The sequence below is a fragment of the Astatotilapia calliptera genome, chromosome 5 (genome assembly GCF_900246225.1).
Source record: "Astatotilapia calliptera chromosome 5, fAstCal1.2, whole genome shotgun sequence".
Lineage (NCBI taxonomy): Eukaryota > Metazoa > Chordata > Actinopteri > Cichliformes > Cichlidae > Astatotilapia > Astatotilapia calliptera.
In genome coordinates this window covers 6,955,485-7,062,157 of record NC_039306.1, presented here as the reverse complement: position 1 = coordinate 7,062,157, position 106,673 = coordinate 6,955,485, and the positions used below count along the sequence as shown (strand labels likewise).

The 106,673-nt window shown below is 38.9% G+C and overlaps 5 protein-coding genes and 1 non-coding gene across 13 annotated transcripts in view; 5 read left to right on the top strand and 1 right to left on the bottom strand.

Annotated features, from left to right (window-relative positions):
* Positions 1 to 4,082, top strand: part of LOC113022001 (probable N-acetyltransferase camello) — a 5,974-nt gene extending 1,892 nt beyond the window's left edge. For all 3 annotated transcript variants that reach the window (XM_026166947.1, XM_026166946.1, XM_026166945.1), the window contains exon 2: positions 2,857 to 4,082. In XM_026166947.1, coding sequence (XP_026022732.1) covers positions 2,868 to 3,539 — 672 coding nt within the window. In that variant the 5' untranslated portion in view covers positions 2,857 to 2,867 and the 3' untranslated portion in view covers positions 3,540 to 4,082. The remainder of the gene's footprint in view (positions 1 to 2,856) is intronic.
* Positions 4,083 to 35,177: 31,095 nt separating this feature from the next.
* On the top strand, positions 35,178 to 41,753 carry cyp24a1 (cytochrome P450, family 24, subfamily A, polypeptide 1). Its single transcript, XM_026166941.1, has 12 exons — positions 35,178 to 35,626; positions 35,767 to 35,957; positions 36,084 to 36,177; positions 36,259 to 36,352; positions 36,823 to 36,914; positions 37,256 to 37,367; positions 38,217 to 38,362; positions 39,474 to 39,640; positions 40,369 to 40,447; positions 40,660 to 40,857; positions 40,957 to 41,068; positions 41,450 to 41,753. Exons 1-11 carry the CDS (start codon positions 35,369 to 35,371, stop codon positions 41,065 to 41,067), a joined length of 1,542 nt encoding a protein of 513 aa, XP_026022726.1. The 5' UTR covers positions 35,178 to 35,368; the 3' UTR covers position 41,068; positions 41,450 to 41,753.
* Positions 41,754 to 43,641: 1,888 nt separating this feature from the next.
* trnat-ugu (transfer RNA threonine (anticodon UGU)) lies at positions 43,642 to 43,714 on the bottom strand. The gene has a single exon. It is a non-coding gene; the product is annotated as a tRNA-Thr (tRNA).
* Positions 43,715 to 43,984: 270 nt separating this feature from the next.
* On the top strand, positions 43,985 to 56,830 carry nfatc2b (nuclear factor of activated T cells 2b). Of its 2 annotated transcripts, none has more exons than XM_026166932.1 (10): positions 43,985 to 44,208; positions 46,139 to 47,093; positions 47,233 to 47,404; positions 47,949 to 48,151; positions 48,821 to 48,993; positions 49,345 to 49,485; positions 51,791 to 51,846; positions 52,109 to 52,241; positions 53,599 to 54,252; positions 56,483 to 56,830. In XM_026166932.1, coding segments are annotated over exons 1-10 (2,535 nt in total). In that variant the 5' UTR covers positions 43,985 to 44,207; the 3' UTR covers positions 56,530 to 56,830. The 2 variants fall into 2 exon arrangements, with proteins under 2 accessions (XP_026022717.1, XP_026022714.1); XM_026166929.1 differs by lacking the exon at positions 43,985 to 44,208 and adding an exon at positions 44,735 to 45,081.
* A 1,186-nt stretch (positions 56,831 to 58,016) lies between these two features.
* manbal (mannosidase beta like) lies at positions 58,017 to 61,743 on the top strand. Of its 3 annotated transcripts, none has more exons than XM_026166955.1 (3): positions 58,017 to 58,169; positions 58,530 to 58,717; positions 60,910 to 61,743. In XM_026166955.1, exons 2-3 carry the CDS (start codon positions 58,568 to 58,570, stop codon positions 61,018 to 61,020), a joined length of 261 nt encoding a protein of 86 aa, XP_026022740.1. In that variant the 5' UTR covers positions 58,017 to 58,169; positions 58,530 to 58,567; the 3' UTR covers positions 61,021 to 61,743. The 3 variants fall into 3 exon arrangements, with proteins under 3 accessions (XP_026022740.1, XP_026022741.1, XP_026022742.1); XM_026166956.1 differs by having other exon boundaries at positions 58,017 to 58,188; XM_026166957.1 differs by lacking the exon at positions 60,910 to 61,743 and adding an exon at positions 60,653 to 60,903.
* Positions 61,744 to 62,422: 679 nt separating this feature from the next.
* Positions 62,423 to 80,440, top strand: LOC113021995 (proto-oncogene tyrosine-protein kinase Src-like). Of its 3 annotated transcripts, none has more exons than XM_026166938.1 (13): positions 62,423 to 62,881; positions 71,105 to 71,386; positions 72,803 to 72,902; positions 73,766 to 73,783; positions 74,516 to 74,614; positions 74,876 to 74,979; positions 77,197 to 77,346; positions 77,430 to 77,585; positions 77,765 to 77,944; positions 78,123 to 78,199; positions 78,311 to 78,464; positions 78,609 to 78,740; positions 79,174 to 80,440. In XM_026166938.1, the coding sequence occupies exons 2-13, from the start codon at positions 71,113 to 71,115 to the stop codon at positions 79,380 to 79,382; spliced, it is 1,653 nt and encodes a 550-aa protein (XP_026022723.1). In that variant the 5' UTR covers positions 62,423 to 62,881; positions 71,105 to 71,112; the 3' UTR covers positions 79,383 to 80,440. The 3 variants fall into 3 exon arrangements, with proteins under 3 accessions (XP_026022723.1, XP_026022722.1, XP_026022724.1); XM_026166937.1 differs by having other exon boundaries at positions 71,041 to 71,386; XM_026166939.1 differs by lacking the exon at positions 73,766 to 73,783 and having other exon boundaries at positions 71,041 to 71,386.
* The last annotated feature ends 26,233 nt before the right edge of the window (positions 80,441 to 106,673 follow it).

The following is a 106,673-nucleotide window of genomic DNA, read 5'->3' as shown; positions in this document are numbered from 1 at the left end:
ACGTTTATTCAGCTGTGTGAAAACCCCGAGGAACCCTCCTGAGGGATTAATAAAGTTAAATTTTATTTAATCTAATCTAATAACTTTAATCTCAGCCAAACTGATTTACTCACGAACAAATAAAACACTGAAAAAGCCAAACAATAACATTTTTAAGTTATCTAAGTGACTTATATATCATGTTTAACCCAAGTAGCGAAAGACCGCGGGGGTTTGAAAACGATCAATCGCAAGGGTGTAGATTTGATTGTGGCATTGGTGGGGACGGATGATTCAACCACTGAACCCTGCCCCGTTTCTTATTTTTTCCTTTTTGTTTTTGCTTCTTGATAAAAGGAGAAATATACTTGCCTACATATGCTATTCTACATGCTTTTAAACCATTTAAAATTACAATTCATAGTTTTATATGTGAATTATATAATGTTAAATTACTATTAAACAAATGACTAAGTATTTTAGACTTTAGTTTACTTCAGTCATATTCCATATAAATCAGGTATCATACAAAAATAAAAAATAGCTTCAAATACAGTCATGACAATAAAAGAATATGACTTTAAGGACTTAACAACATTGCTTCAGTTATAGTACACCAACATCTCTGACACATTAGCACTAAGGGAACACTGGATGACCTGGTGGGTTTTGTCCATAAAACTACTCGTCTAAGATTACCACAAAGTAAAAGATCTCTCAGCAACATTATGCAACATTTTAGGCACTATTGCCCTCTATCAGATCAGTGAGCTGAGATGTTTTATTCTAAACATGAACTACTGTTACAGCAACAGACATGGACTACATGCCCACACAACAAACACATGCCTGCTCCTCTCGTTAGCTGAAATGAACTGCTGGCATATTTGTTTTACATCTATACTGTCCAGTCTCTCCTGGTGGACATGGCATCACATTATTCATGGTTACATACAATTTTAGACTGATGTGGGCCAAGCCTAGCACCTACTTGCCAACCTTGAGACCTCAGAATTAGGGAGACATTCAAAGGGGCTGGGGGGAGGTATACATGTACATGTATATACAAAAAACTTTAATTTTACAGTGTTTATTTATCGGATAAAATAAGTTAAATGTCACCGTTATTATTGTCCGACCGTAAACAGGCCGGGGGGTGTCCAAATTCAGAGGCTGCGTCCACCTGAGGACCCGGGTGAGCCGGGTCCTCCGAAAGCCGGGTAGACCGGAAATGAGCGACTGTGAAATTGGACGGTCTAGCCTTCAGAATTACGTCACCTGCTCCTTGCTGTCTAAAATATAACCGGACGCTGGCGTAGATGGTCGAATAAACTGCTGTTTTCACACAGCAGTTTATTCAGCTGTGTGAGAACCCGGAGGAATCATCCCGAGGGATTAATAAAGTTTTATTTAATCTAATTTAATCTAATAACTTTAATCTCAGCCAAACTCACCAACAAATAAAACACAACTAAAGCACTGAAAAAGGCCAAACGATAACATGTTTAAGTTATTTGACGTTTACACAGCTACATTCTCGCCTGAAAATGTGTTAAAAGTTTATTTTGCGACCCAGAAAGAGTAATAAGAGTAATATTAAAACTAAGTAGCTGCAGTAATAGTGGCCATTGTTGGAAACTGGAATTGGCTGGGCCAGTCTGGGATATGGTTTTCAGTTTTGTTGTCCGGGTGGAAAATCGGGAGAAACGCTGACAGATCGTTTTTCTCTTACTATTGGGTTTGTTTTTCTTTACTCGAAGAGATCAAATTATTGGTGGGGACAATTCAATAATCGCTGGATATTGGTGGGGACATGTCCCCTCCGTCCATGCCAAATCTACGCCCTTGGTCGATCGGCTCAGATATTTGAAGTTTGCACGGCTACATTCTCACCTGAAAATATGTTAAAAGTTTTTTTGCGACCCAGAAAGAGAAATAAGAGTAATATTAAAACTAAGCAGCTGCCGTCATTGTTTGAAACAAGTACTCTGATGTCCTGAAATCATTATGATGCTATAATTTGAAATACAATGAATAAAATAAGTTTTTGTACAAAGTACCGGTATCGGATCAGTATTGTCGATACCACCCTGAATATTACTTGGTATCGGATCGGAAAGGAAATCAGTGGTATCGCACATCACTACTGAATGAGTTGAGTATAACGTGAGTGAGTATAACATCAACAAAGCATTTTCATCCAGAGAACTGGCACTCCTTAGATCTTTTTCTTTTTTTCAGACCACCCTATGTAAACCTTGGAGATGGCTGTATAGGAACACCCTGTCGATCAGTAGTTTCTGCACCAACAACCTTGCCATGTTCAAAGTCACTCACATTACCTTTCTTCCCCATTCTGATGCTTGCTTTGAATATCAGCAGCATATTGTGAGCATGTTTACTTGCCAAATAGTTTTGAGTCACTGCCATGTGATTGGCTAAAAATGTATGTCAACAAGCAGTTGTATCACCTGTAATAAAGTGGCTGTTGGGTGTTGTTTTTACAATACATTGATTCCATTTTAAGATCGTAACATAAATAACTGAATCTGAAAGTCATGCCAAGCACAAAAACCTAATAGAGAGCTATTTAACCCAGTCAGTGTTGATCTCGTCGAAATGACGTTAATGCCATAACCGCATTAACGCGGCAAATCTCCGTCAGCAACTTAGCGCAGATCGCCCCGTGGCAGCTAAATGTTGTATTAAACACAACCATAAACAGTGCTACACATAAGCAGACTTAATAAAATCAAATTAAATTATGAAAAAGGAAACTAAGTAAAAAACTAAAAATAATTTTCCTTAAGGGTCATGCTTAGTAATGTAGTGTAAATAACAACAGCATTTCTCACTGTTTTATGATTTTCCTTGTAGTTACTTTCGTCATGCAGCTGGTGATCCGTCGGTACCGTCCTGCAGACAAGGACACAGTGCTCACCCTCTTCAGTACTGGCATCTTGGAGCATATCCGTCCATGTTTCTATAACGCCATGACCAGTCCCCTTTACCTCACCATCACCTCGACTCTGTGTGTTGTTGGTTATCTCCTTGGCTCTGTGTTTGGAGCTGTACTGTTCCCAGCAGCTTGGGTAGGTCTCATCTACTACTGCTGTCATGAAGTATATGCCACCGTCGTCAGGGTGAGACTTCGCAACGACATGCAGGACATCCCTGGGAATTTCCTCAGCAGACCTGATGACTGTTTCTGGGTGGCTGAGGCTGAGGTTGGAGCGAGAGCCCAGGTTGTTGGTATGGTGGCTGTGGTAGCTAAACACAGTGGGACAGAAAAGTATGGGGAAATGTTCAGAATGATCATTTTCCCACAGTATAGACGGATGGGCCTCGGCTTTAGGTTGACTCAGACCGCGGTTGACTTCTGTAAAGAACGGGGCTTCTCCAAGGTGGTGTTGCAGACTACCTCCACCCAAATGGCAGCCGTGGTTCTGTACAGCAAAGTGGGGTTTAACCGTGTCCTGTCTAATGTCAAAGGACTGGCAGCTCCCTGGATCATTTCACTGGCCAGGGTCACGATTATAAGGATGGAAAAATACTTGTAAATCAAAAATAACACTCATCAGCAGTGTGTTGTTTTCACGCTTGGCTCCTCTTTAACAGTGGTTTAATATTTGGCAATGGTTAAACTTGACTGTAACCAAAACGTTGTTCAGGTGTAACTTTGGAAAAAAATGCCAAATCTGTTATATACTTTAGGACAAAGCACTATGAACAGATCTGAAAGTAAGGAGCAAGATGTTGTTACTAAAACCTGGTTTCCTCTTTATAGAGTACTTTACATATTCTCTGACTACACCTTAAGCCCCCCAAAAATTGTCTGTTAACAACATAAGGCCAATTAGCAGCTCCAGTCCTGTGAACCAAGATTTAACAGTTAATCCTTACATTGTGTACTTTTCAGTGACGATTAGAATAACTTAATGTAATCAGATGTACTGACCACTTTCTGCTGTATTCATTTAAAAAAGAAAGAAATGTTTTAAAATGTCATAACTGAGAGACAGTTAACATATTGTAAGCACATGATACAAAGATACATGTCGTAATAATATTAATAATAAAACCATTAACTTTTAAAAGGCAAACGTAGAGAATTTATATGCATCAGAGTGGACTTAAAATTCTCATTAAACTCTTCCATTGTTTTACACCTTTTTTCCTTGATGTAATCAGGATAACTGAGATATTTGCTTATGAAATGAAGACATGATTATTAAGACTGATAATGTTGAAAATTAAATCACAAATCTAAATTCAGTATGTTGTGCCCCAGCCTGTACTGTAGATGTGAATGTGAACAGCAGAGGACACTATTGATCTAAGTAACACTGAAGCTCTTTTGATGAAAATCAGTATTTACTGATATTGTACTGTATTTACTTCCTTTTATACCAGAAAGTATTAGGAGTTTAAAATATGTGTGCACCAACAACAGTGCTGGGAAGTAAATACAGTACATTTTCTAATATGTTTTGTGAACACAAGTTTTATATCTAGAATATGTTGTGATAGACTGTGATGCAGAATATGAAACAATAACAGATGACCTAGTGCACAACCTTTCATGGGTAATGGTAGCAGTTTGAAACTCACTGACTGCTGTAGCTGGTGTTCATTACAACTTCCAACATTTTAAAAATTCTATGTGGTTTGATTTGTCATTTTTCAGACCAGAAAGGAAAAACATAGTATCTCCTGCAGTTAGCAAAAGACCACAAGGACTCCTCCCATTGTTTTTTGTGTTTTCCCATGCTGTACTGAAAACTAATTCCCCTCTAAGTGAAGCAAAATATGCATTTTTCTATGCTCAGGAGATACTTTGTTGTTCGTGTAAACACACTTTTGAGTTGTCTGCCTATTTTTCTAGTTTACCATTAGGGGGTGCCAAATATTTGAATCCTAAATAGAGTATCCTGGGCACGGTACAGTAAAATTCAGTTTTACGTGGATTTCCGGTTGATAGTTTTTCTAAGAACTGAACAAATTATTTAAATCAACACTGATCAGTATTGGCAGAAAATTGTAGGAATTGTAGAGCACGCCATATGTCTCAGGTTACTGAACACCTGAATGATGAGGGGTTAATATGCCACTTTTCTGCATGATCTACATCAGTCACAGAAAACAGGCTCCAGATATAAAAGGAAAGGATAAAAACAGCCTTTGATATATGTGTCACACAAAAGATGATTGTTATGTAACAGACCATCTTATACAGAATAAAATATTATTTCATTTAAAGAAAATTCAGGTTCATTTCAATCATACTTTCTTTGTGGCCTTTTGGTAACTTTACTGTCTTCACTTCTGCCACAAATCAGCTGCCACGTGAACATGCTCACTGCTGTCAATAAATTTTTTTCACATGTGATTACACACAGGTATGAAGATAAAAACAGAACCAGGTGTGCCTGGATTAACTTTAATTTACTGCTCTGCTGCCAGCTGAGGGGGTGAACCTGAGTGAGACCTGTTAAATGTGTTTGTGACACAAGGACCATAAGACATAGCAGTTTGTTTTAGGCTGTACGCTTTCCAGCGCGCTCCCGTCAATGCTGTCCTCTCCAACCCTCAGAGATCTCTTCTGGGCCCCAGCAGCTACTGAAATAGGGAAGGCGTGGTTTGTGTGATGGACCTCAGCTGTGGAGGTACCGTCCCCCGAACCCACTGCTCGATCCATCCCTTGCAGCTGAGCCACAAACCACACTCCACCACAGTGTTAAAACACTGAGGTCCTGGAGATGGCATGTCATCCTTGCCAGAGTCAAATGAAAGAAAAGAAAATAAGACTGGTTGTATCTCCTGTAGCATTTAGAAATTGGAAACTATTACTACCAATTACTGTATCAATTGAAAAGTATTTTATGTGCAAAACTTATGCTAAACTGTAAGTCACAACCTTACCTGTAGACAAATTGGTATATGCAGGTAACTATGTTAGCAGCAAGATGCTTTAAATGGAAATTTGTAAGGCAAGAAGCAAAATGGCCTCTTGTTTCTTGGCTATGGATTAAACTGTAGACAACAAAACGAGTACTGAATCAGGGTTTAAAAAGAGCATCTCAGTCTGTAGTTTTACTCACTTGTGTACCTATCTTTGATCCTTCCAGATGGGTGTAACTCTAAGAGTGGTTAGGTAATTAATGTTGCTTTATTTTCTGTCTATAAACTAACTTACCAAACTTAAGAATTAAAATGACATTAAAAAGTAACAGAACAATTATACTCAACGTGTATTCATTAGATATATTAAATGTAATCATTGCAATTCAAACAGAGACTAATTTTGCATGTAAAATGAGAAGTAAGAGCTGGTGAGAGGTCGAAGCTAAACACATGACGATCTGTATGTTGCTTTTGCATATATCCTACATCAATAAATACTGGAAACAACAAAGGGAGTGGAAATTTCTAAGTATGTGAGGTATGTTGCATGTGTACAGTAGCATGCATGTGACTCCTGTTTCATCATATTTGACAGCAGCCATCTTCGGTCAGTATTTTACTGCTCTTCAAAGGACTTGTTTGTCCATTATTTGGTCTCTGTCAGAAGATAAATGTACGAAAAGTCACGTAAACCTGTTGACAGCACAAAATATCTAAAGAATTGCTTTGATTTACTCTGGTGCCACTTTGTCTGAAAAAATATTTGTTTCCCTCTGTTGTGACATTTTTGGTTACAGAAAGTCATTTCAACATAAGATGAGAGCAAATCAATATCACGTTTAGGCAGTCTGAGATATTGTGGAGATAAAATAAAGAGATAAAAAAATAAATAAAATAAAAATAAATACAAAATTATATATATATATATATATATATATATATACACAAAAACGCACGCACACACACACACACACACACGCACATATATATATATATATATATATATATATATATATATATGTGTGTGTGTGTGTGCGTGCGTTTTTGTGTATATATATATATATATATATATATATATATATATATATATATATATATATATATATATATATATATATATAAAAACACCCAGCACGCCCCTGCGGGCGGTTTATCCTTCAAGCTCGGGTCCTCTACCAGAGGCCTGGGAGCTTGAGGGTCCTGCGCATTATCTTAGCTGTTCCCAGGACTGCGCTCTTCTGGACAGAGATCTCCGATGTTGTTCCCGGGATCTGCTGGAGCCACTCGCCTAGCTTGGGAGTCACTGCACCTAGTGCTCCGATTACCACGGGGACCACTGTTACCTTCACCCTCCACATCCTCTCGAGCTCTTCTCTGAGCCCTTGGTATTTCTCCAGCTTCTCGTGTTCCTTCTTCCTGATATTGCTGTCATTCGGAACCGCTACATCGATCCCTACGGCCGTCTTCTTCTGTTTATCTACCACCACTATGTCCGGTTGGTTAGCCATCACCATTTTGTCCGTCTGTATCTGGAAGTCCCACAGGATCTTAGCTCGGTCATTCTCCACCACCCTTGGGGGCATCTCCCATTTTGACCTCGGGACTTCCAGGTTATACTCTGCACAGATGTTCCTGTACACTATGCCGGCCACTTGGTTATGGCGTTCCATGTATGCCTTGCCTGCTAGCATCTTGCACCCTGCTGTTATGTGCTGGATTGTCTCTGGGGCATCTTTACACAGCCTGCACCTGGGGTCTTGCCTGGTGTGATAGACCCCAGCCTCTATGGATCTTGTGCTCAGATATATATATATATATATATATATATATATATATATATATATATATATATATATATAAATCTTATAAAGTTTGTATCTGTCTTGTGTGAAATTTGTATGAAAAGCATACAAGAGTGAAAACAGATATATGATGCCTTGAAAAATTATATATATGAAACTTGTATGTTTTGGATACTTACTGGACTGTATTTTGTTCTCTTCTGGAAGTTATTTAATACTTGCACTTTCCAAATACTTGGTCTTTAATATAAACCAAATTCTTTTACACTTTTTATATACCCAGTTTATTAGATACATGTGTTTAAATGCTTATTAAGCCCAGTTTAAAGCAATGTAATGCATTACTGTTCTAAATTCAGTAATTGCATTAAAGTTACAATTATGCTGTTACTTGTGTTTCAAAGGTTCTTCAGCTATCTGTACCAGGCAGATGGAAACAAAAAACAATATTATTATTATTTTTCTTCCTGGGCCCATTATAATTAGAGATACAGCTTTTGAGGAGTGGGGATATGGAGACAAGAGAGTGATGGTAAAGCGGAAACTGCATCCAGTACAGTAACAACCACATTATACAGCAAACAGAACTTTAGCTCTTTGCATTCACTGTTCATGTCACTAAAGTGGAATCACTGTGGTGATCGCCAGTGCATTTTTCGCCCAGGCAGTGCACCATGATGGCTCAAAAAAAAAAAAAGAAGTTATATTATGTATATCTGAGATGTTGTTGGGTTAGTTATTAGTTGAACTGCAGCATGTGACGATAATTGAGAGCTACACTTTAGTTATTAGCAGTGGCTCGTAGCCATTCACTTTAATGAATCCTTGAATTTCTCTCTAGCTATGTCCTTCCATCTATTTTCTTACCATGTTAATTTCACTGTCTTCCTCTCTTCCTCACACTGCTGTTGGGACTGTGGTCCCTCCTGCTGCTTTTCTCCACAGCTCTTGCTACCAGCACCAGCCTCCTGCTACCGTGAGGCCTAGTTGTTGATGATACTGCTGTTCGCGGTGCAGCAGCCTCAACACTTAACATGTTGGTTAATTTGACACAGAAAATGTGGTTTTTGTACAATTCAGACGAGATCTGCAAAGGGTGGTGCGCTCGGCAGAACGCATCATTCAATCAGAGCTCCCTGACCTGCTGTCCATCTACACCAAGCGGTGCAAGTCCAAAGCTAGGAAGATTATGATGGACCTCTCCCATCCCAACAATGGACTCTTCTCACTGTTGAGGTCTGGGAAGCGCTTCCGCTCCCTTAAGGCCAAAACAGAGAGAATGAGGAGGAGCTTCTTCCCCCAGGCTATTCGGGGCCTGAACCAGGTGTAGGACTGGACTCTCCCAAACACGTCACTATAAGACTGGACTCTCACACACGTCACCACACGCACCACCACACATTTCCTATAATCCTATAATTCCTATAATTTATAATCCTTATCTTTATAATCTCTTCTGCTATTTGCACATTCTTTACTGTAAATTCCTAAGTTAATTTGTAAATTTTTGTAGTAAATTGTAAATATTGTAGAACTTTTCTTCTGTCATTTAATGGTCGGGCATTGTACAGCTACAAGCATTTCACCCCCATGTCATACTGTGTATGGTTGTGTGTGTGTGACAAATAAAATTTGAATTTGAATTTGAATTCACGAAATTTGTTAATTTCCAGAATTTATTTTTATCATCTTTTTATTGTTTTTCGCAGCTTTCCAGCTCCACCTTCACGCCCCTTCTTCCACACTAAACCTTTTCTACAAGCCTGAGCCCACAGCGACAGAAGGGGAGGGGCTGTTCACATTAAGAGATTTGATTGGACAATCCAGCGTCAGTAATGAAAATGAACGAATGGGCTTCTGTCAGTGCTTGTACTGCCAGTCCATCAGCCCAAAAGTTCACTGGCCTGAAAAATGCCCGGTATGTCAGATTACCAGTCCAGCCCTGGTGATCGCTTTGAAGTATGTTTGAGCTAGTTTTTGTCTTTGCTTTTTGTTGTTGGCTTTGTGTTCATATGTAAACACTAAAAGAAGAATCGTATTTATATCCTCATTAGTATAAGGATTTGTCTTGGTATGTGAGACTGTAGTCTAAGATTTATATTATTAGCTGGTAATTATGTTACAGTACAATTCAGGACATTTTACAGAGTAACAAGAAAGTAATGTAACAAATAGTGTAAACAATTACTTATTCTGGTGAGTAATTCATAACGTACTGCATTACTTTTAAGAAAACTAATGAGTAATGTGTAATACATTACTTTTCTTGAGTAACATACCCAACTCTGGTTAAGGCAAATACAGTCAGCCACGTAATGTCATGTAAATATCAAATTCTCAGAGGAATCTCTCCAGCACCTTTTTGAATCTGTGTAATGAACAATTAAGGCAGTTCTGAAGGTAAAAGTGATGCAACCTGCTACTAGTAAGGTGTACCTAATATAATGACCTTTTATGTGTATGCCGGATCCTGCATTCCCCACAGTGCAACCAGTAACATCTTTTCACTGATAGATGCTTTCTGATAGATTATTTCTCCATACCTTGTTTCTTATGTATAACATATCTATCAAAATTAGTCATCTCACAGCCTAAAATGACGTGCACCTCTATGCCATGAAAATATAAATATAGCCATATTATATCCATAATTACAAAGATGTCCTCAACTGAATTTTTATTTGTAACTAAATGTATTATAAGGCATATCACTGAAATATGATTAGAGTACTAAAAGTTTACATTCTTTTGCTGAGATGTCTACATTAGAATTGTGTATCTTACTATAATGGAATCTGTGTAGAGAATAATTAAAATGTGTATATCACTTGTTGCATACATAACATTGGTAGGTTAGTCTTTAAACTGTAGTATCATTGGTTACAAATTGTTTTTGTAGAACGTTTTAGAATCACAAAGTAATTAATAAGATCATGTGTATAATGAATGTAATGGAATCAATCAATCAATCAATCAATCAATCAATCAATCATCCTTTGAACTATCTTTAATTCAGTCAAAACAAAAACAAAAACAGAGAAATAATAAGTTTGCTTAAACAACCCACAGTGAAACACAGGTTTGCTTAGCTATTTTAATTTATTGTTTCTCAGATATATACGGATCCTCTACTAAATTAATTCAGCAATTATAGTTGTTTCTTTCGCATAAAGATTTTAAGAAGAAAATATGTAAGTAGTTGCAATCAGTTGAAACTTAGCATAATTTCTTTATTAAATACATGTTTAATGTTCAAGCATCAATAATAACTATCCAAAACAACTATCTCGAGAATTTGTTCCTGTATTTCAAAAACATTTTCTGGTTAATTTGTATGAAAGAGTTTTACTGGCAAAGGGATGTTTTCTCTTCTTTTATAAGGAAAAAAACCCCCCACTGAAAACAAAAAAACAACAACAAATTAATTTTTCCACTGTTCTCTAACCTGTGGAGAAAGGTTCCAGTCCTGTTTCTGTGCTTTTCTAAGGAGAAAAAAACATGACCTACCTTTAAGTGCCCCATGGGTTTCTAGAAAAAAAAAGAAAAAGCACATACAGGCATGCACGCCCACGGGTGTTTTTGTGCTGGTACATTCAACCAGCAGAAGACCAGTCAACAACTCACTGAGCAAAACAGACCCCTGCTGGCTCTACTGAAGCAACATAGCTCTGCTGCTTTATATAACCTCATTTATGTGGAAAAAACTCCAGTCAGGTTGTGATAAATGTTCTAATCTGTAGTTCCAGATGAGGACTTAATATTGTTTTATTTCCCTTTATGGGGCCTGTAAATCTTTGTTTCCTTTTTCTTTTCGGTGACGCTAAATGAACACAGTTTTATTTAGTTTTTTTTCTGTTTTGTTTTCACGTGAGAGTTTGGGAAATTTCTTTTTCTTTCTGTTTTTTTAAATTGAAAATGAGTTAAATACAACCTCAGATGAACAGCATATAATAAATCACAACATGTTAATAGTTATTTTACAAAAACTAAGCCAAACTGCTGAAGCAGTGTGGGAAAATGAGACCGAAATAAAAATGAAGAAATAACCCCTTACTGCTTCCACTGGAATTAAGAAGCAGCCAGGTGCTTCTTGTAAATGCAGTTGATTAACTAATAATAAGCAGGTGTGAAAAACTCTATAAAAGCAGAAATTTTGGCAGTTTGCCGGTTTGCAGCATTCAAGTCTTTCTTAACATGATGATAAGGAGCAAATAAATCAATGACTTTGGAGAAGTAATTGTTAATGTTTATCAATCTAAGAAGGCAGATAAACATTTTTATATTTTTGAAGTCTGATATTCTACAGGTAGAAAGATTCCAGACAATTGTGAGTCTTGCCAGGAGTGGACGTCATATTCCATTAAATTCCCCCCACAGTCAGACTGTACAATCCTCTAATGACATGAAAAAAAAATTGCAATAGCTACTATAGACAGGGATTGTTAAGCATGTTAAATAATTAAAGTTTGTGGAAGTAAAATCTGTGAAAGACTCAACATGTATGCCTTGTTTTAAAGGAGAAAACCTCTCCTATCAAAGAACATGTTAGCATGGTTTAGGTTTGCAGAGACAAGACTCCTGGAAAATTGTCCTTTAGACAAACACACCAAAGTTGATATGGTTGTTTTTTTAATGTACAGAGTTAGAATGTACAGCAGCATGTCTGGGAAGTAACAAACATAGGAATATTATTACAAACACCTACAACTGTTAAGCACGGTGGCGGAGAAGTGACCATTTGGGCTTGTTTTTTTAGCCAGTTTCAGTTATTGAGGTGACTATGAACTCCTCTGCATACCAGAGAAATCCAGGGTCATTTGTCTGTCTGGTAAAGTTTGGCTAAAACTGAGTTATGCAACAGGACAATGATTCCAAGCACACCTGTAAATCTACAACCAGAAAGGCTTAAAAGAGAAAGATTTGAGGTGTTGCAATGGTCTGGTCAAAATCCAGACCTCAGCAAATACATAATGGCACGTAAATAATTTTAGAACCTGGTGAAGACCAGATCATTTTCTGATGATGGTTATGCCGTGATATGTGAAACCTAAGAACTGATAGAGCCTGCACAGACGCACCACACTCAAAAAATATTTATGCCCAAAATGCTGACCTTGAATAGGATTACATGTAAATTTTCCACACAATTTTATCACATGAGTACAAGATAAAAGATTACATTTAATGGAATCTGGTCAAATAACATTTACTTGACTCATATACACTCAGTTCATACTAAACGTATTTTCTTGCATTATTAATTATTTTAAAAAACAAAACTTTGCATTATTATATTTCAGTTGCATCTTACTAAAAACTTGGTTTGTATTTATAAAGGCCTGTGCTTGTATGTTTGATGGCAGAGAGTCAAATAAAAAAGATAATAGGTTATAGAGATCCTGCTTGTTAGTATAGATTAGACTGAAAAAAGAGGAGAACATGATCTTAATCCATTCTTTTTATATAAACGATAAGAAACATCTAAAGATGTTTTTATTATTGTAATTGTTGCTTAGTTCACCATACATATTAAAGGTCAAAGTTAGACTTTGAAGCTAGAGCTGTAAAAAGTTCAGCATTTCAAGAACTTTTCTCATGTCTGTACACTACATGGCTGTACTCAGTTCCCCCAAAAAAGAGATTATAAACAGATAAAAAACTCTAGTTTGGGTCTGTCCAAAGGTAACAAATCTGTACCTGATCAGTCAGGCTAGCCTTTTCCAAATATTTCCAGTCTTTCAGCTGTGCATCTAACGTTTCTATAAACACAGTTCTGCCACAGGATTAACAGGTGACATGAATAAAACCTATAATTTAAAGTCATTGTAATGCAAAGCTCTGCTGGGATCTCTTGAGTGTTACTTTACCACAGTTTCAGCCTCCTCACAGCAGATTAAAGCGACATCCACACTTGTTGTTCAGGATCGACTTAAGGAACATCACAAAGATTCCTTATAAAGCGAAATAAAGATGACCTAACTGGTTTGACTGTCATCAAGCAAATTATGAACTTTTTAAATTAACTTAATGTGTGAATATGTAGAATATGCTTGAGTTCTGAAAAACAGGAAAGCTCTCCAAACATCTTTCTTTCTACCTCCACGTTCAGAGACGATATGAAAAACTGAAATCATCAACTTTATTAGCGACTTTTATTTAAATGTCACTTTCTTTGAGTGAACCTCAAGCCAGAAAACTTCCAAAACCCCTTCTTCCCATCTGTGTACCCACAAATTCAACATGTGACACTTGTTTTGAGTTCATCTCTACACCCATTTTGGGTGAATGACATCTGGCTGCTCTCCAAAGCAAAGAAGGTGATTGAGAAACCAGAGGTAAGGTTACTCCTGCCTGTGTTATAACACTTGGCAGGTATTTTGTGTGTTCTATTTGTCCTCCAAAGGCTTTGAGTTCACGACTTACAATTCCAAACAAGATGGCAATGTTGAATCTGTGTCAGCTGATGAATATATCAAGGGTTTAAGGCCCTGCATGACATTGAACATACAGAATATATAACTGCATTGTATGATGAGGCGATTCAACATGCACAATTACATGTATGTTAGTTGTCAAAGACAACTTCTTCTCAAGTTAGTATCTGACATTACAGTTTACCACCTGAACGCACCATGTGGTAAACTGTTAAGTGACACTGAAATGAATAGTGCAGCAGTAAAACTCACATCAGTGGAAGCATAAACACCATGTCTGTTAAGATTTGCTCATTTTTGCCATACATACATCATATAACTGGAGAACATAAAATATATTGATATTATATCAGTACTAAATTAATGTGGACAGAATTTTACATTAAGGCTACGTGAAAACAACCAAGTGCATGGCCTGGGAGTAAATAAATGTATTTGTTCATGGTTTTATTTAACTTATCTCTGTTGTGATTTATTAGAATAAAAAGTAAGGTTGGGAAAAATGTGAAACTTTAGCCTGGTTCTGCTTTAAGTTTCTTCCTGTTAAAAGAGAGCTTCTCCTTGCCACTGTCTCCAAGTGCTTTCTCAAAGGGGTTACCTGATTGTTGGAGTTTTCTCTATATTTTCTTTAGGGTCTTTACCTTACAATTAAAGCACCTTGAGGCAACTGTTGTTGTGATTATGTGCTATGTAAATAAATAAAACTGAATTAAATTGAAATGAATTCAGTTAAATTCAATTATAAATAAATTCAGAGGCAGGAACTGGGAGACTGGTCAGGGTCGAAGGGAAGATGACTTCAGCTATGTACAGAGACATCCTTGCTGGTAACCTTCTCCAGAATGCTCTGGAGCTTGGACTGGGTCAAATGTTCATCTTGCCAAGATAACAAAGGAGTGGCTTTGAGACCACGCCGTGAACGTCCTTAAGTTGCCCGGCCAGAGCCCAGACTTGAATTGAACATCTGTAGAAAGATATGAAAATGTCTGTGTATCCATACAGCTCATCCAATCTTAGGAGGTTCTACAATGAAGAATTGCAGAAACAGCCCAGAAATAGATGTGTGAAGCTTGAAGCATCTTACTCAAAAAGACTTGAGCCTTTAATTGCTACCAAAGGTGCTTTAACAAAGTATTTAGCAAAAGCTGTGAATACTTATGCACATGTTATATTTTAGGTTTTTTTTAGTTTTTAATAAGTTTACAAGAATTTTAAGCTAACTTTTTCACATTATTGGATATTGTGTGTAACATCTTGAAGTGAAAAATTTATTTAATCCATATTAGAATAAAGCCGTGACATGAAAAAATGTCATGTGAGCACTGAAACGCTGTGAATACTTTCTGCATGTCCTCTATTCCTTAGTGACCATGTCAAACCCACAGAGCACGATTTTTATTTATTAACTACAAAACTGAATGCAGAAAAACCCCAACGAAACAGCAGCAGCTAAAGGTTGCTCTGCTCAGAGTGTGTTTACTTGCTTAAGCTGAGTATTTCAAGAGAGTAAACACAATCTGAATTAAAATTATTAGTTGGTTTCTCCTATTCCCCTGAAGATAGAGAACTTGGTGTAAAGATGGCTATAATTCCTAAAAAGTTAGTAAATTATTTTTGTTGAAACTCCCTGAATTAAAGCTGAAAATCTGTGCTTTGGTCGTATTGATTGTTTGATTTTTAAATCCTCTGTAGTTGTGTACATTGGCAAAGCTGCTTATACTCTTTTTTTCCCTACAAATCATGGACCTAACTTTGATTAACTGTTTTATTTTTTTAATAGTATGTTTAATGCTGTTTTATAGATTAAATATAGAATAGCTTTAATAGCTTTTCTTCAATGGAGATGTGGATAATGGATTGAGAACTGAGAACAATTTTTTTAATGTGTATAACTACTGTTGTAATTAAAACTGAATCTGAAATCATACTAATGATAACTTTAATGAACAGAAGTGGAATGTTTTGTAAAGGGATGCGTAATTACTTATAGATTTTTTAATCTACTTTATTTTTTTGTTTACAGACTCTAGGAAGAAAAGTATGTTTTCTGTGTCTCAGTGGCCTTGCTGGATGGAATCTGGATCAATAATAATGGACTTTGTCTCATGTCCAGTCACTGAGACCATCCCAAACTCAATGCCCCAAGAAGGCAAAGAGTTTGGGGATCACTGTAACCTTCTGTCTTTGCCTTAGAGGTATTTGTGAAGGGTTTAGTACATGTCACAGCTTTAGAAATGTTTATAATATTTTCTAATAGGCTACATGAAGTTTGGAGGTCTGTAGTGACTGATTCTGCAGAAAACTGGTGACCCCTGCATCTTAAATTCCTCATCATCCAGCCACCCCACTTTGTGGTTTTATGTGGCCCATCACTTCGCGACTGTGTTGCTGTCATTCCCAGTTGCTTCCACTTTGTTATAATACCACTAACAGTGGACTGTGGAATATTTAGTAGCAAGGAAACTTTACAACTGGACTTGCAGAGATGGCATCCCATCATGTTTCCATGCTGGAATTCACTGAGCTCCTGAGATCAACGCATTCACAAATGTTTGCAGAAGCAGTCTGATTTTTTTACACCTGGAAGTACCTTCAGGAATATATTGTAAAGGTTTAGCTCCCATGCGCTCGGTTTCTCAGGAAAAACGTGACATAATCTCAACACTTGGGAGCCAAAAAAAGTAAACATATAAACATGTTTCACATTTAATATCAAGGAAAACAAAGTTGCTTTGTATACAGACTGATTCTTATATACCACTTTTCTACTCTCCAAGCGAAACTCCAACTTTCCAGTCAGTAGATGACCTGTTCTACCACCTCACCTAAAGCACTATGTGCAGCAACTCTCACCAATAAAAACATGTCAAACTTTTACACTGAATCACCTTTAGAGTTAATCTACTTTAATCTAGTGATAATAAGACAACTAAACAAGACTAAAACAATTTTTTTTACATGCTTAACTTATGAATTATGACAGCTGGGATAGGCTCCAGCGCCCCCCGCGACCCTGAAAAGGATAAGAGGAAGCGAATGGATGGATGGATGCTTAACTTATGACTAAAACTAAATGAGGTCTTAGTGAAAAGAATTAGTAAAACTGAATCAAAAATGAAAACTGCATACAGTACCTTATGAAAGCATGGGAAACCATGTGTGTAATTTAAATTTTTACAATGAATCATACTGCCAAAGTTGAATTATGAACAGTATATTATGAAGCCATCATGTTGCTAAGCAACCACCGAGTATATAAGTTGGCAAACAGCACAAACAGGCCAAATAATAACACTACCAATGGCATGTACTACACTATAAAATTCTTAAATAAAATAGTGTCATTGGCTATTAACATTTATTAATATTTAAACTGACGACCTTTTAAATCTATATAAAATACATATTCTGATCTTTAACCTGAGAGTAAAACTCATTTCACTTTGGTGATTTCTTTTTTAGTTTTTCTTCTAGCATCATTATCAACTTTTTGGGTTTTAGATGAACTACTTAATCAAACATAAAAAGATTGCATTAATTAAATCTAAAAACATTGCTTCCAGAAAGAATGGCAGCATCAGTACAGTGAAGTAAAACAACTTCAGTTTATAATTTACCTGACAAACCCAGTGACTTTGAATGTTATCAGCCCATTGAATGGCTGTTATCAGTTGTCAGCAATTCTATAATTATAAATCAGACTGCAGAAACTGCACTTGCTGTTGAGAACGTGGAAACTGTAGATTGCACCTAGTAGTAGGAAGAAAGGTAATAACTGAAAAACAAAGTATCTAGATTCCACAGACCACCTGCTGTGGATGCTTGTAAACATATGCAATGGGATGTAATGGGTTTTGGAACAAGATAATAGATCTAGTCTGACCATTGTCTTTTCATAATTCATACCCACAGGTTTATCTCAATATATATTTTGAGTTTTTTCACCAAAGCAGATGTAAATAAAGTCCCATCAGTTACAAGAAACATTGTCATTAAAGTGATAGTCAACCACATGTTTTAAATTATGCAACTACCAAACCCACTACTTTTAAATGTGGAATATTTTCAGCAAACACTTAAACACTGTAAATGTGATTCATGCCACTACCAATGGAGTGATAATACACCAACCAGCCAACAAAGAGGTTAACGACGACCTCTGGCATCGTATCAATGGGACTGATGACAACTGATAACAGGCATTCAATGGGATGATAACATTCGAAACAAATGACTAGCCCCGGTGGCGCCAGTGTCCAGCAGCCTCGCCTCTGTCAGTGCGCCCCAGGGTGGCTGTGGCTACAATGTAGCTACAGGGGTCCTTAGGGAAAAGCGCTATACAAATGCAGCCCATTTACCATTTTAAAGCTTTGGGCACTCCTGAAGACAAACTGACACCTACGAAGACTCCTGAAGACAAAGCTGAAGTCTTGTTTGAGGTGTGTTTGGTCTTTTAGCCTGCCAGTGCCATGAAAAACACTGAAGGCTATAAGGAAAGAGCTTCTTTTAGGCCAACAGTCCATTAAAATGACTTTTTGGTGGAATTCCCACAACTGTGTCTCCATCATAGACAGTATATAAGATGGACTCCACCCATTGATTGCTCTGGTTTTGAAGCCTTGACATGTGTGCACATTTCCACTGTTTCTATCTTGATTCCAAAAAAGAACTGTTGTTTACAGAGGTTAAGACAAAAAGCCCTTTTCCCACAGGCTTCTATCTTACTGGAAGTGTTTTTGCAACCACAGCTAAACAATTTGTCGGCCTTTCCGACAGAAATCAGATGAAAGGCATTTCTGCATTAGCTTCGTTATTCTGATCAATAAAGTATGCCCATGTTTTATAAACTCAGTGGTATCAATAGACTCTATAATAGCAACAGTATAGCCTAAAAGTTATTCCTTGACAGCCAGGGGGAAAAAACAACAAAAAGACAACACAACTCAACAGTAAATAGAAGAAACTGGAAGGGACTTAGCTTTAAAGTTTATTTCAGCTAGTAAAACTTGTTTATGAGTACAACAGGCTGCTTCTGTAATCTGAGGACTTAATATATATGTTCTTTATGTCTGACTGGGACTTTATCCATCAATTTCCACAACTTATGAGCCCAAATCTTTGTCAAAACTTGAATAGCAGTTGTTGTCACTTCCTTAAAAAGGTAAATGCATTTAAAACACCAACATATTAACATTATTATTGCTGTCTGTTAAGTCTTCTTTAAGGTAGACACCAAAACCTCATAAGCAAGCAGTTTTTAATTCCACCCTGCCTTTCTAAGTAAACAAAGGCTTACATGTATGAATCTCCTACAACTTATCTTACACAACAGCGAAACGCTTAAAATGGGTGGTTTCACATAAACCTACTAGTTGTCCTGGCAAAAACACTCTTATTGCACAAGAGGCGAGGACAAATGCACAGGTACACATAGCAGGACACACACACACACTTGTATACCCATAAGCACACAGCTGCCAAAATGTGTAATAGTTATTTGATCAGGTCATGTTGACAGATCGACGCTTTAATGATAAACAGATGGACGTCTCATCTGTGCTACCCGGGAGGCCGCAGACCGCAGGGCCCTGACTTCCTTTGCAGGCCGTTAATAGAGAACACGGCTCAGGTCAAACAAATAAACATGCTGCCTGCTGGCCATGCACACAAACGGTTACCTTTTGTGTGTTCGCCAACAAACTGTTTTTCTGACCTTGCGATCCCCCGAGCTTGATAAGGCATTAAAAGATATCAGACTTTTAAAAAGTGTCAATTTAACAAGTTTCACCCAGCTAACGATGAGGAACATTTAACAACTAAAGTAATATGAAAAGTCCCAACAGACATTATTGGTAATTTTTATGAAAATAACAAATGAACAAATGAAAAGCCAGAAAATAATCTTAATAATAAAGTAAGAACTTTTGTTTTGGGATGATGACTCTACAAACATATTTAAAAAAAATGTTAACTGTTTGAGGAGAATTTGAGGGGAAGGTGAAGTGTAACATTTATGTCTGATTGTTTAGTTTATTTTTAAATAAACTAAAATAAACAAAACAACTGGTCCATTGTAATGAACCAAAAGGTTATTGCACATTTCAAAGTGGAAAGTGAAATATTTCATCAGGAGTCATAACTGAAATAACAGAAATTATCAAATGTTTGAATGTTAATGTTTACTTAAGGTCTTTTTTTTTTTGTTTATTTATTGAAAAAACAGAGAGAACAATTTTGACTTCTAGAGGGAGTAGGCAAGTTGTTCTTTGCAAACAAATGATTTCATTTTAATTGTTCAAATGGCTGGGTAGCACGGTGGTGCAGGGGTTAGCAGTGTTGCCTCATAGCAGATGGTAGAGTCAGTATTTGGCATAAACCACATGAAGGCTTGGATCCATCCATCATCAACTAATCAGGATGTTGATGGTGTAATGGTTTGTGTTTCTTGGCACATTCTGGACCCTTTAGTATCGGCTGAGCATCATTTAAATGCCATAGCCTACCTGAGTGTTGTTGCTGACAAATATGTACACAGTGTACCTATTTTCTGATGGCACATCATGGATGTGTAGTTCACAAATCTGCAGCAACCTTGTGATGCTAAAATGTCAATATGAACAAAATTTCTGAGAAACGTTGTTGAATACATGCCACATAGAATTAAGGCAGTTCTGCGGGCAAAAAAGTGTAAAACGGGGTTCAGACAAAGTGTATAAGTGCATATACATTATATGTATATGTTTAAAATAAAGTTAGCATACTGTTCATAAAAATAAAAAATGAGATGAGCTGACCTATGCTGCTGTGTTTGTGGAACTGCACAACTACAAGATGTAAGCAGATCTTTCACACCTGGATAATTTCCTTTGTTTACACTGACAGAACTACTGTTTATACATTTTTTACACTAGATGAAAAAAACACACCTTCACATCATACACTATCCAATATCTGCTTTTTAAAAAGAGGGCATTACGTGTACACTTTAAATTTCCGGTAGATCAAATGTCACTGAGTAGTCAAATATAATCTCTCTTCTCCCTCTCCTGTTCTGTCGTTCCTACATAATTATGTATCTTTCTGAACACTTTTTATTATCTTTTAAAGAGACCGCTCAGCGCATTGATGGAACTGTTGCTATCACTTTGTGCCATATAAATAAAAGTTAATTTAAATTAATCAAATTGAATTGCTCACAAATCAAATTTATGGTGCTTGAAGCACCAGAAATACTTTTGATACTTTGACTAAATGGCACTTGCTATTTAGTCAAAGTATCAACTTTTAACTCTTATAAACTTTTAACTCTTATACCAGCTTTGTTTGGTTCTGGTGATACTCACTAAATCCTAACATAAATGACAGCAGTTAAATCAGGCCCCACAGAGGCTTAACTTAGAGCTGAGCAGAGGCAATTAAAGTTTTACAATGTTCTTTTGGAGAAAATGACTTCCGCTTTGGTGAAATAATATTTACCACCTAATAAACTGTCACTGATGCATTATTAAGAGTAACTACACCTCACAAGTAGTAAGTTTAAAAAGCTTGAAAACAGAGATGATAGATGAGAGGACTTATTTTTAAATACGGTCCCTGCAGTTTTGAAAGTCCAAAATTACGAAAGAAAAAAAAAAGGGGCACAAGTTTATTGCAGCAGAGTGCAGATCAGAGTCCTGCCATTTGAGACCTTGAGGAGGTGGTTCATGGAGAAATCGATAGTGTTAAATGAAATAAAGTAGCATAAACAGAGTTAGGAAAGCCCTGGAAAGTGGGTACAAACACATGCGCACACACACAAATTGGTTTGATTATGCACTGAGGGTTAATGATCAGATGGCCGGCCTCACTGATGTGTAATAACATCTGCAGCGAGGTCAGTCCCTCTCTGGCCCCACTGGCCCCTGACAATCATCCGAGTCTGTCCGAACGCAAACACCACACACACCGCACATATGTCATCCATACGTCAGTGTGACAGAAAAACAAGAAAAAGAGAAAACATTATCTTGTTAACCATGTTCCTCACCTCAGTTTATCATAACAAGCCTGCATTTGCTGCATTCATCCTACATTTTAGGCACTACATGAGAGCAAAGACTGTATTATCCTCTTTGACTTTGAAGAATTTTAAATTCTTAATGTTTTAAAGGAAGAAAACATTAAGTGTCTTATCAATCCATCCAATAAAGCTAAGATTACTTTTACTGTATATGTTGGACTATAAATAAACTTTGCTTAAGCTGTTTGTTTGGTACTGCATGTGTTGCATAAACATGCATAGATAGTGGTCACTTGCAAGTTTTACTAAACCTTGTATATACAGAAAATAAAAATAAAAAACATTTCAAAAGAAATAAAAAGGCCTTAGGGGTTATCCTGAATTTTCAGTAAATAAAATGTTTCTTCCCATCAGGGATTCAAGGTTTGTCTCTAAAAAAACCAAAATGTTCTGTTGTGAGACCACACCGAAAACCTCCCAAGCAGCAGTATTTATCCACTTTATCCAAGAACACAATGTGCAGAGAAAAAAAAAAAGCCTGTGCAAATTCTCAAGGACCAATTGACTTAATGAACCCTGAGCTGAAAATATTTGACAGCATTTGCAAATGTTTACAAGTTTGATAGTGATATATGAATGCCCCAAAACTCATCTGGGAGTTCAACCTGAGAAATCTTTAGTGGTTTATGTTCTGAATGCAGGTGTGATGTGATTGCAGCGACACATGAAGCCATTATTCTGTATGATTTATATAACACTAAAACAAATCCCTTTTTATAGACCTCTTTAGAGGGACTTCTTTAATCCACCGGTCTTTATGTGAACTTCCGTTGTTCCTAAATATGACAATGAATCACTAAAATCTAAGGGAACAAGTTCCGAACCTTTTTTCTGGGGAGGCCCTATCACATTTTTTTGAAACCACTTTTGCCAAGTTTTGACTCCTCAGACTTCTCCGGTGAGTTTTGAAAAAAATAAAATCATTTTATCACATTTATTCAAGTTAAGAGGAGCACTTGTTTTATGATCTAGGTGACTTATCCTAGCTTAGGTTTAATGTGTTGCTGTTTGCATTCCTCACATGTTTTGTCTAGTACCTGGGGTATCAATGGTATTTTAATTTAGATTAAGACACTTTGTAATGTCGCTGCTGCATCTTGGTGTAATAACATTCATAAATAAATAAATACATGAAATCATTAAAAGATGAAACTCTGGATCACTGGATCTAAAGCTAAGAGTCTGCCATCAAAGATGCTATTTAACTTTGCATGGTCATATCAACGTCATAGTTGAAACTGTTATTTGTTACTGCTGATTGTTTGTTTTTTTATCATTAAAGAAATATTGCAAATGTAATGAGCTTTCTGTTCCCAGAGGATGCTGAAAAACTTGACCATGCTTTTGTTTCATGTAGGCTTCACATTTGTAACTCAGCAGAATCTTGAAAAAGTGTCTAAATCACCTTCAGCTTATCCAGAATACAGCTGTTTGAGTTTTAATTAATTCCTTTATGGATTCAGCTATTGAGTTTTACTTTTTTTTAAACTACTGTAGCCTGTGTTGTTTAGTTTTATTATTTCACTTGTTTATCTCTGTCTATTGAGTTTTACATTATCTTTATGGCATTACAGCTGCAATTTCTGTGGTATCTTTGTGCAGCACATTGTGCTTCCATGTGAAAAAATATGTGCCATATAAATACAGTTTCACTTGCATAGCCTACAAATGTGCTGTCACACTGAGCATGTACACTTCTATCACATCCACAGGAAATGCAATAAATGAGACATATATGCACTTCCATGGAGTGTTAATTGGGGGTAAAGGTGGTTCAAAGTGAAGGTACTGCATGTTATCACCGTGACACACACTTTGTCCATGGTGGCCATGGGCAAAGTGTGTGTGTGTGTGTGTGTGTGGGGGGGGGGGGGGGCATCACTTTCCACCCTGCTGGCACAGAAGAGGTCAACCGGTGCATGTTTTCTAGCTCATTCACTCATTTACCTACAACCACCGCCACCCCTATCACCCCTCACACACGCATACACACACGCTCACACATGCACTGAGGTTGCAAGAGTTCAGAGCAGGGTACACAAGGACCCCTCTGAACTCAACATGCTGGCTTCATTCCAATGAATATCTCACCTCAGTTGCAAAGCTCATAACAGAGCAGAGTCTCCGTGCCCTTCTTACCTTGTACACCCACCCACCCACACACACATGCGCACACATAAGTAAAAAACAGGGGTTAATATACCGCAGTGCTTTGCAAAACAACCAGTCTAGCCCTGCCCAAGTGTACTAAACAGCATTTTAAAACCCTCTTTTGATCAGGCTGCATGACTTCAGGGCTTCGTTTTCTCCAAGACATCAACACAAAGCGTCGGCACGGCGTGCACCCTGGCACCAAAGCTAGACAGATGTTGTAACAACCAGCATGAGTGATGAGCTGGTTGAAACCACATCAGACTTTGTAAACGTGAGTGAAGGTGATAGAAAAACAGGCACATGGAAAATAACAAGATTAGGAAAAAGCCTGGGAATGGTACTGAATCCCATTTGCAGTCACGCACACATAACCGGCACACATGTCAAAGCATGTATGTGTGAACTTGTGTGTAGCATGTGACACAGACTACACAGCCATACACTGGATTTGAGAAAACGAGTCATAGACAGCCTCTGCACAGATCTACCAGCTCCAGTCCACAAAACACATTTCCAAACAATTGGCAATTGATATAACAGATGAAGCTTTTCAGTATTAATGTCACCGTACTTTACAGGGTTGAGTAGTTCAGTAAAACTTAGAGTAAATAAGACACTAGTGATACTATTAGACTAGTATGCCCATCATTAAGAAAGTCAGTGTGTTCATAGTTTCTTGTCCTGTCCTGTCTATGTCAGCAAAATACATTGACGACATCAAGCTGTATGCAACTAGTGAAAGAGACGTCAATTCACTAATCCACTGAACCCTGGTTTCTCTGTCTGTCTGTCTGTCTGTCTGTCTGTCACTGGGATTGACATATACTGTCTCAAAAAACAGCTAGAAATTCATTGACTACCAATACAGGCTCTAGTCTTATTTGTGGTACATTTTGCATTAAAAAAAGTCTGTGGGAAAACTTAATGATTTGCTAACCACAGATACCCTGCAAAAGAGGGCTACAGTTGTATAACAAAAAAAATCCTTAATACATTCTTATAAGGAGTTGTTTGTGACACTGGTATGAACCTCAGCAAAAACATTAAAAGTTGCTTACTTGGTGGTCTGAGCATGCACACACACGCGCATGCACACACATACACACAAACATCTCATGAGATGTTGCACACACCTCCACAAGTATTATTGCATTGATGTTTTTGTTCTTTTCTCCTTCTCTTTGCCCTAATAAGTAGACTTCACAAAGGCCGATCAAAACATTGTCTTGCACAACCTCCTTTTGTGGGAGCAAAAGTGGCTGTAATGACTTGTTTTCCCACATCTGAAAGCCTTCCAAGAACAAAAAGCACAAACAGATTTTTCAGAAAGTGGGACTTTAAGCTACTGCACTGCCTCAACATGCTTGTTTTGATGGTTTAAATCCCCATTTCCGAGTTCCTCTCATCTGTTTACTACATCATTTAACCATGTAGTTTTTCTCCCAGTGAAACCTAATATTGTTACTGTACGCAGAGGAATGTTTTTCACCCTGTGCGATGTGGGGCGTGTTCACATCTCTCCTTCTACTCTGTTTCCTCCACGTATCTTTATGAATGAACAATAACACATGCCACATGTCATGAACAAGTGGAGTTACAACTTTTCCTGGAAGTTTGCGTAATTGTACTTCTCTGCAGCCAAGTGTTCTACTTATTGATGTAACAGATGTTAAATAAGAGCAGAACTGTCCATCATTCTATTGTAAACAGCACTGTCGTCCACTCCGGAGGTGTAATGGTGTATTGCTCTTATCATTGGCAGTGTTTTAAAGTTTTAGCATCAAAACGGTCTAGTTCTTTTAGATTTTTGGTGGAAAGTTTCAGAGCTGACTGTTGATGTCGTCATTTATATGCCTTTTTTCCTTTATTTTGGATCTGACAGTTAACAAGGCAGTAGTATACAATGAAATGAATGTAGTTGAGATTAGCTAGGTGTCTCTCAGTTTATGTCACTAATATACTAACATATATAGTATATTATTAATATTTAGTATAATAGCATATTACCTTCAACTCATAGGTTGAGTGGTAATATGGTATACTTCAGGAAATATATCACATTATCCTTAGAAGTTATTACTATATTGCCTTTAGTACCACAGTTCCTTTAAACCTTTGGTCTAAAGGGGGCAGGGATAGCTCAGTAGGTAAAGTGGTCGCCCCATGATCCGGAAGGTCGGCGGTTCGAATCCACTTAACGGCTACCCTGAGGTACCCCTGAGCAAGGTACCGTCCCTACACACTGCTCCCTGGGCGCCTGCTTAGTGGGCTGCCCACTGCTTCACTGAGTGAATGGGTCAAATGCAGAGAAAAACAAGTAATTTCCCCATGGGGATCAATAAAGTATCCATTATTATTATCATTAAAGGTACTATGGCACATACTGTTTATGAGCAGGTAAGGAATTATTCTGGGCTGTGTACTACTTTATGTACCAAAGTCCTTCATATATATTTCCAGTGATCTCCAATCATAAATGTTTTGTCCTCATATAATAGCTCACACCCAGCATTCCTTTCAGAGCAAGTAGAAAAGATAACATGTTATAATTTTAGTGGACTTGTCAACTGCATGTAAATGCTCCCAAATCTCAGAATTTCCACATCCCACAGATTAGGTTCAGAACACCTAGTAATTCTGAATCCAGGACATTGCATTTATCACACTAGAGGAAGTCATAAGAACATGCTAAACTGTGCCCTTTCATGACATGATGGAAAACAAAACTCCACGAAGAGGCCAAAGTGTGTCAGAGATCCCTCCTAACACCATCATACTGCCAACACTAGCCTGGACTACTGACAAAAGGCAGGTTTGAGACAGGAATTAATTCTGTTCATTGTAGACCGCCTTTTTCCTGAAATCGAGCCTCATCACACAAGGAAATATTTCTTTTTCTAATTTTCTAGTTTACATCTTTCTAGTTTTGGTGAGTGCTGATCCAGTGCAGATGCAGTTGGAATTTGTCTTCTTGGCACAACGTCTTCTACGTTTGTAACCCATGTACCTCAAGACTAGACAACAGCATCACTGTTGGCGACAACTGGGGTTTCTGTTCCCTTCTGACTTCTTTCATCAACAGGGCTTTCTATCCATACTCTGGGTGCTTTTTCGCACTGCCTTGAGGGAGTAATCTACGAGAGTGTATTAGAGCAATATTAAGAAAAATGAAAAAACACCAAAATTGTATTTGGAGAAAAAAGTAGAGATTACAGTTTTTATTTCACAACAAACTGCCATGGTTGCTGCTTTGGATATTTTTTTTCTCAAAATACAATTTTGACTTTAATCTGGAAATTTTCGACTTAAAATGATCGACAATATTTTGTTTTCTGTGTTGTGGCACTATTACTCTGTTGTAGTAATTTCTATAGACTGCAGTGGGTGAAAAATCCCAGTACAGTCTCAGAAATAATGAGGAATCACTGAAATTACAACATTTTCTAATTCTGATGTTTAATGGGAGCTTTATTTGAGGTTTCCTGACCCGCATCAGCTGATTTAGTGGCTCATAAGGGATTAGGTGTTTCAAAACCATCAATAACAATAAAAAATATATCTGTTGTACAGCACTTTGGTCGGCCGTGTAGTTTTTAAAATGCTGTATGAATAAATTAGGGTATGGTATGGTAACTAAAACAACAGTGCAAAGCAGAGTGGGCCATAATTCCTCCACAATAGTGTAAAACACTGATAAAGTCATAAAGAAAATGATAACAGTCATTTTGCAAGCTGTTGAATAATGGTTGTACATAATCTTTCACACATTACTTCTGCATTTGGCTTAGTTTTTGTTCAGTAATAATGACATAGTATATCATGTCTTGTTGTTGAGGTTGTTCAGTATTTGCCTAAATTTTAAGACCTGCTAATAACTGAATATATTTTTTATTATGTTCTGATATGTAAAACCTTAAGATTGCTCATTTTGCCATAACTGTACATGGCAAATTGAGAACTGCCAATCAGCTTAACATCTGAAGTGCTCTTTGTAGCCATACTTGTTGCACCTGCACTCAAAGCAAGAATGATTATTACAAAAGCATGAGTTGAGATACAGCATTCATTCTGAGCATGGTAATCCATCTACCTGCTATACAACTGCATGTTTTCACTGTCATTATAATTTTCGACAAAAAATTCTATTAGAAATGCCAAAGATTATTACATGAATATACCTTTGTGTAGCAATAAGAAAACCTAAGGCTAAGTTTTCTAGTCAGCTGCATAAATAGTTTGAGGGGCTATTATACGGTAGGTTAATTTTCTTGCTCAGTGGCAATATGGGGCCGCTGAAGGATGGTTTCTTTAGTTCCTAACTGCTATGAAGGTTAAATGAGCCACTTTGAAAAGTATTTGCTCACTGGACACTAAACCTTGCATAAATTATGTTGTGCAACTTTTTTCTGCCATGCATGGGTTCCTTTGAATGTCCATCGGCACGTGGGCTGACAGGACATCAGTGCATGATGACATTTACTCAGAGCTTCTGTTTATAATGATAAGATAACGGAGACAGAGCACTGAGTTAATGGGGGCATTGAGGATACAGTATATCTGTCAGGGGGGTCAAAACTTTCACAAATTTATCTCTGATACTCAGGTCAGCAAAAAGGTCAAAGTGTTCAACAATGGTGACAGCTCACTCACAACTATAACTGGACTTCAGTACCTTACTGAATGAAGGCCAATTAAATGAGAATTTAAAATACGAATTATTTTAAATGATTTAAAATTAACATTCAACATACTAATTTCACATGGAAATTATAGGTAAAATCAAAAAAATGACAGTGTAATGTTCATTTTGGGTGACCAACATTTCATTGCATGTGGAGCACATTTGTGAAAACAATAAATCTTTTGTTGCAGTTCAAAGTGAAATATATCAGCGTAGAGGATTGATGGGTTCATGCTGTCAACAATCCCCGCAGAAAACATCATCAATCCAAAAACATCACACAAGTATGTCATAGTAACCGCTGACCCAGTCAAATACTACTGCACTTAATGCACTCCTTCGCTAAGTGGCCTTTAAATGCTATCGTCAGACTTGTTAACCTATTGTTTCTGTGTGTGCACAAAGTAGGTCATCCCATAAAGTTGTACAGTAAGTCATTGTTTCTGGACTGCCTTTCACCAGTGGTCAGATATTCTTTGTTTTTTCAAGGTGTATCTGTACTGTAACTATCACAACAGAATGACAGGTAAAGATCCTCTCAGTGAGTTCATGACCCGTTCACTCATCAAATGACAAGCTGAAGAACAAATAAACACATCACAGCACGTCACTTTAATGACAGATGAGCAGCTTTTAGGGAGCGCATTCAAAAATGGGTGTGTGTGTTCTTTTTTGTCTATTTGCACATATTATCATAAGTTACAGTGTATTAAGCTCTCAAGGCCGCTGTACAAACTGTAGACTATTGGATCACTGCAGAGTTTATTGCTCAGACTTACAGATCAGCCTTACTTGTATCAGTTCATAGATAATGCCACCTTTATTTTGGAGAGTTAGTACTATATCCTGGCAAAACTGTTGTTTTCATAAGGCCGCAAGCCGAAACACGTTGGTCAATTATTAAAGTTATTCATCTTCCCTCAAGTGTTGCTGGAGTTCCTGCTTTGTGAATTCTTTCATCCTCTCCATGCACCTTGGAAGCAGGTGAAGTTGTGCCAGAAAATTTTTGCTGCGAAAACTGTTTTTTTCCCATTTTTAAAACTCCACAGGATTGTTTTGTCTACGAGAATTAAAATATGCTCTATTGGTGTATCTTATATGATGCATGCTTGCATGCTCTCTCTGGGACTGCATGGGTTCTCTCCAGGTGCTATACTCCAGGTACAGGCATGTTAGTTTAACTAGTGTTTCTAACTTGGGCATAGGTGTGAATGTGAGCATAAATAGTTGTCTCTCTGTGTTACCCTTGCTATAGACTGGTAGCCTGTCCAGGGTGTATACTGCCTTTTCCCCTGGGGGCTCCAGCCCCTTAGACTACTTAATGTAATATAATTAAAATTCCCAATGTGACTGTTTTTACATACATTGACTTATTTTGTGAATGTTCTCTTATCATTTGTCTGAAAGCTTCCAAAGTATCTAAAAATCCATTTGATACCATCCTCTTATCCACTGCAAATTTATGCTTATTTTGTGACATCCTCCAGGAGCTGCAGTTAATAACAGTACCATAAATAAATGAATTAAATTGTAAGCAAAACAGAAAACTAAATATCCAAGTGAATAGCATTAAAGATAAAGCAAATGTGCTGGATTTTAAATCAGGTTATATTATCTTTAATTATCTTTTATATTGTGAACATTAATATGGGTTTGTATGAAAAATCCCAATTTGTAACTGTGGTGAAAAAACATAATAATAAGCTTTGAATGTTACGGCAGTGTCCTGAAACATTTACCGTTACCATATCATCATTACTGTTTATAATTAGTAGAATAAGTAGAATCAATACTTAGTGTATATACATAATAATTCATGTTTCAGACCCTATTTCACTGTTAACATGAGTTTTAAAGGACATTTTGCTCACATAGTTCAACTTTGTCAACCATACGCCCTCAGTGACCTCTACATCTTTCATAGCAGTTCACCTCAGTCACCCCTACATTTCACATTTCAGAAACAAACCTTGTGACTTCCCTGTTGTGCCAACCCTTACTAGTTCTTCAGCTTCAAGAAAGCCGTCCCCTCCACAGAACTGAATGCATCCAGGAGCCAACAGCAGCCTCAGTGTATAGGAGGAGGTCAGTAGGTTCATGGAGATCTCCTTCCTTATAGCTCCAGTGCTTTTCCCACATACTCTATCAATAGCAATGAACTAGTTTCCTGTAAATGCCAGAAATCTATAGTCCACTGTGATAACTTAAAACAAAACAAAAATTGTTGATGTAACAGATCTACAGGTTTCCCAATAATCATGAATTTTAATGCTGAATCATGGCCACACATAATGGGGTGCCAGGAAAAAAATGTAAAGAAAGGGCAATAACCAGTTGACTTAAGTGGTGGAGGAGTGCTTGTTGGATTATCCAAAAGGTAATATATAGGTTCTGGGGAAGAGGGCACCTCACTTTCTGGGTCAGGCTGATGTGACTGCATGAGGCTTTTCCATCTCCACAGTCAATCTCCAGTAACGTCCTCCTCTGTAGGCCTCTACATTTTTTAAAGAACATGGTGGTTGTATTTCTGTGGCTTCACATATGAATGTACATCTTTGTGTGCACACATGACTTACGTTTGTATGTACCTGTGTATAGAGCAGCATCCACTTCAAACATAATCAGTGAACTCCCTGACCTGTCGCTCAATTTGGGCATGAGTGTCTTTAGGTCGTTAGGTTTGTTTGATCCGCCTTCTGGGGAGTTCGGGGCTACTTGCGAGGGTCGACCGGTCCCTATCTTGGTTCATCAGTTATCTCTCGCCTGCTGTCATCACTACTACAAACCCTCCACTGAGCTGACTGTAAAGAACAAAGAGTATTGACCTGCACTTCAATCAAAGGGATGTCTTAAAGATGAGGAATGACGGGTCAGTGGGAAGTATTCAGTCAATTCTCGAGGCTTCAGTTTTAAGCATCTTGCAAGCACAAACAACAACAACAGTACGCTTGACTGAAACTAAAATGAAAATGTAACTTAGTGTGTTTATTCATTACTTATTTTGTTTTCTTTTATTTGTCCAGCAAATTGATATTCTTAGCAAATAACTAACACAGAAATGCTGACGGCTTGTGTTTCTATGCGTTTGTGCAAAATAATCCATAATACCCCATAAATGAACCCATAAACCCAGTTTGTCCTTGTGTCTCAGTTAATATACTGCTTTATAAATACATTTAGTAATGACTCGCCGATAAATTTGCCTGGCACAAACGCACCACCGCCAGTACACATTTATTGCAATAAAACCTTCAGCTGCGTATTCTGCTCAAGGTCATAGGGGAGGGTGTTGCGTAGTTCTGTTTGCCTACACAGGACATCACAAGAAAACATGTTTTCTTTATGACTTGCACTATGCGCAGTGCCAACTATCTGTGACACTGCCAGTGTTTAATGTGGCAGCACAGACCAGCACACTGTCAGGCTGAAGTCCTGAAGTGACACCTTGCACAACAGCCAACTGCTTTTTGAAATAATAGAAATGTAAATTTTTTAGACTATGTCTAAATCTGTCATGCACTTTTTATACGATATTAATTTGACATTGGATCTAAATAAATATTTAAGTATTAGAAATTTTCAATACTCCAATTAATTACACTGAATTTTTAAGAGTGTTATGCTGCAACTAGCGATCACATTAATCTAATCAACTCTTTATAGTGTATGGAAACCAGAGATTTGTCTGTTTCAGGGCATGACCTGAGCTACACACTCAAGAGGCTGGGAACAGAGACATTTGAAAAGAAATTTAAATAAATATGTCTTTGGACAAAGTAGTCATTTCAGTTCCATAATGATGCTACTTTGATTTTTCCAAGTAAAGGTATCATTTTAATGCATGTGTCTAACATGCAGTAACTGGGCCATAACAGGCCAGCCACAATTTCTAGAGCAGTCCACTGGATAATTTTGCAAAGTGTGAGTCATTATTTGTCCAAATTTTCTTTTATTGTTTTGAATGCATATTAATCCCTTTGCAGTGGCCACTATTACTATATGGTAGTAAAAATAAATGATACGTTTCTAACTCCAGAAAGTTGGTTTTAAATACTATTTGTGATCTGTAACTTCTGTATGTGTAATGACACACTTGCTGCATTTATTTGTCTCAGGATGCTCACTATATGATTTGTATATGGACTGCGCCTGCGAAGAATTAGAAATTTGAAAGAGGAATTCGGAAATCGTTACTTTTTTTAATTTATGAATTATTGCACGCTTCTGTTGATCAAGCCTACTTCAGATTAAATTAGGCCATATGCTCCATAACCTAAAATGGGTTTGATACCCTTCATTTAAGCTGCCCAGTAATGAAAATAAATGCATTTTCAAACAATGTACTTCTTTTAAGCTGATGTTTTTAAAGATAAGGTTTAAAAATGTACTACAAATACTTGATTTTATTCATTACAAATGTGACTATGCATAATGAGAAGCACTGCCACTCATGCAACAAAAACACTTTATTGAGACGCTTTGGGATTTTAGAAATGGTTAGGTCCCATTATTTTGCATCGTGCTTCAGGTTGAGCACATAGAGTTTGGGAGATGTAGATGTTTACCAAGAAAAGAAGGCTTAAAAACAGATGTTATTAATCTACACTCAACAAAATCACTAGAGTCCTCTTTCGCAAGAATAATTTGATGGTTTGCACAACACGCATTTTTTTAAAATTCTGAGAAACAGATGAGGTGATTGGTGCCATTCTCGTGTCAGTATGTTAAAAATAAAAAAATCCAGCAAGCAGACTGTTGGCTTAGCTTTGCATAAAGACTTGAAACACTGAGAAACAGCTGGCCAAGATGCAGATCATCTGTCTTTGTTTTCAGACTGACGATATATATACGTACATATAAGAGAAATAATGCGGTTTTCAAGAAGGTTGTGTGGTTTTTTTTAAAGTTTTTAAGTTAACATTTCTTTAAATAATAAAGTAGCACAAATACAGTACTAAAGCTGCCTGATATCATGTGATACCACATATCAAACAGCATGAGCGGTCACCGTGTGCATTTGTAGGTGCGTGGGTGGTTGTTTTCTCGTTTTGGGGGGGGGGGGTGATTAATATGTGCCTGCTACACATGAGACGACTTTTGCTCGCTCACCCAATAACCGGCAAACATCAGTTAAGAGTTCAAGGTTGCTCTGATGCCACCCGAGAGTCTGTGAATGAGCACTTTTAAAGAGCAGCAACACGGGGCCCCAGTACATGTTATTTAAGTCATGCCAGCTCTGAGTGGGCGGCGTGTGCGTCTGTACTTGAGTGTGTGCGCTACATGTATGTCTATCTTTGTGAGGACCAATTAGCTTTAGCCCAAGTGAGGACGGTCCTCATTTGAGAACTGCGAAATGCTGTTGGGGAGCCAGGTTCGAGGCAGGTATATATCGGGTTTGGGCATTCAGTTGGGGGGGTTAAGATTGGGGTCCTCGCAATTATAAACGACATAAGGATTCGTGTGTGTGTGTGTGTGTGTGTGTGTGTGTGTGTGTGTGTGTGTGTGTTGGGGGGTGATTTCGCCATCAACTCGTTTCATTTTTCAAACTAAGAAATATATCAAACAATAAAAATCACTTTTTTCATGCCTGTGTCTGGTGAGCTTCTTGTTGGTGGTGAAGAAAAACAGACTGTAAAAGGTCTGACTTTGATTTTGATCATCAGAGGCTACAGAACGATCTGGAAACTACAGAACGATCTGGAAATGTACGAATTAAATGTTATTTATCAGCGGGCGACCATGGATGGAGGGACTTTTACAACAACTCCAATTCAGCGCTCCTGTTAATTGGACTGTATAAACTACCCCGTATAATTAGTACAATAAACGGTCCAAAAAAGCACTTTAAATGCCCACTTACCCCCACCACCCCTTTACCTCTCCACAAAGAACACACACTCCAAAACACCAACAAAGCAAACACACAAGCTGCAATCGGTCAAATATTTGCCCGGTGCAGAAGTGTGGCAGTAGTATTTGCCAGAGTTTCGGTTCTTCCAATCACGGGTCACTGTGAAACAGGTTCAAGCGAACCGCGTCACCTCCGCAGTGGCCTGTGTGTTTATTTATAAAGCGGGGGGGTGGGGTCAGGGCACTTCCTCGGTCTATCTGGGGTCATACGATCCTCTCAACTTGGATCAATAAATGAATGGCGGGCTCGACGGCCACACCATGCAGGACCGGCCCCTGATTGGTTCCGTGCACGGCAGGAATAAACACTCTCAGAGTATATATAATGCGGTATGGAGTAACACTTTTCCAAGAAACTAGAACAACCTCTAGGTAATGAAAAGGGAGCTGCTGTTAAACATCTGAGTACTAACTGAGTAAAAAATAGATAAATACAAAGTTGAGGATGAGGGCGCAAATCCAAAAAGTTCCTCAGATAGTTGAGCTGCTGAAGAAGAAGTCTGTCGGGCTGCAGCACTTCAAGCCAACATCCTCAGTGTGCGTGCTGGAGGAGAAGGATGCTGCGGAGGCTGCACCGTGTCCTCATGCGGCATTCAGAGCGCACAGTTTGGACGAGATCCCGGGACCCACCAACTGGCCCCTGGTCGGCAGTCTGTTTGAACTCCTAAGAAAAGGCGGTTTGACGAGGCAACATGAGGCATTGGTACAGTATTATCATATGTCATCATATAACCATAAACATTCCAAGTGTTTTTTAATCTATTAAAATGTGACCAAAACAGATGTAATCACTTTTTATTTTCCATGACATTTTATAACTACTTGAATCTTTTTTTTTTTCAGGTTGATTATCATAAGAAGTTCGGAAAGATATTCCGGATGAAGCTGGGGTCTTTCGAGTCTGTGCACATTGGCGCACCTTGCTTGTTGGAGGCGCTTTATAGGAAGGAGGCAAATTACCCTCAGAGGCTGGAAATCAAACCCTGGAAAGCATACAGAGACCTGAGAGACGAGGCGTACGGACTCCTAATTCTGTAAGTGGTCTTTCGATTTCTCCTTTATTGGTGCCTAAAATGGCAATAACCCACCAGGAGGCAGACTGAGACGTAAGTAGAAGCACAAATGTTTTAAATTAAAACGCACTTACTTTTGTTTTGCAGGGAAGGAAAGGACTGGCAGAGAGTGAGGAGCGCATTTCAGCAGAAACTCATGAAACCGACAGAAGTGGTGAAGCTCGATGGCAAAATAAACGAGGTAAGACTCCGTTACATAAAGAATATATGCTTTTACTTCTTAGAGTTATCGATGACTGACACCTTCTGCTTGTAAAAACAGGTGTTGGTGGACTTCGTTGGCAGAATTGGAAACATCAGCAACAACGGGAAGATTGAAGACTTGTACTTCGAATTGAATAAATGGTCGTTTGAGAGTAAGTTCACTATTTTTGATTCGATTCCTCGTTAAATCTACAACTGGGATTTTTATTACAGCATAGATTGAGCTGCCGATCATTTTCTCGATTAACCGTCTAATACAGAAAATGTGGAAATTGAAACTCTGAAAGAATCAGGTGTTACCTTTAAACGGTTTTAAAACCAGATAATTTACAGATAATACATTCAAGGTCGGTTAAGGCAAATAAAAAGCGCGAAAACTCTGATAAATGAAGTGAATGTGGGCTTCAAAATGAATCATTATAAAACCGAAAAAAAACCCTAATTATATCTTTGGCTTTCAACCATGTTATTTATAGAAGCAATATTCTGCTATGATGTTTTCTGTCACCTGTAATGTTAAAAAGATAATCATAAACTAAAAGGATTTTGAGACATTGCAGACCTGTACAAAGTAAAAATCTGGCATTCTGAATCTCACTTTTTGCTCTTTTTCACCTCACAGCCATTTGTCTCATCCTTTATGGGAAGAGATTTGGTCTTCTGCAAGAGACGGTCAACGAGGAAGCCATGAACTTCATCACAGCTGTGAAAACAGTGAGTATAGGAGCACTGTAACTTGTAAGAGGGGACAGTTGTAGGACTGAAGCTGGCTCTCTCTGTGAGCCTGTGGAAACTTCGCAGTTCATCAGGTTCACCAAGTGATGCAGCAGTTCAGTGACTAACACTCTCACTGATTTTCTGGGGCAAACCAATACCGTTAACAGATAATAAAAATATGCTTACAAAGGTCTCAGGGTAATGGGGGCAACAGTATAGAAAAAGCTTTGAAAACAATTGAATCAGAGACTTTCAGCACGAGTGACAATGGATTACATCAGACTCCCAATCCTTTTCTCTCTGACTCTGTCTTCTCTTGTCGCTCTGTTTCTCTGTAGATGATGAGCACCTTTGGCATGATGATGGTTACACCAGTAGAGCTCCACAAGAGCCTCAACACCAAAACATGGCAGGACCACACCGCAGCATGGGACCGCATTTTCAGCACAGGTGCGAGTTTATGCCTTGCCACAAAATTAGAAAATTAAGATTCCCCCGCCTGCAGTAATTACTGTCGTAGGGTACTGTTTGTCTCCACTCATCTGTAATGTTTGCACTTGTCTGAGCTCAGTTCCAGTAAGAACATCAATAGGAAAGTACAGACGAGGGTGGGTGGGTGGCAGCGAGATCTGAACTGTGTGCCAGTGTTTTGTGTACTTGGCGCTCTGGTACTCAGTGTTGTAGTAAACTGCATGACCCATGAGGGAGAAATATGCCAAATATTTGTTGTAGCAGAAGGTAGTGGCATAAAGTGATAAAGAAGATTATGCTGCTTCAACCTCTTACAAATATTCACACATAACCACTTATTGTACCAACAATTGATGTTTTTATGTGTTTTCAGTACAGCACCAAAATATCTTGTCTTTAATATATGTCTTTCAGTCAGACAAGTTAGATTATGGATAGCATTTTATGAAAGGATAAAAAAACAACTGACACACTTTCAGAAAACAGTAACGAAAATTAGCCCGAAAACAGAAACAAAAAAAGTTATTCTTTGTTTTATGTATAAATAACTTTGTATGTACTTCACATGTATTCCTTACATCTAGAGTTACAATTAAAGAGGCCTGACAGTTAGCCTTTAATATGTGAGATTTCAAACCAGCACAAAAGCCAACAGAGCTCCAAGAGCAAACAATCTTTTTTTTTTACTATTTTGCCTGAAAGCAGCTGAGAACATGACAGAAAAAATAAAGTAACAACCAAAAGCCAACTTTTCAAGTGCAAACAAAACACATGAGATTTGACTTTAAAATGAGCATGCTTACATCGTGACTGTTTTTGTTCCCTCAGCCAAAGTCTACATTGACAAGAAGCTGAAGAGGAACGCAACCAGAGCTCCTGATGATTTGATCGGTGACATCTTACACCAGAGCAGCCTTTCAAAAAAGGAGCTGTACGCGGCCATCACCGAGCTGCAGATTGGAGGAGTTGAGACAGTGAGTAACATTTTACACCACAAACATATACATTTAATTCTCATTGAGATAGTTAAAATCATGGACATCGCTCTCCTATTTGTCTGGTCATTACAGCTACTTAGCTTAGTATGAAAACCAATGCTAACATTCTGTCCAACAAACATAAATACATACCGACATCTCTAAAACTCAATAATTAACACATTATTTCTTATAAATTTGATTGAAAAAGAACACAGCTAACAGTTAACTAGAAATTCTGACTTCTGAAAGTGTTTCTGACGGCTGACATTAGCCAGTAGAATCTACCTTTCAAGCAACTAAGAACTGGTAGCATAACTGTAGTTTTATAACTGGCCACACAGTGGCGCTACTTAATGTCCGACAGGTTTAGTCCTGGTATTCTTTTTAACAATCGGGCCCCCTGGTGGTGTCACCCAGACACAACAATTTTATTTGTGACAATCCTTTTTTATTATGTAAATTGATGTAGTCTTCTATCAACCTCTTCAGTGAATCTGTAGTCGCCAGAATTTTTCTTTTACATCACACTTTTATATTCAGCTCAGCTTAGTTCTCACCACATGGTGGCAAACGTGCTGCTGAAGTCCTTTGACTGGCTTTAACAGTCACACAGATTAGTGATTTGTTGATCGAGCTGGCCACTTCTACCCATTTTTAATGGCTGCTAGATGCAGAAGGCAAAGAAACATAATGCTGCGAAGCTTTAAAGCCATTTCTGTCTATTACAGCTTTTTGTTTAGTCACACTTTACTGAACAAAAAACTGCAAGCTGCACTTTAACAGAACAAGCATGAGTTTGCTTTTTTAATTTCAACCTTTCACCTACTTTCCTTCAAGTGGTTAAAGAAAAAAAAAAAACCTTGTAAACTCTAAAACAAAAAGGTGCTGCAGTTTCAGTCCTTCAAAAGCGGAAAATTAATGTAGTAGATGTAACTGAGGAGCCTTTGAGGAACCCAAAACATTCCATAGCTCCTTTCAGGACCCCACTGATGAATGCACTTAGCGTAGCTGCCTCATTTAGAGACATCTCCTCACTACCTCCTTATTTCAATCTCTGTCTCTGTCTCTCTCTCCTCCCTCTCTGTCTTGCTGTTACGTTTCTCAGACCGCCAATAGCATGTTGTGGTTTATTTTCAACCTGTCACGAAACCCCAGCGCCCAGAAGAAGCTGTTGCAGGAGATCAGAGAGATCGTGCCTCCTGACCAGGATCCAAGTGGAGAGCACATCAAGAATATGCCCTACCTCAAGGCCTGCCTCAAAGAGTCTATGAGGTACATTAACACTGATGGTTATATTATGAGCAGCGGTGTAGTATCTAATCTTCCTCTCTGAAAAGTGCCAAACATACTCTGTTAATACAATTAAATACATTTAGAAATCCAAACGATACACCAGTTTAACTATAGACTGGTTAAATTTAAATATAGTTATAGAAAATCTTTTTCTTTAATAGGAGTTTGGTGCAAGAGTCACACAAGCAAAACAAATACGACAAATACAAATAATCTCCATTTCCTATTAAATGAATGAATTAGACACCAGTTAAACAATCAGTTTTGTTTAGTTTTTCCCAAGCAGTAAATCAGACTTAAATCATAATTTTGGCTCGTACTACAGAGAGATTAAGAATGAAAACTCACACGCATGACTGCCTCAAAAACAAGCTCCGTGAGATGTGGTGGCATGACCAGCAACAACAAGCTTAAAGTCTACCATGTGGTCACATTTAAATTGTTTCCTAGCCCTTGTAGGTTCTCCTTCGGTCTCCTTTTGAAGTCACAAGTTGTCTAACATTTCATTTAAGTCCACCAACATAACCACATCACCCATGGAATGTACTGTACAAGCCCCCCCAACTGGAGATTATATCTCACCTTATTTTACCCTGTGAACAATGCCGGAATATGTTTATCTCCTGTTAAGCAGCTTATACATACTGTAGTATGAGTATGGTCACTGTGTCATAATCTCACATGTATTTTTTGTCTAATTCCTACAGGTTATCACCATCAGTTCCATTCACAAGCCGAACCCTGGACAAGGACACTGTGTTGGGGTATTATGCTATTCCCAAAGGAGTAAGTGGCTTAGACAGTAGTCGTCATACACCTGACATAAGCAGATTCCATTCTTGTGAAAATTTACATTTGACTGATGTCTAAATGAGTTTTTTTTAGAAAGAAAATCTGTTCATGTTCTCAGGCTTTAGTCTCATTATCTACTATACTGCGTCGTTCATCTGTAAAATAGGGACAAAACCAAAAACTTATACTTTTTCCTCCATTCACAGACAGTGTTGATGATTAACAGCCATGCACTGGGCTCCAACGAAGAGTACTTTGATGATGGCAAGCAGTTCAAACCTGAGCGCTGGCTGCGCGAGAACAACACCATCAACCCCTTTGCCCACGTTCCTTTCGGTATTGGAAAGAGGATGTGCATCGGCAGACGACTGGCAGAGCTTCAGCTGCAACTGGCCATGTGCTGGGTACGATCAGTGACTAAAACCTAAGTGGTTAGCTCAAGATGGTCCTCAACAAATGCCATTATTTGAACAGTTGTTGATTTTTGCTTGTCTTTCTTACAGCTGGTCAGAGACTATGAGATTGTGGCAACAGATAATGAGCCGCTTGACGTCATCCATTCAGGGCTTTTGGTTCCCAATAGAGAATTGCCTGTCGCCTTCATCAGGAGATGAAGTAAGAACAGTTTTAAATTTCTAGACTGCTTAGGAATTAGTCAAGATGGAAGTGGCACAAAGATTCCCTAAATCACTCTGGCTGGCTACTGTTTGTAGCTTTATTTTAACAGTCTTATGCAGAGCCTGTTTGGACACAGCGTAATCTATGTTATTCTGGGAAGCTACAATTTCCAGATGTTCCCTAAATGCCTCACTTGCAGGCAGTGAGTTGCAGCCAGAACAAACAGAAACACACATGTTGAGATTCAGAGATGTAGACATGATATCATACTTTACATCTAAGTTAGACAACTGTAACTATGAATCTGCCAAATTATATTTTTATTTCCATTTCCATCAAGTTCAGAAGAGCCCTAATTGATCTTTTCTTCCCTTCCAGGCTCTAAATTCAGCTCTTCCGGACTGAGCGACAGAAAGGTGATAACTTTGTTGCTTGTCCCAGTGGTCCAGTGACTCCCTGCATTGCTGCTCTGTAAATAAAATACAAAACAACAATTATTATAACTCTAATCTTACCACAAATACCTCAGACATATTTAAAACTATGACTGTTAATGACTGACCAAAGTAACAGTTGTTATGTACAAAGTGAATATTGTACCAAGGCAGCTGTCCTCAAATCTTTGATCTTAGACATGTAGAATGTAGTCCAAGTATTTTGTTATGCTTTTTATTGTGTATGTGTATATATATATCAATATATATCAATATATATATATATATATTTTTATGTTTTATTGTATATATAAGCACAATTATAATATTGCAAGATTGTACATCGTTTTTTGAAGAGACATATTTTATTCATGAAAACAAATGTATCAAATAAATATATCTTTAAACACACCTTTCCGTGTGGAGTTTACATGTTTTTTGTTTCTCCCACCTTGCAAAGATTTGCTTTTTAGGCAAAGCAGTAATTCACAGCTGTGAACATGAAAATGAAATAACTTTCAGCTGGTTAAAAATTTAGTGAGTTATGGTGAATTTTATAACTCCATAAACATGCATTAAGAGACAATAATATAGCATCTACACTGAAGCACAAGATTTAACATCAAGGTCAAGAAGCTAATAAAAAAGTGTGTTTGTGACAGTAAATATGTTTGCTTTTACTGAGTGGTACAAGTACATAGCAGTGTCTCACATATCCTTTGTTTACAGTTTGTAAAGTAAAAGTTAGGTAATAGTAGGCAATGGACCAAACCACTATGAGGTGCATGAGGGGGAGTGCATCTTTCAAAACTAACAAAACTTATTGTTTTTCACCCTTTTGCTCCGCCCCTGCCATTAAAGTGATGGATTCCTCAAATGCACAATGTGAAAAACATGTTACACAATCCCACAGTCTGATGTTTCAGTGGGATTTCTAGTGTTATGAAAGTAAATTATGAAATTATAACTGAACTTAATAATTATAATAAAAGATCAAGTGAAGTGATTTAAGCACTGTTTTAGTCCCTGTTTTCCCCCCCCACTGTTTTTAAGTATTTCAGATGGGTTAAACAAAGACAGAATGAGCTTACCTATGCAGGGATCAATAAAAAAACAACAACGCTTAATCAACAATCAATCAATAAACAAAGCCCTGAAGTAACATCAGATTTTCAGTATTACACTGCAAAATCTTCAGTTTAATAAAATAAAATAAAGATCCTGGACTTACATATCCTGTGTTGTACTCAGTGCATTTATTTGACAGATCTGCTTAGTTTTCAGGTCAATGTTTGACATAAAACAAAGTACAAAGCACTCTTAAAAATGAAAAATAGTTTTTGGTTTGGCAGCTCCTCAGTAAAAACCTCCATCTTGTCAGGTCTTTTGTCACTTTATGAGTCTTGAGCAGCTTCAGCAAAGACTGATGATGAACTTCCCTTGTAGAACTCCCAGGTGGTTTCATTTTAAATAACTACTTAAAGTACAAAATATTTAAAACTACTTAATATTTCACACATATGCACAAAGGAGAAAAACCCCAATCCATTATCAATCATCCCTCGTGATCCCTCGTTTTGGCTCGTGATCTCATACATTACATACACACTTACACTACTTTTTGTAAATACTTTTTACTCGAGAATAAGGATCTGAGTTCATATTCCACCGATTGCTGGAACTAGAAATCTCCTGTGAGGACGCTTTCTGGACTGAGAAGGCTGATTACAGGAGGAGTTTCTTACATAAAAAGCAATCCATACACATCGCTTCACTTTTTGATTAATTATTTTCACAAGTGCCATGTGCGCAAAGAACTTAGCTGTGACCTCGGGTGATTTCGATATGTAAACCTGAAATGGTTACTCTGCTCAACAGCGATTATGAACAGTCTCAGTACTCAGGAGAACTGATGGAAGTAGAATACCTTAAAAAAAAAAAATCTTACTTTCTTTATGTAATTTTCATGACAATTTTTTCTATAAATCTCTGCATGTAAAGTAAAATACAATATTTCTGTGACTGAGTGTAGCATTAAAAATTCCCAAGAGGTTATGTTTCTTCCTGAGATTGGTTTAAATGACACATATTAATTACTTATGTAAACAATTCAGATAACATAAATTTCACAAATGCAGGCCCTAGTGAGGATCGAACTCACGACCCCTGGTTTACAAGACCAGTGCTCTAACCACTGAGCTATAGAGCCTGGTCATGTATGCCGAGGCACATAAAACTTGATATAAGAGAGGCATATGAGCAACTAATCGCTATGAAACACAAAACTGCTTTAGATTTTTCCTTTCATATTCATTTTTTAACGCCCTTGGCTCTGTATGATGTCATGGAGGAGGAGGAAGGAGGGGTTCCTTATATGGTCATCTCCGGCACACGGCTCTGGCTGGGGGGAAAAAAACAACCCTACCCACCTGCTGCTCAAACCCTCTGCTTGGGAAGCTTAATTAAAGGAAAGAAGGGCACGTGGATGAACTGAGGGTCAAAATAAGATAAAGAAGGATTGTTCTGATTTTTATTTATATCTGAATGATAAAGTACTTTAGGGGAGTGTAAGACTAGAATTTACGAGCTAGAAATGAGCTTAATGAATGAGAGAAACCTTATGTCGAGTAAAGTGTGAATTGTGGTTGCTAAATGTTCATCTGCTTTATAACAGGAAGTAGAGCTGTCAAAACCACAACTACAGTAAGTTTATGTCAAAGTGCAGCAATCAATATATTTACGAACGTCTCAAAGTCAAGTTGAGTTAACTTGAACAGCAATTTAAAAAAAAAAAAGGGTGTTGGCGGTAATTGTGCAATACGGCCACCTACTGACCAGAGATTGTAAGTACGATTTTATTGGGGCTAGGATCATGGAGAATCGTCTAATTTTCACAGATTTCTCCAACAAAAAATATCGATATGTGATTTCATATTACACATATTTGATAATAGCTGCACATAAGAACAAAAACAGGTAGAGTTAAAAGAGGTGTGTCAGTCGTAAATTTTATGGTGCCCAGTTGAATAAAATCTTTTGTCTCCGAAAAAAAGATAACTAGGTCGAATACGAAGGAATAAAAGGTGCATTTAAGAAAAGAAAAATGTGTAAAAAAGAATCCGACTTTTATGATTTGATATCAGCAGACGTTATAGATTTTATATCTTAGAAAAAAAATCAGCCTACCTAACTTAGACAGGAAGAGATGAGGCCTGCTTGTCATCATCAGCAGTGACAGGAAGCGTCTGACACCGCTCGTTTTTTTCACCTCGCTCAGTTAGATGTTTTATTTGCGCAGTTTCTAATGTTTTGAACGCATCTGTGAAGTACTGTAACTTCGTCCGTTGCGTTAATTATCCACGCTGCGCCTTAATTAAAGTGACGATTTATTTGAGCAAAAGCTATTACAACAGTTACGTTCGTCGGGATTCAAACCTGTTTATTCCGAGCTGGAGATGACTTCTGGAGGTTTGGGGCTCACCGAGGGCCTGGGCCAAGACATAAACCAGGAGGAGTTAGACTTTTCGGACCTTTTTCTGTATAATCAACCGGATTTTTCTGTTGGCTGTGATAAAGGTGTGTATACATAAATTGCATATGCATTTTTCTAAACATAGTATCTTATTATTTATTTATTTTTTTAAAGGCATTTCATGATCTTATTGCCGCCAAGCCCACGTTTTCTCAGCTGAGGATGCGTCTGTAACTACTGTGTTGTGTTTTATTTTTATGAAAATTTAGCTCCCAGACCTTGACATTATGACATTATACACTGATCGATAATCATCATCCTTTTGTTTTTAATCTAAGATCAAGAGGGCTTCCAAGACCCTTTTTTCTATTTTTGAATGGAAAGTAAACAGGAGTGCGACAGATTATAGTTAAGTAGATTCAAAATTAAGCGATCCTCATAGTACCATGAATGGTTTATTTTTTTTGGAATATGTATCTGCAAGCCTCTTCATTTTTGGCATCCTGACTAAAACCAACACTTGTTCAGTATGATAGTAATAGCTTTACTGGGGAGAGGAAACGCAAAACCAGCTCTCGCATCCCCAACATTGGCATATTCTCAATTTATAGATTTTTATTAAGAGAAAATGTTGTTCAAACATGTTTTAGGTAAAAAAAACAAAACAAAAAAAAACTTTAAAGGGAACCGATTATGTTCATTTTCAGCTCCATATCTTTATTTTTGGACTCAACTAGAGTAGCTTTGCATGATTAGGAAAATTTAAAAAATATTATTCACAAAATAATCGTGTTTTACTTTATATTCTGCCTTCATGCAGCGCCTTGCTTCATCTTCTCTCTGAAATTAGGTGTTTTAGGTGTCTCTTCCTTTAATGCCAACTTTTTCTGAGTTGCTGTCCCAAACAAAGTGTTTAAAACCGAAAACCGGTTAGGCTCTGTGCTGAAGCCAGAGCCATGTATTTGAGGTGACCATATTAATCATTAATCTGCTCGCATGGATATCATATAGATGCAAGAATGAAAAAAGTGAAGTGTGTTACTTCATATTTGAAACACTGACTATCTTTAAGTCCACTTTAAGTTACCACATGGTAATAGCAGTATTGTAGTAATCAGATATTCTGACCTGTGTGCTAAAATGTGTCCCTTCTTTGATCAGTGACAGATGACACTGGTGGTCTCCTTGACAATGACAGTCAGCCTCCTCTACTGGTGGTCCAGCCTCAAGATGCATACATCTCCACCTCTAACCCACCAACTTCTAACCAGGACACCTCCTCTCACAGCACCAACGCAGGAAACCTATCAGGAGCTGTGTTTGACACCATGGGGCTGACATCACGAGTCGGTATCCCTGCTCCCAGCCCCAGGATTGAGATCACTCCATCTGGTGACTCTCTCAGTTCACAAACCCTAGAGCCAAGTCCTGCATCTAAAGCCCGGGGATCCTACAGAGAGTGCGTTAGCCCTGCCAGCAGTAATTCTTCCACTGGCTGGGGAGCAGATACTTACTCTCCCTTGGCATCTCCATGTGTGTCGCCATCTAATGTAGGGAGCTGTGGTATGGGCTTGAATCCCTTGGACCTCTGCTCAAGCCTGCAGGGCATCCATACATCCTCTAACCACTCCTCTCCAGGAGCCTCACCTCGAAACAGCATCACGGATGAGACCTATCTCCAACCACAGAATCGTTCTGCTTCACCACTCCCCCATCAGCGTTCCCGGTCTGTCTCGCCGCAGCGAGGCAAACGCTTCTACGGTCAGACCCACTCTAGTCAGGAGGGCACTCCTGTTAAGCAGCGCTCCCGGAGTCCTAGCCCCATCCCATCACCCCACGATCAGCAGGGGTCCTACTACTTGCACCAATACCAGGCTCAAGCTGAGTTTCACCCTCAAGTTCAGACCGCAACCTCTGGCCTGGACGAGATTCTGAATAGCAGTCCAGGAAGGGCCAAAATACAGGACTGTGTATATGGCGAGGGTTACGACTGGGCTATTGAGCAAGAAAAGATGAGTAGGGGTGGAGCTGAGATCAAACCTGAGACCTTCTACATGCTCCCAACTGTGTGGCCTCCTTCTCATTCACTCCATCATAGTGGACGATCCACATTCAGGTGTTATGTTTGTCTTAATTTATCACTTACAAGAAATATGTGTCGTTTTTAATGAGTTTTAATAAGCTACTATGGTACAAGGTTCGTTTTGATTTTTTAAATCTAAACTTCTCTTTTTTGAACTCTTTCGTTCTTCCAGTGGTCTCACCTTGGCTCCACTTCCATCTTTAGAGTGGTCATTTCCCAATCAGACGGGCCAGTATGAGCTACTGATCCAACAACAGCCCAGATCGCATCACAGAGCTCACTATGAGACTGAGGGCAGCCGAGGAGCTGTCAAGACACCAAATGGAGGGCACCCGGAGGTTCAGGTGTGGGGATTCATATGTAGATACAAGAAAGGAGAGGAAACGAACGCGTGGTAGTTGTACCAGAGAGAGGGAGTGGGAGATTGTAAATGCTGGGGTGATATTTCCTGATAAACGTCTTTGTGTAAAGCTGATACTCATGCAAATATAGAAACAGCCCCATAACATGTCAGTGCTTCCACAATGCATGTGTGATTATTTAGACATGCATTGATTCAATCTGCTCAAATAAACACAGTTATAATTACAAATCAAGAACCCACAAAAAGAGCATATAAATGTTAGTGCATGGTGTCCTTTATTTACTGTTTCTGGAAAGTAAAAAAATGGGCCTCCATTACCAGTTTTCCCAGTCATGCTACACAAATGGATTATGCAAAGCAGTGTTCTGGCTTTGCCAGTTTGCATGGGAATTCTTTCCCACAGACACAAGAGATTTATTGTGTGGTGTAAATGTTTTCTCAAAAGGCATGGACTTTTATGATCTCAAAGTTTATTTAGTTCAGTATGAAGCATACATTTTAACTGCCCTTGTTGCTGTCACCAGCTCCGTGGCTACCAAGGCACATCCGCACTGGCGCTGCAGATCTTCATTGGAACAGCCGATGAGAGGCTCCTGAAACCCCACGCCTTCTACCAGGTCCACCGCATCACCGGGAAGACCGTCACCACACCCAGCATGGAGAGGATGATCAACGGCACTAAAGTGTTGGAGATCCCTCTGGAGCCAAAGAGCCACATGAGAGTTGTGTAAGTAAAATTAATGCCAAGGGGAGTCTCAATCGTACGTCACAAATGCCTAGAGTATGTGTCAACATTTCACCACAAGTCGTTCACTTGTGTTTTTCAACCAAGAGAGACCACTGAGGAGATTTAGCACTATAAGGCTCAGAGTGGAGATACAGCAACCTGAGTCGTCATGTGTTTTCTTTTGATTTTCCACTGTGCTAAATCTTTAAATACTACAAGCTATAGCTACTCATCACAACCGCAAGGTTTTCATCTTTTTCCCTCCAAAAATGTTGCTGCTGCTGACAACTGATACATAAAACGCACCACTTCCTGTGTGCCAGAGAGTTTTTCCAAGAAAGACCTAGCAAACTCTGGGTGTTTGCAGCAGCAACCAAAACTGGTTTGATGAACGTGACATATGATGAGTCACAACAGCAAATAGCAAACAAAATCAAAGAAGTTTCTTTTTCCATGAAAATGCCTGAGATCACTACTTTGGCTGCTTTGAAAAAAAAAAAAAGAGCTTTTTACTGACTGAATATTTGAAATAGCAGAGATTGCATCAGTTAAATGTGAAAAAAGACAGTCTGCGTGGACTGTGAAGAAAATCAAGTTTTTTATAAATACGACAGAAATATCATTTTGAGCACTGATTTTATGTCATATGTCTTCTCTTTCATGATAAAGGATTGACTGCGTTGGAATCTTGAAGCTGAGAAATGCTGACATTGAACTAAGAAATGGAGAGACTGATATTGGACGAAAAAACACACGCGTGCGCTTGGTCTTTCGTGTCCACATTCCTCAATCTGGAGGCCACCTCATGTCTCTTCAAGTGGCCTCTCATCCTATTGAATGCTGTAAGAAGTATTTTGTTGCATATGAGCGTTTTCTTTCTTTCTGCTTGATCATGAGAGTCACTGTAGACCCTGAAGCTTTGTCGGCTGCTCTGTATTTTTGTATTTATATTCTTTCTCATTAGCTTTTGGTGGTTGATGTTAGCAAATGTTGGCAAACATGTTGGTTTATATTATTTAACATTGACACACCACTTGTAGATGTATTGCTGACTGCTCAGAAAAAAGGTACTAGCCTTAATGTGAATGTTCTTCAGTCTATAATGGTCAATAGTGCAACTGACTTGGATTTGATCCCACTATACAGTATACTTTAGTGTTACAATGACAATAAAGCTGCTCATGTTTTCACAGCTCAGCGTTCAGCTCAGGAGCTCCCTGCAGTCGAGAGGCAGGACCTGGACCAATGCTCTGTACTCGGTGGTCAACAAATGGTCCTTACTGGACAGAATTTTACATCTGACTCAAAGGTGATATTCTCGGAGAAAACACAAGGTGAGGAGTATTTTTTTTTAATCACAAATGTCTGTCTTTGGTGGAATGAATCTTCTAAGGTCTTCTTTGAAAGCTACTGTAGAAGAGCCACCCAAAGATTGTATTGGTAGTTTGTAAAGGGTAGATGTGGCCCCTGTGCTACACTGCACATTGTTTACTGAAGGGGAGCTTGAGCCAGCAATTACCACATGTAGCCAGTTAGCATCAAGGCTTAACAATTTTGTTATTTTGTTGTTATTATTATTATTATTATTTTTTTTTTTTTTTTACCTGTATTTATACAGGTTATCCCATTGATAGTCAATGTCTCATTTACAAGAGAGAGACATGTTACATAATGTTTAAATGGGTGACTAACAATTGGTATGGTACTTATGACTTTATTTTATTTCCCCTGTAAATTTTTAACATTTTAACAAAGAGGTCTATAGGGACTAACTTGTTTTTGCAGCCACGCTCAAAGGAACTTCAGTTTTAGGCTAAGAGGTTGAAGCCCTCATATGTGATATTATGGTACTTCACAGTTTATAGACTCAGAAAGAAACAAAAAAAATCTCAGTAAAGCTCATCAAAACATCATATTTCTGTTGTTAATCGTTGGGTTAGCCACTCAAAGAAAAGTTCAAACTTGAGTTTACAAAGCCGAATGTTGGTGGTAGTAGTCCATACCCTTTGTAATTACTGTAAAAACGCACAAATAACACGGGAATTTTATTTAAAATGTAGAATTATTCCCAAGCTAAGACAAAAGTGCCAAAAACTGCAGTTCCTCAAGTGGTGCCTTCGAGGCATGCTTTATGTAACCCACTTTAAGTATTATATGTGTTATTAAGGGCAAAAAAATATGGAGGAGACAAAGAAGCAAATTGGATTGTCTACAAAGCATAAAAGTATAAAAAGCACAAACTACTAATTACTAACTTTATTACTTAGATAAATTCAATATTAATAGCTCTGAGCTAAAACAAAATGAAAAAGATGCACATTAGTACAGTTATAATGGGTTTAATGATACACCTTGTTAGCCAAACATGTTAGCCTTGGCTGCTAACTTTCACTGTATCCTCCTGTTCAAATATAGTCCCTTATAGTTACAAAAAAATTTTAAAAAATTAGTGAGGCCAGAACAACAAACTGAAAGTTTACAAACTAATGTGTGGCATCACTGTGGCTATTTCTATCTTTTATCTACAGTCCATAATTATGTAATTAGAAGGATTGTTGACATGTGTGTTCACTTGTGATTTCAAACTTTTTTTCAGATTTTTATTTTTTTTGAGGATTTAAAATTGAGCCTGTGTTGGTCTCCCAGTATCCCACTTACCTGTGTCCATGTACACGTGCAGTATTTGTATTTTTAGATTATTTGCATATCACCCAGGATAACTCAACGTTCAGTGACGCACTTCTTCCTCCAGCCCCCACATCTACCTTTGATAAAATTAACCATTAACTTAAACATTTACTGTTTTGCTGGCAGTAGCAACTTTTATTTACTTCTAAATGGAAATTTCTCACCTCGTCACTGCTTGTTCTGCCCACACAAAATTGTAGGGTTACATAGTTTGAGAGAAGGATGGGTACAACTGAAAGCATGTAAAGCCTCCTTGTTGCTTGGCGTGGGGTTTTATGCAACAGGATGTGGTTAGACAGACTGATAAAGACTAAGACCCAGAGCAGAGGCTTTGTGTTTTTCACTGTGTGGGTAGAAAGCAGAAACAGCAGGTAAAAACTTTAGATGGGAATGAAACACTAAACCAGACATAAAAGAGAACCCTGTTTTCCACTGTCTGTGACAAATGTGCTTACTGTACTGTTAATAAAAGTCCTGACATATCATCTGATTGCTTGAATTATTGTTTCCAGCTGATTAAACTTGTAGAAATTGTTTGTTTTTTTGCTACATTTTTGGTTTCTACAGGATTCTTTGCCACTTCACCACCACATATAATTTTGTGGTAAAAAATAAAACTACTCTCAGCAGCTTGTGAGCCTGTAGTAAGATGAGTAAGATGGTAGCAATATCTGCCAGCCACCTCCAAAGCCATAAAATAGTCCAGCACATAAACCACAACTCTTTTGAATGAAGCAAATCAAATATAAAATGCTATTTACTGAGCTTTAGAGTCTTAGTGATGCAGTCAGTAGACCAAGAGTAGACCACGCTGTTTAGCCCTTATGCTAAATTAAGCTGTGCTAAAAAACAAACAAACAAAAAACAACAACAACAACAACAAAAAACCAGATAACATATATTTTCCAAAATGGGACTCAAACCTGCAAAAACTATTCCTTTTAATTTCAGATGGACAGCAGATCTGGGAAGTGGAGGCCACTGTGGACAGAGATAAAACTCAAGCTGTAAGTTAACTTCCCTTTTACTGACACATAAACTATGATGCACATTTTGTAAGATGCATGCTAAAGTCATTTGTCTGGTAACTGTACGTGCTCAAAACAGAAATCAAAATGTAAAGCCCGTGTCTTCAGTTTACTGAGTACATGAATGTGCTAATCGCATATCATCGTATCATAAAAGTGTTATTTCTTGTACTAATTTTGACCTGACAGGTAGAGATTTGTGCCAGCTGACTCGTGACCTTTTTTCTCATTCTATCAATAGAACATGCTGTTTGTTGAAGTCCCTCCATATCGAGACCGGAGCATTTGCCAGCCGGCCAAAGTCAACTTCTGCGTCATCAATGGGAAAAAGAAACGCAGTCAGCCTCAGCACTTCGTCTACACTCCTATGATAGGTGTATATCTCTTAGTCATCTCAGCTCTGTTATTACGGAGAAAACAGGCGTACCTCCTATGTTTGAGAAATAGGAAGGTGATTCAAGTGTCAACATTTCCCAGCCTGGATTTGAATTTGAATTTGAATGTCAGCACTGGAAATCTTATTATTACCTTGTCAGCATAATGTAACCCTGCATGTGAAGTAAAATACTATATTAATCCCATTTTGGGGAAATTCTTCTGTTACAGCTGTTGAAATAACATTAATAATAGTAATCTGTCAGATATCTTTCTGCGGGAGAGATATATTGTATTATAGCACTACATAACTTATGCTAGCAAATAATGACAAAAAAACACCATAAAAAAAACATAAACTGACTTTGATGTTGCTAAAAGAGGCAAATGTGTGCTAAGTCATCCATCAGCGATGAGAAAAAGCAAAAGAAAAGTTACAGGAAATTGCAAAATGTTAGTTAGATTAAATCTGACAGTTCTAAAATTTTAACCCCAAAAGTAGATTAATGCAGTTACAAACTTCTGATATAACACTCCTGTTCTGCAGTTTTATCAGAAATCAGAAGTTAATCAGTTATAGCAGCACGCTGACACTGCAGCCACAACAGAGACTGCGTAGGGGTTGGGGGCAAATCTTACTTCTTCTCAAAGGGAAAAATAGTTTTCCTTTTTAACGCCTACATGTGATACCCACGTTACAGCGCCGACACACTCTGGCTAATTTCAAAAAAAGGCTTTTAGTTTATTGGTTTATATATATATATATATAGATATATATTTATAGCTTTTAGGTGAAATGAGGCAAGATTATTAAGAAGTAGAGAAAGAAGCGTAACATCATTGCAGCTGACAATTTAAAGCCATTTCAATCTACACTGATTTATACTCCAGCCACTGGTTATGAAACCTACATGTGTTTACTATCACCAGACCTAAAGATGACTGGAGATGCAATGACTTGTTTTTTTTAGGTCACACAATCACTGAAATAACTCGAGAGCTTCTAAATACGCTGGCATTAATGTTCCTTTTGTAAATATCTTCTTCCCATTTTATACTAGCTGAGTTGCTGTGACATTTCAGTTAATATACTGTATTTAAAGTCTCAAGAGAACAGTTTCCAGTAAACTTGGTTTCACCTTGTCTAATAACACAATACCTGCAAAAACTACTGGCATTTACATCATCCCTATGTTTACTCTGTAAATAGGAAAGTAAGTACTAATCAGCAAATGTTAGCATGCTAACATGCAAAGTAAGATGACTGTGGCTGTTTGTTTATACTGGTCTAGTGACAGACCTGCATTGTTCTCTCACTCTCTGAAAAATCTAATAATAATTGTTTTTATTTTTCAGCCATTAAAGCAGAACCACTGGATGACTACCAGCTGAATTCTTATGGCTATTCAAATAATCAGTCTCTCTCTGGCATGTCAATGAGGTCTCTGTACCATCCCCTGGAGCAAGACAACAACCTTCAAGCCTTGAATGTTTCCTCAGCACTTTACCATCTAACCACTGTAGACCCCCGAGCCCACATGTTAACCCCAGATCAACTGGATGATCAACCAGTCTATTACCAGTCAAGACCTGGCACTCTGGTCAACAACCCAGTGCTGTACCACACTGGGAATCAGCGTTACAGCAACTGCAGTAGCGCTTTACTAGGTGGTTCCCCAATGGCTCCGCATCCAGCCTCTGCTCCCAGCCAGTGTGTCAGTGCCAGAACCCCTTTGCCCAAATTGGGTGAAGGTCCTCAGGTTGGTGATTCGTTTGACCCTTATTCAATGTCAAGTAATCATGGTTACATGCAGACAGCACTACCACTAGGAAAGTCGCCACCTCTGAGATACATTCAAAGTCAAGTCCAGGCAAAGGTTGGAAGTCGGGTGGACCCAGGTGGGCAGCCTCTGGCCCAGATCGCCCCTGCTAGAGGAAACCATGAGGAACGAGCTCCAGAGAAAATCATGATCAAACAAGAGAACCTCAGTTATGCCTATCTGGAGGATGGTGAGTATAATGTTATGTACTGCTTGAATGCTTGAATGCTTGAAGTCCTCCTGACATTTTTTCCACCATGGAATTATGCCTGACAGTTTTTTTTAACCTTTCCATCGAGAATTCCCACTTCACCCAGGAATGTCGGCAAGGTTTAATCCTTTCTGAATCTTTATATATGTAGTTTTTTTTGTTTGTTTGTTTTTAATATATTTGCGCACAGATAAGTCAGCCATACTTTGGGAAGGGACTGAACAAAAATGTTTGCTGTTATTGTGTTTATAAATTTAATGATTCTTTGTCATGAGGATAAGCTTTTCACCCCCACCTCCGAGTGTAACCACTGTGATATAAACACATTATTAAAAAAGTGCATACAAGGTGCAGCAGTTAGGTGAAATACTGAAGCCTTGTGTTTGTGGTCCAATTTGCAGTGCATACAAGCATATTGCAACTGTATGCTTGCAAATCCTGCGTTGTGGTTTTCTTTAGGGCCTTTCTCTCCACTTTCCTGTCTGTTTCAGTCTTACTTTCACTGTCTCATTTCACACACTCATGCAAGCACACACGCTTGTTAAAGTATCACGGGCTCACTTGAAACTTGGTATGACCCAAAGCACTTTCCTTAGAGTTTTTGCTGTGTTTGTAGATAATGAATGGGGAAACAAGCAGCAGCACTGCTTTGAAGCAACCTGACCTGCTTTGCTGTGGAAGAGTGTTTATGTTTACACATCCGTAGCTGAGGGAAGATACAGAAAGTACATGGTACAGGCAAATACATGCGGATACATTTACATCCATGGTTAAAAAAATAAATAAAAGCACTTTGTTCTTGTCTCTGATGTAGACTTTACATTTGGATGTTGTTTCTATCAGAGGTAAGGATGTAACATCCTGAAATCATTGATAAGTGTCGATAAACCCATGTTGCGTAACAGAGAGATCTAGTGGACGTAAATATAACTGCAGCCATGCAAAGTCACGATTAGACTGATTTATGCTTAAAATTAGAACATTTTTGGGGAGGACTGATGGCTGAGGCCTCCAGAGTGCAAACCACGACCCACAACATTCTTTCAAGTTCAAGTCTAGTTGAGGTCTTTTGTTGTATTTCCCACAACTCCCCATCCTTTCCTGTTATTCTCTACTATCTACCTTTAATAAAAGCATAAACTGCCCCAAAAAGTCTGACTATGGCAACACCTGGTGGTGGGAACAAATAAGGCACTTAAGGTCCTCTCACCCTTCAGATCAAACTTGAGGTTTGTTTTAAGAATTTAAATCTTTGCAATTGGGCTTTAAAAACACTATCTATCTATCTATCTATCTATCTATCTATCTATCTATCTATCTATCTAGATATATATATATATATATATAGATATAGATATAAAAACACCCAGCACGCCCCTGCGGGCGGTTTATCCTTCAAGCTCGGGTCCTCTACCAGAGGCCAGGGAGCTTGAGGGTCCTGCGCAGTATCTTAGCTGTTCCCAGGACTGCGCTCTTCTGGACAGAGATCTCCGATGTTGTTCCCGGGATCTGCTGGAGCCACTCGCCTAGCTTGGGAGTCACCGCACCTAGTGCTCCAATTACCACGGGGACCACCGTTACCTTCACCCTCCACATCCTCTCGAGCTCTTCTCTGAGCCCTTGGTATTTCTCCAGCTTCTCGTGTTCCTTCTTCCTGATATTGCTGTCATTCGGAACCGCTACATCGATCACTACGGCCGTCTTCTTCTCTTTATGGCAGAAGAAGACGGCTCGCAAGTTCGATTCCTGCCTGGGGCGTCTGTATCCAGTAAGGGTCCTAAGGCTAGACCCCCTATGCTAAGCGAGCCTACCGCAGACATGAGCGAGACAGATAAATATGAAGGCATGCCGGCTCGGACGTCGCCCGGATCAACAAGGTCCGCGTCAGGTGTTGAGGAACCAGGGCACCCTGACGAAAAGTGGGCTACTGGAACAAGAAGGCATCGGTGGGCAAGAGACGAAAACAGGGCGTTGTTGGAATGCTACTACGCAAGTAACCCCGGCGCAAGGAAGGGGCTACATGAATAGGATGAGGGACCTATGGATATATATATATATATATATATATATATATATATATATATATATATATATATATATATATATATAAAATCTGCATAGCATTTAAGAATAATAGAAATAAGCAGCTCAACTTGCATTTTTGCTGCAAATATGAAAGTTCTTAATCCCTCTTTTCAATGTTTTCCAGTGAATGACATCATAAGAAGAGACATGAGAGGCCACAATGGAGAGTGATCATGCTGATCTGAAGCCACTCAAAGTTTAAGCATAATCTGTAGACATCAAGAACAAGAACAATAAATCTTCAGTAACTGTAATTTAAGCGAAACGATAGAGACTGATCCGTTATATACCATATTTCTGTACAACTTTGAAGGGTCAGCTCCATTTCCATTTTGTTATCATATATTTCAGCCTTAGTAACAATACTGGATCATATATTCATTATACTCTTTTATTTTAACTTGTTTAACTTCTTTCTGTTTATACAGTTGTAAAATTGCTCGTTGTAAGCTTGTAGAAAATTTTTTATATTAAACAAATCCTTTGTATATATATATATGGTGTTTGAGTGTTGACTTACTGACTGTAATCATTTTGTTACATATAGGAAGCAGAAGGAACTAAATAATAAATGTGTACCTTTTTTAAGTAATAGAAAATACACAGCACTGTGCAAAAGCCTTGAGCTAGCCCTCATTTCTATATATTTTTGTAGGAAACTGAAAAACAGGTGAATTTATTGAAGCATACAAACATAAATGTAAATACAGTATATAAGGCAAAAACAGAGGTTGCACAGTTCTAATCAGCTTGAAAGAAAGTCAATATTTGGTATGATCACTTTTTTTCCTCAACACAGACTGAACTCTCTTAGGCAGCTTTCTTGTAGTTTCTTTAATTAGTCTTCAGGAAAAGTTCTCCAGGCTCGTTGAGTGGCATCTTTTACTGCCTTTTTGTTTCATTCTCTGCAAAGATAATTTCAAGCTGAATGTTTAAAATATTGTTTTAGATTTATTTCGGGTTTAATTATTCCATTATTTGATTGTAAACAGGAAAGCTATTTTGCAATGTAGGTGGCAGCAATTAAAAGGTATTAAAAGCATTTTGCATCTGAACTCACGTATTAATATCATGACTCACATTTTGACTGTCTCCTTTTTACAGAAGTAAATAAGGAGAAACCTGATGACATAAAACGGTTTTAATAACCGTTGCAATAGAAAGAGGGAAAACGAGAGTGTGAAAGGACTCATTCGTGCTCATATGAACTTGGAAAAACTGCATAGAAATGCAGTAATACTACATGCAGCGATACTAAAAAGCACACTTGAGAGAAAATATTGGCGGTAATTATCTTGATTAGCAACACTTATTAACTTTTACGCTTCATCTTTGAGGCGAGGCTGTAAAATATTTAGTGGGTGAAAACCTCTCGAGTTTTTTGGATGGAAACTTATTTCCTGTAAAGCAGTGGCTCTAAAACAGCCATGCATCATCGCTGGTGAAGCACAGAAACTCTGCTTGGAGAAAAAAAGAAGCGTTTGCCACCTTGATGACATTTATTTCACCAAATTTATCTTAGATTTTTTTTTTTTTTGTCTTTTCAATTTATTTATTGTTCACTGTGGATAAAATCTCTCCGCAAGGATTAAAAATATGAAAAATAAAATAAAATAAATAAAAACTCTTCTCCACGAACGTTAGAGGGTGTTGTTTTCAAGCCAATCCTCTATCGGAGCGGAAGGAGATGGCGGATTTATGATGTCATTTCCGACAAGTGATTTATTTTCTCTCCCTTTGTGAACTACTTTAGCTTTTTTACGTTAGAAGAACTGACTTTGGTGTTTGCATTCCTGTAGCGGTAAAACGAGGCAAGTACTTCCATCACTGGTGAGCTTTTTCCCCCCCACTTTCCGCTCTCGAACACTGTCTTGCCAAAGTGCTTCGCTACATTGTAACGCTGTGAGTGTGTGGTAGCTAGGCGTATCCACAATAAAGTAAATATATAAAGTAAGCATGAAATGCGTTTATGTTTTAGTCCGTTTGAGTACAGTGGAGCAGAGTGTCTGTTTCATTCACATTTTTAAGAGAGTCTATTTAAAAAGTGGCCGCTATGAGGCAGAGTAACATCTCAACACATAATCTCTCTCTCTCTTTCTTTTTAATGCACCCTGTCGTCACTTAATGGTTTACATGTCTTTCTTCTACCGTTGCTCACGTTGATTTCACAGGCAGGTCACCGGAGGAAGCGTAACAGAGCAGGGTCATCATGTCTGCAGAACTGGACTTGTCCACTCCAGAGATCCCTGAGCCTACCCTGCTAGAAAGCATACTGCGCTATGGGTTGTTTCTCGGTGCTATCTTTCAGCTTATTTGCATCCTGGCTGTCATCTTCCCTTCATCCAAGGGCCACGAACAGGTGGGTCTTATAGAGAGGTGTGCTTGCTTGCCCATCCTGAGGGGTGTACTGTGAAGGAAGTTCTGCATAGTCAGGCTTTCTTTGTGTTATCTGAGTATCACTAGAGCAGTTATCCACCGGCTTTGGTAACTGTGGTTTTCTGTTGACATGAAAGCCCAACATTTCTGAAATCGTGATCATCAAGCACTCTCTGTGGTCAAAATAAATGTATGCTTCATCTCCAGTTATGTTTATTTTACTGTTCTGTGTGGTTTTGTTGTTACAGTTTATTTCAGCTGCACAATCCAGCTGTGAGGCTTTTGGTGCAAGTAAATGCTACGCACGGCTAAGACTCTCCTCCAACTTAATAAAAGGGACAGTGAATTCATTTCAGTTTGTCGCCAAAGTGAAAGTAAAATTACTGACTGAGTAGGTTGTTTTAGTGATGAATAGCCAACAAAAGGAACAAATTGATTTTCTAATCTGTGTTTTAGTAGCTGCAGTTCCTTCAGTGTAAAAGCAGTAGGACCAAATATTAAAAAAACATTCATACACTGTATGCATGCAAATTCTCATGACAATGGTTTATAACGAGCTTAAAAGAGAGCCATCTTCATCACACTGAACACTCTGACATTAAATTTAACAGAGCTCGGTAACCCATTGATCTCTGCATACTCCTCCCCTCTGGTTTAGCTTGGGGTAAGGTTGGTTTCATTGAGCATCACAGGAAGGATGTAAATAAGTCTGGGCTCAGGTGAAACAGAGAAGGATGCACAAATCAATAGAACTGAAGCACAATGCAGACAGTTGAGTCAAATTGTCACTGTACACCATATGCCCATCCTGATGTTTTTCTTCTCTTTCATGAGCACCCAACAACTGTTATTCTCGGTTGTTACACACGATGTTATTTTTTTCTTCATTCTTAGAATGACAGTATGAGTTTGAGGGGGTAAAAATTGTAGGTGTATTAGAAATACATTAGGAAATGTCTACAATTGCATGCGCATTTGTTACATCACAGTTAACTTATTCTATTCCCATTTTTAAGGAGATATTAATGTGTAATCATCAACCTAATTTACACTTTTTAGGCTATTTTACTCTGCTTTAGAGTGATATATGGTATAGAGGCTGTGCTGTAACACCACACAGATCCATCATATGTCTTTTGTTATGTCACAGAAGAGTTTAATTGATTACATTATGGTTTCCAATGAGTTAAACACATTAACGTAGTTATACTATGGAACAGCTAATGTTAACATTAGAATACTGAAAGTAAAATAATTAAATTTTTATTATATTTTGCCTGTCACATTTAGAAGTTGATCTAAAAAGAAATGCAGAGAAACTGGGCGCCACTTAGCAAGTGTAGTGCTGAGTCTCTTGTTTTAGAAAGTCTGTGAAGACGGGGCTACTTTCACAATCTCCATAATAACAACTGTCAGGAGAGATTATTTATAGACAAAAGCAATTAAATCCACTGTCAAATTACTCTATTTTCAGGCATCATTATCAGATGCACTGATTACTCTCCACAGTATGTCGCCATTTCATCTTTTTTACCCACCAGAACAATGGGAAAGATTACACTCACAGAAACTAGGCTGGCAGAAAATAAAAAGTGCTGAAAAATGTCAGTTTCTTTTGTCTGCTGTGTACAGTATTTGTCTGGGAATTTCATTCAACTGTCTGTTAATACTGCAATAGTTTAATGTAGAGATGGAAAACTGCAAACTGTATAAACAGCATTGAAAATGTATAATACTTACCCCATGTGGATAAGAAGTCAAATTAAACGCACTCTTTATGACAAGTTCAACATGGGGGAAAAATGATGAATAAAATGACATTAGCATTATATTTACTAGTTATACATGAATCAACTGGCTGTCAGTATGTAAAGTGACCTAAATAGCCTCTAACTTGTGAGCTACATCCTTCTTTCAGCTGCTCCAGGGTTCGGCACTCTGGTGATCTGCCTCCATCTCTTCTATTCTGACCACTGGCCACTGCACTGTACAATGTCCATTGCTTTTACTTCTATGCAGTATGTTGTTGTGGATATTTGCATTATTTTATTAAAGTTATGGTTGTAAAATGCTGGACTTTTATCACTATATTTCCATTCTTAAGTGAGTGCCAAGGACAAATGAAAAGACTGTTCCTTTGGAGGTTGTTCAGGGTGCTCTGTGTTTGCTCTGCAGGAGGAAGCCGAGTCCACTGACGTAAAGGCTGCTGAACAGATAAAGAAACCTAAAGGACCAACACCTCAGCCTCGACAGAAACCAAAGAAAGAGAGCAAAAAGAAGCGATAAATATCTGTGTGCATGTCTGTGCGCGCGCGTGTGTGTATTACCTTGAGAATGTGTGTGTTGGGTCATTGCCAACGTTATAAGAATTTCGTTATTACAAGTATAAGCACTAATTTAAAACAATTAAAAAAAAATTAAAGAGGTGTGTTGAATTTGAGGCACAAGAAAAGGACCAACTACATCCTGTTCAACACATTACAAAAACAGCTCATTATCATGGTGCTTACCAACAGTTTATTTAGTTACACACCGTATTTCATTGGTTGTGTTTGTTATACATTTTCTTTTGTAACAATTGAATATCATTGGTTGAATTGTGTGTTAATAACAAGGAAGAAATAAATGTGTTCTGCAGCCATCCACCTTAGCAGTTTACAGTAATTGCCAAACCTCAGTTTCATGTAAAGAAATGAGAAGGACATCATGACCCAGCCTTCTGTATGACAAAACACATACCTTATAAAACTGTGGTTTGGTGTAGTAAATCATAATGCCATAGATGATACACCAAAGTCTCACATTGTCCAAAAGTACTAGGTTGTGTTTTCACTCTAAATTTGTAATACAACGACTGTATGTTTAAATGTATTCAAAATTCCGAGATAAACAGTGATCAGATTTTTGCTAATCGTTGATGCCCTCAGAAAGCCATTTGGTTGGGATGTTTATTACCTCGTTTAGATCCATTTAGCATTTTATTAAAGCGGTAGTATTGCACATATTTTACATGAACTGTCTTGTATAAAGTCTTGATTTTAATCCAAGTATTCCAGACAAATTCTGGCCATCTTGATGTGCATCTGGGCAGTTATTTTTAAATTAATTTTCATTTCAAAGGTTACTGGGACATAAGAATTGCACGTATAGAGTTACCAGTGAAATTAAAAAGCTTTTGGGAATTCTACTTCCAATATCAGCTATTGCAGAGTTCCGAGGGTTCTATGAGCGACATGGGCCTACATTATAGTGCCTCTGCTTGAATATATCTTCAAGTTAGTTGACTGTGTCATTGAAAAAAGTACTGGGATTGTACGTTTTACTTCTCCTTGAAGTAGTTTCAGTTCTCCGCTTCAACTACTGGAAACTTGATGCGGGAGTGTGGGAGAGGATATCAGCTGATGGATGATAAACACCGCTAAACGCCGACCGGGTTCCGGTATCACTGCACCAGCAAAAACTTACCATTAGGGAAGTGTGTGTCGCTTAGCAACCAATTTTCCCAGTCGGCTAAATGGAGCTTTTCAGCAAACGACAGACGTAAACATACAGGGCACGCGCGTAGTGTCTTATTACCTTTATTATAAGAATGTTTTCAGTCGTGACTAATAAAAAGATATTAGGAAAACCCAAACGGGGGGGGGGGGATTTCTGTCAACGCCGCGGCGAATTTAACAGCCGGCGTCGAGTTACGCAAGGTGACGTGGTGAATGCTCCCGACGTTACTGCGTAAAATCCAGCCTCCCCATATTTGCGCTCTCGTGTTTCGTTGGTGATGCATTATCTAGTGCCTTCCCCCCCACGAGGCATGTCTTTTCCACACTACACCACTCCTGCTTCGTCGCACCAATTTACCGCGCCGCCGACCCTTCCCAGCTGAACAGGTTTGCCCGGCCCACCGCAGCCGCTCGGCAGCTGTGCCCCCAACTCCTGAAAGCAGTCCCCGTCATGACCTCCTCCTCCTCCTCCTCCTCCTCCTGTGATTTTGCCGAAATTCGCTAAATGGGATTCGTGGCTGGCCCGGGGTTTCCACAGCAACTGGCCATCCGATTCCATTATTTTTCTAATGAGGACAGCCGTTCGGATCTAACACGGTTCCTCGCTGCGCGTCTCTGATTTTTGGGCTAAATCTCAAGACGCGTCAAAGGTAAGTTAATTAGAGCTCGTAGCAGTTTAGTGCGATAATGCAGATTTATTTCGGCATTCAATGTCGGCTTTTCTTTTTTTTTCTTAAAAAAAATGTGTGCTGCGCATTTTTCTCTCACGGATGTTTCACACAGGGATTGATAAGCTACCCCCCTCTTCACTGACTTGTATTTTCATTGTTGCACAGGCCATTCACTCGCACATTTGGCCAGTGCCACTCAGTCTGTGCCAGGGCTAGGTTGTTGACGATTTACTACGCCCCGCAAAATGCAAAGCGTTTGTGCAAATCTCTCATTTTTGTCTTGGCGATCATCACGAACACTCGGGAAGACGCAGCAAATCGGCTGCGCACAGAAAATAAAGCCAACAATCCATCGAAATTCAAAATGGAGCTGTAGCAGCACCTGTTTTGGTTCATCAGGCCGCATATGCGCTGTATGTGAGCCAAAGCCTACGACACTCACTGGAGCATTGTCCCTTTTTCATCATTATTATTATTTTTGTCCCGGTTCCCATTCACAAATCACTGTTTACGAGCCTTGTGGGCATCTGTTTAGCAAACACGAACAGTGAACGTTTTTGATTTCAATTTACGATTCTTTCTAATAGCAAAGACATTATCATTTTTGACAGCTGCTGATCCTGTAGGCAGCTACTACCCCACCCCGTGTTTCTTTGATAGCAGCTTTGCTCACAACAACTGGCGTTTAATCCCGTGGAAATAGAGTTTTAATTATGTGGTTAATCTATTTAGAGTTGGATTTGGGGGCTCTGGACGAGCTCCAGCTTATTTCCTTACGGCGGGGGATTCAGGTTTTTGGCTTGAATCATGGGAATGCTCAGTATTGGATGTTATCACTGGATGAAGATGCAAGCATTATGTTAGCAAATTATGAAAGAACATTTAAATACCTTGTTGAATTCTTACAAGTGCATTTCAAGCAAAAAGAGTGCAGGAAGTGGGTGAAAATGCATCATAATCCCCTCATGTGGCTGTGAAAGATTGAAATTTGATATAGGCCTGCAAAAATATTTTTTTTTAATGATGTAGGTCTACTTTTTTACAAGTTGCAACAACCCTAGATATCGTCTTAATACCATTTGTTTTGTCCAGTCAACCATCCAAAACATCAATTTACTCTCATAACAAAGAAAACCAGAAATAAATGACAGAAGTGAAAGCTTCTTTAATGTTCAGTTGTTCATTAAAACTGATTAACTGACTGCCAGTTAACAATCAGACAGGCTGTTGTGAAACAGTATGTGTGTAAAATGACTTTTTCAAGAGAACAGATTCAAAAAGCAGACCCCGACTTTATTTTAAAATCCTGTAAATAATAAAAAAAAGGCTGTGTGTAAATGACCTAGAATGACACAGCGTCATTAATAAGATATATAAATTTGTAGACTGAACGACTGATGTCCTGTAAAATTAATCCGGCTACAGCAGCTGTTCCTTTTAGTCCGGATCGCTCGCTGCCAGAGCCACTAGTTAAAGATGGGCGGAAGTGGGTTTTATCAGCTGAGTGCCACAGTGCCCCTCTCCTCTCCACTTATCTTCCTCCACTGCTTTTTTTCCTCGCCTTTGCTGAGTATGTTGGCTTCTAAGGAAGAGGGAAGATGAATTGAGACAGCTAGACAGAGACTTTCACTTTCCAAAGTCTGTGGGATTTAATCATAAAAAGAAATGGGAGGGAAAAAAACACAGAAAATCTGATTTGGGGAGTTACAGGACTAAAATTGGAGAAGGCTCGATAGTTATGCGACTGCATTGTCTTTTTCTCTCTCTGACTTTTGCTATATATAGATGATCTGTACGTTACGCATGTATCTGTGGACTGCATTGTTCATCATGCAACATCTATATGGGAATAAGACAGCGACACTAATGTGCACATTTCCTCTCGTTTTAATCTTGAGGAACCATCATTACTACGCCCCCACCACCACCACCACCCCCTCGCCTCCCCTCCTCTCCCCTCCCAAGGGCAAACCGTAATTTTCCCATTCAGCTGAAACATTGGCTGGAGCTGTCTTTCCTCTCTGCAGCACAGTGGCAACTGTTACCGTCTGTTGTGACTCAGTGAGGTTTGTCGTGGCCAAATGTGCTTATGTGCCTGACCAGACATGTTGAGCTTGTGAGCTCAGCCTTAGATGAAGGATTACGAAGGTTAATATGGAACTCCAAACGTTTTTTGGTTGTTTTTTTTTTTGGCAACCTATGCAAAATAAGAATGACAAAAATGAGAATGATTGCACTAAAACACTCCTCAACTGTAAGTAGTGCTTTAAAGCAGTCATTTTGTCAGAAATTCTTAGGATGGGTCCTTTGCATTATGGCTAATTATGCTATTTAACATTTAGGGACTTGATTGTGTCTACTGAAGAGATAGGTAAAGATGCTGTACACCAGAGAATATTGTTATTGGATGATCAAAGATTTAATGGTTATGTTACTATTTCAGTTTAAGTTGATGTAACAGACAACATCTGCAGTTTTTATTCTGTGCAAGAAAGCATTAAGGTTACTTGAAGCTCATCTACAGCTTCTGCATTATTATTCTGGTGAAGTGGATATCTTCCAGTCTTTTTCGGACTAAATTTTGTCATTGTTTTCTCAAACAATGGTTCCTTGTTGAGATGCGGGCAAAGGGTGGTAAAAAAAAAAAAGTGGGGGTGGGGTGGGGGCTACAATGATTGTAAAGGCTGCATAATTAGGGATTCGGCTTGAAAATAATTGCAGAAAAACAGCACAGAAGTGTGCTTTGTTGAGTGTGTGTAGATTAAGATATCCGTGAGACAATGAATTACAATGCAGAATTTCAGTAGGACTAACAGATTAACAAGTTTAAAGGTTTAACAGACGGATGCTACCTGGAGACAAACAAAAGTGGTGTATTTTCTCATTAAAAGCTAATCCACAGCAGCAATGTCAATGGCAATCTATCCCAACTGCGTTGAGGAAGCAAAGCTGCAACACAGCTGACTGCAGAAAATGTCAGCTCTGTAGGGATGAGGTTGAAGTTGGGATTCCACCAAGTCATTCTTTGGGGAAAACAGAGCTGAACATATTTACTGATAAAGGCCAGCTTTGACCTGCTGTGCACACGAGGAAATGTCAGGTATGACTGGCATTGTGGATAACTGTGCACTTTGACCCCCTTGTCACTTACACTGGAATCAGTATGGACATGGTGCAGCATAAAGTCTTTCAGTATGCACAGAATCATTCAGTAGTCTTTCAAGATGGATATGAAAATGATAAAAAGTCATATTGGGGCACATGTAAATTGAAACAAATATTGGCCTGATGCGATGCAGTTGAAGAGCATGAAAGGTGTTAGGACTTGTCTACTTTATATCCTGCATTCCATTTAGGCAGCTGGCTATTATTCCTTTACTTTTTTCTGCTTTCTCCACAGCTTTTGCTCCCTGTTGATGAGCAGAAAGTTTAGATTCATAGGGTATCAAATCCTTAGAATCACTCTCCATACAAGGCAAATCAAGAACCGGTTAATTCCGTTTAACTTTATTTATAGTCTCCATTGAGAACAACACGTATCTCAGTGGACTTTACAGTGAGAGCTAAAGAGGTTATATATGGCCTATATATAATATAGAGAAATCCAACAATCCAGAGCTTACCTTACAGCATGTCTTTACTCTATCTCTTGACATTTAAACCACATATTATGTAACAAATGTGGAACCTTTAAAAAAAAAAAAAAAAATACTGAAAGAGTGCCACAAAAATCCCAGCTGCTTACCTCAGCTTTAAGAAGTTTGCAAATTTGAGAAGACACTATCCATTCATGCTCGAAGCCAACTTTCTTTAATAATTAAAGAAAAGTATTTTTAATATTATTATTATGATTATTTGGCGCAAAGCAACATGAGTTTCTGTTTGAAAGAGATTCTGTTTTGCCTTCTTGCTAGATTGACCGCTTTTCTTCTGATTTGGTCATGACCCATAACCCACAGATCAGGTTTGCACGTCTTCACTTCTGTGCCAATCTGCTGAGCCTGTCATGAACTTGTCTAAAAATGTAATTAACACCAGTTGTGATGGGGCCAGGAGCATAAGGAGAGGTACACCCCGGACGGGTCACCAATCTGTTGCAGGGTTAACAGAGAGACCAGAAACCATTCATACTCAGACCTAGATTCATCAGTTAATCAAACTCCATGCATGTCTCCATAGAGAACTCGCATGGAAACAGGAAGAATATGCAGAGTCCACACAGAAAGACCCAGGATCTTCTTTCTGTTGACAGTGTTAACCGCAGAAACCAAGATTCATGACAAAAACGTTCACAATATCATGCTGCACTTCCACCTTCCTGTACTGGCAAGTTTAATGCGATGCTTAAAGCTCAGTCAGATAATGACTGAATTATATCAGAATATTGGAGGGTATTCCTGTGGTATTTATTTTTTTATTGTTTTTGTTGTTCATCTCATCAAAGAGAAAAACTGAAGTATGAACTGAATGTTTGGGCCAAAAGTAGAGGTATATAGAGTAAACCTTGATAACTGTTACACTCCTGTCTGTGAAGTAGGTCACATCAACTGATCCACTACAAGATATTATCTTCCATGAGACAAAGTGCAATATGTAATGGTCTGTAATTGTATCTGGCGTCCTCATAAACACTGGGGTCAGTAATCTGCTTGTGTAGCGTCAGCCATTTCCTTGTTTTTTCCATTGATCTGCAAGTTGGAAAATAGTCCAAGAAATTTTCAGTCTGCATCTCTAGTCCTGGAAAACCATGAAAATGGAGCTCTCCTGCTCCATCTTCCTCCCTCTCTCTCTCCTCTATTCCTTCCTCCCACCCTGCCCTCCTGCTGCTCAGGTGCCTGTTCTTGTTGCAGTCGAGGTGTGTAGTGCAGTCTGCTTCATCTAAAACTGCCAACTCAACTTCACCTCATCTCTCACATATTTTCCAGATCTTACTTACTCTTTTCTTTTGCAAGACTCTACAATGTCTAATTCCATTCTCACCAATCCATAGTCTTTCATTTTATACCCCTATGCTAATGTGGTCACATGTTACCACTTGATATTAGGCCGTTGCAACACCATATTAGGAAAAGGCACAAGGCTCTGCTACAGAGCTACTTCTGTTGTTTACACAAACACGCCGGCTTTGAGGCTTCCGAGGGCGCTGTGGTTTGTACGCTGCTCTGCGAAGTACTAAACTAAGTGCTGGACACTGCAGCTCACATTAAACCTGTGTGTGAGAATCATTACTTCTCCTCATCAGTCTGAGATTGATCCTAATGATTAGTACGTCTTCCAAATCCATTTGAGGCTATCAAAGCCAGAATGAGCGAATCAGAGTTGGCTTGAACTCCTCTGCCGAGTGCTTACCCTGCTGAATTTACCACCAGGGAGATATCTGTGCAGTCTCCAAATTCACTGTGGTGCATATACTAATAAAGTTGAAGTGGTGAAATGTAAATTTGGCATGTGTGACACACATGGGTACATGTCATATGGCATTACTGATTTCCTTGAGATCAAAATGTCTTTCCTCTGTGGAATCAGCAATAGACCACAATAACGGGTAACGAGTGAGGGACAAGAAAGGTGTACTATGATAGACGGCAGAGTGGATCCGTGCTTGACAAATTCTGACCCTACCAGCCGATTGTCACGGCAGAAATGGAGGCTCATCAGACCGTTTTTGGAATTTTTGCAAGCCTGTGCGAATTGTAGCCTCAGCTTTCTGCTCTTAACTGAAAGGTGGTGCTTGCAGTGTGGTCTTCTGCTGCTATAGCCCATCTGCTTCAAGATTTGACGTCTTGTGGCTTCAGAGAGGTTCTTCCAAATACCTTTGTAACGAGTCATTATTTGAGTTACTGTTGCCTACCAATTAGCTCAAAGCAGCCGGGCCATTATCCACTGGCATTTGACATCAACTAAGCACTTTCACCCAGAGAATTTCCACTCACTGCATAGTTTCTCTCTTTCAGACCATTAACCATACTATGAGAAAATCTCAGTAGATTAGCAGTTTCTGAAATACTCAGATTAGTCCATGTGACACAAACAGCCATGCTATTTTCCATTTCGATGATCAGTTTGAACACGTTGTCTTGACCATGCCTACATGGCTAAATGCATAATGAGTTGCTAGCATGTGACTGGCTGATATTTGCGTTGATGAACAGGTGTACATAACAATATGGATGTTATGAAGTTTTCATAAATTTCCAGTCACACAGATGTAGTTTGACTAGGGGCAGCTGTGTCTAAGGAGGCAGAACTGGTCATTCACCAGTTGGGAAGTTGATGGCTCAATCCTCTAGGGAATCCCCTAGTAGCATATCGAAGTAACAGAGGACAAAATGAAAAGTTTCCCCGTGTGGTAAGGGCCCACTTTACATGTATCTTATCTTTACCTTTTTTTCTTCTTTTTTTTTCCGTTGAGGCGGATGTTGATCATTAGAGGCGGTCAGTGCAACTGGCCATAATGTTGATTGCCAATGTCTAAAATAGCTCTTTAAATTGATTAACACAATTCCCACTTCCCTGTCCATCTTTGTCTGAAGCCCTATGAGCTTGTCTCAGTATGACTCAGTGTTGCACCATGGGATACATTAACCCCTCCACTGCACCAAATTACATCCTGGCAGGGGCTGAAGCGAAGCTTGCACGACTGCGCTCGTGTTTGAAATCGCTCGTGTACGTTCACACACGCATTGTGGCTTACACGCCAACACAGCTTCACAGTGGGAGCCTTGGATGTCTTTGAGGATTCCCGTACCTGTGTAATTAAGTTATAGTCACACATCACACTTAAAACACCCACTAAGCCTCAGCTGTCTGCGTTGCAGTATACAACAACCACCTACGCGTTCTTTTTACAGCCGCTGCCGGTTCCTTCCTCTTTCCCTTTTAATAAAACTCTGTCCTGTCTGTCAGACTAACACAAGTGTGTTGGAAACATTCATAAGGATACACGGGTTGCTGGAAAAAGGATATGAGACACAACTGTGTTTGGGTGTTAGTGTGCGACTGAGCTTAGTTTCCCAGAGACCAAGGAACAGCTGCTAATGCACAGAAACGCACACACTCGGTCTCGGTTCCAAAGGAACAAGACTGTTTCATGTGTGTGTGACTGTCTCTGTTTCAGCTGGCTTGAAATAGTCGGTCTCGCAGTGACTCACGCCGCTATGCCTGGAGGGGAGGATTGGTCTTGGTGTGTGAACAAGGCACTCTAACTTTCTGTGGGTGCACTTGACTGTCTGAGCATGTTTGTCTTTGTCTGCACTCGGGATGAAGGCGCACTCTTGACTTGTTGCATTTATCGGGCTGTAATAAATGTATTTGACATGAGGATGTGAAGGAAAAGCAGCAGTATAATTACCTGTTGGAGATGAAACTGTTTGTGTCCTTGTCAACTCAGCAGCATTAACACACGGCTTCAGTACGGCCCACAGCTCCTTTGTTTGAAGCTTTGTTTTCCACGTAAATGCTTATTGATTCAAAACAGATTGAATCAGACAGGAACGACCTTGAATCTATGCGTGTTTTTATGTGCCCTCTTCGTGGAGTATTTGCATGCTAAACGGTTTTAACTGAACCTGGAGCAGCTCCAAGGATACTCAACAGCAGACCGGGAGAGCTAAAATGAATGCGATGCTAGAAGCAAGAGTTTTTCTTTTAGGAGACTGAATGGCTAGAAACTGAAATGGGGTCGCTTCCTTTTCCTGAGTGAACTTCATTTTTCTTTTAATCGTCATCTTTAAAATGTACATTTGTACAGTCACACTGAAATGGTCAGATTTAGTAAACAATTAAGAAAATGAACACTGTATTTAAAAATAACACTGTATTAAATGTCTACTGAAATGGCATCAATAATTAAGGGTTAAAGCATTAGGATGCTTGTGGGTCAAACTGCATTTAAATATTAATAAGAATATCCTCATTCATATGCCTGCCTCTGAGTCAAATTTTGCTGCTAGGACTGGCAGATATGATGGCAGAGATGTTGGATGAAATTGCAAATGCAAAAAAAAAAAAAACTAAATAAACACTTACTGAATTGGGATACTGTAGGGTTTTGTTTTGTTTTTTTGTTTTTTTTATAGCAGTGTACATGGTCTACAGTATACAGTGATGGCATGTATTTGACTTTTATTGATTAACAGAAGCAGTAGCAAAGCCACTTCGGACCTTAAAGTGCTGCTTACTCATCATTGGCTCTGGTCCCAGGTCTGCACATGGGGGCGGGCAAGAGCAAGCCCAAGGAGCCGGGCCAGCGCTCCATGAGCCTGGATGGTACCATAGGCACAGGCTCCGACAGCGGGCACTTCCACCACCTGGGACCCGCCCAGCAGACCCAAACACCCAACAGGAGCCCTGCCGTCGGAACAGGCAGGCGGGGGCATCAAGGGCAGCACCAGCACGCCCCAACAAATACTCCCGAGCTGGCTCTCTTCGGAGGAGTGGACCACACGGGAACTGTCACATCACCTCATAGAGGACCTCTGTCAGGTAGGAAAAACATTATCATAATGGGTTAGTTGGGGCAAAGTGGACAAGTTTATTTATGTAGCGCCTCTTAACAACAAGCCATGAAAAGACAAGATTTTTTTTAAAAAGTCACCTTTTTTTGATTGTATAAACATATAAAACATTAGAGTAGAATTAGAAAGATGACTCTGGAAAGTGTAAAGTAAAACTACTGTGAAGCTTTAGTCCCACATTTAAATAAAGTAAATGCAGCAGGAAACAGAAACACATCGTACCCTGATATGAAAGAACTGAGTGGGAACAAACAGTAACCTCCTGTATAATTAGTGAGCTTTTAGAAGTGCTTTTAAAGGCAGATTTTGTTGTTTCTCTTGGTTCCAGTCTTTATGCCAACACGAGCTAACTGCCTGTGTGAATGTGGTCGTGAAACGGATTCAATAAATCTGACGAGAACTTTGATGTCTCTGTCAGCCTACGGACTTGCTTTCAGTTTGAGATCACAAAAGTCCCAAAGTGGATGGGGGGGGGAAGAAGCAAAATCTGATTCATAATGAGTCACATTTACACAGAAAAATATTTAAAAGCATCTTTTTTTTTTTTTTTCTCACTATCTAAGAGCCAGACTTAAAAACTTCTTTTCGTCTTTGAAGCACCACATGTCACGCTGTCCATATTTTATTTACTGGATATATTTAAACTGTAATGTGCCTAAACCAGCCAGATGGCTGGGTTAATGTTGCTCCATCCAGAGAGCAAAGGCCTGCTGGTATATGAAGAACAGTTCTGCTGGTTGCAACCTACTGCTGCGCACCTAATGAGCCAATCAATGATCGGCTGAAGAATTCCCCAGTTTAGGTCTCAAGTTCATTAAATAAAGCTACATAGAACCCCATTAATATCATACCTTTGTCCTTCAAGGGCGGTCAGACAGATGCTGTCTGAATGTCAATATTTTTCATTAGATACATTTTCAGAGCAGCAGTAGAATACCTTAACATCTAACCCTGAAAAGCTGAAAATTCAAGGGCTAGGTCACAGTGCTAAAAATCACACACGTTATTCATTATATATATGTTATTATTATTATTATTATTATTAGAATAATATTTTTATTATTCCACTGGTTTTTAACTGATGATTTTCTTCTTCAAATTTAATTGAAAAACTGACTGGCGACAGCCTGAGAGGGTTTGGGCTTGAGACAAGATGAGGGAATCTTTGCTAAATTAAATGCAGAACAGTGGTGTGCTTTTAAGTTTACCTTGTTTTTAGATCCCTGGGAAACCAAATTGTACCTAAAAAATAAATTTCCCAGCTCTGTTAAACCAGTGTCATTGATCTTAAGTGGAAATACCCTTTTGTGTGCTAAATGTCTTTATTTCAGTGTCTGTATTGTTCCCCAAATGAACGTTTCTGTTTCTCCGTGGTCTCTTTCAGGAGGCGTCACTACATTTGTGGCTTTGTATGATTATGAGTCACGAACAGCATCTGATCTGACCTTTAGGAAAGGGGACCGGCTGCAGATTGTCAACAACACGTAAGAATCAAGAGTCATCCCACTGTAACTCTAGTAGTGATGCCACACAGTCACAGAGATGTGAATGAACAGATTTCTTGGTGCACACGTGATCTGTGACGCGCACATATGTGGACATGAATGAACACGCGGTGATAGTCAGATCTGGTAACTGTCGATCCTTCCCATCTGTTTACTAAAAGTGAGCAGAACAGCTCTGCGCTAATGCATTCTGTTCCTCATGGGCAACTGTGATCATCATAATCTTTTAAGAGACTTCAGAGGGAGCATTTTGTACCGAGATATAGATAGAAACAGGACAAAACAAAACAGGTTCAAGTGAAATTACGTTGTTTTTTTGGGGGGGGGGGTAATTTTTGCGAGTTTTTTCAAGCTGCTCTTTCTAAGCTAAACATCTGCAACATAACTCTCTTGCAGGTGTTTACAATCACAACAATTTTTTGTTTTCCTATGAGCTCTTTCTATAACTTCCTACTATAAGTCTGCTCTGCTGGTATTTATTGAGAGCCTGGCACTACATAATTGGGCTGAAAAGTAGAATAAATACATAATGAAGCATTACAAAGCAGTGCTTAGTAGTTAGATGAGTTTAGCCAGGCTGTATTTCTAAGGCCTAAAGTGGACATTTATGGAAGATAAATGAAATATATTCATACTCTCCTATAGTATTAGAATCCCACATTGAAATGGAAAATCAAAGTTAAATCAGCCCACTGTGTAATCCCACAGCTTATGCAGCTCGTCTGCTATCTGTCTGTGCCGTGCTGCGTGCCTTGCCGTGTCTCCTTGCTGCATTTTGATGTGTCTGCTGTGTCTGTTATCTCTCCCTCTCTTTCTTTCTCATGCTTCATGGTTTCTCCTAGGAAAAAGTACAGCTTCAGGTCAGTAATATTTAATGCAATAAAAAAAAAAAAACCCCTCATGCAACCTTTTCTTCACCGTCCCTGCGATCCTTGCATTTGCTTCATCGTGAAGTGGTAAATAGAGATGGACTAATTCTATATCTCCTATATAAAACATATTGCATGTTTCTACATAGAGCTAAAGTTGAATCTAAGATGGGACAAGTGGAATAAAAGGTTGCCTGCATTTATTTTCCATCTTACCAATTTTTTTTTTTCTTAACTCCATCCTATCAACTTTGCGGGATGAGGTTTTTTAAGTTTCACTTTTGCAGTGTAAATGGCACTATGGTTTTCAGTCAAATGATGTGGAAGTTTAACTGGATGGATCATATCAGAGGGCACTGTTTCAAAGTTACTGGAATATTTCAGGGATAAATCCAGTAATGTTCAGTTTTTTCTCATTGGCAACAAATCCCATAAGTCCAAAGCCATTGATAAATGAATGCACGGTCTTTCCTACAAACTAAAGCTCAAACTGGTCCCCAATACATGTGCAGTTTCCCTCAGTTTACATCATTAAATCAAATTTTTTAGCTTCTTATATTCTTGGGTCTTTGAGCAAAAGACAAGGTAGAAGTTGTTCCTCATCAATGAAATATGGTGCTGATTTTGAATAAACTTTAAATATCTCTAATTGCCTTGTTCAGTTTTGTTCGTGATTGACTCTCACTCTCTCTTCATCTCTCTGTCTCTCTCTTTCCCTCACAGAGAAGGGGATTGGTGGCTCGCTCGCTCCCTGACAACTGGAGAGAGCGGTTATATCCCCAGCAACTATGTGGCTCCATCCGACTCCATCCAAGCAGAAGAGTACATTATCCACTCTTTGTTCTCCTCATGCGATTTACCCTGCAGTTTATTTACATCTAAAGCTGGTTTTCAGTGCAGAACCTGCATGTAGTTGTGCTCTGCACGCATTTTAATGATCCATGCATGATAAGGCCATGTTTACAAATAAAGAGTACTGACATACAGTTCATACATATAATCCAAACGTAGCTCTGCATTCCTGCTCCAGCTGCTCAGTAGTAGCTCGTCACTGATCTCGCTCTCTGTGGCCCACTTTGGCAGGTGGTATTTTGGGAAGATCACTCGACGTGACTCGGAGAGGCTCCTTCTCAACCCTCAGAACAGACGAGGAACTTTCTTGGTGAGGGAGAGCGAGACTACTAAAGGTGAGAGAGCAGACATTTGCATCACTTCAGAGACTACAGTCATTATCATGAACCATTATCAAGAACAATTAGCTCTTCTGCCTGTCTGCAGTCGCGTAATGATGCATTAAATCAGCCTGAGTGCTTTTTTTTTTTTCTCACATTAAAACTATCTAGCAGCAGTGTTCGACCTGCACAAAGTGGCATTTCTTTATTTGACCAACAGGCTTTTGGCAGGCGTATTTTTGTTTTTTCAGGCTGATGACATGTGCAAAATGTGGATCAACATGATTCTTCTAAAATGTATTGTAACTGTGTTTAGGCCTCCCAAGTATAAATAAATAAAAATTATATCATACATACACTATGAGATTTGACATTTTGACAGCAGGGATTCGAAGACATTAAAAAGATTTCCACTGAAAACTATTTTTATGCTAAAGTGGTTTCATTGTTTAAGTAAAATGCAGATGCTCTCTTTTTTTCAGCTTTTTTTTAAATGCTTTAATGTGCCGTTTTCATTTTGGTGTGGGACAGTGCAAGCACAACAAATGTATGGGCTCATGTTTTCCCCCCTTTAAACATTTCGCACACTAAGCAATTAGTTGAGGTGGCAAAAACTGCTGATAAGTTGATAATTAAAACAAGAATTAGTTGTTGGCATAATGAAATTGTGAAATGATCAGTTTTTCAGTTGTTTCCTTACACTCCATGACTATCTAGTAAAACTGTCTCTGTAAAACATGTTTAATAAAACCCCAAGATTTCTTAATTTTTCACACATTAAAAATGTGTGAGGTGGGCAAAATAATAAAGCGATGACACTTTTTCTGCCTCCCTGGAGGCTTACACAGAGTAGCAGATGTGCTTTGAAATAAGTAGATCTTCAGGGACTCAATTTGAAAGAGGTAGAACCTGCTAATTAAGTCATTTGTTAACTTTCACACTGGCCTGCGGCGCTGTGTCTTTGTTCTCTGGGCTTGTGGCAGAGTTTTGCATCTTTCGCTGAAAGTCTGCACTCAGATCTGGTCCCTGTGACGTAAACTGACTCTTTAGGGGGCTGTTTTGGAGGAAGTAAAAGGAAAAGATTGGAATGGGTTGGGCTTGTGAATGGATAGGGGTGAATCACTCTGCCAGAACTAGGTCATCTTAGAAGGTTGCTGGATTTTCCCCCGGCTATAGGTCCATGTTCTCCCACCACACACACACACACACACACACACACACACACACACACACACACACACACACACACACACACACACACACACACACACACACACACTGAGAAGAGGGGAGAACTGTGAACACTTGTAGGAAAAAGGGGAGGATTTGGGAGAATAGGAGGAGCTGTTGGCAGAAGATGCCATGGCCTCTGGGTGTGTTCTGTATAAGATATCAAATGTGAGGCTCGCAGTGAGACAGAGATGAGCATGAACATGCCTCTTGCATGTTGAAAAAGATGAATCTTATCATTCAAGGTTCAGGCTACAAGCACTCACATTGTGACCCTGTTAAAGAAACCTTTCCTCTGAGCTCTTGACAGGTTTTTGTCTCTCTCATGTCACATACCTAAGAAGAAATGGTGTGAAGTGGCTAAATGCTGTAGTAGTTGTAATCATGTAAAGGCTCTTTAGCTTTCAGAATATGAATAAAGGATAATTCAGTTTTACATGTTTAGTTTTAAATCTGGAAGTGAAGGTACTTGAGTAGTACTATAGTGGTGGTAATGATTTGGTACATTTGCTTGATGCACTTGGGGAAGTCTGTCTTTCCTGCTCTAGAGTTTCTTTCTAATGAGAGAATAGGTCAGTCAGTGAAACTCCAGATCGAACACAATTGATTTTTTTCATTTGCTTTCATGTCTCACTGTAAAGCTTAGGTTTGCTAAGTGAGTTCAGTCCTTTTTTAAATCGCATCAAGTTTGAGTCCTGTCACATTTCTAAGTTATTTGCATTTTGTTTGTTTTTACCTAATCGGCTATTTTGTCATCATTATTCTTGTGAAATGTAGTTTTGTGAAAAACTGTTGGACAAAACAAGGTTAATGAAACTTTCTGTAGTGGTGGGCAGTGGATAAGGACAAAGGCTTAGTTATTTGGCCATTAATCCAACCAGCAGGGTCTTAAATAGCCAAAGCGCAGCTGCTAGGAAACTCCAGAGAGCAGCTGCCAGACGGGCCAGGAGCAATGTGGTTTTATTGTTCTAACCTGTCTGTCTGTTTTTGTCTTGCTCACAGGGGCGTATTGCCTGTCAGTGCTGGATTATGATAACACCAAAGGCGCTAATGTTAAACATTACAAAATCAGGAAACTGGATAGCGGAGGTTTCTACATCACTTCACGCACCCAGTTCACCAGCCTACAGCAGCTAGTCTTCCACTATCGCAGTAAGTACTCGGGTGCATGTAGTCACCAAAAGTTAGGAAATGTCAACTGCATTGATGGTAACTCTTAACCTTTCCTCATTCAGAGCACTCTGATGGACTGTGCCACGCTCTAACAGATGTTTGTCCAGTGACCAAACCTCAGACGCAGGGACTGGCTAGGGATGCCTGGGAGATCCCCAGAGAGTCTCTCCGCCTTGACGTCAAACTGGGACAGGGCTGCTTTGGAGAAGTCTGGATGGGTAAGAATCCCTAACATACCTTAGCAGATGGGTTAAACTTTTATGATGCAACATGAGCATCATTTACTCTTTCTTGTTAAAACTAGGAAACCTTTTATATTTGGAGAGTAGGTGGACTAAGAGGAGTAAGGACAGCAGTTTACTGTAGAAGCAATGTCTTTTTGTCTGGCTTCTGACAGGTACGTGGAACGGTACAACACGAGTAGCCATTAAGACTCTAAAGCCCGGCACCATGTCTCCAGAGGCCTTCCTTCAAGAAGCACAGGTCATGAAGAAGCTGCGGCACGAAAAGCTGGTCCAGCTGTACGCCGTTGTGTCTGAGGAGCCCATTTATATTGTAACAGAGTATATGAGCCAAGGTAGCGCATCACAGCAGACTGTGTCAAGAGATGGTTCTCAGACCTGCTTGATACTCGGACAAATTCATAATCCTCTTTACTAATTCTTGTTCAAAAAAGGGGGAAAGGGATGTTTACATTTGACATATTATCAGCTTAGGTTTTCGTAAATTAAATAATATTGGGTTTGTGTTCACAGGCAGCTTACTGGACTTTCTTAAAGGCGAAGCTGGAAAGCTGCTTCGTCTGCCTCAGCTGGTAGACATGGCTGCTCAGGTAAAACTACAAAAGATCAGTGTGCTTAAGTGCATCATCTAACCACCAAGAATTCAATACTAAAAGGTGTACTACATGGAAATTTAAATTTCTCGTCCTCTCTCCTTCCAGATTGCAGCAGGCATGGCCTACGTGGAGAGGATGAACTATGTCCACAGGGACCTGCGTGCTGCAAACATCCTGGTAGGAGACAGCCTCGTGTGCAAGGTGGCTGACTTTGGTCTGGCAAGACTCATTGAAGACAATGAGTACACTGCAAGACAGGGTAAGTCTCCTCTTCCTACTTAAAATATTTACACTCAAATCAGAGAGAGAGAAGTTTGGTTACAGAAGAAAAAGTGACTTATAAGAATAAGATGTCCTAAAGTGTTTATAACATGCCACACTGAGTTTCATAATGTTTTCTTAGGAGCCAAGTTCCCAATCAAATGGACAGCACCGGAGGCAGCTCTGTATGGTCGTTTCACCATTAAGTCAGATGTCTGGTCCTTTGGTGTGCTGCTCACAGAGCTGGCAACCAAAGGCAGAGTTCCCTATCCAGGTAAAAGCTCCACCTGACAGGATAAACCCACATAATAATTTCAGTTTCTTATTCAAGTAAAAAAATAAATCGCGTTGTATGATTTAAAATAATTCAATATTTGATAAACATCTTGCGCTGTGAGACAGAATTGACCAAAACTAGCTGATACCTTTCTACACATCCAATAGGCAAATCACATAAGTTGCACCATATAAGGTGTTTTAGCATACCCACAATTGCTGCACATCTGCAAATCTTCTCCTTTTCTTGCTACATCTGACTTGATCAGCTGTTGTCATTGATATCTGCTCTGCTCACTGATCAGGATGTTTCTGCTGCCATCCCAGCCTGAACCAGCTTCCCACCCCTGCAGGCTGGGAAGGTCCTGGATCAGAGCCATACCACAAAAGGATTTCTGTCCAAAAATCTAACTTACTGTTTTTCTTGACAGGTATGGTTAACCGAGAAGTGCTTGACCAAGTGGAGCGTGGCTACAGGATGCCTTGTCCAGCAGAGTGCCCAAGCTCCTTGCATGAGCTCATGCTTTCCTGCTGGAGGAAGGATCCAGAAGAGAGGCCTACATTTGAGTACCTGCAGGGCTTCCTAGAGGACTACTTCACCTCCACAGAACCCCAGTATCAGCCTGGGGAGAACCTATAGAACCGTATATCGAATTGAACCTGGTGAGAAGGGGAAAGGGCCTCAGCACAGAATGATCTGCACTAACAGACCTCAGAGGAGCTCCTGTTTAAGGATCTGAGCCTGTGAAACTCAGTTGTGAGGAATTTGAGATTCATCTGTGGAAGTAAAACCGAAATAGAAACCGGCAGAAGTCCCCTCATGTGCCATAACGGAACTTCTACAGAAGAACCTGAAGAACCTCCTTTCTGCAAGAACTCACTGTTTACTTAAGTTCTCTTGCAGTAAAGAGGTTGAGCTGTAGAAGGCAAACTCTTGCTGGACTGACTGTGGCTCTGATTGAATCGATTGACTAAACTTGCGGGTAAATGTTTTGGAGAGATGCGACCGATGTGGGAGGAATCAAATCAGGATCTACAGAAAGGGCAAGAGGAGAAAAGATAAAGCTCCTGTCGAAGAGAGTAAGAGGGAGGATATTTCAATCAGGCATGAGCTGTTTAGTGAAACCTCCCTCTTTCCCTCTTTTGTTGCGTCTCTACACCATCGTCTGGTACCTTTTCCGCCCACAGAAGAGCACTGCCCCTGTGGCTCAGGTGCCAAAGGAAAGTCTGTCTCTCTTGAAATCCTTTATCTCATTTCTTCCCCTCTTCCTCTATTTCTGTCTGACTTTCAGCATTTCTCTCCAGTTTTCTCAAGTGCTGCTTCTTCAAAGTGTCTCCAAATAACTCAGCTCTGGAACTCAACTTTGCATCTTTATTTTTATGTTTACTTGGACAGTACTCGTCCTGTGGTTTCAGGTTTTGTTTTTGTGGCAGACAAAAGTATCTGACAACACTTTATTTTGTGGATTTTTCTGTGACTTTCAATAGACAGGCTATTAAAATAGCCATAATGGTAGTGCCAGGGTAAATGTACTCAACAGGCAGGTTCTGTAACACTTAAATTAGGTAACTTAAATTAACAATTGAGGGCTCTCTCTTGTTTAATCATCACCCTGTCCTTTTCTAGCTGTATTTCTTGACATACATAATAAACAGCCTGCTGGAACCAACCTTGATTAAAAATGTCTTTGATGCAGATAGTGTCTGAGTGCTTGTTTTGATTGACTTAATTTAACTGGAAAGTTGCATTGAAATAAGCACTGTCGCCGTGGCACTAAAGGCCACCTTCAGTGAATATCTCTGAACCATAAGTGAGGGGAAAAGTTCCATCATTTATGTGAACTTTTGACGCGCGTGAACCGGAAATGTGGGAGGAATGTGGGAGGGAGTTGTGCCAGACTGGTATCTTTGCAAGATGGCAGCTATGGAGCTAGCGCTTGAAGAGAGAGTCTCCCTTCTCTATGTACTGTGGAGAGCAGAGCAGCGGCGTAAAAGACGTCCTCGCCGTACCTGGGTCCATCAGGTCCTCCAGAGGCATGAGCAGTTTGGTGAGTTTCACCACTTGCTCCAGGAGCTGCGCCTGGATGACGGCCGATTCCAGCGCTATCACCGTCGGCCAGTTTGAGGACCTGCTTTCCCTCGTCGGTCCCAGCATCGCCCGCTTAAACACCAACTACAGGCGCTCAATCCCACCTGCAGAGCGCCTGTCCGTCTGCCTGAGGTTAGTAAAACTATTTAATACGGTAGTCCTTTATTGATATCTGTGCTAATATGCTAATCCATCCAGTTATACACTGCTAACATGGATGTGCTATGCTAACAGTGAATGCTCTCGGTGTTTACTGAAAGCAAACTGTGGTACAAAGACGACTGTTTATAATATTTCTAGTGATACTCAGAAGCTCTCATCAAGTCCCGATTTAATTCGATTTATGCTGTTATCAGTGTTTGAATGATAGCATGGCTGTGGTGTCACATCAATGTATGCGCTCGGTGTTTGCTGATATCAAACTGTAGCATTAGCACCACTGAGTTAACCTTGTAGTGATACTCACTCCTTTTTATTTAGACCTGGTTTAATTCTGGGATAGTTGAATATTTGTATATAATCCCTGCAGCTGTCAGACTCTATAGCAGGGGTCACAGCCTTTATTAAAACAGAGTTAGATAAAACTGAACAGTTTGGTTCATCTCTAGTTACATGGTTCTATCTTGATAAGCTGTCTTATCACAGATTAATTTCTCAAAAATATTAATGATTTAAGCAAGGAAAGGGCTACATGTCAACACACAACTCTTTATTTCTATTAATGTCTCACTTCATTCCTACCTGATTGACATGTTTAGGAATTATGAGTGATTGGCTCACTGTAGTGAAAGTTGCTACCAATCAAATTATGATATGTTAAAGTTAAAACAAAACACAACTGTTTTAGATATTATCTAATATACATTTTGTAATTATCCTTATAATTACAAAATGTTTTATGTAAGATTTAAGTTTTGTGATTTATATCTGACATCACAAAAGTATTTTGGAATTTGAATAATGTATTTTGTAACTGCAGTACACATAATACTGATTTTGAACAATTTTGTCCAGGTTCCTTGTCACCGGGGACTCCTTCAGGACCATCGCGTTCAGTTTCAGAGTCGGTGTGTCCACGGTGAGCCAGATCACCCCCCAGGCAGCGACGTCCATCTGGGACTGTCTAGTGGACGACTTCATGGCTGTGCCTTCACCTGGAGACTGGCGCTCCATCACAGAGGGATTCCAGGAGCGCTGGAACTTTCCTCTGTGCTGTGCAGCTCTGGATGGGAAGCACATCCAGACAAAGGCACCCCATATATCATATAGGAGACACACACATTGATATACACTAAATATTCATTTCATTTCTTTTTTGTGGTGCCCAAATTGATGCACCTGCTTGATTTTGTTTAAACAATTATTGCACACTTTCTGTAAATCCAGTAAACTTCTTTTCACTTCTCAAATATCACTGTGTGTGTCTCCTGTATGATATTTAACTGACATTTTTTATTGTAACAACCAACGATTTATACAGGACAATGATGGCTATTAACAAGGTTGCCCAAACTTCTGCATCCCACTGTATCAGTATATTTTGTCATTAGTATAATATGAAATAAATTCTACATGTGTCAAGTTGTGTGCCAACATTTGCTGTGTAGTAGAACTGAGACATTAGTCATTATAAACATTTATTTGAAATAATATTAAAAGTCTCAAACAGAAAAACATTAAACATAAATATATAAAATATAAGAATTTACAGAGAGACAGGAATAAAAAGGACCAGCTGCTCTCCAGAGCAGGAACAAGGCTGAGGAGGAAATGCTCCATTGGAGACTGGTGTGGCCTCTTCAGGGACTCCAGGATGGCCAGCTCCACCGCCGATGGACCGTCCTGGGACCCGTCCCTCATCTGCCTCGGAGCCGTCCTCCTCTGTGGGCCTGTAAAACAGCACAAAACACAAAGAAATGAGAAGGCTGCTACTAGATTTTAATTTCAACATTGAAAAAAGAACAAAAACAATAACAGGATATAATCAGATTGGTTGTAGATATTTAGTAAAGGTGATCACAAGGGAATCCCACCGACTAAAAAGGTATCAGTGCTTGCTGTACATATCTGTGGGTGCAGCAGCAGGAGCTCAGGGACTGGGGATGCTCTGCTGCAGAATCAGTTGGTTCTATCAATACAGTATTAAATGTTAACAGGTTGGATATAATAATCGTAGAGTAGACAGTGGTCCCTCATTTATTGCAGGGGTTCTCAGAATAACTAGCCCCTGGTCACAGTTCTCACAATTGATTCTCAAAGTGCAAACCTTTGTAGATTGCAAAACGTAAAAGTATTATTATGCCGCGGTTTGTCTTCATCTGCCCGCCACTTTCGTGCGCCTTTTTCCCTCACGGTGCAGGTGTCTATTTCCGAATGAGGCTCATAGTTATGGGTGTTTTTGTGCTGTTTTTTCTATTGGACGCGATGGTTATCAAAACCAAACGTGATAAATTTGGCAAGCGCAGGAGATTTGTCAATCAGGCTGCAGAATGCAATGCTGTACTGTGCAATAAAAAATCAGCGAAAAAGCAAAGCAGTGACGGATGAACAGCGGGACCACTGTGTACTGTTTATTAATAAACAATAAAATATATTCCTAAATGACAACATGCATAAAAGCAGAACGGTATTTGTACGTAAGTGGGAAAATAGCGGTGGCTTGCTAGCTTTTGTGCGGCTTCCCCGGGTCAGTGAAAACTTTCAAAAGAGAAATGAATGAACTTACCAGGTTGCCCGATCTCTTCACATATCTTCCTCCAAGCTCGGTCCTTTTTATTCCTGTCTCGGTACTGAAAGCAGCTGGTGTTGTACAGCTCCGAGTTGTTTGCTACCGCATTGATTAGCCTTCCCCTCCATTGAAGTATGAAAGGCTTTGGCTGGATCTGCCCCTTTGACCTAGGTAACAGCCACGTCACCAGGCTCCTGATTGGTTGTCGCGGCGCGATTTGACGCTGGAGTTCAGATTTTTCCAACTCGAGCGGTAGACGCGAAACGCGCGTATGCACAAAGTGCAACACAAAAACTCACGCGCGTGGTTTTATTCGCGCGTCAAACGCGCCTGACGCGCTACACTGACGCGCGTTTCACGCGTTTTGGCGTTTTCGCGACGCAAATCTGCTTCCGAATTTTCGCGGGACCCGCAATCGCGCGTCATCGCGCCTTTCCATTGACTTTACATGTAAACCTGACGCTCTATTCGCGTCCATCGCGTTCGGTGTGAACACAGCGGTTGATGATGCTACTACTGGTAAATATCAAAGTCAGGATGGGAAAAGCCTCTTTGGGCCTGTGCCAAACAAATCACATTTCTTTACTGCTATCCATGTATATACTGTTTTATTATCAATGGGGCTTCCTTGTTGTTGTGGGGTTTTTTTTTTTGGTTTTTTTTTTAAACATACTATGATTTTTCTGAAATTAAAACTCCCCAGTAAACTCCATGCTAGCAAGTAAAAACAAACTGCTCAACAAGACAGGTTTTCATTTACCTCACATGTGTCGTCCCTATGAAATATGCAACCAGGCAGCCCTAATGAAACTGTAAAACTCTGATCAGGTAACCCCAATAAAACTGTGTTTATGACTTAAATATAAAAGTTGATTTATGAAGCCAGTTAGCATGTTTGTTTTTTTTTGGTTTTTTTGTTTTGTTTTGTTTTTTTGGTGCCATTCTTCTCTTGAACATTGGCTGGGTTTGTATTTATGCTATACTTTACATCAACATGTGTCTGTTTACTTCATGTTCAGGTCAGGCCCGGAGATCATATACAGACTTCTGAAACTATTTTTCTTTTTCTTTCTTTTTTTTTTACATCTCAACCACTGCAGCCAGTTCTCACTGTCATATTGTACATACTGTAGCTGTACCATGTATGCCACTAAATGGCAGGGTTATGTTGGATGTCACACATTTTGCAGTGATTTGTTTCATAAAGTAGCCAATAGAACAGCAAGTGTAAAGTTGGAGGTTGTTGCCAACAAAAACAACAATGCCGCTTATCAAACTAGGAGGCATACAGCAATAAAATGAATATCATGAAAATATGATCCAGTGACAGTTAATGATGACTAATATTCTGAAACCACAAAAAAAGGGAAGTTGGGTTGTGATGCGATGGTTTGACATGATAAATGAGGTCAAAGATGTAAATAGTATCTTAAACAAATGACTGTGACTATCATGTAATTTGTTTTTGTATAGTTTCTTTCATTGCACCTCCATGCTGAGGTTTTTACAGTGACACGCCTGCTCCCAAAATATTAATAAGATGCTACTGTACATGGGGCTTAAGGAATGTTTCTTCTTTTTTATTTTTAGCCATGTTCTATTTGAAGCCTCTGTTTCTGCAAAAGACAATTCAGAATTGGGCTTGAGATATTTATGTATATCTTTCCATGAACATATTAATAGTATGTTCCTCTTTTAGAAAGGGTAAATCCCAATTTGTTTTGACACTCTGAACTGCCTGCAAGTCATTGGGACAATGTCAGTGGGCCCATGACAAGTATGAGTAATGCCAAGGTCTGATTGGATTTTCTGTGCTATATTTAATAAGTGTCTCAGTCTTTTTTTTTTTCTTTTTTTTTTTTTTTTTTTTTTTTTTTTTATAAATCTATGCAGTTTCAGTCTGAAATTCCTGCAACTTTATGGCCATTTTGTTCTAAAAACAAACTATGATCATAAACAGAAGGTGTGAGCATTTTGTAAGGACTTCTTTTGTCTTTCTTTTTTGTTCCAATGTAACAAGATTGAAATAGGTATTGTGCCACTTTATGTTGATCTTTAAATGTGCAATAAATTATATTTCAAATGTGTTTTGATAAGGGTGTGTGCTGGTGTGTGTGCTATCTTAGGATTACAAAATTGTGTGTCACACTACTTGTTATGACTCATTAACTTCTTCATAAAGTTGTCAGTATGCAGCACCATGAGCATGTGATGATCATTGGTTCAGTGTGCTGCAGTTTCTGGAATATTTAGGCCAGTGGGCTTACAGTATTAGATTTTTTTTTTTTTTTTATCTGATGTAAACCCTGTATGTTCAGATATATTCATTTGTATTTTATCTCTATACTATTTTCAACGTACATAAACTGTATATAAAAGAAAGATGTAGTAGCCACTATAAAGAAACCTGATTTTGAATTCGGCTTTTTAAAGTTAAAGCGCTAGAATCCTGGCATCGTTCACTTCGGGGGTTTTGAGCCGGAAGTGAACCTATTTAGGGGAGAGGTTGGAGTTCTAAGGGATCAGCTAAAGTTAATATGCTGTATTCATTGGGTCTTTATCTTACAATATAAAGTTCCATAATGCGACAAATGAAATGCTAGAATGTCATCGACCAAAAATAAAGCCCAGACTTCTTGGACCTTGAACCACACAGCAAGACATAATATGGCCAGATAATTACATAAAAAAATGCACCAAAGCCACAAAGAATTTTCCAGCCTGCTCAGCAAATACTGGTCATTAACACTAACAGCAACTACTTTACACAGGACTACCATCACTGTCCTTCATGCATCTCCAGCCTGGTACAAAAGCAACCACAAGCCCAACTTAAAAACATAAAACAGATCAAGAAGCACATGGTGGAATAACTGCATTCTTCCACACTTTTGCCACCTTGTGACCAAAGTCTGTAAAATCAGGTGAACCACTGGCAGCACACTTAAAAAGTACATGACTATATTAAATATATGACCATTATCATATTCCAAAGAAATCAGTAAACACATTTGCCTGCACCCCAGCATTGCTGGAGGAATACTTATTTAACCCATTACTTTTATCACCCTGCTGTGTGAGATCCAGCCAGGGTGAAGTTTTTCAGAAACTCAGACATTTTAAAATGTGTACTTCGGACAAGGAAAATGAAAATGACGTCTTGCTGCCTCAAAGGTGTACACCTCTATCACCCAACTGGACCAACTTATTGTTTTTAGGCTTCTGACATTTATGACAGACAGTATATTTTGACAGTGCTTGGCATCTCTGTATTCTCGTGTCGACTTCAGCACAAAATTTAGCGTGAATGAATAAATGTGGGAAAATGCTTGTTTTTAAAAATAACTCTGTATTTTTGCCTTTTTCAGATACCCAGTGGCCACACCCCTAATGCACCTTCAGCAGAGTTGCCATGGAGAGGGAAACGATCCCCAGAGTCCAAGAGCATTTCTGTAACAGACTGTAAAGCTTACTAAAGTGCTCTAAAGATGGACATTTTAATATGGGAGTCTATGGAGGCTTAAACACTTTTGGAACCAGCCTCAAGTGGCTACTGGAGAAAATGCAGGTTTAGCCCTTTTTGTCGGTCTCATTTCAATCTCAAAGCTATAGCTAGCTTGTTTTTGCTAACTTGCAGTTTGACCAGTTTGTCAGTAGTACCAGATGTGAACCACTTCAGACACAGACGGTAAATAAATGCATATTTAGCTTGTGGTTTCAACTGCCATACTTTTAGCTACCTATAAAACCATTTATTCACTTTTTTGAAAAGTGAATGAATGGTTAACCATTATTGCTCAGGTTAGGATATCATTAATTTGAATCATGTAAACAGCAAATTTCATTCATATGTGTCGATATCAGGCAGAACACACACAGCTGTCCTCTCCAATAGCAATAAATGAGAGAGGAAGAGAGAGGAATGTCTATCCGAGTGTGGCTTCTTCCTTCAGCACAAAGTCTTTACTGCCAAAATAAGAATGTGGATTATTAGTTCATACAATCACTGCATTGTTTGTGGTAAACATAACTATCCCTGCTACACGCAGGGTATAAACCATGGGCAAAATATGTCTGAAATTCCAGAAACCAATTAAATTTGAGCCACTATACCTCTAAGTGTTAGTGCTATTTTACCAGCAGTTCTTAGGACAACCCTGCCTTCTGGGTAACAGCTGGCCCACATAACATTTGTCAGTGCTGTAACTGAGCCATGAATACTAAAAGTTATTACCCATATGTGTCTGCTATCGCTCTGGTTTCACTCAGCCTCGGTAATAACTGAGATATATCCATCCATCCACTTTCTTTAACTCCTTCTCTTTTTTAAGGTCACAGGGGGCTGAAGTCTGTAATGGAGATCCAGGATTCATAAAAAAAAAAACCCTTTATTTTATTTTTCTTAGCACTACCTCTGAGCACTTTTTTGTTCACTCTGAGAACTATTTAGTGTGTCTTTCTTATATTTTTGTAAACATATTTTTCATATCTACTATTTATATTTTATTCTGGCAAAGTCTGTGTGGAGCACCCAAAATTTAGTTGCACTTCTACAATGACAATAATGGGTATTCTATTCTATTTGTGAAATGTGCTGAATTAGCAGAACGTTTTGAAAATGATAAAGAAATGGTGACCTAAGTTATTAGTGTTAATAAATAAAAAATATATGATATGAACACATGACATTTAAAAGGTTAATTCACCCAAAATCCCCAAACACCTCCGCCCACCGAGACAGAACTGAAACACTCTAAAAGCTAAATAAAGATAAAAAAGTGCAGAAGGGGAAATGATGCCTATATAAATGCTGACTTAGCAGGGATTGTATTAAATGAAGTAAGCTGGGAATTATACATTTAAAAGCAATAAAAAAAATTGGCATATTTTTTATTCTTCACTAAGTTACATTTTCACTATGTATTCATGCAGAAAATGTACAGGAACTAGGAACTGAAAGCCTGTGTTTCAGGGTACCTTATTCACAGATTTAAAGGTTGTCATTTCACGCTGATTTCCTGTTGTAAGGTATTCTTGTCCATTTCAATGCTTTCAAGACAAATTTCAGCCAAATTCATATTGAAATTCTAAAGTTTCTCTTTCTTTCATTTTGAATAAATTACAAAAAGAACTTCAGCACTACTAGAGGTATGTCTTCATACCTCCTGTCTTACATAATCTGCACTTCATTTTATATTCAATTCTCTTGTCTAACAAAGCTGAAGCAACTGATCAAGATCCAAAGAACAATGTGCTCTCAGCACAGCAGCGAGTGTCTTTAATACTTTTACCTGAAAGAACTGATCCGTCGCTTTTTTTTATGATTCTGTTTTTTGGAATCATGTTTAACAGATACGTTGGAGAACAACAGGACTTCATTCATATATCCTTGAAAACATTTAGGGTTGCTTTTTTGCTGGCTGAGTCAGATGGCTCATCCTTCACCCGGAACAGCTGGGGTGTTTTTGCCACATGGGGGCAGTATTTGTCAGGGATTTCCAGAGCATTCAGTGGTCGAGGTGCAACAGGCCACCTTCAGCAGCAGATTGTAACCCACCTGCTGCGGCAGCCTCCACTAAATAACATTAACCTTTGGAGGACTTGATACATTTCAAGCAGTGGTACATTTTTCTAAAAATCTGGTCCTAGGGCGCCATACTGCAATTTAGAAGTTATTACATATGGGAAGAGTGTGTTGTTCTCTTTGTCTCTGTCTTTTGCTTTATGTCAGAACTCCCTGAAGCTAGCTGCAGCTGGTAACTGATTACAGATGACTTCTCTCTACATTAAGTCAGCGCCCACTCTGAGCCAATCGGCAGCTGACATTTTACCACTAATGAGAAGCTTCTCTTTTTCTGTGGTTTGCTGCTTTGCTGTGATTAGGAGAAAAAAAATGCATAACTTGATAAAGTGCTCCATTCCTAACAAGAAACAGTCTCCTTTACCGAGGGGGATGTTGATCTAGTATGTTTGCCAAATATGAATTAATTGATACCCAACAGTATCAGTAAATCACTTTTATTAATCAGTTGTGTGCGCATGTTTGATTGTGTGCACATATATAGCCATGCACATGTGTATGAATGAATGCACAGGAATTCGCAAGTGCATGCAGTTTTTATGTTTGTGTGTGCGCATTTGTGTGTTACTGGCTGTTGTTTTTCTCATCTGCTGAGCTGCACTGCAAGTCATTTATCTCAGTTATCCAGACAGTGTCAGAGCTCCATCTGTGAAAACAGTAAACACACTGACTCACACTCTCTAAGTGACTGCCATTGATACTAGACAAGAGAGGAGTGCAGACACACACACAAGAACATGGTATGTCTGCTCACACACACACTTTGTTTTCAACTCATTACAGTGACAGGAGCATGGCAACCCCAGAGAGAGGTTGGGTAATAGTTGTGTTTTTGGTTTTCCTCCAACACTGGTTGAGGTTGCTGTTCTCCTTTAACTCTGCACATCACCACTGTACACGAAGATATCAGAGGTGCATGCTGTTGATGAAGGGACACCTTGGCTTCTAATTAATAATTTCAAGCACTTTTGCTTTTAATGTTCTGACACTCAGAGGAAGAGGTTAGGTTTAGGTGGAATCCTTAGACTGATTATCAAATTCTATGAATCTCATGCAGTTTTAGGAGTAGTTGCTAATGATAAACTTACTAATGCACATATATTTCAGTAGAAAACAGAGTACAGACTTTGTAAAATATATAATTTAACAGAGCAACATTTGTATTTTACTCCGGAGCTTAAACAAAAAAATAAAAATATATAAGTCAGCTGACTAATAGTAATTTGTTCCCCATGAATCAGTCTTCTATTGACAGATCAGAGGACACAACCCCATATAACTGCTCCAGTATAAACAAGGGTGAAAAGTTAATATAGAACAGAGCTCATGTAAATATTAAAGAATTTGTCTGCACACGTTAGTGTCTGATAGTGGTCTATCAAACATATCTTTTTCTTTTGCAGGGGGTGGGGTGTGGGGATTATACCAGCATATTTTGTCCAGTTGAGCACCTTTGACTTCACCGTTTACAGTACTCAGCACTGTCTGCGATACATGTGTCAGCGTAGTCCCGACAACCATGGCAAATAAATGCATCCAGTTTATTTTCACAGGTGGGCAGATGGTGGTGCAAGATCAAGCGCTGTTTTCATGCCAGTTTCCTGTAAAATGAATAAACAATGTTGCATGATATATACAGAAGACTGGCCGATGTAACAATATGAGAACTTTTTATTCCCTAAAAATCTGTGCTGAACCCAAAACTGCAAAGTCACTCAGCCAGTACCTTTAAACTCCCAGATCATCAAAAACCCTCTTTTATCAAAGCCACTCAACTGCTCAAAGACACGTACAAGATGTCCCGTGACGTCAGTGTAAACTGCAGTATGTTACAGCCACAGTAAGACAGGTCTAACTCCAAACTCTTCTCATTTTAAACACACCAGATTAGCATCAAGGGGCTTAAAAATGACACTAACACCACAGTGCTGCAAAAGAGTCAGTCCCCACTTGAAAAAGTCTGATTTTACAAAATTGCCAGTCGGTTGCAGGACTGACACAGAAAGGTTGCACTCAAACTCAGGACCTTCTAGTTATGAGGCAACAGTACGAGTCCCTTATCCACTTATGCAATTCAAGATAGGGGAGGAGGTCAGCGCCCTGACCCACTGGTGTCAAGACAACCATCTCACCTTCAACGTCGCAAAGACAGAGTTGATAGTGGACTTCCGGAGGTGCAGAGAAGTACACACGGGCGACCGTGGCTCAGGGGGTTGGGAATCGCATCTGTAACCGGAAGGTCGCCGGTTCGATCCCTGGGCTCTCTGTCCTGGTCGTTGTGTCCCTGGGCAAGACACTTTACCCTACTTGCCTACTGGTGTTGGCCAGAGGGGCCGATGGCGCGATATGGCAGCCTCGCTTCTGTCAGTCTGCCCCAGGGCAGCTGTGGCTACAACTGTAGCTTGCTTCCACCAGTGTATGAATGTGAGAGTGAATGAATAGTGGCATTGTAAAGCGCTTTGGGTGCCTTGAAAAGCGCTATATAAATCCAATCCATTATCACCATCAACGGCGCTGCTGTGGAGAGAGTGAGCAGCTTCCGGTTCCTTGGTGTACATCTGGCTGAGGATCTTACGTGGTCAGTACACACAAACAAAACAGTGAAGAAGGCGCAGCAGCGCCTCTTCTTTCTCAGGAGACTGAAAAGATTCGGCATGAGCCCCCGCATCCTCAGGACCTTCTATCACTGTGCCATTCAGAGCATCCTCACTGGATGCATCACCACCTGGTATGGCAACAGCACCGCCTACAACTGCAAAGCTCTCCAGCGAGTAGTGCAGTGCTCTGAACGGATAATTGGAGGTGAGCTTCCCTCCCTCCAAGACATCTACAGGAAGTGGTGCCTGAGGAAAGCGGGGAGGATCATCAAGGACTCCAGTCACCCCAGCCATAAACTGTTCAGACTGCTTCCATCAGGAAGGAGGTTCTGCAGCATCCGGTCCCGTACCAGCAGACTGAGAGACAGCTTTTTCCATCAGGCCATCAGACTGCTGAACACGTCATAGACACCTCAGCTTCACTACTGGAACTTTAACATTATGCACTCCACACTGTATATAAATGCCACTTGTTTTGCACATATTCAACTCTGTATATTTTATATATTTTATTATTATTATTATTATTATTTTATTTTTTTATTTTTTTTTACTATTTAATTTGTAAAAATGTGTATACACACACACACACACACACACACACGTAGGAAAATATTTAGTATACACATCCAGAAATGCATACACTATTATATATTGTACATATATTTATTAGTTTCAGGTTGGCCATTCTTGTATTTTGCTCATTTGTGTTGTTGTGTTTGCACATCTCTGTTGCTTGTGGGGCTCGCACACAAGAATTTCACTCGCAGTGTGCCTGCACATGTGATGTGACAATAAAAGTGATTTGATTTGATTTGATTTGATTTGATTTGAGATAACAGCGAATCTGGAAGGTATTCCAGCTGTCATATTGCAAGCCGCAGAAAACACCCCAGAAAGGTCTGTCTCAGTGATCTATACATGCAGTTTTGCATAATGAATTTTCTTACATTATTTACATTGTAGTTTTACTGTTTTCAAATTACAGGACTTGTACTTGTTATGAAGTTTTTCCAAAGACTGATTGTGAAGTAGTCAGACTCAAACATCAAGGAAGGTGGTAGGGACGCAGACTACGAAGACATTTCAGGTTTTCAGAGGTGAGCAATTTATTTACAGTGAACTTAATTTAATGTGTAACTTAACAAAACTTCTCCCCCAAAGTACCTCAATTAACAATCCTCACCAGGCCATCCCTCTGGTAACACAGCTCAGCTCACCTCTCCTTTCTCCCCTGAATCTGGCAGAGACTGGCTTTAAATAGGGCCATCAATTTCCCTTCAATTAGCCCAGCCAGTACCACTCACTTGAACTGAGGGATCTAAAACGCTACACAGATGATTAAAAAGACACAAAACCTCTTCACACTTCTAATTGGCACGTTTAAACAACTGTAAACTAAGGCTGTATTAACGAAAAGAAAAAGATCCAACAAATCCCTTTAAACCTTGAGACAAACAAAAGGAAGCATTTCTATGGACAAAGAAACCCCTCCACTTGGTTCGACCTGCTGATGTCATGTGTGACATCATCAGGGTTTTAAAATGAGGAAATGCTAGGCTGGCGTTTCCTCACACCTGACCCTCATAAAGACTGAAAAGACAGGACAAAGCAAGTATGAACAAATGACTTAATCTGTAACATAATAAAATATAAAGAAACATGTAACTGAGTATTTGCCTTAATTTGCAGCATGTTTGATTTGCTGGCAACAGAACGCTTACACAAACAAACCCGGGATAGTGAGTGCAGCGATGTTACTTAACAAATAGCAAATCATAGCAAATAAATAGAAACAGAATAATGTGTATAATGTGCAAAAAAAGGTCAACACATATGGGACAAATGGAGAGCATTGCAACTGCTCATCCACTTTGTCACGCTGATACATTGCTGTTTTTCTCATTTGTTGGGGTCAGTTTTTGTCTTGTATTCAGTATTTTCTGAGTAGTGTTATGTTCAGTTTCCCTCTTTAACAGGCACACCAAGTTTCTGAAAAATAGGTTACTTTCATCCATCTGTGTGATTTTTGATATTTCAGAGTCAAATAAAACATGCTTTTTAAACAGTACACTTGTGACTTTATCCTTGGCTGCTTGGTACCTTACAATTAGTAACTCTAGCATCATATCAGTTATATGATCCTCTCCATTATAGGTCAGACCTAAACAGAAAGTGACCCACATTTTTCACCAAGATCACACAGCTTATGAACAACACATTCAGTTTCCTCTGTACTCTAAATGAGTCAGACTCTGCAGGTTTTACATTGAATGTAAAACCTTATGAATGGTAACAAGAGATTCATCCTCTAATATCAAAATGAGCAGGTGTGCAGAGCCCCAAACTTTAATCAGTCTCCCTTTGTTGCAAAGCACTTTGCTGTGCTGACAGAGTTATTTAGACCCCAACCTGCATGACTGACTTAAAAGTTCCTTGCCAAGTTGCCACAAGTTATGGAGCTCTCTGTGGCATGAAGTTGCACCCTGTAGCCATTACCAATATTATTCACCTTGGCAAAGGAAGTTTTGCCTCCGGCTTAGTTCTGACGTGCCAGCAAGATCCTTGTTGGGACAGTTTTGATATGCATGAAAACCTGTAAACACATCTTCAAGAGACCTTAAAATATGCCCTGCCTTTTCCACTTTTTTGATGCTGGAATGAGCTAAGGATATAATCTTTCTTCAATGGGTTCAAAGGAGTTATTTATGGAGTTATAACTCTGCACTCTTTCATTGCCTTTCACTGGTTTGTTTTTCACAGTTTGGGCGATGGGAAAACAAAAAAGTCTTTGTTTGCAATAATTTGTTTGCAGGGTTGCCAGGCAAATTTGTCTGCTTTTATGTCATGCTGTTTTTTCTTGCAGTGTCTTTGTGGTGTCATGGCATACAGTAGATGGATTTTAAAAGCGTGCACGCTTCAGTGAATAACAGAAGTAATGGAGTCAATCCATCATCCCATAACTGTCTTTCTTCCACTTGTTTTGAAACCTAATGGTTTCTGCAACCCTTCTGAATGTGGATCTAGCAACTTTTTTGATGTCTGCTGATTGGCAGCGCAATAATAGTTTCCAGTATATGACTCTTAATCACTTTTGCCACCATGAGGGCTTGTAGTTTTCCTAGATTTCACAACACTTCACATAGCTATCTAATGGACTGTCATAATGAAAAGTTGACTTTAGCTACAGTTGACAAGAATAAAGGTAAAGCCTACCTGCAAATTACCTGCAGGGTTTCTAAAAACCACTATATACAGCAATAAAATGTGCACCACTTCCTACTGCTAACTGTAGTAGACTAAAGTACTTTATAATCACTGGTGGCAAAAGTACACACATCCATTCCTTTAGTAAATGTATTGATACTCTAGTATCTGAAGTACAGATCCAACTTTGTACTCAAGTAAAAGTGGAAAAAGTACAGGCTCTGAAATATACTGAAAGTATAAAAGCAGTTTTTTAGAAGTTTGGGTTTCTTTTTTTTATGCTAACTGAATCTTGTGTCATATTAATATCATAATAAAAGAGAGTGCATGCTTCAATTCAAAATTAATTTACACAACTTGAACACAGCTTTTAAATGGCTCTGTTTCCTGTTGCCTATAATATAGACTAAAGGCCATTTCACATTAAATGCATTGCGAAAAAACAAAACTGAATTCAGAATTTTACAGATCCGATCTTGATTGTAACCTATACGCACACCAAATGTGATGTGCTGTTGCAGAAATTCATCCTCAAAAATGCTCTAAGACAAAAAATGAAGTTGACACGAAGAGATGATGAGCTGGTCCTGATGGTCCTAAACGAGAAAATTAAGAAACAGAGTTCATTCAATTCTCATGAGAAAGCTGCAGCAGGGAGAATAATATGGTTTGATTCCAGGAGCTGAAGCTGTATCACGCTTTCATACATATGAAAGAATATCAGTGGGTTTGAACTCTTGTTAGCCGAACCAGGACCAGGTCTGAGGAGGCAGAGAAATAATTTCAGAGAGCCAACTGACCTGGAGCAGCTGTGTGTCTGAGGTAAAAAAAAAAACATGATGTTTTTTGGAAGTTCAAAAAAATTCCATATCATTTTATATTCCCATATCATTGTACATTCACCACTGGTGCACAATTTGAGCACAGCTGATGCCAAATGGAGGGATCTGATTGATCAGATCTGTTTATTCGAATCTAAAAAATTGAGATTGGTTTGAAAAAACAAATCCCGCAAACTGTGCGGTGGAAGTACAAGTTCAGTGTGAACGGCTTTATTAAGGATAGGTCAATCCAAAAAATATTTTCACTGCACAAAATGTTCGCACAGATTTTACGCGTCCAGTGTGGAAAGGCCTTTATGCCTGCATCTGTTTGAACCTGCCTCCACTCCTGGACAGAAAAAAAGGTAAATTCAGGCGTTATAATGGGGTGGGATTTGGCAGGAGGAAAACCCTAAGATTGGTTGTAGTGGTGAGGTGCGGGGAAGAGAATAACTTAAAAATGAATGATATATAAAATATATATAAGGCACCATAATTTGTATTATGTGCTCCATTAGATTTTGTGTACAAGCTTGGATGAGCTGGCCTGTGCTGCAGATCTTTGTGGATTGTGCCAGCTCAATTCAACAAGATAAAAGTAGTTGTTATATAAGCTATGATGTTGGATTTACCACCTCTGCTAGTCTAAAATACTTTATACTAGTCTAAAACTAGTGGAATTCTGCGAGTGAAAAATCTGTATAATTACCTTGACCTCCTAAGACTCGAACTCTTTCATGGCACAGATTTTTTATTTCTCTTTGCTTTTTGGGCTGAAACAAAGAATTATCATTTTACCTGATTTTGCTCTATAAGGGCCAGATATTCACATATGAGGTCATTCGCTTTAAATTTCAATAGAACAGTGGCAGTATAATTTCCTCGCAAGAGATATCTGGCTCTTATAGAGCAAAATTTAGTGTTTTAGTCTAGACAAACCAAAATGTGATGTCCAAATATGTGGATGCCGGGTCCTAGGAGGATACGTTCTCTGCCACCTTTGATCTACACTTACACTGACCATGAACACCACAGCTGCTCAGCTGTTCAACATACTGCATTGCCATAAATTTTAATGCAAACTAAACAGTATAGCCTTAACAAAACTGCCTAGTATTTTCATGTAACCACTGAATAACCTGAATTTAGAATAATTTGTTTAACATTATGTTTCACATTGTGAAAAAAATAAGAACTTGAGCAAGAACAAATATATGTGTTCAAATAACTAAAATAAATGAGGACATTACATGTAAGCTTTAAATTGTCAGTTTATCAAATGTGACTCGAAATAAGTGTGGAAATAATCACTCTTCTTCCTCTCCTGACCTGTCTTTCTTACAACTTTCTCCATCTGAATGAGTTATCCTCAGCCTATGCCTAGGAAATACATTAGTTGTAACTTTAGCTGACACAAACTGCATAGTACCACTTTGTCTGTTTGCTGAGCTTATTTGTTAGCCAAACAGACATAATGTAGACATAGGCTACCCTACTATTCCAGGGTTAAACAGCCCATTAAACTTTGAGCTCAAACCTCTCTCATACAATACCTTGGTAGGCTACAAACTCAGAACTGCTACCTCTGATTCAGGCTCTATCATTCCATCTTAGTTTTTTGTCTTTCAGCTCCTTTCCTCTCAGTCTACATTTCTCCCTGCTTATTTATCTTCCCTCCCTTTGTCAGCTCTCCTCCCCTCGCTTAACACTTTGTCACATTGCTCTTTCCCACTCACTCCTTTCTCCCCTCACTTATCACTGTGGACACACTCTCCCTCTACCTGTCTCCTCTATCTTTCTTTATCTCCCATCCTCCCTCTTCCTCCCTTCTCTTTTTAACATCTTCCTGCTACATTCATGTTTTAGGCCTCACTGAGACCGTGATCTGCCCCTCACCCGTTCTCTACAATGTTATCCATCATTCTCTATTGGTCTATTCATCACATAGCAAGAACACTATTGGTTCATTTATCAACCAGGCAGCAGTCCAGTAGCTGCAGACAGCAACCAGCACACAGGCTCAGGAATGTATAGGCTCAGAGTTTGGTCCTTAATGCGCGACGGCACTTGAAACTGTGCTGTCTTGGTCTTCCTTGGTCTCTTGTGTTCTGGGGGCCTCTGGATGTCTGGAGTTTTGATCTCCTCCACACCTGCTTCACGCCCTGGAGGACGGGGCTGTGGCCCCCCCACACCCTCTAGCAGATTATTACATGAAGGAACCTTTTAAAAAAACAAAAAACAAGCGCGTCCATGCTCACAGGTGTACACACTGGTGATCACACCCACAAACTACACCCTTTTTGGCTCCTACCTCAAAGCACACTGTGTTCTGTTGATCTTATGTGCCGCACAATAATGTTTAACATTTAGTATTTACTGTCATATTCCCATATATCATTGTGATGTTGTTTATTCTATTACTCTTGTTCTCTTCTGCTTGCTTTCTTTCTTCTTTCTCAGCAGGTGATCCAGGTGATTGATATATGCATTTTTTTTCTCTGCCCGTTCTGTTGGTTTTTGTCTTTTGCCCTTCTCCCCCGTCCCTCTTCTCAGCTGTTTCTCTTTCCCTCTTTCTTTCTCCCATTCTTTCCCCCAGTCAAGTCTGTCCCGTATTCAGTAAGTGAAAATAAAATAAACAATAAAAGGTGAATCAAATGGACCATTACGGCAAGGCTGGGATGGTCAGTTTGGTAAAGTAAATCCGTTGGGCATCTTTCTTTGCCTTTAGACAACAATTCTGATGGCAAAAGAGCCAAACGGGACAGGCCAAAAAAAAAAAAAAGAAAAAAAAGAAACTGTGCTGTAAGTATTCAGGAAAATACTTCCTCTACTTCCTTGAGGAGACTATTTTGAAGACTTGTCCATTGTTCTGCGATTTATAGAAACACAAGCAAAAATACATGGAAATGGAGAATATAAAGCATAAACAAAATCTGTGCATTTCTAATGGGTTTGTAGCCAGCGTTCCTTTAAAACCATTTCTTACAAGGCTTCAGCAAACAGTAGATGGATCCAGCATCTCTCAGATCCTGTGTAAGGTCTTTGCTGGATTTATTTTCCTATTTCTTAAGGAAATGAATATCAGATGCTGTTCATATACTTTCTGTCACTGCTTGTTTTGTCCTCCACTTTACAAATTTCCTCAAATATTTTTAAAGACACACTTCACACCCAGCTTTTGACTAATAACTCTTGGAAATCACGTCATTAGTGCAAAAATACTCTTTAATTCCCGTCAAACTGTGTTATATTTAGAGTTTATCATAGATTCAATTAAAAAAGAAACAAATTATGTGTTTTGTTACAAGGTGCTTCTAGCAAAGTACCAAAAAAAAAAGCTGGTCCTTTGCCAAGTTGCCTGGTCTGTATAGACTCAACACATCCCTTGAGTTAGGTGCATTATTTTGAATTCATATTCATACTGTTTCATAGGTCAGTATTACATGTTTTTACAAAGAAACAAGCACACATTGCTCTGAAAATGGGCAGGTACAAGCACTGGACTGAAAATAAGTGATAAAGCAAAGAAAAAATTTGAAAGACCTTCAGAAAGCCTGGAGAGCTATTGCTCAAGAGCAGTTTAAAAAATTACAAGACAGTCTGGCTCCTTGGAAGTAAAATATAAAGAAATGGGGAGTGGCCTGAGACTTTTGCACAGTACTGTAACTTATTATTTATGGCAGTTGTTATGCTGGAGCGTCTGTTTTCTTAGAAGTTCTTAACAGGAATTGTGTATTGAGACACTTGTGACTGATTAGCTTGACAGACATGAATGTGAGTGTAACACTGGGTGGTGTGAATTTATCTGTATTTAAGCCTTGGCTGAGGAAAAGTATTTGTGATTGGCTGCCAGGCATCTGTTGAAATCATAACGGAAAACACCTCAAACACAAGCTGCCATCTAGTTCAACTTGTGAGGTCGAATTTTTGACAAACAGAACTGAACACACACTGTGCCTGGTGCTCGAATAAACGGTTTACGTGTAAAACACTGGTGTATTTATGTAGAATTCAATATTGTTAAAAGCCAGATCTCTATGTTTGTTTTGCATGTAACAAGAAAAATATACGAGAGACACGGACGCTATAAAAGAAAAAAGAGAGAAAAGAAAAGCAGGTAGATAAGGTAAATAATACATGGTAATCATGGGCCTGTAATTATCCTTTGAGAAAATGCTAATGTGACCCAATGGAAATACTAAAATGCTCATGCTTAAAGTGTTCACCTAGTGCATCTCACATCAAGTACCTCCATACTTACACTCACTGTTCTGAAGGCATGAGTGCATTCAGACTAACAAAGTGGGGCTAAGAGGCATGATAGTGTTTTCATGTCTGCTGAGACACTACAGTATAACATACCAACTATACACACACACTTCAGACAGACCTTAAAGACTAGAAGAGGAATGAATACTCGTCTGTGGTGTCTGCAGCGGTCTGTGTTTATATCCTCAGCAGAGTACAACTCTCTGGCTCATTGTATGGATAGAGTACTCACAAAAGGATCACAAAATAATCACACTTCACAATCATGTTTGTCGCCTGCTTAGCTTCATAGTGGAAAAGGAGGGACTACCAATCTATTTCAAGCATGTAGCAGGTATTCATTCATGTGGAATTATTTTAATATGAGGCACAACCTCAAGAATTTTCAGATCTCTACAAATTGCAATAGCCCATTAAATAGTTGTGATATCTTCAGTGCTTGAAAAGAAGGCACCTGGACTTCTTTAAGTTCAAGAAAACTATTTCAGTTCTAAAACAAATGGCAGATAATACTACCTAGGTGATACTAGCTACCTAGTACACCAGTACGTAAATAGTTTAGTACATTAGTGGTTTTACAAAAGTATTTTGTTGAAGATATTTAGGATGTTAACAAAAACAAAACTTAAGAATTCATTAATTAGATTTAATGTTAACTCCAATGTATACTCTTCACACAAATACATTGACTACAAGTAAATAAATTAAAGTGCATCTGATTCATAACATCCAGAGTGATGTTTGTGGCAGCTGTTGTTTTAGTGGAGACTGTTCACCAATATACACACATGTCAGCCTGCACACGCAGTTACGACCTGGACAGAAAGACAGAACTCTAAATGAGGTACTCCTGCATTCCTCTGGTCGCGTATAAATGTTTGCACATGCTCAGACCAAAAACACACAGAACTGGCTCTGACACAGAGGTTAGGGGCCACACACCAATACGCAACCCAACCAGTAAATGTATTTCTATATTTCTACACCCAGGTTAACAAACACTGGGATTCAGGATTTAAACTACTCCAATATTCCATGTGATATTAATTAGAAGGTGAACATTTCTATGCATCTATTAACACCATTTTTCTCAGAGGAGGCAGCTGTCTCAGTCTCTGAAAAATCAACTCATTTAACCTGTCTCTTTCTCGCTAGCTAAAACTTCTGCCCCCCAGAGAGCCCAAATGAAAGACGGACAGAGAAATATACACACGCATGTGAATGTATCGATTAGGAAGGCTATTTGTCATCGCCAATGTGTAATTCTTGAAAGTAGTTTTTAATCATCACTACCCACTGAAAAGTTTTTAACCCCCCCGTGACCTCATTCTTGTGACTTTTAATGTTTTCCTTCATTGAAAGCTGTTGCTTAATGGTTCTCCTGAAGGCTGCCAAAATTATTTAATCCCCAGGGTTTACTAAACCCTTTCAAAACCAATTTAATCCTGCCAAATGAATGGATACCGAAGCAAAATCAAGGCAGTTTTACTCATTTTCTGACAATGTTTCAAATAAAAGTCATATGTTTCTGCGATGATTAAATAGCCAACTTGTTAATATTTAACACATTTCAACATTTGGTGATGTCTTAAACCTTAAGGGATCAGCTCCACCAAAAAATATTTTGTGGAGTATAGACTAGACTTTGTTGCATGAAGATTTATAAAGCTGTGCACATGCGGCCCTGTATAACTATACCATGATGCAAAGCAGGAATACACACCTAGTAGTCCTGTTCAAGCAGTACACAATAAATTATTTGCGCAACTGTTTTCCAGTAATACATAAATGCAATATTTGGGTGGAGCAGCGCTTTGTTTAATGCAAATGCTGCAAAAGGCAAACATCACAGCACCCCCTGCCAGTTGCAAACCAAAAATAGATAAAGATGTTGAAACACTTTTAAGATGATCCCTGTTCCTATTTATCTAAGACAGGGGTCTCAAACCTAAATGAGCTGTGGGCCACTGTTGGCACCGTTGTCTCATTGGAGGGCCACTTTAATGTTCAAGTAGTACAAAGCAAAGAAAGAAGAAAACACCCACAAATATTTCAGAAAATGTAGTGTTTTGTATGTTTGTTTTTTTTAAATTTCAAATATTGTATAACAAGACAAAACTGCAAACATGAACACAGTTTTTCGCACTCTTAACTAACTGAAGCCTTTCAGTGAACTATCAAATAAATTGGTACTCTCTGTCAGGCCAGACATGTGGCAGCACATCAGCTATAATTTTGTTCGTATTTAACAAAATAAAAATGCAGACATGTGTGTACACATTAGTTTTTGACTCCTAGTGAAAACAGTTTTCTTTAAAAATAACTCTCACTTAACTAACACAGTCAATCCCTCAACATGTTTGTACTCTCTGCTCATATTGCCTTCATTTTAAATCATTTTATCATTTTAAAGAACTTATTTTAACATTGCACTCCACAACAAACAAGTCCTCCCTAACAAAAAAAGTAACTTCAAGGGCAAATTGCATTATATTTCTTCGCCCCACAAGTAGGGTTGATGTGGCCGCAAATGGGCCCTAGGTTGCAGGTTTCAGACCTGTGATCTAAGAAATATATGTCTGTATATGTATGTAGCTATGATGTTGTGACAGGTATTTTTTTAAGTGTCAATTAACATCATACCTCTGAGTCCCAAGTATTATAACTGTGCATGAAGGTAAGGTAGCTTTTTGCTTTTAAATAAGTCTATTGTAAGTTTTTTCATTATTAAGAAATAATTTCATATGACCCCCCCCCCCCCAACAATAAAAAACATATACACAAAAACACACCCACACACACACACACACTGCTCTGTGGAAAGAGGATGTTTTTGTGCTGGTATTAAGGAACATATGTTTAACATGCTTGCCTGCATTTTTTCATGCTGACATTAACAGAAACACAACGTTACACATACTGTAACATCACTTTGTCCTCGTCCTGTTGTCCTCGTCCTCGATTACAACTACTGTTATAATTTATTATGTACCAAGTTTCATGCAATAGTTGCTTGGGTAACGACACACACATTACAAAATCCTAATTGATGTCTCTCTTTTTTTTTAATCAGGTTGTTTTGGAAACTCAGGACATAACTGTGAACAGTTGTCACTGGAGCTACTTTTGACTGTTAAAATAGTCCCTGTGAAACATGTTGATGCAATTCTTAAGGGCAATAAAAATGTTAATCTGCACCAATATATCTTCTCAAAAACTGTGTCCCCAGTTACTTCAGATAATCCACAGTGGGGTGGAGGCAGAAAGGTCGGCGATGACTGACTCGGTCTTGGAAAAATATAACAAAAACTGTGCAAAGCAACACTGAGCCAGAGTTAAGAGGAAAATCTGCTCCTTTATTATTTAGGTAAACTAACCCTGGAAAAATAATTAGGTTGAGTAATCTGAATACAGTAACATATCTGGGTGAGTACTTGGTCTTGACAAATGGACCAAATGCAGAGTATGTGCATGCCTGACTCCTCCACTATTTCTTTACAGTGAATGAATGTGATGGCATGTCTGCTCCTATATAGATGCCCATATATCAGCCTTTAACCACACGGTTTCCAGTGCTGCGACAGGACACAGCTTAGAGTCTGGTGCCAACGCTGACAAGGGCCTCTTTAGTGCCACGTCCTATCCTGCAGCGCTGCACCTGTTACCATTTCTGTGCATGTTTTTATGTGCGCGCTGAACATGCAACTGAGGAGACATGTGGTGCTCATACACATTCCTTCCGCCCGGCTCATGAATCATTTTGCAGCCACTGACTGGCGATCCTCGGAGAGTGAGGACGAGGGATGGGAGGGCGAATGAGAAATGTTGGAGGAAACATGTGCAGTATAACAGCCGGGTGTTGTAGTATGTGCAGTATGTGCTCTATCTGCCTATCTGGATGCATGCTGGCTGCTTTGATGCAAGGCATAGTAGGTCCTTACACAGTTGTTGTTATAGAAATCGCTCATCTATGATGTATAAAAAAAGAAAAATCTGATTATGGAGATGTAAGAAATACATGCCTGCAATATGTTTGAAGCTCCTGTTGTGTGTTTATTGTTGACAATAGATAAACTCCAGCTGGCTGCACTGCTGCCTGACAAGATAATGAACGCTGATAGCATATTATGGAATGCATATTTTTTCTATTCTCCTCAACGTCTAATTCTCTTTTCCAAATTTCATTTGGAAAAATATTCAAAAACAAGATTTCACAACACTAAACAGAAAATTCATCCTGATAGTAATGGTTATTTTTGAACTGTTTGAGGTTGCTTGAACCATTTCATACTACAAGGCCAAAATACTAAATCACATGATCTGTTTCTGTTGCCTGCTTACAAATTGATTAATGTCTCTGGCTGCATTTCTAATACTTTTGCTATGAAACTACACATTTTCTAAGATTAAGAAGCAGCAGAAGGTATTAACCAAAGCACATTTTCCTTTGCTTAAATTTGGTTATTATCTGTGTGATAAAACAGAAAAATTCAGATGAGCACTTTTAACTAATCCGAGGTACCCAATACCCAAACACACCTGATCCACAACCTGATAAATGCGTATAAAAAAGAACAGTTGCCTACTATTTATTTATTTATTTACTTTTATTTTGTTTCAGGCTTATAGTAAAAACATGTATTATTCCCAACAGTGAAAGGGGAACGTTTAAATTATTTACAACTCTGAACATTTAGGTTATGTGTTTCCTAATAAAAACTGTGCTACTCCTATCTTCCATCAACCCAGACTTTCCTCCTGGGGTCTGACATGCCCTGGGAGACAATGTTAAATTCCACATGGCGAAGCTACCTGGCTGAGCTATCATTGGATCACATGCCTGACAGGACTGGAGGCGCAGGGGGCTGGAAGGAGACAAAGAGCAACTGTAGGGCTGATTAGGAAAGTGCTGGAGACAGACAGGTCAGCAAGACGCTCCCTGTCAGACACAAAAAGGTTAAAGACAAATTGACAAAAGGTCAAATCAACATCTATGGGAAGCATTACATATTGAATCCTTCTTCTTTTTTCTTTTTTTTAACTTTAATTTTTAAACTACAAACTGTAATGGACATTTGAGCAAGAGAATTTATAGTACAAGATTAAGATCATGTAAAGTGGCTCATTTGCAAGTGCACTTCCAGCTGCACTAGAAAAATGGTGGAAAAACCTACAGAAGGTGACATCTACACAATACCTGTTTTCTCTAGTTTTTTAACATGGCTTCATAAAGACTTATTCTTCTTTCTATGGATGATCAATAATACACTGTACACTGAAAACGTTGTTGCCTAGTTTATAATGCTACCAGTGTATTCTAATAAGTTAACTAGTTTAGCTGCTAACTGAAAAACTCAGAGCAAAAAGTCAAAAAAATTTGCATTGTGTGCACCAGTAGATCTTTTCTTTTTGTGTACAGGCTGTAATCAGCTGACACTGCTATCTCTTGATTTAGACAACAGTCTATAAGGATGAGCCATCATGGCAGCATTCCAACCCTTAGCCAGTATGAAGATAGTATGAAAGACAGAATTTCAGTGAGCCTAAACAGCATCATCAGCCTTAATTTAGATATCTCACTGCTGGCCTTGATCCAACCAACTGGATTTCAAAATTTCAAGTTGTTTTTTTTTAACATTCCCCAGTTAAAAAGCTGAAAAAAATTGCTGTTGTTAATGATTGATAACAAAGGACTGGGTTGAAGTTTACTTAAATAAAGGTGCATATCTCCATGCTGTAGCAACAGCAAACCCTTGTTTGTTTGTTTTTAATCATCATATGACATCATATTTATCCACTTTAGTTTCACTTCATATATTTCAACATGCTGCATGAGTGGGACCCACCCCACAGTTTAAGAACCACTGATCTAAACTAAGAGTGACCACAAACAGCACAGACAGTTTTGCTACCCTGACTAGATGGCTACATGACAAAGTTCTCATCCCTGTCATGCGTTCATGCGTGCAGATGCCACGCATGAACGCATGACAGGGATGAAAAGGGAAAAAGGATGTGTTAAGGGTGTAAGTGGGACTGCGAGATGGCAAGTTATTGAGTAAGTTTATCCATGGCATCAGCTAGGAAGCTCACCAGGCTGCACCACAGAAAAATTACTTTGCTTGACTGTATTTTGTATGAAAGTGACCATCAGATTTAATTACTCATTAACTGAATGATCTGGAATGCCATTCGGGGTCATTCCAGTCCACTTTAACCCCTGGGATTCACAAGATTCCAATAAGGTTTTTTTTTTTTTTTTTATTTGTCATACGTAAGAATTATTGGAATTCTTGTGGCACATACGTCACAGTTATTAATAATTAAGCTGACCACATCCATTTGATATTCCACAAAGAGAAGCGTTTTCATAATAGGCCAATTTACACACTTTCAAAACTGTTTTTGCTGGACAGAGTTAATGTTTTCGTGCTTCATGTGTCCAGAAAAATACGAATCTGAGATGCATTTTAGGACAGCTGGAAGATAATTTACTGCCAGAAGAGCATGAGATCATTACTGAATTAGCAAAGCTACCATCTATAATAATAACCACATATAACAGCCAGACAGTGTTGTGTTTGGAGAAATATGTGACTATCCTGCGCTCTCGTTTTCTTGGGGCAGTCTCTTCTCACA

Excerpts from the sequence above, each read along its gene's own strand:
- manbal (XM_026166955.1), top strand. The coding sequence starts at position 58,568 with ATGTCTGCAGAACTGGACTTGTCCACTCCAGAGATCCCTGAGCCTACC. Across the intron at positions 58,718-60,909 it reads CATCCAAGGGCCACGAACAG|GAGGAAGCCGAGTCCACTGA; the intron begins GTGGGTCTTATA and ends TTTGCTCTGCAG.
- LOC113021995 (XM_026166938.1), top strand. The coding sequence starts at position 71,113 with ATGGGGGCGGGCAAGAGCAAGCCCAAGGAGCCGGGCCAGCGCTCCATG. Across the intron at positions 74,980-77,196 it reads GGAGAGCGAGACTACTAAAG|GGGCGTATTGCCTGTCAGTG; the intron begins GTGAGAGAGCAG and ends TCTTGCTCACAG. Across the intron at positions 77,586-77,764 it reads CTTTGGAGAAGTCTGGATGG|GTACGTGGAACGGTACAACA; the intron begins GTAAGAATCCCT and ends GGCTTCTGACAG.
- nfatc2b (XM_026166929.1), top strand. The coding sequence starts at position 44,961 with ATGACTTCTGGAGGTTTGGGGCTCACCGAGGGCCTGGGCCAAGACATA. Across the intron at positions 48,152-48,820 it reads AAGAGCCACATGAGAGTTGT|GATTGACTGCGTTGGAATCT; the intron begins GTAAGTAAAATT and ends TTCATGATAAAG. Across the intron at positions 48,994-49,344 it reads CTCTCATCCTATTGAATGCT|CTCAGCGTTCAGCTCAGGAG; the intron begins GTAAGAAGTATT and ends ATGTTTTCACAG.
- cyp24a1 (XM_026166941.1), top strand. The coding sequence starts at position 35,369 with ATGAGGGCGCAAATCCAAAAAGTTCCTCAGATAGTTGAGCTGCTGAAG. Across the intron at positions 35,958-36,083 it reads GCGTACGGACTCCTAATTCT|GGAAGGAAAGGACTGGCAGA; the intron begins GTAAGTGGTCTT and ends TTTGTTTTGCAG. Across the intron at positions 38,363-39,473 it reads AGATTGGAGGAGTTGAGACA|ACCGCCAATAGCATGTTGTG; the intron begins GTGAGTAACATT and ends TACGTTTCTCAG.